The following is a 141,791-nucleotide window of genomic DNA, read 5'->3' as shown; positions in this document are numbered from 1 at the left end:
GCTCTTTGGTAGCCCATACCAGCTCACAGAGAGCACTCTGGACATTTAGAGTTAAAATCAGCATCTTGGATTTTATCCATGACTTGAACTGGTCAGTGTCTCCCAGAACAGGTGAAAATCAGTTCCTGAAATGAAATTCAGACCCATGGGATCACCTTGGGAAAGGTTTGGAGGCCACTCCAGATCTCGGTTGTCCTGGATTTCATATCATTTGCCTATTTGAGAGCAGTTTTCTGGCCTGGCTATGTATTACCTCCTGTTACTGTGATCCAGTCTGAATGTAAGATAAGCAGAGTAACTGAGTCAAAGCCTGCATAGAAAAAGGCAGAGCTGGAGAACTGCCGAGGCACACCTCTTTCTGCAGGAGCAGCTCAGGCTATCATAATTCTTCTGGTTTGTTATGTGCTTAAATTACAAGTGGCAGCTGCCTCCCATCACTCAGGTACACCGACATAGTTGTCACTTTGGCTTCTGGTTCCCTTCCAGAAACGAGGTAGGTTATCTCACTCTTCATGACACCGAGGCATTGCCAGGTGGCTCTTGCCTGAGGCCAGCACTCACCTAAACAATGAGTCCTTTGTCCGGTTGCCCTTCCTTGGGTCAGACGGGGAGCAAATCAGCAGATTGCAGCTCACTGACAGGCTGGTTTCCTTAGAACAAGCCTAAAGACACTGAGATCAGAAAGTGTGACTGCTGTGAGGGTTTTGTTGTTGTTTTCCAAATAGAATCATAGAATCCATAAGGTTGGAAAAGACCTCAAAGATCATCAAGTCCAACCTATCACCCGACAATTCAGGACCACTAAACCATGGCTTCAAGTGCCACGTGCAACCCCCCCCTTGAACACCTCCAGGGATGCTGACTCCACCACCTCCCTGGGCAGTACATTCCAATGCCCAACTACTCTCTCGGTGAAGAACTTTCTCCTCACCTCCAGCCTAAACTTCCCCTGGTGCAGCTTGAGACTGTGTCCTCTTGTTCTGGTGCTGGTTGCCTGGAAGAAGAGACCAAGCCCCTCCTGGCTACAACCTCTCTTTAAGTAGCTGTAGAGAGCAAGAATGTCTCCCCGGAGCCTCCTCTTCTCCAGGCTAAATGACTGCCTGTGTCAAAACCCCAGCCACCCAGACATCCTGAAAGCTAAAACAAGAAAGCAAATGTCATTTTAACAGCAGCCTTATTGAGCTCAGCTTGTTCACTCATCCCTGAGAGTCCAACAACATGGGAGCATGGTGTCAGGCTGTGGATGTTGCAAGATTGGGGTTGTTTTGTTTTCAAGGGGTGAGGATGTGACTTCCAATGGGAGCTTTTCAAATGTGCTCTGCCGGCCACCTGCCAGCTCTGCCGGGTGAGCATGTTCCTTTCTGTAACTATGCCAGGGTGGCTCAGAGTTCAGACAGTTCAGATTCAGCAGAAAGCAGCTCAAACTCAGTTCCCTAACTACATGCCACAGGTATGGAACCTCGGAGCTTTGTGCAGCACAGCAATGTTACACATTCCTGGGGTCCAGTCTGGTGCTCTGTGTGCCTACAAGTGTGGGACCCTGTAGGCCCCTGAGGAGGGAGAGTTATGAGGCTGCTAAAATTTCTCCTGGTAATGAAGCCTGTGATGTCTTGGGTACAAGGAGTAGATGGGATTGGGTAAGGCCATTAGCTTCAGCAAGCTTTTGCAAATGCAGAGAGCACAGCAGCTTGATATCCTGCAAGCAGTAATTAGCATCTGTATGTAGCTTCGAACAGGCAGGCCAAGAGGTTTTATCTTCTTTCCTCTCTTTAATGAATTTCCTTCTTTGAGCTTGCTGGTGTAGCTCAAGCACTGCGTTTTGAACATCCTCTTTGTTGTCCCTTTGATGTCACTGCTCTTGCATTGTCTTGGATCCGAGGCATTAAAGCTTTCAGGGAAGAACAAAGTAAAGCTGAGCTTTGATGTTCTTCTTGCACATTGTTTCTTTAGTGCCCCAAATCTGTCGCTGGAGGGTGAGAGTCTGGATGGGGGGATGGAATGGATGCTCACAGGTACTGGCAGAATGTGACAGCAGAGCCAGCACTGCTCCCCTGCTTCTCCCTGCTACAGTGGAAGCCAAATCCAGGCAGGTGAAACAAGACCAATATGAATGCTTTGTTTTAATGGCACCATAACACAAGCTGCTCCACCACCACCATTCCTGCACCCATTCCAGAGCTGGGGGCAGAGCCCTCACCAGCCAAGATACCACCCAGAGGAGCTCAGCCCCAGTGAGGAAGCCCAGCCAGCACCCATGGGTGATACTGGAGGAGTCATCAAGCATGGCCCTAACAACCGGGGGGCCACCAGGCCCCCCGGCCTTTGTTGTCACCACCACCAACACCCAGTGTGCACCAGGGGCACTCACCAGGGATGAGAGGAGGATCCTCAGCCCAGATGGGCTCAGCTTGGGGCTGCAGCCCTTCCTGGGGGGGATTAAATAGGGCAGTGGGTGGGGAGGGCCAAGTGGCCACACCTGGGGTGGGAGGAGACTCAAACACAGCCCAGGTGCTCTGGGATTTGAGGGGAAAAGGGGGGAAATGGGGCAGGTGAGGGACTTTAGGGTGTCAGGGAATGATAGGACTAGGGGGAATGGAAAAAAATAGAAGTGGGTAGATTCAGATTGGATGTTAGGAAGAAATTCCTCCCCATGAGGGTGGTGAGACACTGGAAGGGTTTGCCCAGGGAGGTGGTAGAAGCCTCCTCCCCAGGAGGTTTTAAGGCCAGGCTGGATGTGGCTCTGGGCAACCAGATGTAGTGTGAGGTGTCCCTGCCCATGGCAGGGTGGTTGGAACTGGATGATCCTTGAGGTCCCTTAAAACCCCAACAATTCTATGATTCTAAAACAATAGAATAGAATAGAATAGAATAGAATAGAATAGAATAGAATAGAATAGAATAGAATAGAATAGAATAGACCAGGTTGGAAGAGACCCTCAAGATCATTGTGTCCAACCTATCATCCAACACCACCTAATCAACTAACCCATGCAACAATTTTGCAGTTTAGGCTGGATGATAGGAAGAAATTCTTCACAGAGATTGGCCACTGGGATGTGCTGCCCAGGGGGGTGGTGGAATCACTGTCTCTGGAAGTGTTTGAAATAAGCCTGGATGAGGTTGCCTGGGAGAAGAGACCAACCCCCACCTGGCTACAGCCTCCCTTCAGGTAGTTGTAGACAGCAAGAAGGTTTCCCCTGAGCCTCCTCTTCTCCAGGCTAAGCAACCCCAGCTCCCTCAGCCTCTCCTCACAGGGCTGTGCTCCAAACCCCTCCCCAGCTTTGTTGCCCTTCTCAGGACACCTTCCAGCAAGTCAACATCTTTCCTAAACTGAGGGGCTCAGAACTGGACACAGGACTCAAGGTGTGGCCTAACCAGTGCTGAGTCCAGGGCACAATGACGTCCCTGCTCCTGCTGGCCACACTGTTCCTGATGCAGGCCAGGATGAAGGGCACACACTATACAGTACAGATGTAGCCAGCTGTTGTTTGTGGTTTCACAGACTGAGTAACAGCATCTTACATGACCTGGTTGAGCTGCTCAGGCTTTGCAGCCTGTGAAAAGAGCTTCCACAAGGGGCTGACTACATGGAAACATGAAACCTGACTCCAAAATGGAAGTGTGCAACTAACCACACAACCTGCTCAAGCAAATTAGTGGTTAATGACATTATAAGATCATTAGGGCATGGATCACCTCTTTTGTTCTCTGTCTTGTCCTCTGCTTTTTTCCCTTACATTGTCATAGGAGGTGAGGCAGCTGGGGTTGTTTAGCTTGGAGAGGAGGAGGCTCAGGGGAGACCTTATTGCTCTCTACAACTACCTGAAGAGAGGTTGTAGCCAGGTGGGGGTTGGTCTCTTCTCCCAGGCACCCAGCACCAGAACAAGAGGACACAGTCTCAAGCTGTGTCAGGGGAAGTTTAGGCTGGAGGTGAGGAGAAAGTTCTTCACAGAAAGAGAGATTGGCCATTGGAATGTGCTGCTCAGGGAGGTGGTGGAGTCACCATCCCTGGAGGTGTTCATGTGGGGATTGGAGATGGCACTTGAAGCCATGGTTTATTTAGTCCCCTGACACAGCTTGAGACTGTGTCCTCTTGTTCTGGTGCTGGTTGCTTGGGAGAAGAGACCAACCCCCACCTGGCTACAACCTCCCTTCAGGCAGTTGTAGAGAGCAAGAAGGTCTCCCCTGAGCCTCCTCCTCTCCAGGCTAAGCAACCCCAGCTGCCTCAGCCTCTCCTCACAGGGCTGTGCTCCAGACCTCTCCCCAGCTTTGTTGCCCTTCTCTGGACACATTCCAGCATCTCAACATCTTTCTTGAATTACAGTATCACAGTATCACAGTATCACCCGTTGAACTGAGGAGCCCAGGCTTGCCCAGCATTGTGCTCCCCCTCTCACTGCTGCTCTTGCTCCCTTTCCAAAAGCTTGTCTTTCTCAGCACCTGAACAACCCTTTTTTTTTTTTGTGTCCCTTTTAACAAGTTTCAAATCTGCTCAAATTATTTGGCAAGTTTGAGAAATACTACAAGTTTTTTGATATTGGTGTTTGTGCAGGAGGGAAGTGTTCAGCCCCCCCTGCTGCTGTCAGCAGTGAGCTGAAGGACGTTTTGTTTAGGGCCTTTGCAGGAGGATCTCTAAAAATCATCAGAGGGTGAAAGAAGTTGTTGTGAGGAAGCACATCAGTCTGTTTTCTGCTGCTGCTTTTTCAGTGTGGTCTGTTTGGCTGGGATGGCCCCTCTGAGCCTGTCCTAATTCTTGCTCAGGGGATTACCATGGCTTCATGCTTTGTATTGGCTGAACATAATCCACTGCTATGTGAGAGATTTGCTGTAGGATGATGCTGAAGTGCAAAGCAGTATTTTTACTCCAAAAGTGCTCTTATGTTGCAGCAGAGTTACAGAATACAGAATTAACCAGGTTGGAAAAGACCTTTGAGATCATCCAGTCCAACCTATCACCCAACACCATCTAATCAACAATACCACGGCACTAAGTGCCTCATCCAGGCTCTTCTTCACAGTATCACAGTATCAGTATCACAGTATCAATAAGGTTGGAAGAGACCTCAAAGATCATCGAGTCCAACCTGTCACCACACATCCCATGACTAGACCATGGCACCAAGGGCCATGACCAATCCCCTCTTGAACACCTCCAGGGGTGGTGACTCCACCACCTCCCTGGGCAGCACATTCCAGTGATGAACAACTCTCTCAGTGAAGAACTTCTTCCTAACATCCAGCCTAAACCTCCCCTGGTGCAGCTTGAGACTGTGTCCTCTTGTTCTGGTGCTGGTTGCCTGGGAGGAGAGACCAACCCCCACCTGCCTACAACCTCCCTTCAGGTAGCTGTAGACAGCAAGAAGGTCTCCCCTGAGCCTCCTCTTCTCCAGGCTAAGCAACCCCAGCTCCTTCAGCCTCTCCTCATGGGGTTTGTGTTCCAAACCACCCCTCACCAACTTTGTTGCCCTTAAAGGCAACACCTGCTTAGGTTTATAAGTAATCAGTGCTTACAGGCAGGGAAAATGGAAGACTAGACTAGCATAATCCATGGTAAAATTGGATGAAAACTGAAAAAAAAAGCCTGAAATAAATTCACTACAGGTAAGAATAGAATAGAATAGAATAGAATAGAATAGAATAGAATAGAATAGAATAGAATAGAATAGAATAGAATAGACCAGACCAGACCAGACCAGACCAGACCAGGTTGGAAGAGACCTTCAAGATCATCGTGTCCAATCTATCACCCAACACCACCTAATCAACTAACCCATGGCACCAAGCACCCCATCCAGTCTCCTCCTGAACACCTCCAGTGATTGTGACTCCACCACCTCCTCGGGCAGCACATTCCAATGGCCAATCCCTCTCTCTGTTTAAGAGCTGTGTGCTAAATGAGTTGTATAGAAAAAGCAGGGAAAGGGAGAGTTTGGGGCTGGAGCAGTGCTGTTCTATTTGAAAGCAATGCACTTCTCACCTAGAGCTGGGCTGCCAGCTGTGAGGTGACTAAGTCCCCTAGATGGAGTTATAGCACTATAGTTCTTGGTTGCCTCTTGCTGCTTCTTCTGCACTCTCAAGGGGCTGGCTGATACAACAGACAATATCCTAAGCATACCTCACCTTTGGAGGGGTCACTTCATGCTGCCAAATGCCAGCCAATCTATTTGGTTGCTTTTCTTGAGCACTGGTGTGAAATACAGGAAGATTCTTTGAAAACTGAAGTTTGCTTGGTTGATAGCTGGTTCTCAGTTTTGTTACTCTGTACTTCATTAAGTTTTTATTTTATCAAATAAAATGCCCCCACAGAAGCAGGGGCTGCTTATATTGGAGATCTGGCCATGCCTCTTGTGTGCTATATTGATTTGAGTGGGCAAGCTCTCTCAGCTAAGTGTTCTACACATTGGCTACAACAACCCCAGGCAGTGCTACAGGCTGGGGGCAGAGTGGTCAGGCAGAAGGGGACCTGGGGCACCTGGTTGATAGTAGGCTGAACATGAGCCAGCAGTGTGCCCAGGTGGCCAAGAAGGCGAATGGCATCCTGGCCTGCATCAGGAATAGTGTGGCCAGCAGGAGCAGGGAGGTCATTCTGCCCTGTGTTCAGCACTGGTTAGGCCACACCTGGAGTCCTGTGTCTAGTTCTGGGCTCCTCAGTTTAGGAAAGATGTTGAGTTGCTGGAAGGTGTCCAGAGAAAGGCAACAAAGCTGGGGAGGGGTCTGGAGCACAGCCCTGTGAGGAGAGGCTGAGGGAGCTGGGGTTGCTTAGCCTGGAGAAGAGGAGGCTCAGGGGAGACCTTCTTGCTGTCTACAACTACCTGAAGGGAGGTTGTAGCCAGGTGGGGGTTGGTCTCTTCTCCCAGGCAACCTCATCCAGTCTTATTTTAAACACTTGCAGAGACAGTGATTCCACCACCCCCCTGGGCAGCACATTCCAATGGCCAATCTCTTTCTGTGAAGAATCTGTTGGGGCAGGCAGCTGCTGTTGCACGTTTGCAGAAGAGCAGATCTTGCAACCAGTGACAGAAGGAGAGGACACAGTCTCACCCAAGCAGACTACAGTGGCAGAATCACCTCCCTTGACCAACAGGTCAAGCTTCCTGTGATGCAGCCCAGGATGCAGGTGGCTTTCTCCAAACACACATTGTTGACTTGTGTTCAGCTTTTAAACTGCTGCTGCCCCTAAGTCATTCTCCACAGGGCTGCTCCCAATCCCTTCACATCCCAGCCTTCACTGAAACTGAGGATTGCCCTGACCCAGGTGCAGGACTTTGTACTTGGACTTGTTGAAGCTGGTGTTGTTCACATGAGCCCACTTCTGGAACTTGTCCAGGTCCCTCTGGATGGCACTCTGTCCCTCATGCATGTCAACTGCATCATACACCTTGGTGCCTTGTGCAGCCTTCCAAGGATCCACTCAGTCTCACTATGTCATTGATGAAGACATTAAATAGTACTGGTCCCATGATGGACCCCTGAGGGACACCACTCATCGTTGGAAAGATCCACATGTGCAAGTGATGCTTTTCAAAGACAGCCAGTGGGGCAATGCTGAGAAAGCCTTACTGAGGGAGGATGAATCCAGCTCCTGGGGGAAGCCATGGCAAGGCTTTCCTACTTGGTGTTTACTGATGCACTGTGAGACACAGCTGCCCTGCACAGCCCTGTTCAGATGTGTGTCACTCCCACACCCCTCTGTCCCCCCATACTACTGTTTGCTCATGCAGTAAATCTCTTAACTGCTAGAGCTCCTGATTGTCATGGAATGATGACAAACTTCCTCTTAATCAAGGTGCAGCAGCTATCAGAAATGACAGTCCATGTTTTCTGTTGAAGGAGATTGTTTGTGAAGATCTCTTGTGATGATCTCCCTTCCCTTCCCTTCCCTTCCCTTCCCTTCCCTTCCCTTCCCTTCCCTTCCCTTCCCTTCCCTTCCCTTCCCTTCCCTTCCCTTCCCTTCCCTTCCCTTCCCTTCCCTTCCCTTCCCTTCCCTTCCCTTCCCTTCCCTTCCCTTCCCTTCCCTTCCCTTCCCTTCCCTTCCCTTCCCTTCCCTTCCCTTCCCTTCCCTTCCCTTCCCTTCCCTTCCCTTCCCTTCCCTTCCCTTCCCTTCCCTTCCTTTTCCCCTTCCCCTGCCCCTGCCCCTGCCCCTGCCCCTTCCCTCCCCTTCCCCATTTTCTGGTGACTTCTCTTACCCTTTGCTGAGTCAGTGCTGGTGACCTGTCAAAGGGCACATCTTTGGGGCAGGCAGCTGCTGCTGCACGCTCACAGAGGAGCAGATCCTGCAGACCTGGCTAAAACATCCTGAAAGGAGCCAAGAAGGCAGTGGGGTTTCATATGAAACATCCCAGCATGCTGAGAGGTTCCTTAATTTGCTTGGTAGGGTTTTGCTGGTCTCAGTGCTTTATCACAGCCAAGAGTAACATCAAGTCCTTGCATTGCTGTGCTTGTTTCACCCAGCAGCACGCAAAGACCTTTCACATGCTTTGGAAATAATGATCATGAAAAGACCACAAAGTTTATGAATGACAAAAGGAGCCAGCTGCCTTTCTCAGCCTGCTGCTTATCTCTCCAGTTCTGTGTTTGCTTTTGACATGCTCCTCACTGACTAAGCAGCAGACCCAGCCCACGTTGGTATAAAAAGGGAGCAGTCTCCCTTCAGATCTCTCTGAAGACACTTCCTCCCTGCCACACCTATTAAACTGCACTTCTGTGATGGATGGGTAGCAGCCTCAGGTAGTTGGTATGGGGCACTCCTAACCTGCACTCAGCACTGGTTAGGACACACCTTGAGTCCTGTGTCCAGTTCTGGGCCCTTCACTTTAAGAAGGACATTGAGACTCTTGAACGTGTCTAGAGAAGGGCAATGAGGCTGGGGAGGGGTTTGGAGCACAGCCCTGTGAGGAGAGGCTGAGGGAGCTGGGGTTGCTTAGCCTGGAGAAGTGGAGGCTCAGGGGAGACCTTATTGCTGTCTACAGCTACCTGAAGGGAGGTTGTAGCCAGGTGGGGGTTGGTCTCTTCTTCCAGGCAACCAGCACCAGAACAAGAGGACACAGTCTCAAGCTGTGCCAGGGGAGGTTTAGGCTGGAGGTGAGGAGAAAGTTCTTCCCAGAAAGAGTAATTGGCCATTGGGATGTGCTGCCCAGGGAGGTGGTGGAGTCCCCATCCCTGGAGGTGTTCAAGAGGGGATTGGAGGTGGCACTTGGTGCCATGGTCTAGTCATGAGGTCTGTGGTGACAGGTTGGACTTGATGATCTCTGAGGGCTCTCCCAACCTTGGTGTTACTGTGATACACTGGAAGCAGACACTGTCTGAAAACATGCCATTAACTGCAGGCAGTGCAGTGACTTAGAAGAGACTGAGATGGAAATCCCAATAGCTAAACAGGGTTTGTTGTAACTCAAAGCAGGACAATGTGGTATCACACTGGTGACTGGTGCTCATCTTGCCATGGAGGATGAGCAGCAAGCTGGCATTTGCAAAGTCAGTTCATGGCTGGATGTGTCCAGTGTGAGTGGTTTTGTTCAGATGAGAAGTGCCTGAGCGCTGGGTGGCATTCCCGTGGGCAAGGCAGCAGCGTGAGGATTTTGGGGTTGCTGCTTTTTGTTTACTCAGGCACTTGTTTGCACTGCAGCTGAAGAAGATGCAGCCTGACTTATGGCCCTTAGGGAGGGAGGATGGAGAAGAAAGGGAGTGCTGAGTGCTTAGAGATTGGAAACTTGACAGAGGTAGTTTGGATACTGGTACCAGTATGATTGCAAGGGAAGAGGGGCTGCATTCTGCCCTGCAGCCTGCACCAGAGGCTTTGCAACCACTGCTAGGCTGTGACTGCTGTCTGGAGCAGCTGGTTAAAGCCATACTTGTGCAAGGAGCAGTCACTTCTTTGGGTTTCTTTTAGGATAGACACAGAGGCTGTGGAGGGGGCTGGGTGGAGGTGCAGTAAGTGCAGGGATGGCTGCTGTGAGAACACCACATCCTGCCACATTTCTTCTGATGAATACATTTGCTTTATTCCCTTCCCCCACATCAAACAGGGCTATAGTGAGCATGCTGCTTATGCTTCTCAGCCTGGAAATTCTCTGTCACAGGGATCTCACCCTCTAGTGCTTTGGCTTGTTTGATCCTGGCAGGATTTGGCCCGGAGCTGAGTCACCAGTTTATTCAGCACAGTTCACTTAGGCAGGTATTTTCAGACCTGTTAGACAGATCTCGTTTTCTAGCTGTCACTTTGGATGAAAAAAGAAGTTTGCAGGACAAGCAGGTCAGCCAGACTTCATAAATGCCTCCAGTTCCATGGGAAGAACTGTGTGTGTTGAAAGAAGTGCAAAAAGCTCAGGCACGAGGAGACTGTGAACGTGGAGCACTGAACCTCCATGTCTTCTGGGGAGGGCTGTGGGTGCTGTGAAATGCAGTGTGGATCTAACTGAAATACTGCTTGAATAATAAAACTGAAGGCATCTGAGACTATCAATGAGAAGGGGAAGAAGGGGCATGTGCCAGGGGCAGAGAAAAACAACAGGGACTGTTGCCCCCAGGACTACTTGGCCAGGGACACTGTCCTCCTGTGCAAGTAGGAAGGCCAAATCAGAGACATCCTCTGCAAGTAGGAAGGACAAACCAGAGACAACCTCTGCAAGAAGGAAGACCAAACCAGAGACAACCTCTGCAAGTAGGAAGACCAAACCAGAGACAACCTCTGCAAGTAGGAAGACCAAACCAGAGACAACCTCTGCAAGTAGGAAGACCAAACCAGAGACAACCTCTGCAAGAAGGAAGACCAAACCAGAGACAACCTCTGCAAGTAGGAAGACCAAACCAGAGACAACCTCTGCAAGTAGGAAGACCAAACCAGAGACAACCTCTGCAAGAAGGAAGACCAAACCAGAGACAACCTCTTCCTCTGCAAAGTGAGTGCTGGAAATATTTTGCTTTGTCTCACATAGGTCCCAGAGGCATGGTGATGTAGGAGGTTTGAACAGGCACTTGACTCTGGTGCAGTACCAGAACCAGTGCGAGGTGCCTGTCCCTGGGGTCACAGATTGACAGATTGCACTGGGTTGGAAAGGAGCCTCGAAGGTCACCTGCAGCCAGCAGGGACACCTCCAACTAGATCAGGCTGCTCAGGGCCACATCAAGTCTGATCTTGAAAGTCTCCAGGGACAGGGCCTCAACCACATTCCTGGGCAACCTGTTCTGCTATTTTACCACTCTCATTGTAAAGAACTTCCTCCTTACATGCAACTTTGATCTCTCTCTGCTAGCATTCAGGGCAGAAGACAGAAAGCCTTGCATAGAGCTGGCTGGAAGCATGGCATGGGGGCCCAGGCTATTTGGGACCATTCCTTCTGGAACAAGACAGAGCCTGTAAAAACAAACATTGAAACATCTTTGCATACCTGCTCACAGCACACACATGCATCCTGATGAAAGAAAAGAGTTCTAAGGATTTAATTGCTTGGTCTCACTTGTCTTGAAAGATAACTCAATGTAGAAGGTATCACAGCAGGCATCCCACCACAGCATCTCAATGTCCACCACAGCAGACACCCCACCAGGTAGCACAGCAGTAGGTAGCACAGCAGACATCACTGCGAGCATCCTGCCACACTGCATCTCAGCAGGCATGAGAGCAGGCATCTCAGCAGACATCACTCCACATCCTCTCACCAGGACATCACAGCAGGAGCCACAACAGACTGATGCTTTGCTGCCAGCTCTGCTTTTGAGCCTGGTGTGAGCAGATGGATGAGGAAGGCAGGGATGCTGTGTGGGCAGAAGCAGGCAGCACAAGTGACTGATCACCCACCAGGTCTGCCTGAGGAAAAGGCTCAGGAAGGAAGAAGCAGAGAAGCAGCACTCGTGAGTGCATCCAATTGTTGTGTTGATGGAAAGAAGAGGTGTCTTGTCTGCTCCTCAGCTGACTTTTAAGGAGCTTTATGCATGTTTAGTCCTTCCACCAGGCTGTAGCCAGGTGGGGGTTGGTCTCTTCTCCCAGGCAACCAGCACCAGAACAAGAGGACACAGTCTCAAGCTGTGCCAGGGGAAGTTTAGGCTTGAGGTGAGGAGAAAGTTCTTCATAGAGAGAGTTGTTAACCATTGGAATGTGCTGCCCAGGGAGGTGGTGGAGTCACCATCCCTGGAGATGTTCAAGAGGGGATTGGATGTGACACTTGTTGCCATGGTTAGTTAGTCCTGAGGTGTTGGGTGACAGGTTGGACTTGATGATCTCTGAGGTCTTTTCCAACCTTATTGATTCTGTGATTTACTTTTCACAAATGCTTCTCACAGTGTCTGGCTGGCTTGCCCCTTGCCCTTGATGGCAGGGATAGAGCAGTCACAGGGACCCAAGCCTGGAGCAGCCCATGATGAAGAGAATAACCTTGCATCAAAGAAATGAGTTTCAGAAATCTTGCTGGAACCCCAGGGCTGCTCATCCAGTGTTGCTCCAGCTCTCTGTTGGATTAGAGAGGGTAAAACATTTGGTTTCACATTTAAAGTTAATTAGGACATCTGAGGGCTTTGTGTGCCCAGTGTGGCACAGCACCAGGAATTATGACATTCAAACTCACAGTCTGGTGTCCAGGAGCAAACCTCTCACTCCTGCCCTCAGACACGGGGCATAAATAGACCGTGGCTTACTCTGCCACCACACACATTCAACCCCCAGGTTCCTTTTCAGGATCCCTTCTCCATTTACAGGATTTTTTTTAACCATCTGTTTACAAGCCATTTCAAATGGTTCCTTAAAAAAAAACCCCAAGCTTCCTTGCATCACAGGAGGATTTTTGATACATAATGTGAATGTGGGACTGCTAAAAATACATTGTGTTGGACCCTTTTCCAGAGCTTGTTCTGTTGTTCATCTTGAAACTGAAGCAGCCTTGGTAAGGAAACAGGCACTGGCACAGATGGCTTGGGAAAAGAGCCCTGAGGTCTATGCAGTGCAGTGCAGGAACAGATGGATGCATTAAAACACACTGACACATAGGCTGGAAATGGAGGAAATGCTCCAGGCCTTGCTTTGGGCTCAGTTACTACATCTCAAGTGAGTCATTGTGTTCTTGCTGTTTCCCCACCATGGTTAATTGAAGGAGTGCTCTGCTCAGGCAGTGGCTACAGAATACAGAATGAACCAGGCTAAAAAAGACCTTTGAGATCATGGAGTCCAACCTATCACCCAACACCATCTAATCGACTAAACCATGGCACCAAGTGGCCCATCTAGTCTCTTCTTAAAAACCCCCAGTGATGGTGACTCCACCACCTCCCTGGACAGCACATTCCAATGGCAAATCAGTCTTTCCATGAAGAATTTCTTCCTACCATTCAACCTAAACCCTGGCACAGCTTGAGACTGTGTCCTCTTGTTCTGGTGCTGGTTGCCTGGGAGAAGAGACCAACCCCCACCTGCCTACAACCTCCCTTCAGGTACTTGTAGAGAGCAAGAAGGTCTCCCCTGAGCCTCCTCTTCTCCAGGCTAAGCAACCCCAGCTCCCTCAGCCTCTCCTCACAGGGCAGATTTGGCTCCCCAAACCCATAATCTGCACTGATGAACTAGGACTAAGCCTTTTTTTTTTTCCACCCACAGAGTTTATATATTTCCAGTCCAACCTTGCTGGACACCAGTTACTTTCTCTCCAAACTGTTCCCACATTGAAAGCACAACATTTGACTGGGCAAACCACCAAGGAATGTTCCTGCTATCCTGCTGTGGTGGAAATGGCATGTTCCATAAGCCCTGCTATTCAGGTGATCAGTCCAAGCAGCTAAAAAGCCCATGTAATGCATTTCAAATGGCAGTGTTTAGTGGATTTCCTGTTTGTATTTCAAATATCAGGAGGCTAACAAGCTGGCTACTTCATTTGCAGGTCGCTTGGGTGATGCTAGCATCCAGTATTTGTCCACCTCTGTTCTTTTTCCAGTAGCCATTTCCTGTACTTGACAATGTCTCTGTGTTTTATCCACATGCTGGGCCAAGCTCTTTCCCCAGCTCGGATCCCCAAGGTGGCTAGAGGAAAACTGAGCCATGTGTGCAGTTAAATACTGCCATGTGAACAGCTGACATCCTCTTAAGTAGTAAGGAGGAAGGAAATTTGCTAGAAATTATTTCAAGGAGTGAAGGGAAAAAGATCACAGGATCACAGAATTGTCAGGATTGGAAGGGACTTCAAGGGTCATCTAATTCCAACCCCATGGGCAGGGACACCTCACACTAGATCTTGAAGGTCTTTTCCAACCTGGTCTGGTCTATTCTATTCCATTCCATTCCATTCCATTCCATTCCATTCCATTCCATTCCATTCCATTCCATTCCATTCTATTCTATTCTATTCTATTCTATTCTATTCTATTCTATTCTATTCTATTCTATTCCATTCCATTCCATTCCATTCCATTCCATTCCATTCTATTCTATTCTATTCTATTCTATTCTATTCTATTCTATTCTATTCTATTCTATTCTATTCTATTCTATTCTATTCTATTCCATTCCATTCCATTCTATTCCATTCTATTCTATTCTATTCTGGAAGAATAGAGTTGAAAGAGTTGGGGCTGTTCAGTCTGGAGAAGAGAAGGCTCCGAGGTGACCTCATTGTGGCCTTCCACTATCTGAAGGGGGCTACAAGAAGGCTGGGGAGGGACTGCTCAGGAAATCAGGTAGTGATAGGACTAGGGGGAATGGAACAAAGCTGGAGGTGGGGAGATTCAGGCTGGATGTGAGGAGGAAGTTCTTCACCATGAGAGTGGTGAAGTCCTGGAATGGGTTGTCCAGGGAGGTGGTTGAGGCCCCATCCCTGGAGGTGTTTAAGCCCAGGCTGGCTGAGGCTCTGGCCAGGCTGATCTAATGTGGGGTGTCCCTGCCCATGGCAGGGGGGTTGGAACTAGATGACCCTTGTGGTCCCTTCCAACCCTGACCGATACTATGATTCTATCCTATCCTATCCTATCCTATCCTATCCTATCCTATCCTATCCTATCCTATCCTATTCTCAGGTTTCCTAGATCCACATCCAGCCTGGCCTTCAAAACCTTCAGAGATGGAGCTTCCACCACCTCCCCGGGCAACCTGTTCCAGTGTCTCACCACCCTCATGGGGAAGAACTTCTTCCTAACATCTAATCTGAATCTGCCCTCCTCTAGCTTGGATCCATTCCCCATAGTCCTGACACCCCAAAAAGTCTCTCACCAGCTTTCTCATAGGCTCCATTTAGATATTGGAAGGTCACAAGAAGATCTCCTTGGAGCCTTCTCTTCTCCAAACAGAACAACCCTAACTCCTTCAGTCTGTCCTCATAGGAGAAGTGCTCCAGCCCTCTAATCATCCTTGTGACCCTTCTCTGGACACCTTCCAGCACTTCCATACCTTTCCTGTAATAGGGGCTCCAGAACTGGACACAGTACTCCAGGTGGGGTCTCATAAGAGTGGTGTAGAGGAGGAGAATCACCTCCCTTGACCTGCTGGCCATGCTTCTCTTGATGCAGCCCAGGATGTGGTTGGCTCTCTGGGCTGCAAGTGCTCACTGCTGGCTCATGTGGAGCTTCTCATCCACCAGCACCCCCAAGTCCTTTCCTTCAGGGCTGCTCTCAAGCCAGTCCCTGCCCAGCCTGTGTCACTGCCTGAGATCACATGAGTTTATTTGAGGAGAGAGAGAGCAGTCAAGGCCAAGGAATACCTGTCTTTATTAATATATCAGTAAGAGCTCTCTTGCTGCACAAATTCATTTCAGTTCTTAATATGTTGCCATACCCAGGTGGATCAGTAGTTCTTTAAGGCAGTGTGATGGGGCTGTTAAACACTTCATGCAAGAGTGGTACTTGCACTTCTGTGCTTCCTTTGCAAATTCTTTTCAAAACAATTCCTTCCTAACTAAGCACATTAATTTCAAAACAAGAGTGAGTGGGAATTTTAACAGGATAAACCAGGCTTTGACTCAATGTAGCATGATAACGTGAGGAGCAAGGAAAGCTATGGGATCTTCAAGCATCAGTATCCAATACTGTACATTTTTAGTTAAAGAACCTACTTTTCAGAGCATCATAGAATCAACAAGGCTGGAAAAGACTTCAGAGATCATCAAGTCCAACCTATCACCCAACACCTCAGGACTAAGTAAACCATGCCAGCTTGCTGCTCATCCTCCATGGCAAGATGAGCACCAGTCGCCAGTGTGATACCACATTGTCCTGCTTTGAGTTACAACAAACCCTGTTTAGCTATTGGGATTTCCATCTCAGTCTCTTCTAAGTCACTGCACTGCCTGCAGTTAATGGCATGTTTTCAGACAGTGTCTGCTTCCAGTATAGAATCATAGAATCAATAAGGTTGGGAAAGACCTCAGAGATCATCAAGTCCAACCTGTCACCCAACACCTCATGACTACCTAAACCATGGCTTCAAGTGCCACATCCAATCCCCCCTTGAACACCTCCAGGGATGGTGACTCCACCACCTCCCTAGGTAGCACATTCCAGTGGCCAATTACTCTTTCTGGGAAGAACTTTCTCCTTACCTCCAGCCTAAACTTCCCCTGGCACAGCTTGAGACTGTGTCCTCTTGTCCTGGTGCTGGTTGCCTTACAGAAGAGATCAGCCCCCACCTGGCTACAACCTCCCTTCAGGTAGTTGTAGAGAGCAAGAAGGTCTGCCCTGAGCCTCCTCTTCTCCAGGCTAAACAACCCCAGCTCCCTCAGCCTCTCCTCACAGGGCTTGTGCTGAAGACTTCTCATCAGCCGTGTTGCCCTTCACAGAGATGGTGGAGACCAGGAGATGAATATCACCTTGCAGTATCTCACCTTGCATTTTTTCCATGGCCTGAAGGCCCACATGTGGCTCTGGAATCTGCCCTGGTAGTGCCAGGACAAGAGGTGGGTGCAGCAGCATCTGACTTCCAGGGAATCTCACGCTGCCTGGATCAAGCCAACTTTGGCTGTTGGAGCTGCAAGCATGCACGGGCACAGCAGCCACCCTGCTTCCAGCAGCATGTTTCCCCATGCAGTGAATTGGTTAATAACAGGGCAAAAGCCCTTTTTTCTTGGTTTGTTTGTTTGGATTTTCAACCACAGAGAACAAATAAAGTCAAAAACTGAATGTGAGGATGGTTTTATTTTGGTTTGAATCAAGCATCTACTTTAGCCACTATACTCTGAAGGGAGGTTGTAGCCAGGAGGGGGTTAGACTCTTCTCCCAGGCAACCAGCACCAGAACAAGAGGACACAGTCTCAAGCTGCACCAGGGGAGGTTTAGGCTGGAGGTGAGGAGAAAGTTCTTCACAGAGAGAGTTGTTAGCCATTGGAATGTGCTGCCCAGGGAGGTGGTGGAGTCACCGTCCCTGGAAGTGTTATAGAGGGGACTGGACATGGCATTTGGTGGCATGGTTTAGTTAGTCCTGAGGTCTTGGGTGACAGGTTGGACTTGATGATCTCTGAGGTCTTTTCAAGCCTTATTGACTCTATGATATGCAGATTTAACATTTACTTTGCAGAAGCTCAAGTTTCCTTAGAAGCTCATTTTTCATTTTAAGTTAGAACATGCCACGTTGGCTTCCTGCTCATGTTTGGGTTGTTTTTTTCACACATATAAGTGCTTAAAGTGAAATGTTTTCTACTTCCAAAAGCAGCAAATGTACAGACACTTAATAAAGAAAAGTGTTTTCTTCATGCCCATTTCTAGTCAGCAGGAATTTTTCCTCCCTGCCAAGCAGCAGCCTAGAGGAATCCAGGCTGATTTCTCCACGTTTCCGACTCGGATCCTCCAGAGAGCAATTGAATAGCATAATAACACAAAATTATTCTTCATGTTCAGCATCATTCCTGAGTGATTTGCCTGTCTAACTCACCATGCAGATCCCAGCTGCCCACTTTGGTTTTATGAGTTCTGGGAAATCAGAACACAAACCAATTTTGCTTTAGCTGTTTCAACTTCGACCAAACAAGCAACAGAGCACATGTAAATCCTCCTCCCTTCCCCATCAGGTTCAGGAGAAGCATGACTGAAATTAAAGGAGTTACATCTGTGGTATACCTACCAGAACAAATCCAGAGAGAATGAAGCCCATGATATTTACTCTAAATTTAACAAGAGTGGTCTGGTTTTGACTGAGTAAAACCGAGTGTGGATCCAGGTCCAAGGCTCGGTGCTGAACTGAAAGATGCATCTGCTTAAACATGCAGCATTGCACTGGTTTGATTAAACTGGCACAACCCTGAGTGTGCATACCTCTGTAATGTAACTGAGGGGTCCACACCAATTTCTGCTTTATTCAGATTTAAATGGGTCAGATAGCAGAACTTTACCAATCCAACCTGTTTTGATTCAAGTTGTGTGGCCACAGGGGCAGGGAAGTCATTGTGCCCCTGTACCCAGCACTGCTTGGGCCACACCTTGAGTCCTGTGTCCAGTTCTGGGCCCCTCAATTTAAGAAGGACATTGAGACTCTTGAACGTGTCCAGAGAAGGGCAACAAAGCTGGGAAGGGATTTGGAGCACAGCCCTGTGAGGAGAGGCTGAGGGAGCTGGGGTTGCTTAGCCTGCAGAAGAGGAGGCTCAGGGGAGACCTTCTTGCTCTCTACAACTACCTGAAAGGAGACTAGCCAGGTGGGGGTTGCTCTTTTTTCCCAGGCAGCCAGCACCAGGACAAGAGGACACAGTCTCAAGCTGTGCCAGGGGAAGTTTAGGCTGGAGGTGAGGAGAAAGTTCTTCCCAGAAAGAGTAATTTGCCATTGGAATGTGCTGCCCAGGGAGGTGGTGGAGTCACTGTCCCTGGAGGTGTTCAAGAGGGGATTGGAGGTTGCACTTGAAGCCATGGTTTAGTTAGTCCTGAGGTGTTGGGTGACAGGTTGGACTTGATAATCTCTGAGGTCTTTTCCAACCTTATTGATTCTGTGACTCTATGATTCTAAGTAGATGAGGCCATCTGCATGCAGGTCCCTGTGGGCAGACGCAGGGCACTGTGCTGAAAGCAGGGCACTCGCCTGCCTGATCTCTCTGGAGGAGGTCATCTGATTGCAGCCAAGCTACAAAGCTGAAGCTTTTGAAGGCTGTTTGAAGTAACCCTTAATGAAGCTCCAAAGTAAAGTGGCAGGAAAAAACCGAATGGTCCCTGCAGTCATGGAGCTGTAAAGAAAAAGTCAGCTCTGAAGCTGCGGAAGTGTGAAGTGACTTTGAACTGGAAGTAAAATCACTGCAAAGTGCAAGGAAAAGAATTGGAGAGTGGAGAACAAAATGTGTGTGTGTGTGGGCAAGAAAGAGACAGACACAGCTATGCTACAGAACAAAATGAAGTTTTTCCCTTGATCAGCAGCAGCAGATGACTTCAGGTTTATTAAAATCAGCAGCTCATTGCAGGCCAGAGACTGCAAAATCACAGTCTCTCCAAAACCCAGTCTTTAGAGGTTTGGGGATGACTCAACCAGAATGTGATATTTTGGTTTAATGGCAGGCAAAGGAATGTCATTTTTCTGTCACCCCAGTCTAGAGGGATCTCTTTCTCTCTAGAATTGGCTGCTGCCTTGTGCAGATGCAGCTACTGCGTGGAGCATCCCACTGTGGTGCTCGCCGACACATCAGTCTGCCTGAAAACACCAGCAGTAAAAACAGACTGAGGAAATACCCAAAGGGAAAACACAGAACATATAAAACACCAGGAGAAGGCAAAGTTTGCAGAATGCCATCTTCCAGGGAAAACCTTCACAGCTCAGCACCATGCTTTGCCTAGCAGGCTCAGGAGGGTTGTGTGCATCCCTCTGTGGGCACAGGATGGAAATCTACCCAAGGTGGAAAGATATTGAGTTGCTGGAAGGTGTCCAGAGAAGGGCAACAAAGCTGGGGAGGGGTTTGGAGCACAGCCCTGTGAGGAGAGGCTGAGGGAGCTGGGGTTGCATAGCCTGGAGAAGAGGAGGCTCAGGGCAGACCTTATTGATCTCTACAACTACCTGAAGGCAGGTTGTAGCCAGGTGGGGGTTGGTCTCTTCTGCCAGGCAACCAGCACCAGAACAAGAGGACACAGTCTCAAGCTGCACCAGGGGAGGTTTAGGCTGGATGTTAGGAAGAAGTTCTTCCCAGAAAGAGAGATTGGCCATTGGAATGTGCTGCCCAGGGAGGTGGTGGAGTCACCATCCCTGGAGGTGTTTAGGAAGAGATTGAATGGGATGCTTGGTGCCATGGTTTAGTTGATTAGATGGTGTTGGATGATAGGTTGGACTTGATGATCTCATTAGGTCTTTTCCAACCTGGTTAATTCAATTCAATTCAATTCAATTCAATTCAATTCAATTCAATTCTGTTCTATTCTATTCTACTCTACTTTACCCTAAACTAGCTGTAAGGTACATCTTAGTTGGTTTAGCACAATCTCAAGATCTGATTCCTTGTGGCAGACAGCAAGAGAGTATGATGACCCAGGAGCTCTGCTCCTGCCATCTTTTCCTTCTAGTATAATGTAATGAGTAGTTTTTATGTAAATAACCTCCATGGTTATTCACAATGAGTGCTTGGAGCCACGATAATCATCATACAGCTCATTATATTGCACCACTTCGACCTGAAAGCGGTGAGGCAGAATCGTGTCTTCTCGTGCAGAGTTAATTGGGCCAATGAAGTGGCTGATGACCTTCAGGGACTGCAGCAGGGAGTGGGAAGATGAAGGTGTTTGCAACATGCCCCTGAGTGAAAGCAGCATCAAAGAGAGCACATCAATCAAAGGAGGAACAAAAGAGGGCAGAAGAATGACTGATCTGAGGACATCTCATCTGGCTCATTAGCTGGAAAGTCAAATTGCAGCAAATGTCCTCAGTGGACACAAACTGTGAAAGCCTGGGGGACGATGCACAGTGAATGGTGGTTGTGAAGGGTGGTGATTCAATGTCTAGATGCACAAGTACCAACACTGGAAAGAAAATGACAGTGATGCTGTCTGATCTTTGAGGATGTGAACTGTTTGTACCCAAAGAGTGAAACAAGAGCTTTTCAGTCAAAAGCATCTGAATTTTGCAGTGACAAGGATCCCAGATTCCTGTTTGAGGAAGCACATCACCCCCTAAGGCAGTGAGCACATTATTCTCCTGCACAGTGCTGATAAAGGCCCATCTGGTCTCAGTGGTGGAAGGAATACCCTGAACTTGACCCTCCTCTGGGCATAGAGGAGATTTACGGGGCTGAAGCTATGGTGATGATTTTCCTCAAGACAGAGACATTTGGAAATGCTGTTAGCAGCCCGTTCACACAGCCAGTAACTGTGATTAAGATCTGAAGAAAGCTTCATTATACTAATAACAAAGCCTACAAATTGTGGTCCAGATTACATCAGGGTACCCTTAAGCATTGGTAATGTCAGAAACAAGAGGCTGGACTTGAGAGCCATCAGCCTGCTTGGCTCCACTGCCTTTTGGTATTAGCATGGGCTAGGAACAAGTACTGAGAAGGCAATTAAGTGTTACCTTTGTTTCTCAGGTTCTGGCTTCGAATTAGTTGCTGCCTGTGGCTGCCGTTTCACCGGCTGTTTGGTGGCTGCAGAGCTGTTCCTTCAAGAAAGCAAGCAGATGGCTCTTTCCTCACACTCAGAACGCTCCAGCCTCCATTATTCAGGTGCCACATGACTGCAGCAAAACAAGACAGCTGCTCATGCAAGATGGTATGCCCAGAAACAAAGAGCCGCTGCTTCTGGTCACCTTGAACATGGGTAACCCACAGTCTCCATGCTGAAGGTCACACCTTTGAAAATTCACAGGTGTTATTGCAGGATGTTCTTCACACAAAGACGAGAGAGGTCTTTGCAAAAATCAACAGAGAATCAAGAAGAAAATACAAATTGTGCAGGAAGGACACCATAAACTGTAGAAGCCATCTTCTGTAAGCACCGAGGCTACCGAACCCGACCTGAATTACACAGCTACCGCTTCCATCCACCTCTACAAACAGCAGACAGAACTGGGATTCAGAGACTCATCTTGGATTGTAGAGTTTCCTCTTCATCTTTTGTGGGGAGATGCCTCTTTTGTGACATTTCCACTCCATTTCTTTTGAGGTAGGCTCCTCTCAGGGCTGGGCTCGTTGGTGAGAGCTGCAGGAGCCAGCAGCCCCTGGGAAGGGGAGCCGTCAGCTGCAGGCGGCTGTTGGGGAAGCCCGTGGTCTGGGATTTGCTCAGCACCACTTCCCCTCCTTCATCACTGCCACATGGGGGCACCTCTGCCACCCCACAACCTTCCACACCAAGGAGCAGAGCAGGACCAGCGGCTTCCCCGAGTTGTGCTCTTTCGGGAAGGGTCCCCTCGGCCCCTCCATGGGCGAGCATCTGCTTTTGTGCTGCACTGAAGCACGGCGCACTTTGTGAAGGGATGTCTGGGCACAGCAGTGGCACTGGCTCCATCCACTTTTCTCCAGACCATTTTAGGACTGTGCTAATCCCCTAAATTTAACCAGTGATGTCAAAGGCTCATGTTAGCTCCCTGCACCCACGCACGCCAACATGAGCCAGGAATAACTCCACCACCACCTAGACTGAATCCTGCCCCAAGCAACACCACTTGATGCCCGTTTCCATAATGCAGACCCCTGAGCCATGGCTCTGCACGGTGGAGCAGCTGGGGGAAGGAGATGCTGAGGCTGGGCAGGACACGGCTGACAGTGTAAGGAGAGACCTCTCAAGGTAAGCTGGAACCGGAGCAGTGTTACTTATTGATCCAGTGGTGACCGGAGAACAGGCACAGCGATGGCTGCGTGTGGTTTGGCTGCTGAACCGACAGACTGGAGGAGGAAAGAAAACCCACTCCAGCGTGGATTTAAATGGATGTTACTTTTGTTGATGTTGTTTTTGTCATTAAAACTGCAGAGGAAAGAAGAGGCAGCTCTGTTCAAAACAAACGGTTGGATGGGGCCGGAGATGGCTGTTTACTCTTTGGGTGTCAGTAAAGAAAACAAGGGAAACAAAGAGCTCAATTCACAAAAACGCTGGAAGGGTGGCAGCCCCCCAGTCAGCTTCCTGCCCACCCCCTCCTTCCCTTCCCACCCTCAAGAGGCAGTGATGCAGCACCCCACCAGCATTTGGGACGCAGACAACTCCCACCTAGCTCTTCTCTGAGCTGCCCTGCCAAGTGTTGCCCAGAAAGGCTCTCCTAGGAAAAACAGGCTGTTTTCAGACAGGATTTGCCAACCACAAAGCAATGGCCTTTCTCATCCCATTGCCTAGTGTCACACTGTCTCTCTAATTGCCACTCTCCTCTGGAGGAGCACAGTGCTTGTAGCTGGGCAGGTGTTTAGCAACCGACAGAACAAGAGGACACAGTCTCAAGCTGTGTCAGGGGAGGTTTAGGCTGGATGGTAGAAAGAAGTTCTTCAGAGAAAGAGTGGTTGGCCATTGGAATGTGCTGCCCAGTGGAGTCACCATCACTGGAGGTGTTTAGGAGGAAACTTGATAGGGTGCTTGGTGCCATGGGTTAGTTGATTAGGTGGTGTTGGATGATAGGTTGGACACGATGATCTTGAAGGTCTCTTCCAACCTGGTCTATTCTATTCTACTCTACTCTACTCTGATGATTAAGCCACATGGTGTTCTCAGTCCCCAGGATGCAGCTGTGTGGATCCTGTTAGACGCTGTTCTTCCATAACTGGCTCGAGCAGACGCTCTTTATCACTGTTTCTCACCAGTGCCTCACACCAGTTACACAGCATTGCTGTGCTCACCAGAGTCTCCTGTGAATCACCAGACCATGGGCTGGGTGATGGTTACTTTGGTTGCTTGCTGAGAGTTTAAATAACACGCATAAATCCACAGCCCCTTATTGCTGCAGAACGCAAGCCTGTGAGTGCTCAGCCAGTAATCTGCAAGGAGAAGAGGAGCTGGTGTGCTTCGTGTTCCAGCTGGAACAAAAGCCACTGCAATGCTGATATTATTATGGTACAGACAGTTTTGCATCAAGCAGACCTGACAGGAATAAAGCCATTTCTCTTTTATGAGAGAGGACACAGTCTCAAGCTGCACCAGGGGAGGTTTAGGCTGGATGTTAAGAAGTTCATCACAGAAAGAGAGATTGGCCATTGGAATGTGCTGCCCAGGAAGGTGGTGGAGTCACCATCACTGGAGGTGTTTAGGAAGAGACTGGATGAGGCACTTGGTGCCATGGTTTAGTTGATTAGATGGTGTTGGGTGATAGGGTGGACTTGATGACCTTAAAGGTCTTTTCCAACCTGGTTAATTCTAATTCATATTCATATTTAGAAGTTTCAGCTTTTAGCTTTACTCTGATGTGGAGCATCAGGGGAGACCTTATTGCTCTCTACAACTACCTGAAGGGAGGTTGTAGCCAGGTGGGGGTTAGTCTCTTCTTCCAGGCAACCAGCACCAGAACAAGAGGACACAGTCTCAAGCTGCACCAGGGGAAGTTTAGGCTGGAGGTCAGGAGAAAGTTCTTCACTGAGAGAGTTGTTAGCCATTGGGATGTGCTGCCCAGGGAGGTGGTGGAGTCACCATCCCTGGAGGTGTTCAAGAGGGGATTGGATGTGGCACTTGGTGCCAGGGTTTAGTTAGTCATGAGGTCTGTGGTGACAGGTTGGACTTGATGATCTTTGAGGTCTCTTCCAGCCTTATTGATTCTATGATTCTCCAGTTTTTCACTAGAACTGAAGGAGAGGAGGCAGAGACTTGATAAAAACAACTCAGTGTCAGTCATGCCATGCCTGAGACTGGTGACCAAACCCTCGCTCAGCACAGCTAGAGGTGAGAGCTAATAACTCTGCCATCCTTATGCCCAGTGTGCAGCCCTGGCTTACCCCATCCCAGAAGCCAGAAGGGACCCTGCATTAGGTGGGGCTGAGCTCTGCATTCACCCAGGTCTTCCTGCCACTAGAGGAGGGACCTGTAGAGAATGTGAGGCCAGAGGTGACCATAGCAGCCAGGAGACAACCAGGAGAGAGCAGCTGATGGCCGCAAGACATGTGGCCTGTACCATGATTGTCCCTGGAGAGAGAGATCACACCCTCATAAATCAGCAGCAGACTCCTGGGGGTAAGGACACTTACTTGCTTGGGAGAAAGGAGGAGGGAGATTTGTTTCTCTTTTCCTCACCAACACAGCAGGTCTTTCACACTCCATTTTGTGAGCAAGTTTACTGTTATCACAAGGTCTTGCTTGGTCTGCTTTTGAGGCTCCAGTCTTCCCTCTTCCACCCATGTCAAATCAGCAGTAAGCACATGTCTGTGCATCTGTCCCACATGCATGCCAGAATGCCTGCTGGGTGGTTCCTCAAGACCTGGGGTCACTACTCCTGTACCTCCTGAGCTCCTCACCAAGAAGGTGGATCTGGGGTGCCTGGCATCCCTGCTCCTGCAGGCTCAAGGAGAGGCACACCGGGTGCCAGCTGAGTCAGGAGCAAGCATGGGCTTGGCCTTGGATGAAGAAATATGGGACTGAGGGAGCCCAGAGCCATGCATGGGTGAGCTGCAGGGAGAAAAAGGTGCTGGGTTAGCCTTGAACTGAAGGAGAACACATTAGCAGCCAGACTGGTGCAGGATGCTATATTCCCTATATGCAGCCAGATAAGTAGTGAAGGACAAAACATAGGCCACCAGCATCTGGTTTTGCCATGTAGCTCCTTTCACGGTCACCACCACCTTACCAGTGTCTTTTCTGCCCTTGTATGATCCTAGAGAAGCCATTTGACAAGGTACCAGTTGTTTTCCTTCTTTATTTTTCCCTGCAGAGATCTGATTTTGTTTATCACAGAATGCTGTCCCCCAAAGCTGCTTCCCCTGAAGAGAGAGATGTAAATATTTTATGTCTAACTCAGCCCTCTGAAAAAAATACTGTGGCTTAAGCAAAAAGATGAAGGGTTTCCCATCTGCCAGCAGAGATGCTGCCTCCATTGCACTGAATTATGCACTTGGGGTTTTGAGCAAAGAAGATTCCTCAGCCTGCTCTCATCCTTCACCAGGAGGAAAATGATGATGATTATGGCACTAGTGTCTCTTGGGGTCTCACTGGTCTGACTCTCCATCACTGAGTAAGCCAAGAGCAGCTGCCTGCCTATCTGTCTGCCTCATGAGTAACCTGAGACTCACTGCTGCCAGCAGCTGGCCTGGGACATGCCTGCTTCCTCTCTTCAGCCACCTTTCTCTCTTCTTCTTTGCTTGGTGCAGGTAAACCATCAGTGTTACTGAATGGGAGAGTGTGATGTGCATTGGTCAGTGCCCAGAGCATGAAGAAGAGTGACAAACCAGACCTCAGTCATGAAGCCCTGCTACTGCTTGAGAAGCAGCAGTGCAGAGCATCACCAATGTTTGGGGTATGGACAAGCTCCCAACCAGCCTCATCCTTCAACTCCTCTGTGAGGTGGTGCCCAGGAAGGCTTTCCCAGTGTGTGTTTTCAGACAGAATTTGCCAACCCTAGTGGGATGGCCTTTCTCATTGGGTTACCTGTGTGACCCTCTCTCTCCATCTGCCCCACTCCTTTGGGAGAAGGTAGTGCTTGCAGCTAGGCAAATGTTTAGCAGAACACAGGCACCAGTGTGAAAACCTTGAGGCTGAGGGAGCTGGGATTGTTTAGCCTGGAGAAGAGGAGGCTCAGGGGTGACCTCATTGCCCTCTACAACTACCTGAAAGGTGGTTGTGGCCAGGAAGGGGTTGGTCTCTTCTCCCAGGCAACCAGCACCAGAACAAGGGGACACAGTCTCAAGCTGCACCAGGAGAAGTTTAGGCCCAAGATGAGGAGAAAGTTCTTCACAGAGAGAGTTGTTAGCCATTGGAATGTGCTGCCCAGGGAGGTGGTGGAGTCACCATCCCTGGAGGTGTTCAAGAGGGGATTGGACGTGGCACTTGGTGCCATGGTCTAGTCATGAGGTCTGTGCAGACAGGTTGGACTCGATGATCCTCGAGGTCTCTTCCAACCTTAGTTATACTGTGATACCTTTACCCCACCCCAGAAGAACTTGTGATCAGGATGAGCTGTGAGGGACAGGAGTTTTGACATGGGCACCCAGGAGCAATGTGGCCAGAGAAAGGACAGGAGGCTGCTGACATCCAGTGCTACCCTCTGTCCCCAGCACAATGTGGGAAGAGATGAGAGACACCCACTTTGGGGGTAAACCTGGATGTCAGGAAGAAACTCTTCACAGAAGGAGTGATTTGCCATTGGAATGGGCTGCTCCAGGAGGTGTTGGAGTCACCATCACTGGAAGTGTTTAAAAGGAGACTGGATGAGGCCCTTGGTGCCTCATCCTTTGTTGATTAGATAGTGCTGGGTGACAGGCTGGACTCAATGATCTCGAAGCTCTTTTCCAACCTGGCTGATTCTATTCTATTCTTTCTGCAGCACATGCAACACTGTAATGACTGCTCATCCCCACCTCACCCCGAGCTTGTCTTGGCCTGAAACCACCCACTCCATTTGTCTCTGAGGCAGATGTGTGCTGCTGGCTGCAGATCTGCTGGACTGCTCACGACTCACAGTGCAAGAGCTGTAGAGTGCTGTGAATTAAGTGATGCTGGCTGCTCACCTTTCTGAAGGTGGTTTTGGCTCCCCAGGTTGTCTGTGGAGAGGAGAAGGAGGCTGTGCTGGGGTGGCCACAGCTGGGAGGAGGGAAGGAGTGTGTTGTGTGTCAGCAGGCCTGGAAGAGCCATCAGGGCTCAGTGTCGCTGCCATTGCAAACCTGCTAAGTGGGATTTAAAAAACAAACAAACAAAAAAGAGAAAGTAAAAAGCAAAAACCCAAGCTTAATTTAATGCCTTTACTTCATCTCCATCTACCAGCTGACATCTGCCCAAGCAGAGTGCTTTCACTACAGAGTTAAAGTGTAGTGACCTCCTCAGGATGTGTCCTGTGGCATGCATCAGTACTCTGGAGGCTTGGTGGGAGAGTTTCAACACCACCCAGGCTACTCCTGCAGCCTTGTAGCTGTGGTGGGTGAACCTGGATGTAAGGACAGCCATGGGACATCCTACCCATCATTCCTATCAGCTCCTCACTTGCACACAAGCAGTGGCACATCCTCAGTCATTCACCAGCCCACACGCTGGCTGCTGCTGCAGCTGGCACCAGTTGAAGTTGTGCTAGCAGACCCCAAAACATCTCTTGGTAAGAGCTCAGCCACCTTATGAGAATCATAGAATCAACAAGGTTGGAAAAGACCTTAGAGATCATCAAGTCCAACCTGTCACCCAAGACCTCATGACTACTAAACCATGGCTCCAAGTGCCACGTCCAATCCCCCCTTGAACACCTCCAGGGATGGTGACTCCACCACCCCCCTGGGCAGCACATTCCAATGGCCAATCACTCTTTCTGGAAAGAACTTTCTCCTCACCTTGAGCCTAAATTTCCCCTGGCACAGCTTGAGACTGTGTCCTCTCATTCAGGTGCTGGTTGCCTGGGAGAAGAGACCAACCCCCTCCTGGGAGAAGAGACCAACCCCCTCCCTTCAGGTAGTTGTAGAGAGCAATAAGGTCTCCCCTGAGCCTCCTCTTCTCCAGGCTAAACAACCCCAGCTCCCTCAGCCTCTCCTCATAGGGCTTGTGCTTGAGACCTCTCCCCAGCCTTGTTGCCCTTCTCTGGACATGTTCAAATGTCTCCATGACCTTCTTAAATTGAGTGGCCCAGAACTGGACATAGTACTCAAGGTGTGGCCTATGTGGTCTTTGTGGTCAGAGCTGAAACACACCTCTGGAGCAGGTGTGGGTCTTGAAAGTCTTTGGTCCCCAGCTGATATCTGCTGCTCCTGGACCCTCTGACTTCCTGAATGCACAGGCAGCCTGCAACCCACCTCAAGCCTGGTGTGCCATGCAAAGATGTCAAGCACAGCCAGACACTGTTGAAGGTACTAGACAATGCTGGCCAAAGCCAAGACAGGGTGATAAAACTGAGCTCCAGTTGGAAAGGCCACCAGTCAGAGTTGGCTCAAAGACTGCACAGCACGTTTGTCTTTGTCATTCAGCACGTGTGGCTGTCTGAAGCCCTCCTGGCCCTGGAAACCAGAGCTGTTTGCCTCCCAGGCGTGAGGATTTCTGTCTAAACTGGTGGCTGGAAGTCCTTCACAGCTAAGCTCATGATTTTGAAATGTTGAGTGTAGGAAGCTGCCAATGGAGGTGATGGATGGTCTTCCAGGAGATGAAGCATAAACCAAGATCTGTTCACATCTGCCTCAGATGCACGGACTGCTTACGCTGAAGTGAATTTGCTGCTGCCATGCATGAGCTGGAGCTTCACTTCTGAGATGGCCTTGTTCTAAGTCATCCAGGGGAACTGGCAGCTCTGAAAAAGCATAGCAGGGCATGAACATCTGTTGGAGCCATTTGCTCTGTGGTAAGCTGATATTCTTCCTTGAGAGAAGATGATGTAACTCAAGGTTCCCTTCACTGTCTGCTCTCCATTCTCAGCCTTCTCTCCTCTTCTGTTTGGCACAAAGTGCTTCTCTGGCCACTCACCCACATTGGTATCCCATTCTTTTGTGGTATCTACTCCTCTTTTCAGTCTGCCTGAGGTGGCATTTGATCATGGCAGAAATCCCTTTCCTGGTCTCACCTTGCCCCAGGAGCTTCTGACTCAATGGAAAACCCAGGAAGACACCCACCATCCTTATCAAGATGTAACTAGCCCAGACATCACCACATCACCTCATTTTTTTCAGCCCATATCCCTGATGACTCAGCCTCTATTAACAGCAGTCATCAGGGACTATTTCACCCTACCTTTAGAATAGAATAGAATTAACCATGTTGTAAGAGACCTTTGAGATCATTGAGTCCAACCTATCACCCAACACCATCTAATGAACTACACCATGGCATCAAGTGCCTCATCCAGTCTCTTCTTACACACCTCCAGTGATGGTGACTCCACCACCTCCCTGGGCAGCACATTCCAATGGCCAATCTCTCTTTCTGGGAAGAACTTCTTCTTCTTGTTAGCATCCAGCCTAAACCTCCCCTGGAGCAGCTTGAAACTGTGTCCTCTTGTTCTGGTGCTGGTTGCCTGGGAGAAGAGGCCAACCCCCACCTGGCTACAACCTCCCTTCAGGTAGTTGTAGAGAGCAAGAAGGTCTCCCCTGAGCCTCCTCTTCTCCAGGCTAAGCAACCCCAGCTCCCTAAGCCTCTCCTCACAGGGCTGCGCTCCAAACCCCTCACAAGCTTTCCTGGCCAGAGGCCACCTCATAACCTGTGCAATGCCCTGAGCTTCAGATGAGCCTTCCTAGAGCAGTGACTGCTTTCAGACCGTGCCTCTCCTTCTCCTCGGCACTTCTCTCACGTGCTGCTGCAAGCTGTTGAGGGAGGCAGGAACGCAAGTGGACAGCCCAGCATCTCCACTAGCCTTGGCACTTGGAACACACAAACTAGCCCAACCTCTGTTTGAGAGGATGTCCTTGCAGGGCTACTGCTGACTGTTGAGGGATTTGCATGGCCACCTGGGGTTTTTATTTGCCCCTCTGCTGTACCTCCATGGGTTACTTTTCCCCAAAGATAATTATATGACTCAGGGAGACAAAGGCATACCTCACATTCCTGTGGGAACCACAACACCAGCAGGTAGTGTAGAGCATTTTGAAGCTCTCTGAATTCCAGTGACTTACCTACCCAAACCAAAGCAAGTCCAGGCAATGGCTGCATAGTTTTCCTGGAGCCCTTACCCAATAGAGGACAAACCTCTGCCCGAGAAAGCTTTGCTCTTGCAGCACCAAGGCACAGAGGCTTTCTGCCACCGGGGAAGTCACGTCCCTGCTGTCAGGTGAGTTCTACTGTTTCTATTTCTCCAGTTTTGGAAATGCCTTCTCCAAACTGAGCCTGGGATTGAAACATTTTCCACTGTGAATGCAAAAGATCAAGCAGTTGTGCTCCTTCCGAGGGGTCAGGGGCACAGCACAGAGGATTATTCTCTCTTAAATAGAAAAGTGATTGTTATGGCTAAAATAAGCTGGGAGTTAATTGCCTGTGAAGATAACCGGCAGAAATGAGGTGTGGTGGTGTTTGGTATCACTGGTTCAGCACAGGCAGCCCTGCAGAAGACACAAAGGGAGACACAGGCTTTGCTTCAAGTGCTTTAGCGTTTGAGTCATTGAGTTGCAGTTAATTTGCTGATTTTGGAAGAAAACCAGAGGAGGAAGGAAGAGAGATTTTATTTCAAGTGATAACGTGAAGGACCTTGCACAGCTTGAACCCAGCCCGAATTTGGACTGACGTGATCCCAGCACCTCCTGTTCCTTGCCACCAGAGTGGTGGTCCTGGACTGCTGGGAGATGGCTCCTGGTAGCCTCTTGTGCCTGCAGGACGCAGGGACAGGTTTGTGAACTCCTTTGGGACCATTTTGTGGGGGGACACTCTTGCTCAGAAGTGAAAGTAAGAGCTTGGCTGAAATTAACTGAATGTTTTCAAAGCTTTTCAAGCTTGTGTTCTAGGGCCACTGAGCTGGTGAGGAGTTTGGAGCACAAGCCCTGTGAGGAGAGGCTGAGGGAGCTGGGGTTGCTTAGCCTGCAGAAGAGGAGGCTCAGGGGAGACCTTATTGCCATCTACAACTACCTGAAGGGAGGTTGTAACCAGGTGGGGGTTGGTCTCTTCTCCCAGGCAACCAGCACCAGAACAAGAGGACACAGTCTCAAGCTGTGCCAGGGGAGGTTTAGGCTGGATGTGAGGAATAAGTTCTTCATAGAAAGAGAGATTGGCCATTGGAATGTGCTGCCCAGGGAGGTGGTGGAGTCACCACCACTGGAAGTGTTTAAGAAGAGACTGGATGAGGTACTTAGTGCCATGGTTTAGTTGATTAGATGGTTTTGGGTGATGGATTGGACTTGATGATCTCAAAGGTCTTTTCCAACCTGGTTAATTCTATTCTATTCTATTCCTGAGTATCTGCATGTGTGTAGATATGTGTCCTTAGCTAGGGATGAGCTATTCAAATGAAAGCATGGCATGTAAATAGAGAGGTATTTATTGATTTGTCTCCTACTTTTATATCTAAAGGGATATAGAGGACATAGAGAAGCTTACAGTGCCTGTCCTCATTACTGCAGTCGGCCTTAAACCACCCACCTGCCGATATCTCCCCTGAGACCAGACTGCTCCAAAAGGACTTTGTCATACTGAGGGCTCATCAGAAATGCCTTGAGGTCCCAGAGTGATTTTGGGAGCCTGTCACTGACCCCTTTCCTGCTCTTGCTGTCCCCTAGAACTGAAGGCAGGAGGACAGCAGCTGTGTTCTTGGGAAGGCTCCCCTTGGAGGAGAGCAAGTGTTTCCTGGCTCCTGAACATTTTCGTTCATCAGGGCAAGGGGAGCCATGCAAATCTGCAGCTTGCCCTGGCATGTGCCTGCAGTGTGTAAGCCTGCAGCTTTCATTTAAATAAAGGCTTCTGTCCTGAGGACTGTGGAGCCTTCAAGTGCTCCTTGGCTCTGGGCTTCTCCTCTAGCTGTGTAAGATCAGATTAATGATGTATTAGTTTGAGATAACTGCCATGAGGTCATGTAATGAACTTGTGATCATGTTCTCTGCCAGTTGCCTGAAATTTGCTGCTTTAAAAAACCCACCTCTTTCAGACTAGCTACAAACAGAGCTTTGTGAATGATGCCATTAACAAATAGCTCATTAGTTACCTTTTGGGCTAATTAAAGGAAAGTACATCCAAGACAGTAAAGAACAGCAGTGGATGATTAAAGGCAGCTGTCAGGCTGAGCTCTGCCGCACGGGGGAAGCAATTTATTGCCTTATCCCCCTTGCTATGTCACCCTGCTCCCAGTTACATGGGCTTGTCCTTCTCCAAGGCCTGATCCTGCTCTGCTCAGCTCTGTCAGGCTCATTCCCATTGCTATTGCCCTTGGGCAGATGAATAGACATGGAGAGGAGGGTGCAGAAAGGTGACGCCTTTGCAGGGCAGCGGTGCCTGCCCAAGAGCAGCTGCTGCTTGCCCAAGCAATGTGGCTTCACCTTGGCACTGCTCCCACGTTTGGCATACTGGGCCCTTTTGACACATGACATTTCTGCTCTGAGCAAAATGGAGGGTCAGGGGGTGCTTTAAGTCCTATGGGCTCTCTGGCAGAGGGCAGAATCTGGGTTACTGTGCAGGCACCATAAGGCTGTATACACCTGTTTAGGGAGCACTGAGTTGGAAAGGGCATCATAAGGGTGTGTATACCATTTTGGTGAGTGTGGGGCATCAGAAAGGTTGTATTGCTGTCCCAGTATTTTTGCAGGGCTCTGGGAAACATCCCAGGGAAAGGAATCTGTCTCATAGCATTTAATCCCACCTGTGACTGCTGCAAGACTGCTGCCCAAGACCTTTACCCACAAACAGCCTGAGTTCTCTCACTCTTCTCCAGCTGATCCAAGGTCCTTTTCCATTCCTTTTTCCTGCCTCAGGCACTGTCCCACCATGGATGTTCACCTTATCCCTTTGATGACCCACATTCCACAAATTGCTTGAATCTACAGGTTAGGATTGAGTCCTGTGTCCAGTTCTGGGCCCCTCAAGTTAAGAAGGACATTGAGACACTTGAATGTGTCCAGAGAAGGGCAATGAGGCTGGGGAGGGGTTTGGAGCACAGCTCTGTGAGGAGAGGCTGAGGGAGCTGGGGTTGTTTAGCCTGGAGAAGAGGAGGCTCAGGAGAGACATTATTGCTGTCTACAACTACCTGAAGGGAGGTTGTAGCCAGGTACCAACCCCCAGGCAGCCAGTACCAGAACAAGAGGACACAGTCTCAAGCTGTACCAGGGGAAGTTTAGGCTGGAGGTGAGGAGAAAGTTTTTCCCAGAAAGAGTAATTGGCCCTTGGAATGTGCTGCCCAGGGAGGTGGTGGAGTCACCATCACTGGAGGTGTTCAAGAGGGGATTGGACGTGGCACTTGAAACTGTGGTTTAGTTAGTCCTGAGGTGTTGGGTGATAGGTTGGACTTGATGATCTTTGAGGTCTTCTCCAACCTTATTGATTCTATGGTAACATACTAGCAGTGGCAAACCCTCACTGAAGGGTTTGCAATGTGAACAGAGTAAGAGAGATTTCTCCCCTGTCCCACCCTCCCTCACCAAAGTGATAGCCAACCCCACACTCCTTGATGTCCTTCCTGCTGCTCCATCTACCAGAACTCCTCTGGCTGGTGGCCACAGCAGCTGTTGTGTAGACCTTTTCCTTGCTCCAGGCCTGCTGATGCTCACTCCCTCTTTCCATGGGGTTGCAGCATACTGGTGGTGGCTCTGAAGTCACCTGCTCTGGCCTAGTCACCAAGACCTTCTGAAGGTATGGCTTGGGACTGCTCAGCTGCCCAGAAACCAGTTGTATCCACATCATATTGGCTGACTGCCCCAGGCCAGGAGGGTTCATTTGTGAGCTCTTCTTAGGTTCTACAAGGGTTGTTCATCTAAACAAAAAAGTCATTAAGCACAAAGAGCTCCTGTGTGCTAATCTGGGGGCTTGGACCAGCAAGGTAGTGTGTGTTTATTACCAGCTCTAGGTGGTTACCAGTTGTAGGTGGTCACCAACCCTAGGAATGCCCAGGTCAGATTCAACTCAGTATCTCATGAAACTGTGTCCTCCTCCATTCATCATGAAAGAGAGAAGAAGTAGCTGAGTAAGTGTCTTCTGGAAGATCCCCATTGATTTTTACCCTCAGTCAAGTAGGTAAATGCAGCTAGAGCTCTGAGGCTGAACCATATGCAAGGAGATAAGATGGCTCAGAGTAAATGGAAAACCCTTTGTATAGTGTCTGCATCTTTGCTCAGCAGCCTCTGGTTTATGTGAGCCATATGTGATGGAGTCAGCTTTGAGGGCAGCATTTGGGCAAACACTGCCAGCTCCCTCCTGTCCTCCAGATCAAGTCCCTGTGTGCTGGAGTTTCTAGGATTGGACTCTTTAATCTCTTGTCTGTCTGGGTTAGTCTCAGGTCATTAACTTTTATTTTCCTGCTGTTCTGGCTCTGTGAATTCTGCTGTTGATGGTACTTTAAGGAAAAAAAAAGGGAGGAGGGTGGGAAATCCCCATGCAAGTGCAGAATGTCCAGAGAGGCTGCATGGCAGCTTGGCTCAAAGTGGGAATGCTCCAGAAGAGCAGCTTAACTGGGGCTTGTCCTCCAACCACCACTTCTTACAGATTAGAGGGGTTTCTGAAATATTGCTGAAATGGTTATTTCCAGTGTTATGCTGTTTTATTCTGCAGTTTGGAAGACACTTGAAGGTTGGGGCAGAAATGGACAGTGGTTTGTGATCCGTGTCAGTGTTAGTCTCAAGCTGCGCCAGGGGAGGCTTAGGCTGGATGTTAGGAAGAAGTTCTTCATAGAAAGAGAGATTGGCCATTGGAATGTGCTGCCCAGGGAGGTGGTGGAGTCACCATCCCTGGAGGTGTTTAGGATGAGACTGGATGGGGTGCTTGGTGCTATGGTTTAGTTGATTAGATGGTGTTGGGTCATACGTTGGACTCCATCTCAAAGGTCTCTTCCAACCTGGTTAATTCTATTCAGGTAAAGTAAAAGGTCTTAATTCAGCCCTTGTTGGTGTTTGGTTTGGGTTTTTTGTAACATATTGTATCAGGATGTGATCTACAGCAGGAATGTGAGTCTTAGAGGACTGGTGTGAATGCTGAGCACAAGCTCTCAGTGCAGGCACCTTGGAAAATCTGACATCCAATTTGTCTTCCTCTTAGAGGCTGGAGGTAATCAGTGTTGACTGAACTGTGATTCTTGCAGCTGGAGCATGAATCCCTGCCCTTGTGAGACACCAGGCTGAGCAGCAATACCTCTTTCTTTTGGCTTTGCATTTTGAGTGAGAAGCTCATTGCATGGACACCAATGCAAATAATCATCCCTGAGTCATGTTTATACCCATCCCTTTCCATTCCATCACATCCTGCTGAGGGGCTGCAACACAGGGCAGGCATAATGGATGCTCTGTGTCAATGGATGAGAAGACCTGCCACCAGCAGCCTCTGCTAGCACCAAGCTCTGCTGTGAAGGGAAGGCATGGATGCCCCAAAGCTACACCAATGACTGAGATTTATGATCTTTTAGGTCTTTTCCAACCTGGTTAATTCTGTATTCTGTAATTAGCATAATATCTTATGGCTAAACAGCTGCTGCTCTACCACCACCATTCCTGCACCCAGCCCAGAGCAGGGGGCAGAGCCCTCACCAGCCAAGATACCACCCAGAGGAGCTCAGCCCCAGTGAGGAAGCCCAGCCAGCACCCATGGGTGATACTGGAGGAGTCATCAAGCATGGCCCTAACAACCGGGGGGCCACCAGGCCCCCCGGCCTTTGTTGTCACCACCACCAACACCCAGTGTGCACCAGGGGCACTCACCAGGGATGAGAGGAGGATCCTCAGCCCAGATGGGCTCAGCTTGGGGCTGCTGCCCTTCCTGGGGGGGATTAAATAGGGCAGTGGGTGGGGAGGGCCAAGTGGCCACACCTGGGGTGGGAGGAGACTCAAACACAGCCCAGGTGCTCTGGGATTTGAGGGGAAAAGGGGGGAAATGGGGCAGGTGAGGGACTTTAGGGTGTCAGGGAATGATAGGGCTAGGGGGAGTGGAAAGAAAACTAGAAATTATTCAGATAGATTCAGATTGGATGTTAGGATTCTGTAAGTCTGTATTCTCTCTCTACTATTTCATGTCTATATCATTCTGAACAGAGGGGGAGAGGGGGCAAAGAGCTGAGGTCTGAATGCTTGCTTTTTTCTTCTTTCAGGTAAATGAGTGACTATGGAAAAGCCATTTTCTCTCCTCTGCTATGCTGATAAATTGCCCTTTCGTTCTTTCTCCCTTACACTTCCACTCAACTTGCAGACAAACCTCTCCCTGGGCAGGTGGAAAGAATAAATTGCCAGCAGTACACATTGTCAGGATGCCTTTCAGGAGTGGGACTGTACAAATAAAAGCTCTTTCATGTCAGTGGCTGACTGGAAAAATCAAAGATGCTTTTTGTTTTGGGTCACCCCCCTACAGGAGAATGTTTCTCTTCTCTCTCTTTTTCTGGATTTCTTTTCATAGGCATGGCAGGAGACACTCTGGTGTGAGATGATTTAGTGCTTTTCAGAACTTGAAGAAAAAGGCAGAAGCAAAGCAAACTGGGTCACTGTCAAACTAAAAACATAGTTGGAAAGAATGGCCAAAAATGGCTTCATTTTTAGTTAAATGCCAAAATTCAGCCTTGCTGCTTTTCCCAGAACCTTTTTCCTTCTTCTTCTCTTTCAGCTGAAACTCATTACCTATTCAACCCAAATCCACCCAGAGTTTCAGTACCTGTTCACTGCCCTTCAGGTGAATATGCAAGATCAAAAAACCCCAGTCAGGCTCCACCCTCATGCAGCAGTGACTGCTCCTGTTTGCTGCTCAGCAAACACATGCAAACAAGTGTTTAATTCTTCTTAATTAAGATGTTGAGCAAGACACCGTATGAAACGACCACTCACAGCTCTGCCCAGCCAGGGAAGCACTGGCACAGCTATGAATCACCCTGGTAAGGCCTAGCAGCAAGCTGGGGCAGAGGTCTGAGCCAGGAGCCACAGGGATGAGACATCAATATGGGGCTGCTGCTCCTTTCTGCAGAACCCCCAGCTCCAGCATCTCCTGCTGATGGGATGGTTGCTTTGATGCAGCAGTGCTTGGAAAGTGCGTTGGTGTAGTTTGGCCATGCTTTGGAATGGAATGGAATGGAATGGAATGGAATGGAATAGAATAGAATAGAATAGAATAGAATAGAATAGAATAGAATAGAATAGAATAGAATAGAATAGCATTAACCAGGTTGGAAAAGACCTTAGAGACCATCGAGTCCATCCTATCACCCAACACCATCTAATCAGCTAAACCATGGCACCAAGCACCCCATCCAGGCTCTTCCTAAACACCTCCAGTGATGGTGACTCCACCACCTCCCTGGGCAGCACATTCCAATGGTCAATCACTCTTTCTGTGAAGAACTTCTTCCTAACATCCAGCCTTGATCTCCCCTGGCACAGCTTGAGACTGTGTCTTCTCATTCTGGTGCTGGTTGCCTGGGAGAAGAGACCAACCCCCTCCTTTCAGGTAGTTGTAGGCAGCAAGAAGGTCTCCCCTGAGCCTCCTCTTCTGCAGGCTAAGCAACCCCAGCTCCCTCAGCCTCTCCTCACAGGGCTGTGCTCCAAACCCCTCCCCAGCTTTGTTGCCCTTCTCTGGACACCTTCCAGCAACTCAACATCTTTCCTAAACTGAGGGGCCCAGAACTAGACACAGGACTCAAGGTGTGGCCTAACCAGTGCTGAGTCCAGGGGCAGAATGACTTCCCTGCTCCTGCTGGCCACACTATTCCTGATACAGGCCAGGATGCCACTGGCCTTCTTGGCCACCTGGGCACACTGCTGGCTCATGTTCAGCCTACTCTCAACCAGTACCCCCAGGGCCCTTTCTGCCTGGCCGCTCTCCAGCTTTGCTTCCCTATGGGGGCAGGGCTTATTTGTCTGTCTCTGCTTGGTTTCCTAAGGTAGCAGTGATGGCTGTGGTGGAATCCCTCCATCACTACCTGCCCATTTCTCCCAGGAATGCTTTGAGTTCAGGGCCCTGACAGTATTAAATCACAACAGATTCCTACAAATAGTGAGGATGAAAATCAGGAGCTGTGTAGAGATGCAGAGCTTTCAGTGTGGCAGGTCTCAAGTACACACTTCACCATGAAACAAATCCTATCAATGCCATTTCAGGTCTGGGTTTGGTTATAGACAGTCCCTGTTTGTCACCTCCTCTTCAGCATCTTCTCACAGAGGCAAAAATCCTCTGCAGTAACTTTTTGTTACATGTCAATATTGGTTTCTGCAGAGGTTAGAGGTTGTTGGTGCTGCAAGAATTCAATTCCCTCCCAAATCCTTGTAATCCTGGAAATTTAGGGATGGATGAAATGCCCCTCTGTGCTTACCCCCCCAGAGATGCACAAGGGGGCAGGGGTGGGTAACATAACTGCATGTTCCCACAGGCTCTCAGCTGCAGCAAAGCTGTAGGTTGCACTGAATCGTGAGTAGCCAGGAAAATAATTCAATACATACACCAGAAAGGGAGATTTTTTGTGTTAAGAGCTCCAGCTTTAACTGCTCAATAATTTCCATCCTTCCCTGGTGCCTGGGGGCCAGGAGGGAAGCTCTTGCAAGAGCCAAGCAGCCGGTGGTTGCATTGGCTTGTAATGTGGGACTGGTAACTCCCAGCCAGAAACTCTTCCCCACTCCTCTCACCAGCTGGGCCCCTGGGGTGCAGTCAGGCTGGGCATGTAGAGCTGAGACACCCACCCCCAATGCCACCCTGCTCAGAAGTAAAATCCCAGCCCTGCAAATATTGTAAGGCACTAGGAATTGCTCAGTGTAAGTCAGGCTGACAACAGAGAATGGAAGAGGTCCAAGCATCAGTGGCCTTTTGACACAGCAGGGAGAGTTGCTGATGTGATAAGTCTTGGCAGAGTCAGCTACTCCTTGGTCCAACAGTCCCCTGTGAGCTGTGAGACTTTTTTGCTTTCCCATTTTTTTCCCCTGAAATACTGACAAGATATTTTCCTCTGCTGAGGGAAGGTTCTCAGCAGCTGGCCACGGTGTGAACAACAACAGCCACTCAGAGTATCTTCTGGTTATTCCCCAGAGAGAGCAGGAGGAAGCATTGCAAGTAGATCTTTGATGCTGCAGATCAGAGATGGACCCTGGTGAAAACTGGAAGCTGGATGAAACCAACTGGTTGTCTCATGGTGGAATCCATTCCTTTGCCAGTGTGAAAGGAGGTAGGACATGATTGATACTTTCTAATCCACCCAGTGTATGTGCTGGAAGCCTTCCCAATGTGCTGCTGCCCTTCACTGTGGTCCCAGGGGTTTGGCTGGGCCAAGTCCAGAGCAAGGCAGTATTGAGTATGAAGGTGAGAAAGGTTTGATCCAAGCTGCAGTGTCTTGCCAGGAGCTGGCCCACTGACACAGGCAATTGATCTGTGTCTTCCTTCTCTGGAGTAGGCTGGTACCAAAGAAGACCCAAAACCTCACCAGCACTCACCTTTTGGCAAGTTAAGATGCCTGTTGTGCTAGATGTGACCATGCTCATGCTTCACAAGCAGGACTCTGCAGGTGACAGTGGTTGGGGAGGAGTGAGGAGGAGAGCCAGTAGAATCCCCCCTTCTCTCTTCAGCTGTATTTGCATGGGGACATTTAGGACGGCTCCAAGGAGACACGCTGTCCTAGCACTGACAGGAGGGCTGCTGTGGCTCCTCGTGCAGGACCATTGAAGGTTTCAGGCCACCACAGCATAACACAACATCTCCCAACCCAAGGCTGGTGTCCATGCTCTGCAGAAATTGTCACTCTTGGGCAAGCACTCAGGGCAGATAGATAGGAACTGGCCAGCAGAACTATTTCCTCTCTCAAGCCATCTCTACCTAATTTCCAGACGTCTGCTGTGATTTGCTCTTTAATCCCCGTTCAAACACTTGGCAGAAGCAGCCACATGTGCTCACTGCCCAGCCCCAGCTCATCCTTGTCACTGGAGGTCCCCATCCCCTGGGCCAGCACGAGCTGTGCCTCCTTGGGCAAAGCTCCTTGTCTGTCTGGGACGTGGTGTGCCCCAGACTAAAACCAAAACAAAGCCCCAGCCTGCCAGATCACAGCACCTTGGGAACGGAAACGTTTTGCTTTGGTGAAATGCTTCACTTATCTCCATCTGTTTCCCTCAGCTTCCTGCTGATAGTCCAGATGCCTTGGGAAGGGGACAGGCTGAGAGGTGGCACAGACTCCTTTTCCATAAGAGTTGATCTAGATAAGGTGGTTTATACTTCTGAACCCAGCAGCCCAGGGTGCAGTCTTCCCAGCCAAGCACCACTCAGTGACATTTTTGTGACAGAATCATAGAATCACAGCATCAATAAGGTTGGAAAATACCTCAGAGATCATCCAGTCCAACCTATCACCCAACACCTCATGACTGACTAAACCATGGCTTCAAGTAAAATAGAATAGCATAGAATGGAATGGAATGGAATGGAATGGAATGGAATGGAATGGAATGGAATGGAATGGAATGGAATGGAATGGAATAGTATAGAATGGAATGGAATAGTATAGAATAGAATAGTATAGTATAGAATAGAATAGAACAGATTGGAATGGAATGGAATGGAATGGAATGGAATGGAATGGAATGGAATGGAATAGAATAGAATAGAATAGAATAGAATAGAATAGAATAGAATAGAATAGACCAGACCAGGTTGGAAGAGACCTTCAAAACCATCGTGTCCAATGCAGAGCAGGGCTGAGTTCCTGCCATCAGGAGTTTATAAAAATCCAAACCAGTTAAATGTGGACCCATGCTGACCTTTGGTTTTGCATACAGCACATTGCTATCCTGAATTAATGGCTCACAGCTTTTTCTAACTGAAGGGCCTAACCACATTTTATAGCAGGGCCAAGACTTTGGGAGGAAAGCTTGTGAGGGGTTTGGAGCACAGCCCTGTGAGGAGAGGCTGAGGGAGCTGGGGTTGCTTAGCCTGCAGAAGAGGAGGCTCAGGGGAGACCTTCTTGCTCTCTACAACTACCTGAAGGGAGGTTGTAGCCACGTGGGGGTTGGTCTCTTCTCCCAGGCAACCAGCACCAGAACAAGAGGACACAGTCCCAAGCTGTGCCATGGGAGGTTTAGGCTGGATGTTAGGAAGAAGTTCTTCATAGAAAGAGAGATTGGCCATTGGAAAGTGCTGCCTAGGGAGGTGGTGGAGTCACCATCAGTGGAGGTGTTTAAAAAGAGACTGGATGAGGTACTTAGTGCCAGGGTTTAGTTGATTAGATGATGTTGGGTGATAGGTTGGACTCGATGATCTCGAAGGTCTTTTCCGACCTGGTTAATTCCATTCCATTCCATTCCATTCCATTCCATTCCATTCCATTCCATTCCATTCCATTCCATTCCATTCCATCTCTTAGAAATGTCACAGCTATGGCTGTCCCCCACTATATGGTGTCATGAAATGGCACAGCTGTGGTTCTCAGCCACTACATGGTATCATGCACACCCTCTTCTTAAACATCCTTCCTTAGCTCCCCAGGGGCAGAATCCAGATCAAAAGGCTTTTTAGTCTAACCTATGCATGGAAAAAAGATGCTATGAACCTGAAAGTAAACCCCACAAAACTGTCATGAAAAAAGCTCATTCTTCACATCTGCTTTTTGGCTTTTCCTTGTTTGTTTGGGGATTTTGTTTTGTTTCACTTTGGGGTTCTTTTGGGGGCCTTTGGGGTTGGTTGCTTGGTTGGTTTGGACTTTTGCAGTTGGGTTTCGTCGTTGCTGCTGTTTGGGGTTGGTTTTGGTTTGAAATTGCATTTAGTTGCTGCAATTCAGCAGCACTTTGACAATGAAACACATGTTTGAAAATAAAGACAGACAAACTCCAGGGCACAAATGACCTTTAACACTTGGCCCTGTGCTCCTGTGTGGCTGCAAGTTCATCCGGCCGTGAGGAATCCCTGTGCCTGCAGCTGGGAGCAGGCAAGGCTGGCTGGGCTCCTGGTGGGATTTGGCTTGGTATCCAAAATAACCTCCCTGCCATTGGCTCAGAGGTTTCCAGAGCTCATGGTCTAACCTGCCACAGGCACTGACTTGCAGAATTATTATTAGATGACTGAAGAGTTTGCTCAGCATCTGCAAAATCCCAGTCAGAGCATTTTCCTGCTCCCACTGGTTAAACCTGTGACAGCTGCTGCTCTTGGAGAAGACTATAGCGATCAGGAAAGCTTTCCTGCAGGCAGGATGCTCCTAGCCATGCCCTGAGATCTGGGTGATCCAGGGAAAGAGAGTGAAGAGCTATGGCATGGCAGGAAAAAAAGGGAGTACAGCTGAAGACCCCCAGCATGGGTAGAGATGGGACAGCAGAGCTCTTGCTCTTTGCCACTGCTGGACAGACATAAGGGTTCATCCTGCCAAGTCTCTGAGACTTTCAACAACAGCTGGAGTGAAAGGCACACATACAAAAGCTGTCAGGAGTGAACTGGAAGCCAGTTGAGCAGAGACTTACCTACAGAGTGATTAAAAGAGCATTGTCACCCCAGCTCTCTACGCCTCCCTCTCCAGCTGACCTTCCCAAGCATTTGTTCTTCTTCCCTCAGACAACGAGCTCTCCGAAGGTGCCCCAGCCCTCTTTGCTCTGGATCAGCTGGGTGAGTCCATGTGTGGTATGATTTCCTCTTCTTTTATTCCTATATAATAAGGAGATGACTTAAAACACAGGGTGGCCTCTGAGTGTTTTCTTCTGCATAAATTTATCACAGCTGGTGCCTCCTCTCTGTACTGCTTTTGAATGTCATCCATCAGAGAGATGGGGCAGCTCAATACTCGAGGTGTTTAGTACCTTTTTGTGTTTAACTGGTGCAGAATTTTTTCCTCCCTGGGAGAGGAGGTGTCACCTTTCTTGTGCAGAGCACTATCTGATGCAGAGCTGCTTCTTGGTTGGAGATTTGAGGCTTAGTAGAGGTTTTGTGACTTTCTGATGCCTTGCAACGTGATGAGAAGGGGTTTTTCCCCTCGTGAAGCAGAAGTAGAATGAAGAGTAAGACACTCAGTGAAAATGACCTCAAATGGACATTGAAAACTGGAGGCTTCAGAGGTTGGATCCATGGGGAGGCCCCATCTGGCAGTGATCTTCCCCTAATCCCAGTGCCAAGGTCAAAACAGCCGTGCTGCACTGGATGAATTAGAGGTGCAGAAGCTAAGGCAGGGGTGAGGACCTGAGCTGTGCACTGGGAAGCTCCTGCAGAAGGTCTAACATGCTGAGAAAGGGGAAATCAAGCCTCCAACCACACCTGAGAAAATGGAGGAAAGATGAGAATAGAGCATAAAGGAAAGTGATGATTAGATGTGTTGGGAGAGATACTGGGCTGAGGTCTGTGGCTTGCTCTTTGGCAGCTTACTGGAGCTGCCCTGGCACACTGCAGTGCCTGTCACCTTACATGGCCAAGCACTGTCCCTTCCTCCCAAGGAAGGGCACCTTCCTCTTCACTTTCACAGCAATGAATTCTCTCTCTTTGAACATATTCAAAAGCTGTCTGGGCATGCTTCTGGGCAATGAGCTTTAGGTGTCCCTGCTTGAGCAGGAGGGTTAGACCAGATGGCTTTGAGAGGTCCCTGCTGACCTCAATCTGTGGTTCTATGACTTCTCCAGCATGCCTGAACCCACCTGGAGTACTGTGCCCCTATTACAAGAGGGATATGGAGGTGCTGGAGCATGTCCAGAGAAGGGCCACAAGGATGAGCAGAGGGCTGGAGCACCTCTCCTAGGACAGACTGAAGGAGTTGGAGCTGTTCAGTCTGGAGAAGAGAAGGCTCCGAGGTGACCTAATTGTGGCCTTCCAGTATCTGAAGGGGGCTACAAGAAGGCTGGGGAGGGACTGCTCAGGATCTCAGGTAGTGATAGGACTATGGGGAATGGAATGAAGCTGGAGGTGGGGAGATTCAGGTTGGACATGAGGAGGAAGTTCTTCCCCATGAGAATGGTGGGACCCTGGAATGGGTTGTCCAGGAAGGTGGTTGGGGCACTGTCCCTGGAGGTGTTTAAGCCCAGGCTGGCTGAGGCTCTGGCCAGCCTGATCTAGTGTGGGGTGTCCCTGCCCATGGCAGGGGGGTTGGAACTAGATGATCCTTGTGGTCCCTTCCAACTCTGACTGATACTATGACGCCTAGTTCCCAGTAAGGATGGTCCACATGCACCCACTGAGCTGCTCAGTGGTGGAAACCTGGGGTAGAAAAGTAAAACTTCAGGAGCTCAGAAGAGTGAATTTTGTGATGTGGAACTACCTCTGCTGTGAGCCTCTGCTGCTAAGAGCCAGGTTCTTGAAAAAAAATCATGTAAATACAAAGATTCTGCTAAACTCCATGATGCCCTGCTGCTGCTAGGAGGGGTGGCAAGGCTGGCAGCTGTCCTCAGTGGCAGTCTATCCAAGTCCACTTGATGAGGCACTTGGTGCCATGGTTTAGTTGATTAGATGGTGTTGGGTGATAGGTTGGACTCGATGATCTCAAAGGTCTTTTCCAACCTGGATAATTCTGTATTCTGTATGTAAAAATCACTTGATGGTACTTTAAAGAAGTCCTTGTGGGCTCTCTCCACTTGGTGTCAGGGTAGAGACTGCTCTCATGTGTGTTCACCCAGAGGAGTGTTTAAGAGGGAATGGGAACAGTGCCAAGAGCTTTCCCTTGGCTGCCTCATTCACTATCTGATTGCTATTAAAATAAGTCAAGTAACTTTAAAATGCATTTTCAGTGAGACAGCTTCTACCACCTCCTTTTCTTCTTGCTATTCCTCCTCTTGTTGCTTGATCTGGGTTGTTTAGCCTGGAGAAGAGGAGGCTCAGGGGAGACCTTCTTGCTCTCTACAACTACCTGAAGGGAGGTTGTAGCCAGGTGGGGGTTGGTCTCTTCTCCCAGGCAACCAGCACCAGAACAAGAGGACACAGTCTCAAGCTGCACCAGGGAAGGTTTGGGCTAGATGTTAGGAAGAAATTCTTCACAGAAGGAGTGAGTGGTCATTGGAATGTGCTGCCCAGGGAGGTGGTGGAGTCACCATCACTGGAGGTGTTTAGAGGAGACTGGATGAGGCACTTGATGCCATGGTTTAGTTGATTAGATGGTGTTGGGTGATAGGTTGGATTCAATGATCTCGAAGATCTTTTCCAACCTGGCTAATTCTGTATTCCCTCAGTGGCACATGCCTATTGCCGCTATCCTTGGCAAACTCTCCAGGTCTTAGCAAATACAATGACAAAGAACAAACTCCCTCTCTCAAACAACAAGACTTGGTTGGTTTTAGCTTAGTAAAGAAACATATTATCAGCTAGATGGATGTTTAAATGTGCAAAATGAGGCTTGTGGTGACCCCTGGCAAAGTGGAAGGACCCAAGAGGTGCAGGAATCAGGGCTGTAACATGGGACAGCTGGCTTCCTGGCACTCTTCATGTTAATGGGGGAATAATCTGTGCCATACAGGGTGATTCATTGCCTCCTGCAGTGGTTGCATCTCCCATGGCTTGTACACTGCCCTGTTCTCAGCCAAGGGACAGCAGTAATTCCTCGAACACTGCTTTCCTCTGCACAGCAGCATTAGACACCCCTCTGTCTGGAAAATATTATTCAAACCAATGCTTGTATCGCCTTACAGTTCCACTCTGCTTTCCAAACATAGCACAAGAGGTAATTGCTCCATCCAAGGTAGACAAGACAGACAAAGGATGCATGATAGAAGAACAAGTAATAGAAACCTGATCTCTCTTCTCACTTCCCTCCTGGCTGGTGAATTTTCAGCTGGATCAGTCTCCTGACCTGACTCATGCACAGCTGTGTGGTCTGTGGTGCCAGGCAAATGAAGAAGTAAGAGCAAGCACATGTTGGAGGGAAAGAGGACGAAGACTGTCCCAGTAGCAGCTTGGATTTTTGCTGTGTTGAAGTGACTGTAACCAGGGCCTGAGAATACCAGGTGAAAAACAGTCAGCCCTGGTTAAGCCAGCCACCTGACAGCAGAGAAGAAAGTGGCATTGTAATAACAACATCCTGAGACAAAATGTTAACATCATAACAAAGCATCATCACCATGAAAATCACACAAAGGCAGGTCAGAGCAGGACTTCAAGAGGTCAGCTACACTTCCCTCCTGTCTGATGTCAGGACTAGTGCCTCCTGCTCACCTGTCATCCCACATGGAGGACCAGCCTGCCCTAGCAGCCTTCCCAGGCAATCCAGCCCGGAGCTTCATGACACTGCAAGGGTTTTCTTAGTGTCTAATTACACTTCTGTAATTCCAGCCAGTTACACATTGTGGTGCCTAAGGCAGGCATAAGCAGGGAAAAAAAAGCCTTCCATGGGTCAGACTAAGAGTTTCTTGCCCTCTGTGTGGGTTCCAAAAGAGGATCCCAAGGGTAGATCACTGACTTGCACCTTTTGTCCCCTGCTTATCACAGTATCACTGTATCACTAAGGTTGATCATCGAGTCCAACCTGTCTCCACAGACCTTATGACTAGACCATGGCACAAAGTGCCACATCCAATCCCCTCTTGAACACCTCCAGGGACGGTGACTCCACCACCTCCCTGGGCAGCACATCCCAATGACGAATGACTCTCTCGGTGAAGAACTTTCTCCTCACCTCCAGCCTAAACTTCCCCTGGCACAGCTTGAGACTGTGTCCCCTTGTTCTGGTGCTGGTTGCCTGGCTGTCAAGTCATCTTTGACTTCTATTCCTGTGTCCATCTTTCTGGCAGCTTATCCTAGCCTGCTGTCAACTGCAAACATAAAAAACTGTGCTTGGATTCTGAGTCATTCATGGAAATGCTGATCAGTACCAGGTTTAAAAGAGGTTTTTGCCTTGCTTCATGCCATGAGTAACTAACCTCCAAGAAAACTTGCCCAGGGAAGTTGGTAGGCTCTCCATCCCTGGAGATGATCAAAAGCTGTCTGAACGTGGTCCTGGGCAACTGGCTCTACCTGGCCCTGCTTGAGCAGGTGGCTTGGATCAGATGGCCTTCAGAGGTCCCTTCTGACCTTAACCAGTCTGACATCTGTGAAGCAGGCTTGAAACAACCCAAAGGAAGCATGTCTTCACACAGTGTACAGTTACATTATGCAACTCACTGCCACAGAATATCCAGAGGGCCAGAAGTATGAATGGGCTAAAAAAGTGATTAGAAAACAGCATGGAAGAAAGGCCTATGAAAGGCTCTCAAAACTGATGGTGCACCTACAAGGCTCAAGAATGGAAACAGGATCAGAATTTGTACTTGCATCATTCCTCATATTTTCTCTGCAGCCACCTACCAGAGGCCACAGCAGAAGACACCAGGGGCTCTTAAACTTTGGTATAATCCAGCATTGTCCTTCTTGTCTTCCCTTAGGCCCACAGTGACTAACCAGAGAAAAAATCAAACCCAACAAACAAGACAACAACGACAACAAAACCAAACCAAACCAAACCACAACAAACCCACACACACACATACACAAAAACCCACACCACAAACTCAGGTCTCCTCTTCCTTCCTTTTCTTCATAGGCTTTTCCTCTCCCACAGCGTTGGCTGCTGGATTTCAGCAGATATGAATCAGAGGGTGACTGTTGTGCTCCTTTTGTTCTGTAAATGATTAAAACAGAACGTTTCACACTTGCTTTTGTGGCCCAGCAGAGGAATGCCTCATTGTCTCCTTGGCAAGTCCCGAGGTGGAATTCCTGGCTGTGGAGAAAGTGAGGTCAGAGAGAGAGAGCAATTCTCCCAAGAGGGGAACATGTGCAGACTGTTTCTGTCTCTCTCCCATGTTTTCTCTCTGTCTTCCATTCCCTCATTCCCTCCCCTCTTTTCCACATCCTTTGTGCCCCACTGTCAACTTTTCTACTCTCTGCTTTAAGATGATTTATTGGAATATCAGGGGGGGGGAAAAAAGAAAGAAGCCTGAAAAAATGCAAGGTGAAAGCCTCCAGTCCTAAAGCCTTGGTGGACTAATAAAAACGTGATGAAAAGCAAAAGTAAAATGGGAGTAGGGGGTACGAACCTCACCCTGCCGGAACCAAGGTGAAAATGCTCGTGTAGGAGATGCAATATCCTAGTGGAAACCCCTAGGACCTGTGCCTCATATTTCCCAACAGCCGACCAGAGGAGGGATTAGCTGGCTGTGCTATTTATACCTGCAGCCTGGGTACAGTCAGCCTGCTGTTCCTGCAGCTTGCAGGAAACGCTGCTTTGTGATACTGTCTGCCCAAGGAATAAATACACCCAGGAATGAAATCCCATTGGATAAATAAAAAGGGAAGGGAAGAGAGCCCTGGTCCCTGCCCTGTTTGTTCCCACTGCTTCATAGCCATCCAGCTGTTTCTTTTTCTTTGTTGTCCTGACCTCATCCCATACTGGAACAAATCCAGAGAGCGAGCGCTCTGCTTAGCAGTCTTCTGCCAGAAACCAAACAGGTCAAGTTATTAGAGAAAAATGAAAGCTCTTTGGCAGAACTGGAAAAACAGATGTGCAGAGATATTTCTGCTGCCTCCCATTACAGTGCTGCCTGTTAAGTGCCTATCAGAGGGGACTTGATAAATAAGCTCAGTTGTCACTGTGAAAATCTTAACAGTGACCATTAACTTATCAGGATAAGTTTCTTTGGGGCTCCCTGAGCTGCTGAGCTCACTGGCTGCCTGGTAGCAAAATTACTTAAAACCCTTCTGCAGATGTGGTTCAGAAAGTGCTGCTCCGGCGCTGGAAGAGGATTCGCCGCTGCTCAGTAGTTTGCCATGCTGAAGAAGGGTCTCCGTGGGGCAGCTTTGGGGATTTTTGTTTACTAAACTTACCTGGCTGAAGCTTTTCTCATTTCATAGAATCATGGAATCAATAAGGTTGGAAAAGACCTCAGATTCAGGTCTTGCTGTGGCACCTACACCACAGGGTGGCTTTTCGAGCCGTCCTCAGTGGTGGTGGTAAGGGGGCGGTGACTCTCCGGCAGCCTGCCGGCTGTCATTGAAAGCATCAGTGACAGCAGAACCGAAACTGCATGCAGGCGTTTGGGGTTGCCGCAGTGTCAGGCAGAGCAGGACAATGATTTGTTTGCTTGCAGCATTAGGAATCTGTGGGATTACATGCGTGGCTGGGTGCAAATGCAACAAGCATCCATACCAGGGTGCACTTGTGGCTTGTGATGGCCACGTCCCTTCTATAAAGCCTCAGTGGTCCAGCCCAAGGTGTGGCGGTCGCAACTGCTCAGAGCTCCCCAGGCACAGGAATGGAATAGACTAGACTAGACTAGACTAGACTAGACTAGACTAGAATTAACCAGGTTGGAAAAGACCTTTGAGATCATCAAGTCCAACCTATCACCCAACACCATCTAATCAACTAAACCATGGCACCAAGTGCCTCATCCAGTCTCTTTTTAAACACTTCCAGTGATGGTGACTCCACCACCTCCCTGGGCAGCACATTCCAATGGCCAATCTCTTTTTCTATGAAGAACTTCTTCCTGATATCCAGCCTAAACCTCCCCTGGCACAGCTTGAGACTGTGTCCCCTTGTTCTGGTGCTGGTTGCCTGGGAGAAGAGACCAACCCCCACCTGGCTACAACCTCCCTTCAGGTAGCTTTAGAGAGCAATAAGGTCTCCCCTGAGCCTCCTCCCTTCCCAGCTAAGCAGCCTTAGCTCTCTTGAACGTGTCCACAAAAGGGCAACGAGGCTGGGGAGAGGCCTTGAGCACAAGCCCGGTACCCTAGCCGCTAGCCTGTGTTTAGCAGAGGCTAAACTGTGTGCCAAGGATGTGATAGTTCCCTTGCCTGCCCCTGGAACTGCAGAGTGATTGCAATTCTCCGCTCTCCTGCTTGAGGGTAACCACAGTCTGTGTTAGCTGACCTCAGGGAGACAGCTAATAGCTGCCTCAGTTTCAAAGCTTTGGAGAGATACTCACAGAGACAGCACTCAACTGTTAGCTCACTTTGCATGCTGGTGTGAAGGGAAGGGCACCCCTGAGGATGCTCAGCTGTCATGGGAACTATAGTTCTGGGGTAACTGCTGCCATGGGAGATGTGTGGATGTAGGAAATAAGGAACACTGTTTCAACATCAATACTTTCTCCCCCTTTGCTACTTTTCCCTATCCTATAGTTTCCCTGTGTCTTGCACCTAAGCACCACTCAAGCTATGAGCAAAGATCAGGTTTGTGATTCTGAGAAGCAATGTCTCAGACTGCTGTGATTCACAGCATGGTCCTGGTGCCTGGAGCTGCTGACAGTCCCTGCTACATCCATCCCTCCTGCAGTAATGGCCCCAGGCCAGCTGCTGTCTTGCCCCGAGACAAAAGGGACTTAAAGAGACACCTTTACATGGCTGTGGTGGCACATTCCTTTTCCACCTGTTGGTGCAATTTTACTTGCTTTTGTCTCTTTGGCACAGTATTTAGGAGGCAAAAGCCACTGTCAGTCCCTTTAGGGGCTCAAAGCCTTGTCCACGTCAAATGGATAATCCTGGCATCACTAGGCATTTTGCTGAACCGAAGGAGATTGAAGCAATGGGATGAGGGAGCTGAGGCAGCATGCTAGCAGCACTGCTCATCTGAAAAGGGCGGGGGCAGCGCTGAGAATAGGATGGAGAGGGACTGCTGAACCCAATGCATCCTCATATGGCCTGAGGAGGGGAATGAAGTTGCAAATACCAGAGGCCCTGTGCCAGATCCTCAGCAGCAGGGCCGAGGTGGGCTGAAGGACATGAAGCACTGTTTCACTCCAGACCAAATGAATTGCATCCCATGGAGCTGGTGCGCTGAACTGCAGAGGAAACCCCGAGCTAACAGATGTCCTGTGTTCCTGTTGCTGTGGTGCTCGTGTTCAGTGCCATCTGTAAATCCCCTGACGGCAAGGGATGTGTGCATCTGCTGCTTAGGTGATGCTGGAGCAGGTGGGCAGCACAGTGGTTGCATTTAGGAATGGGGAGCTGTGTTTAAGAATGAGGGGCTACCCCAGCTCCGCATCTGCTAGATACAGCCCAGTTGCTCCCCTAGCAGCCACTCGCTTCTCCAGGCACAGGGAAAGCAGCTCAAGGCCTGGAATTCGGGGATGCCTGGGATCAATGCACGGGCTTGAGGCACAGGGTTGCTCCTATCAGCTGCCCTGTTAGGCTTGGGCTGGGATTCGGGGCGCCTGCGTTGGTACCTAGAACGGGATGTAAGTTCCGGGCACCCCCAAGCAGGAGGTGGGGAAGCCGTGCTACTACACAGGCTCACCCCAGCTGGCTGCGGTGGGTCCGGCCGGGGCTGCGACGGTCCAGCGGAACCTGTGGCCCAGCCTGGGAGTCTCGGCCTCCCGCTGGATCTGCTGCCCCCGCCACACTGACGGAAAGCACCAACGAGCGGCCGCAGGCGCTCAGGCACCCGTGTGCCTCCGGGAGGGCGGAGCCAGCCCCGGTCCCGCTCCGCCCCCGCTGCTGGTCCCGCCCAGCCCTCGGTCCCGCCCCCACCGTGGTGCCGGCCCCGCCCCGCCCCGGCCCGCGACGGGCGGCGGGTGCGCGCCCGGGGGCGGCGGGAGCGGTGCGGATGGCCAAGGTGCTGCCGGCGGCGGCGGGGCGCGGAGCCGGAGGTAACGGCGGCGTGTGTGAGTGCGTGTCTGTGCGTGCGCCCGTGGGAACGCGTGTGCCTTTGTCCGCTGCTGTACCGGGAAGCGCACCGGGGGGGTGTATCGGGGTGTGCGGGAGCGGCACTATGGGCTGTCTCTTCTCATACCTTCCGATGCGTGGAGCGGGCGCTGCGCGGGGAGCCGGGCCGGGTTTGCTGCTCCCTGCGGAGGTGCCCCGCCGCTCCCCCGGGAGCCCGACCGCAGCTCCCCCGGGATCCCGATTCGCAGCTGCCCCGGGGCCGCGTCCCGTTTCTTTCCTAGGATCTGTCCTACAGTCCCGCGGGGAGGCCTGGGCAGACTCCTGTAGCCGGCGCACCCAGCTGCCCCCCGAGCTGCTTGGAAAGCCCGGCCGGTGTGGGAGCGGGGGACGAGTTTATTCTTCCCCCGCGCTGCTGCACCGTTAGGGTCGAGCAGTCCAGCCCAGCCCGGCCAGCCGCGGGCTACTCCATGTTTCTCCGCGCCTGGAACCCCCCTGAAGTACTTCTCCGCTTGGGAAAGGCAGAAGCAGCCGGGTGTGCGAGCCTGGCGTGAGCGCCGGAGCATCTAGCAGTCCCGTGGGGATGTTTGCCCTTCATTTGGGCGGAGGAATGTGTCAGGCGTGGAGGGGGAGCTGCCTCCGGCACTCACGGGAAGAGCGAGGCGAGCGGCAGGGGCAATGTCTCCGGCTAGACCCGGAGCGGCCGCTCGTGTTTCCGCAGTAGCGATCGCGGCGGCCCCGTGGGTCCCGCAGCGCCAGGCGGTCACCTCACGGCCCAGCTCGGCGACCTGGGGGAGGCCTCGGAGAGCCCCCTCGGAGCGCTCATCGGGGTGACTGACGGCGTCTCCCATCCCATCCCGTCCCGTCCCGCCGCGGGGTGCGTGGGGCGGGCAGAGCCAGCAGCTGGGCGAAAGGCAGGAAGGGCCTCCCACGCCGGGAGAGCGTTTTCTGTCGTTGTTGTTGTAGGGGGATGGTGAGAGGGAACTTTTATATTTAACCTTCCTACTCCTGCAGGGAGAACAAAGATAAACTCCTGTTTGGAGAAAAAAAAGGAGCATTGAAAGAGGAGGGGGGAAAAAAAAAGTGAATTTGACTCGAATCCTCCTGCCAGGTTTTGTGATTCATAATTTTATATACAGGAAAGTCGCTCCTTGTTCTTTTTCCTCTTTCGATGGAAAGAGGTTTTTTATTGGTGTTATTTGGTTGTGGGGGTTTTTGGTTGTTTTTTTTTCCTCTTTTCTGGTGCTGTTCAAGTGTCCCCATAGCAGGGAGCCGCGGAGCGCTTGGCTGCCGCACACCCGCCGCAGACCCAGATCTGCCTGCCGAGGCATCTGCAAGGCCCTTGCGGGACATCCGCTAAGCCCGGGCTTTGGTTTTTTGGTATGAAAATAAGCCTAAAAAGCTTTCTGAAAGAACTGTGGCCGCGAAGATGAGGAGTCCCCTGATTTTTCCTGTGCACAGGTGGCTGGCAGGGCCATTCCTGCCCCCAGGTGTGCATGCAGATGTGTATTTAGGGTGTATATATGTATATATATGTGGAAGTGTAATAGGTTTATATCTTTCTATATATAGTCATGTGTTACTGCAACTATGTAAATAAAAATACCATACACATACATTTATATTTGTGTAGATATATAGTATGTGTATGTATATATGTTGGCATTGCTAACTGCCTGAAAAACCTCTTAAAAGGCTCCTGTAAATACCTTCTCAAGAAATGCCTAAGTGGTCAAGGCAGGGAATATTGGGTGGGTGAGAGCTCGTAATAAAACCCTCTCTGATGTTGCACTGGGTGCTTGCTGTAGCCCTGGGTGGAGGGGCCGTATCCTGCCTTGCCTTCCTCATCCCCAGCCTCGACTGGAGCAGTGCTGAATGAATGCAGGGGCTGGTTTTACATTGTTAAATAGGAAGGGGTAAGCCCCCACATTGTTGCTGGACCTGTGCCCCTCAGTTTCCCCAGGCTGTATGGGGTGGAAAGGAGTCTGCCCGTTATCTGCATGTCCAGATGACCATCGCTCCCCTTTGCTCTCTACCAGCATTTGGCAGAGGGAGCTTGCTTTCCCTTTGCTTTTGGAAAGCACTCAGCTGCTGGAGGAGGGCAGCTTTGACCCAAACAAGCACATCCTGCTGCTCCAAAGCCTCACTGCCTGCAGGATTGGTGGCTGCTCTCAGGCTCAGCGGCCACTCTCGCTTCATTCCACGTGCCTGTGACACTGGCCACAAGAGCAGGGGCATTTCCTGTGGTCCTGGTCCTGCACAGTGATCTGGACCAAACTCTCCACACATCAGCTTCCTGAATGGAGACAGCTCTGGTGCTTCATGCATGAGGAAATGATGGCCCAGAGCTAACGGCATCACATTTCTCCAGCGAAGGGACACCGAAGTGGGGTTTGTAGGGCTCCCAGGAGCAGTCAAAGGAGGGATATGCTTGAGGCTGCCCCGGGGGGTCAGGCTCAGCTGTACTTTGGGGATGCACATGGAGGTTTCAGGACAATGTGGAGATGTCATTACTGACCATTGAAGCTTTCCTTCTGGGGAACCAGAGCTAAGGGCATTGCATTTCTCCAGTGAAGGGACACTGAAGTAGGGATCCCAGCAGCAGTCTAAGGAGGGATATGCTTGAGGCTGCCCCGGGGGGTCAGGCTCAGCTGTACTTTGGGGATGCACGTGGAGGTTTCAGGACAATGTGGAGATGTCATTACTGACCATTGAAGCTTTCCTTTTGGGGAAATGAAAGCTTGACGATCCCCAGTGCCGTTCTTTCTTAACGCTGGTGGGTTTATAACTCGTGTTAAAGGTCAGATCTGGTACAAATGTTATTTGGTGCTTAGGTGGGAGTACGTGACTTGTGCAGCCTCCTAGTCCTGGAAACCATTAGGAGGATGGCTGCATGCTCTGGTTTTCACACAGAGACTATCTGCTAATGTAATAGTCCCAGTGGAAACTTTAGTGCACAGGAATATTTTGCGGATTTGGGAAAAATCCCAGGAGGATTTTTGGTTTCATATAGCAATTGCTTTTTGGCAGCTTTGGGAGAGATGTAATCTGGTTCCCATTTATGTTCTGCATGTTTTACATGGAACAGCCTGCTTTTGACCCATGGCAGAAGTAGAAATAGATGGAAAGAGATAAAGAATAGTAGTTACAACCAGAAGAATAACATCAGCTCTCTCTAAAAAAAATGGTTAGGGCAACTTTTGTATTGAAATGTGGCATTTAGGAAGTGTATCTGGGTTTTGGTGGGGTTTTTTGATCCTTTAAATGCCTTTTCCAGTAGGTGAGGTACTGCTGTGGATGTAAATCTGGAGGAAATCTGTAAAAGCTGGTGAAATTGCGCCCAGTTTGGGCCAGAGCATGCAACAGCCTCACAGTAAGGTGTATCCCATATATGGCAGCAGGTCCTGCAGCATTTTCTGGCTCTCAGTGGCCTTGGCTAGCACCAGTGTGTCTCGCTGCAGTGCTTGGCTGTGCCTTGTCCCATGTGTCTCTACCACATTTTGAAACTGCATTGGGTCCTTCTTGCACAAGCCAGGCCATGACGGCCAGCACGTGTCGAAGCAGCACCCCTCAAGAGGTAGCATGAGCTATGGTGGGGTGCCACATCTCAGGAAAACAGCCTGGGATTAAATAACTGAGCAATACTTGGGCTTATCTGAGCTGACCATATTTGTTAGCACAACTATAAATGTGCTTTAGACAGCAGTAACTCCAGTGAGCAAGGCTCGGGCTGGAAAACAATGACATTGTTTTATTAATTCAATGAATAGCAAATTAAAATTCTCTAAGTGAAATGCAGTGTGTGTTTAAGACCTCAACCAACTGACAGAATTGAAAACCTGTTATTCCTCAGTCCTTCTTCCTCAGTGTGTGTGTTGTGAGCAGATCAGGTCAGGGAACAGCACACAAGTCCACTTGAGGTACCTGGAGGGCATAAGGTACCGAGGTCACCCCAGGGATCTAGCCTAGGTTAGAATAGAATAGAATTAACCAGGTTGGAAGAGACCTTCAAGATCATCGAGTCCAACCTATCACCCAACACCATCTAATCAACTAAACCATGGCACCAAGTGCCCTATCCGATCTCTTCCTAAACACCTCCATTGATGGTGTCTCCACCACCTCCCTGGGCAGCACATTTCAATGGCAAATCACTCTTTCTATGAAGAACTTCTTCCTAACAGCCAACCCAAACTTCCCCTGGTGCAGCTTGAGACTGTGTCCTCTTGTTCTGGTACTGGTTGCCTGGCAGAAGCGACCAACCCTGGCTGCAATCTCCCTTCAGGTAGTTGTAGAGAGCAAGGAGGTCTGCTTTGAGCCTCCTCTTCTCCAGGCTAAACAACCCCAGCTCCCTCAGCCTCTCCTCACAGGGCTGTGCTCCAAACCCCTCCCCAGCTTTGTTGCCCTTCTCTGGACACCTTCCAGCAGCTCAGCATCTTTCCTAAACTGAGGGGCTCAGAACTGGACACAGGACTCAAGGCATGGCCTAACTAGTGCTGAGTCCAGGGGCACAATGACTTCCCTGCTCCTGCTGGCCACACTATTCCTGATACAGGCCAGGGTGCCATTGGCCTTCTTGGCCACCTGGGCACACTGCTGGCTCATGTTCAGCCTACTCTCAACCACTACCCCCAGGTCCCTTTCTGCCTGGCTGCCCTCCAGCCACTCTGACCCCAGCCAGGTTCCTGCACGATGCTGAGATGAGGATGCACTTCTCAGGGGGACTCTCCCTGGGATGGCTACCTGGGATAGGCAGGGTAGTAACATGTCCCATCCCCTGGGACAGGTCCCCCTGCCTGTCATGTGCATTGGTGTTGAGCTGTTTTTGAGGTGAGGGCCCCACAGCCCTTGCCATGATTTTCCCTGTTCTAAACCTGCACTCAGCCATCTGGGAGCAGGAACTAACGGCAATTACCTTGTTAGCACTTCTGTGTGTAATACCTTTTATTACATTTCTGCATTTTAGAAGTGGCTGAATATGAATTGCATATAATGATTTAATAACAGAAAGCCCAGAATTTCAATATATACTCTGGTGGGAAGGTTTAATTTCTTTTTCCTGTAGCCATAACACTTAATAATACAAAGGCTCCGCTCGCTGTGGGGTTATCACAAGCAGCTCTTCACATGGATCAAATGAAGAACTGCAGATCCTTAGCCTGCAGTTTGTTGCCTGGGTTAAAAATGGAAAAGCTCTAGAAATCTGAAGATCCATATGATAGAGTTCAATGCCTGCATTTTCAGTTAGAGAGTACTGTACAGTCTTTGTACTATTTTTGTTCTGTCCTTATCCCAGGCTCCTTTGTAGGCTGCAAGTTTGTGGGAATGACTCAGAGAGAAAGCTATTTAACCTAAAGGACACCACTGGCAGAAAAACAGAGAATGATAAAGAGTGATGTCAGAGGCTGCGAGTGGGAACCGAGGAGAATATTTATGTGTATCTGGGGAAGAGGATCCTGAAACCTCTTCCAAATGGGATGAGAAAAAAACACACTCCTCTTCTTCAGATGCTGTTTATTTGGTTCAAGAAGGGAGCTTTATAATATGGTTGCTCAAAGTAACAAGGAACTAGACTGAATGATCCACAGTCCTAGGTCCTATTTCACTTCTGGTTAATTAATGGAAGGGCTTAAATATCCAAGTGACACAGATCATGCCAGTGCTTTTCTGTAACATGATCATTTTTAAAGGCAGTAAGTACAGTTAATCATAGCTTAAACTCCTGCTTTGCAAGTGTCTTGTCTGTGTGTTGTAGCTGGCTGATTTATGATGATCTTTTTTTTTTTTCCCCCCCCAGTGGAAAAAAAATGTTCCTTCCCTAAGAATTTTCACAATGAATCTTTATCTTGGAAGTCTTTTTATGGCTTGGAAAGTTATTGTATAGTGAAAATTCATTGTATAGTGAAAAAAGCAGGAAGCCATTGTGCCCCTGTGCACTGCACTGGTTAGGACACACCTTGAGTCCTGTGTCCAGTTCTGGGCCCCTCAGTTTAAGAAGGACATTGAGACTCTTGAATGTGTCCAGAGAAGGGCAACGAGGCTGGGGAGAGGTCTCAAGCACAAGCCCTATGAGGAGAGGCTGAGGGAGCTGGGGTTGTTTAGCCTGGAGAAGAGGAGGCTCAGGGGAGACCTTATTGCACTCTACAACTCCCTGACGGGAGGTTGTAGCCAGGTGGGGGTTGGTCTCTTCTGCCAGGCAACCAGCACCAGAACAAGAGGACACAGTCTCAAGCTGTGCCAGGGGAAGTTTAGGCTTGAGGTGAGGAGAAAGTTCTTCACAGAGAGAGTTGTTATCCATTGGGATGTGCTGCCCAGGGAGGTGGTGGAGCCACTGTCACTGGAAGTGTTTAATAAGAGACTGGATGAGGCACTTGCTGCCATGGTTTAGTCATGAGGTCTTGGGTGACAGGTTGGACTTGATGATCTTTGAGGTCTCTTCCAACCTTGGTGATTCTGTGATGTAGCCAGGCAACCAGCACCAGAACAAGAGGACACAGTCTCAAGCTGCACCAGAGGAAATTTAGGCATGAGGTGAGAAGAAAGTTCTTCACAGAGTGATTTGCCATTGAAATGTGCTGCCCAGGGAGGTGGTGGAGTCACCGTCCCTGGAAGTGTTCAAAAGAGGATTTGAGGTGGCACTTGAAGCCACGATTTAGTTAGTCCTGAGGTGTTGGGTGGTAGGTTGGACTTGATGATCTCTGAGGTCCTTTCCAACCTCATAGATTCTATGACTCTGTGATTCTATGTCTGAAGACTCTTTGCTGTACTGACAAGTGGCATGGCTGTAGCAGAAGTGTTGTCTCAAGAGCTTGGAGTCAGCCTTTTTATTTCCCTCTTGTACCTAGACTTTCTTCCTTTACTTTCAGCTCTGAGTAATACTTACCCTTTTATCTCAGAGCAGCATTGCTGACAGGAGTCATCATTGTGCCACTGGCACTTTGATCAAAGCAGAAATTTCAATTATTGATTCATTTCTTTGAATAAATTCAGGCTGGCTGTGTATCGTAGGCTCAGTTTTACAGTGGCAGAGGCATATTCAGAGCTGGTAATACCTTCAAAGTGCATGTATTTGTGCAAAGCTGAGCACAGCTGCCTAAGGAACACTCATCCCTTCATCCACCAGCAATGTGCCCAGGCGGCCATGAAGGCCAATGGCATCCTGGCCTGCATCAGCAATAGTGTGGCCAGCAGGAGCAGGGAAGTCATTGTGCCCCTGTACTCTACAATGGTTAGGCCACACCTTGAGTCCTGTGTCCAGTTCTGGGCCCCTCAATTTAAGAAGGACATTGAGACACTTGAACGTGTCCAGAGAAGGGCAACAAAGCTGGGGAGGGGTCTGGAGCGCAGCCCTGTGAGGAGGGGATGAGGGAGCTGGGGTTGCTTAGCCTGGAGAAGAGGAGGCTCAGGGGAGACCTTCTTGCTCTCTACAACTACCTGAAGGGAGGTTGTAGCCAGGTGGGGGTTGGTCTCTTCTCCCAGGCAACCAGCATCAGGACACAGTCTCAAGCTGCACCAGGGGATGTTTAGGCTGGAGGTGAGGAGAAAGTTCTTCCCAGAAATAGTGATTGCCCATTGGAATGTGCTGTCCAGGGAGGTGGTGGAGTCACTGTCCCTAGAGGTGTTCAAGAGGGGATTGGATTTGGCTCTTGAAGCCATGGTTTAGTTAGTGATCAGGTGTTGTGTGATAGGTTGGACTTGATGATCTCTGAGCTCTTTCCCAACCTAATTGATTCTATGATTCATCAGGGTGATGTCCAGGTAACTGCTCAGCAGCTGGAGCTGCAAGGAAAATGCTGTCTGCATCTTGCCTCTCCTCCAGGGGTGAGCCTGGGACAGGGGGAAAAACCCCAGCAGAGTATTCTAATGTTGTGTAAGCTGTAAGCATCTGAGACGAAGGAGCTGTGCTGGGCACCGTTTGCCCCCACACGCCCGCGCACCTGATTTCCATGGGGCAGGCGGGGAGGCACGGGCATCCGTGGGGGATCTCCCGGGCAGGCAGGCTTGGCTCTGCTCTTTCCAGTATCCATCTGATCTCATGCCAAGTTCAAGAGCCGCTTTCAAGATGCCTTTGCTTTGCTGTGCTCGTAGCTTTTTTGCTCATCCCCTTTGTTTTTTTGCTGAGGGGAAGCAAGGATGAAAATAAGCATGAGGCAGAAGTTTCACTGAAAGTGCTTGTCCTCGTAGGCAGTTACATTTGGATGTGTTAGCACGATTCCTTGGGAGATACGTGATCTGGCTGCCTCCACTGCCTTTTCTCTTCAGTCTTGCTAGTGCTTTCTCGGACTAGGCACTTCTTGGAGAGTGACATGACGGTACCTGAGCTGGGATTACTCCAGGAACTCCTCTCAAGGAAGAGGACAGCACAGCGTGGATCCTGGAGTGGATCCTGAGATGAGGATTTGTGTCCTCGCAGCAGGGCGCTGCGGAGGAGGGGCTCAGCCTGCTGAATGCTGCCAGGCAGTGGGGCGAGGCTTCTCCTGGCTCGGATGTGGTAGATCCTCGGCTTTCATGTGGGAAACAAGAGGTGTTACTTGCTCACATCTGGTGTGCGTTAAGTGGGTTGGATTTCTGTCCTGCAAGATGTTGCTCTTCTCCCATGAAAATACTATTGGTGGTGCTTGTTCAGTCCTCAAGGGGCTCAGGAGCTGCAGCAGCAGATGTGAGGTTCCCAAGCAGAATGCCAGGGTGTGGGAGTGAGTCAGCCACCCTAGAAGTGACCTAGAAAACGTGCCTATCAGCAGGGGAGCTGCTGATGGGAAACAACCACCAGTGCGTGTCTGAGCCCCTGCTCTTTGCGTTTGGGGCTGCACAGGGGTCCCGGTGCTGCTGGAGAAGAGCTGTCAGTGATACCAAGAGCGTCCCTTGCAATGCTGTTGGAAGCAGTATCTCCTGTTTGTAAGTCAGCCAAGAAAGAGAACACGTGAGTTAGTTTTTTCCTGAGTGGAGAGGAACTCCAGTCTGCCTCCCAGCTTTTGGTACAGTGATCCCCCTTTCAAAACTACACTGATGCTGAGGAGAAGGAGTGAGGCTCACAGGCCTGGCTGCACACGAAGGAGGGTCCCTGCAACCTGTTATAGAGGGACTAATTAGTCCACCCTGGGGAATTCATGGCACAGACTGCAGGCAGCCCCTGAGGCCCTGGAGGGCTTTATCTGCCCTTTTGGGTTTTTTCCCCCTTAGTTATTTGGCTTACAGGTTGACATGAGTTTTATTTATGCAGTGACAGGACAGAAAAAGTGTTTCAAATGTGGAGTAAAGTATTTATACTCCTTTCTGGCTTGGCTGTGAGGCAGGAGGACAGATGTGGGCTTGGAAACAGTTGTCATTTCTATCCTGTCATTTTTGGACCTGACAAACCATGGCAGACTTAAAGGAAAGTGTAAAGCCACCTGCCTTACTGTTTCATTTCAGATGATTGCTTTGGATGGTTTTGGAAACACCTCGGTCTCCTTGGAGCCTCTCAGTCAGTAGGGTACAAACTGGAAGAGGGTCTTTTTGGAGGACAGCACTGTGTTTTTGTTTGGCTGGGTGGCTTTTGTAAGGCAGAAGGAGGAGCTGTATGTGCTGGCAGTGCTGCAGGCGGCTGCAGAGCATTTACTTGGGTGGGCAGTGGGTGGATGCAGAAACTCATCGCCCAGGTGTTGCCTCTAAACAGCAGAAAGTGCCTCTGTGTAACAGGCATTTTTTGGTGTTTTCCTGAAGATGAGAGTAGCAGTGCAGCTTGGCTGTAAGAAAACTGTCTTCTCAGAAAACTAGTTGGAAGAAATTTGCTTTTTTTTGCTGTTAATGCTCTAAAAACATGGCTTTCCTGTAGTGTCACAGCAGTGAGCTTCCTAGCAGGTTTTGCCTTAGATCCTGCTCAAACCCAGAATAAAACCACACCATAAACAAGAAAGAATTAAACATTGCTTCCTCTGTCTCTGGATCCTTGCTGACTATCTGATGTTAATCTCAACAGATGATTCATTGAAATAGCTCTGAATCTTCAAGTGAATTGCAGTGCTGTGTAGTAACCCTCCAGGAGAATACATCTACTTCTGTGAGGCATAATGCATGCTTATCTTTTAAAAAAAGTAAAGAAAAAAAGAGAAAAACAAATGAATTGGTGTCAGATAGTCACTTCAGTTGGGAGAGTTGGTAGAGATGCAGAATAGAGTAGAACAGAACAGAACAGAACAGAATAGAATAGAATAGAGCAGAGTAGAATAGAGTGGAATAGAATAGAACAGAATAGAATTAACCAGGTTGGAAAAGACCTTTGAGATCATCGAGTCCAACCTATCACCCAACACCATCTAATCAACTAAACCATGGCACCAAGTGCCTCATCCAGTCACTTCCTAAACACCTCCAGTGATGGTGACTCCACCACCTCCCTGGGCAGCACATTCCAATGGCCAGTCACTCTTTCCGTGAAGAATTTCTTCCTAAGATCCAGCCTAAACCCCTTCTGGCACAGCTTGAGACTGTGTCCTCTTGTTCTGGTGCTGGTTGCCTGGCAGAAGAGACCAACCCCCACCTGGCTACAACCTCCCTTCAGGGAGTTGTAGAGAGCAATAAGGTCTCCCCTGAGCCTCCTCTTCTCCAGGCTAAGCAACCCCAGCTCCCTCAGCCTCTTCTCACAGGGCTCTGCTCGAGACCTCTCCCCAGCCTCGTTGCCCTTGTCTGGACACGTTCAAGTGTCTCAATGTCCTTCTTAAACTGAGGGGTGCAGAACTGGACACAGGACTCAAGGTGTGGCCTAACCAGTGCTGAGTCCAGGGGCAGAATGACTTCCCTGCTCCTGCTGGCCTCACTATACTTCACAGTGGTGGAAGGTGCCTTTAATGCTCTTCTGAAGGGTGGTAATAGGGTGGTAATGTTGGAAATCAGGGTTCTTGAGATTTTTCTTAAGCCTGTATCAGCATCAGCACAAATTCCAGCCCAGTCTACCATGCTCATTTTCACAAACATATTTGGCTTTAATCTACTCAAGTGAGCAATCTTTCCCTCTTGCTTTCTAATTATAGATCACAGTCATACACATTTGTGCATAATATGAATGGTAAAGTGATGAATTCATTAACATTTTGCAGAAATGCCAATTTCCTTTCTCTGGGCACAGAAGAAAATAGCATCTTCATGTCTGTAGAGAAGACAGGCTGGATCTTGATCCTCACTACCCCTTGCTGCCCTGGTCCGAGTAGGGGTGCAGGGTTAATGATGACCTCTGCGTAAGGAGGGGAGCAAAGCAGCTTCCTTGTGTTCCCTGTGTGCCACTGAGCACACAGCCAAGTGCAAACCAAGCAGTCAGGATTAGTAAGTTCAGGTCATCCCTGCCTGATGGTTTGTTCCACAGACCAGAGTGTTACAGCTCCCTGCTCTCACTGGCTTCCTGCCCCACCAAGAGGGACAAGATGCTCCCCAGGGATGAATGGATGTCCCACTGGTGTCACTTCAAGCTGTCCACATTCCTGCTTAAGCATGTCCCTTGGAAGTGGCTGGTGCTGGAGGTCGATGGGCATTCCTGCAGTCTAAAACCTATGGCAACCAGAGGTGTAAGGGAAGAGTGATTCTGCTGTGTCCCTGCTGCACCAAGGTACCTGGGGCTAGGATATGGCTCACTTCCAAGGTTTGGACCTGAAAGAACCTTCTCACCACAAAAATGAGGTGCTCAGAAAAATAAGTGGAGAATCATAAACCAGCCCAGGGACTTCAAATGATACCTGGTTTGACATTTTGTGGCAAAGGGAGTCTGGATGAGATTCTCTAACTCCCTGTCCAATTTAATCTGGAAAACCTTGGCTGATGTGGACTCTGCCTCATCCCAGAGGAGGTTGTTCCAGTGAATGTTTTTGCTGTAAGGAAATGTCTTTCTTCTGTGAAAATAGAAGTTCTCTTTTTGCAACTTGTACCCATTGCCCTTTGTCTTCCCTTTGTAGAGAGAGCTTCTGTCCTTTTTGTATCTGCCCTTTTAAGTACTGGAACACTGTGATGAGGTCCACCCCCCAGCCTTCTCAGGGAAAAAAGACCTGACTCCTTCAGCCTTTCCTCATAGGAGAGGTTCTACAGACATTTGATCACAGAATCATGGAATGCACTAGGTTGGAAGGGATCTTTAAAGGTCATCTAGTCCACCACCCCTGCAGTAAGACATCCCCAGCAAGATAAGGCTCCTCAGAGCCCCATCAAGTCTGACCTTGAATGTCTTCAAGAATGAGGTCCTCATCATCTCCTGGGGCAACCTGTTCCAGTGTCCTACCACCCTTGTAGTAAAGAACTTCTTGGCAGTGTCCAATCTTCTTCCTCTCAAGTCAGTCTGTGTCTCTCTTGAACTGTGGGGTCAAGCCAATGTCACTCCTGGTTTAACACTGCTGTGATGCATTTTGTATGAGCTTGTTCAAAGTAGCACGTCCGGAGAAAGCCACCCCTGAGAGCAGACTTAGGATGAGCCTTGCTGCTTGCCAGGAGAGCTTGTTCTAGCTCACTGATTGTGAAAGGGGCTGGGGGTCTGCTCCAGCTGTTGATGTCTGTGGGGTGCCGTAGCTGGGGCGTGCGGCTCCTGTGCAGTCGGTCTGCCAGACGCATTCCCATCGCCCTCCAGCTACATCCTCTCCTTAGCATATTAGGAACATCTGGACAAAGTGATTTATAAGCTCTTTCCCTAGATAGGCTGTATTTTACATCTCAGCAGTTTTCTGTATTGCTGAACTGTTACTCATGAGCAGATTTTTGTGGTAAAGCCTTTCCCAGGCTTCAGCTCTAGTGGATGTGTGACTGGCTCCTTCCCTGTCCTCCTTCCCTTCTTTATACCCACTCTCTGTTTTGTGCTGGCTCTCTACAACTAACCTGAGGGGAGGTTGTAGCCAGGAGGGCGTTGGTCTCTTCTCCCAGGCAACCAGCACCAGAACAAGAGGACACAGTCTCAAACTGCACCAGGGGAAGTTTAGGCTGGAGGTGAGGAGAAAGTTCTTCACAGAAAGAGTAATTTGCCATTGGGATGTGCTGCCCAGGGAGGTGGTGGAGTCACTGTCCCTGGAGGTGTTCAAGAGGGGATTGGATGTGGCACTTGAAGTTTAGTTTAGTAGTCATGAGGTCTGTGGTGACAGGTTGGACTTGATGATCTTTGAGGTCTCTTCCAACCTTGATTCTGTGATTCTGTGACTTGCTGACTTCCTCTTGTTCATCAGAGCCAGTATGTTGTTTGGGTGGTGAGGGCAGAAGAGCTGTTTTTCTTAGTGGCCGCAGCAGGGCTTCTCAGGCACCTGGCTATGCTCAAGAAAATTGTGTTGGACTTCTGTTGTAAGTCTTAGCTTTATATATTGTCATTATCAAGAATTCTCTTTACTGACACCCTGTTCTGCTTTCTTACAGGCTCCACATCTGTTTGCTACAAGCCTACCAGCCCAGTGCAAGTACTGGAAGACACTGGCTTTCTTTACCAGGATCACCAGCTGTTTACTGGCAGGCATGAAGTTTCTCCCCTAACAGCAGAAGTGATCAGTGCCAAAGAAAAAGCTGGTAAGTGTGTGGCTACACTTCTATACAAACTCATCATATTTACTTCATTCTTTCCCCAAAGCATAAATTGAGCAGTGTAGACCATTTACAAATCATATTTATGGACTTGAAGACCAAATTTTCATCCTCACTAGAGTCCAAGGGAGTTATCCTTTGACATGAGTGTTATGCCCCACCACAGTTTGTCACCTGTGTTTGTGGAGGATGCACTCTTTCTGCATGTCCTTTGGGACATGGCTGTTGTCACTGCACAGCTGACCTGAGGTCCATAGCCCTTTGCTGATGGAGCAGGACTGCAGGCATTTTGTGGAAGGCTCATTGTGGTCAGTCCTTTTGGACCTCAGCAATAGGCAACTAACTTACATCTCCCACGCAGAAAAATGCTAACAGATGAGTAGCACAGAGTGGAAATCTGCCTTTGTGTGACATTAGCTGTGTCCATTTTCCTCAAGCTTGATTCAGGTGTGTGGGAAGAAGTCTAGCAGCTTACACTGTGAGCTTTCTGGTGTATTGGGAAGAATTTTATTGCATACCTGCAAAAGTGTCAGGTGTGGTGAGGCTTCTGTGTGCAGTGAGAACATGAATAAAGCACTAGGTTTGCTCTGATTGCAGGGACATAGGAAGTAGTTGGGTACTTGGCTGTTGTGCAACCAGGTGGGTTGAGGTGTGTGTGTCTGTGCAGCTTGCTGGCTCAAGCAGCAGCCAGGAGAGCTGGCAGACCCTCTGAAACCTGGTGGCCAGGCCACAACCCCAGCAAATCAGGCTGGCAGGCAGATAACCTTGTCTCAGGGAAAGCAGGAAAGGTGAATCTTGTAGGGCAGGTGTGGAGTGAAACAGCCTGGGAATGTTCTCTCTCCCTCGAGGCCCACAGTCATCTTTAAGGCTTTGCTGCAGAAATGTTAGTGGAAATGACATATCCTGGTTTTCAAGAGTCAAAGGCTTTTCTTCCCCTGTGGCATCTGGGTTGTGTATAAGTTTATCCCACAGCGTGTGCAGGAACTGATGAAACCTCAGGGAAACACCAGACCTCAAGAGAAAGTTTTCTTTTTAACTGCTTTCAAATGCCAAAAAACCAAACACAAGTCTGTCTGATGAACTCCTCTGAGAATTTGAAGCAGAAGGAGAGAAAGTTGCCAAGAATGACCTACAAAAAAACTGGACTGAAAACAGCACCTCCTCCTTGCCTAGGGACATGGGAGGACTCTTCCCAGAGCTGTGGGCCTGTTCTCATTTTTGTCCACGCTGGGGTCTTTCAGGAGCGTCCCTCTGGAGTCAGGCATGGTTCAGACAGACATCTTGTGCCACTGGAGGAGCTCTCCAGGAGGGAAGGATTCCAGCCTCCCAGCCATGGTTATTTGCCATTTAGATGCTTAGCTCCAGGCAAGCTGCACTGCTTGTACAGTGCAAAAAATGGTGCCATTGCCTCTGACTTCAGTAGCCTGTGTTAGGGCTGTGTAGCTAATCTGCCTGTGAGCATTAACACCTTCCTTGCACTCACCCAACAAAATTACAGTTAGTATTGACTCCCTTGGGAGTAGTGTTATTGACCAGAAATGAAACTGCAGCTTTGCAGGAAGATGCCAGAGCACAGATTATTCTTTAATTGTGCTTTTAGGACCCTTTTATTTTCAGTATCAGTTCCCAGTTTTTCTGCAATACATTCTGCATTTTATTTTGTTGTGGCAGACAGTGCACTTAGGAGGGGATGTGACACATCTGACTTTGGCCATCAAAAATGCAACATCTCATTTAGTCTTGCCATCCAGGCTGCCTCTGTAAGCCATGCAAGACATCTCTGGGGGAAGGTCAAACACTGGTACGTGCTTCCTGGAGGTGTTTGATGCCCCAAGACTGTCAGTGTTTAAGAGGCATTTGAGCAATACCCTTAATTACATGCTTGAACTCGGTCAGCCCTGAAGTAGTTCAGCAGTTGGACTAGGTGGTTGGTTTAGGTCTCTTGCAAATGAAATATTCTATTCTAATTTTAGCAAAGACCAGATTTCCCTCTGACATCTCCTGTCACTCCATGAACTTGGAGGGGGTTCAGAGCGGTACAGGGTGCTTTGAGGAGTCACTGCAAACAGAATTAGGGTTTATCTAGGGTGGGGTGGATGAGTAGAGAGCAGTGCTCCGTTGCCTTTGGTGACTTCCAGTCATATGCCTTCTGCTCCCAGCGGGGCCCTGTCAGGACACTGCCCTTGAAGTCACAGCTGTGGGATACTGGGGGAGGAAGGAATCAGACCTCCTGGGCAGCAGAGCTAATGGCCACCTCTCTCTCTCCCTGCCCAGCTGAGGAGGCCCTCTGCACCTTGCACCCACCCAGCTTCTGCAGGGTCCCGGAGGCGGAGATGCGAGGTGCGGAGGAGGTGGCAGCCGGCACCGTCCTGCAGCGCCTGATCCAGGAGCGGCTGAGGTATGGCAACCCCAGCGAGAACATGAACCTACTGGCCATACAGCACCAGGCGACGGGCAGCGCCGGACCCTCCAACAGCACTGCCAGCACTCTCTCCTCCGCAGAAAACCTTGTGCCTGAAGAGCCGCCAATGCTCCAGCCGTCCGGGCGGCAGGAACCACAGGGGCAGGAGCACCAGGGGGACGGTGCTGCGATGGAGAAGCAGCCCCGGGCCCCGCAGCCCCCACACGGCACCGAGGAGCTCCCCACCTATGAGGAGGCCAAGGCCCAGTCTCAGTTTTTCCGGGGCCAGGCGCCGCCGGGCACCGCTGCCGCGCCGGGCTTCTACGGCACGTCCGGCCAGAAGTCCAGGACGGAGGGGAGGCCGACGGTGAACCGAGCCAACAGCGGGCAGGCGCACAAGGACGAGGCGCTGAAGGAGCTGAAGCAGGGCCACGTCCGCTCGCTGAGCGAGAGGATCATGCAGCTCTCGCTGGAGAGGAACGGCGCCAAGCAGCACCCCCCGGCCCCGGGCGTCGGGAAGGTCTTCAAGGCACCCCCGGCGCCCGGCAAGGCCGCAGATCCACGGGGCCCGCCTCCTGAGTACCCCTACAAAGGCAAGGTGGCGGCCCCCGGCAGCAAGGCACAGGACCATGGGCTCTTCTACGGCGAGCAGCCGGCGCAGGATGTCCTCAAGGCCTCCTATGCCGCCCCGCAGCCTGCCCGGGCGGAGGCAGCCCTCGTCCGCTACCAGCCACCCCCGGAGTATGGGGTCAGCAGGTAATGGCTCTCCAGAGGGAGTGGGTCTGCCGCAGGGGCCTGATCGTGCCCTCACTGGAGGAGTTGGCTTCGGCAGGCCTTGGGCCTCGTGTGGATGTGAGCTTCAGCCTCAGGCGTGTGGTGGGGACATCAGGCCCCCATGGGCCAGCTGGTGGAGGCACGTGTGCCTCCGAGAGGGCTGTGTAAAGCATATATGCCCCTTATGCCCTACTTCACTCCTCCCAGCAGAGCTCACATGGGGCTTTGGCAGTGCCAGCCCCTCATGCTGTGCCTCTCTGCGAGCAGGGGCTTATTGCAAGCGCATTAGAAGTAATCCAGAGTGTTCACTCATGGGAGCTGATCCCTGAGAGGGCGCAGGTTTGCTCCCTTTGGAGGTGAGCCTGTGTGCAGAGTGCTCCTTTCTCCTTGCCCTACCTAAGCACAAGTGTTTCTCAGTCTTACCCCTGTCTCTTTGACTGCATGCATAGTATGTTGCTGGATTGTCATTCTGCCCCTGTACCTCAGCACTGGTTAGGCCACACCTGGAGTCCTGTGTCCAGCACTGGGCCCCTCAGTGTAGGAAAGATGCTGAGTTGCTGGAAGGTGTCCAGAGAAGGGCAACAAAGCTGGGGAGGGGTTTGGAGCACAGCCCTGTGAGGAGAGGCTGAGGGAGCTGGGGTTGCTTAGCCTGGAGAAGAGGAGGCTCAGGGGAGACCTTCTTGCTCTCTACAGCTACCTGAAGGGAGGTTGTAGCCAGGAGGGGATTGGTCTCTTCTGCCAGGCAACCAGTACCAGAACAAGAGGACACAGTCTTAAGCTGCACCAGGGGAGGTTTAGGCTGGAGGTTAGCACAGAAAGAGTGATTGGCCATTGGAATGTGCTGCCCAGGGAGGTGGTGGAGCCACTGTCACTGGAAGTGTTTAATAAGAGACTGGATGAGGCACTTGGTGCCATGGTTTACTTGATTAGATGGTGATGGGTTGGACTTCATGATCTCAAAGGTCTTTTCTAACCTGGTCTGGTGTGGTCTATTCTATTCTGTTCTGTTCTGTTTGGAAGGCTAGTGGTGTCTGGTGTGATGGTGGGTTGTTTTCATGATGTGAGCTGCCTCATTAGGTCTTTTCTGACCCCAAAATGTTGACTTAAGTTGTGTGCACTTACTGTGCCACAGCACTTGCATAGAAAAAAGATGGTGCAGCTCACCTGGCTCTTCCTTTCTGAAATTTGTAAGGCATGATGAAACCAGGGGTTGAATGCTTTGCCTTTCTGGTTTTGTGAAAGTAATAGGTTCCATGCCAAGACAGGGACAACTCCAAGCATGGCTCTGATGAACTTGCAAGACAGTTGTGGCAGGCAGAGGGACCTGCTCTGAATGCTGCTGGCCTTCCTCCAACTACATGTGTGTTTTGATTGCCACTCTACCACTATGTGGAGTTTGTGCAATTCATTCAGAGGGAGATGATATCTTGAAGAGCTCAGTGAGAATCTGTTTATGCTAAGAAACAGCTGTGGGAACTCAAGGGCAATGGGATTGAGCTAGGGCCATGCTCTACCACAGCCATTCGTGATGCTGACAAACATCTCTGGCACCAAGCAGATTCACCCCCACAGAAAAGGAGCTGGTTATAGGGGTTTGTATTACTCTTGGAAAATGCTGATTCAATACCCACAGATTCTGTTCTGCTGAGTCTGCCTGAGTGAGTGGACCTGGGCACTGTGGCACTGCTGCAGCTAACCAGGAGTGGCACTGATGTTGAGTGGGAAGCCCTTTGGGACTGATTTTAAAACCTAGTCCAGGTGCCTGGTCAGCAAGGTTAATACTGAGAAACCCTTTGATTTTAGTGCAGCTTTGCACACTGGCAGCATGGGCCAATCCCCTGTTAGAGGAGCAAGTGAGGTGAGAAATTCCATCTTTCATCTCTTTGTGAGGGTTTGGTTTGAAAAAGAAACCAATGGAAAGAGCTTTGCCCATGGTCAGAAGGGAATCTTGTATATGCTAGCATCTCCTTCCCTCTGTCCTGCCCTTATCTGTTCCTCAGCTCTTCCATTCTGGTGTGCTTTTGACAGGGACTATGCAAAGGCTTCTCCTTTCTAGAAAAGAGAGAAGCACAAGGCTGCATTGGTACAGAGGAAACATCCACACATGCCAGGGATGGAGAAGTCCTGTAGGATTACCAGTGCCCCAATCCCCACACTTAGTCCTTCTGTGATGAAGGAAATGTGGCTGGAAACCCACAAATGCTGGCAGGGAGCTGTTGAAAGAGGTGAGATAACAGCAGCTGCTGCTTAACTTGATTTTTGGTTTAAGTTTCCTTTGGCATGTGGCTGGTTTCAAAGGGAGCATTGCCTTTACAATCACTGTGGTGACATCTCACAACTTTGCTGTCTCTCCTCCCAGGCAACCAGCACCACAACAAGAGGACACAGTCTCAAGCTGTACCAGGGGAGGTTTAGGCTGGATGTTAGGAAGAAGTTTGTCATAGAAAGACTCATTGGCCGTTGGAATGTGCTGCCCAGGGAGGTGGTGGAGTCACCATCCCTGGAGGTGTTTAGGAAGAGACTGGCTGGGGTGCTTGGTGCCATGGTTTAGTTGATTAGATGGTGTTGGGTGATAGGTTGGACACAATGATCTCAAAGGCCTCTTCCAACCTGGTTAATTCTATTCTATTCTATTCTATTCTATTCTATTCTATTCTATTCTATTCTATTCTATTCTATTCTATTCTATTCTATTCTATTCTATTCTATTCTATTTCCAAGATATTTGATCCTGTCCTGAAGATATCCTAGAGTCTTAGCCTTAATGACCTCTGCTTTAGGGACATAATGGTTGCAGAGCAGAGCTTGAAGTCTGAAGCTGAAAAGGCCAAAAAGCTAGAAGGCAAATAAAAAGGAGCCAATATTTGTCCCTGTTTTAAAATACCAGTAGTTTTAAGTCCATTGCATGATGCCTGGGGTCCTGACTCATGACTTCTGAATGCTTTAAGTTGGCCAAGTGTAATAACCTCTAGAAACTCTTTCCTTTCCTAGAGGTGCAGCTATTCCTGAATGTTGTCTTTGCTACCTTTCCTTAGATGCATATTCAGAACTGCAACTCATCAGGTAAACCAGCTTGGAAATAATCTCATTTAGTCTTTCACACAGTGCTGTGTATTGATTCCAGTTTGTGAAACACTCAGTCCTGGTGATTAGAAAATTCTCTGTCTGGGCAATCCATCATGGCCTTTACAGGCTTGTTCCACTAGCTAATTGCCCTTCTCTGGCACAGGTCTGCCTCTTAGTTTCAGCTAGTATTTTCTAGTTACCAAGTGGGATTTTAAAATACTTCTGTCAGATAGAGTGAGGAGACCTGTGCTGTTGGTCCTTTAATGCATGGAACAGATGGAGCCTGAAGCCCTGTAATTATTTCACTGTTTTGAACTCCCTCCTCCCCACTTTTTTTTCACTGTGGAAAGCTGACCTGAGCACCAGCTGAAGAGAGGCTAATCAGATATCACCTCTGCAATGCAACTCAATATTCCTCGTTTATGTAGCTTATTAACACTTGCTGTTTCAGGTATTGGCACCCCAGGAGCTTGCCTCCCAGCTCATTACCCAGTCAGGCATGTGAGGGTAGTCATCAGCCCAGGGTAGGATTTCCCACCCTCTCACTGTAGATTGCTGTATGTATTCCTGGGTGGATGAACTTGGACCTGCTCAAGTCTGTATTGTTTCTCTGTGCCCTGCTTAAGCAGTGATCCAGATCACTCAATGTAATGGATCCTCTGCTTTGCTCCTAGTGGCCCTTGTCAGATCCTGCTCTCTTTTATCCAGAGTGATTGCTTTCTCTGCACCATTAATAAAAAAAGATATATAATGGAAATGAAGCCTTGAATTGGGAACAGCCCTGCTCATTGAAGGCAATTAAGAGAATAAAATGGAATGGAATGGAACAGCATAGAATAGAATAGAATAGAATAAATAGAATAGAATAGAATAGAATAGAATAGAATAGAATAGAATAGAATAGAATTAACCAGGTTGGAAGAGACCTTTGAGGTCATCAAGTCTAACCTATCATCCAACGCCATCTAATCAACTAAACCATGGCACCAAGTGCCTCATCCAGTTTCTTCCTAAACACCTCCAGTGATGGTGACTCCACCACCTCCCTGGGCAGCACATTCCAATGGCAAATCACTCTTTCTATGAAGAATTTCTTCCTAACATCCAGGCTAAACCTCCCCTGTTACAGCTTGAGACTGTGTCCTCTTGTTCTGGTGCTGGTTGCCTGGGAGAAGAGACCAACCCCCACCTGGCTACAACCTCCCTTCAGGTAGTTGTAGACAGCAAGAAGGTCTCCCCTGAGCCTCCTCTTCTCCAGGCTAAGCAACCCCAGCTCCCTCAGCCTCTCCTCACAGGGCTGTGCTCTGGACCCCTCCCCAGCCTCATTGCCCTTCTCTGGACACGTTCAAGTGTCTCAATATCCTTCTTAAACTGAGGGGCCCAGAACTGGACACAGGACTCAAGGTGTGGCCTAACCAGTGGCCTAACCAGTGCTGAGTCCAGGGGCAGAATGACTTCCCTGCTCCTGCTGGCCACACTGTTCCTGATACAGGCCAGGATGCCATTGGCCTCCTTACCCACCTGTGCACACTGCTGGCTCACATTCAGCCTACTATCAACCAGTACCCCCACAGGATATGCACTCAAAATAAGTACTCTCTCTATAGCCCAGCTGCTTTCCAGCAAAGGCAGAGGTGCCTTCTTCAACCTCTGCACTTCTAGAGGAACTGGTTGGGATAACACCACAGAAGGGTAAGGAGAAATGACATGGGGCTCCCTCAGACTGTGGGAGTGGCTTCATGTCTCATTCATTGATTTTAATGACAGGCAGACTAACCAGAAGGAAAGGATCCAAAGCTCTTCTGCAGAGCCACCAGCATCCACATCAGCTGGAAGCACAGCCTGCAACCCATGTTCATGCCTGGGGCTATCATCCTCACAGAGAAACACCAGAAGTCAGCTTGGGTGTGACATCCCTTGGCTTGGCCACTGTTGCTAGTGTGCCTGCCTGACTGCCTGGGGCGTCTCAGGGAGTAAAAGAAGCTCCTTGTAGTCCCCTCAGCAGCCACAGACATGTGGTTGAATGAGTAAATATCAACAGGTTGTCTCAAAACAGCAGTAGTGGTGGGGGCAGTTTATACACAAATGACCAGAGAAGCCACAGACTATTCCAGCAGTTAAATATAGGCTTCTACATCCACACAGGGTGGAATTTTACAAGGCACATGAAAAAAATGGGCTAGCTTTAAAAACAGTCCAGATTAACTCTTCATTTGCATGCCATCTTTCAAAATACATGGATTGAATGAGAATCAAAAGGTTCCTCCATGACTGACTGTAGGCTGGGGTCAGAGTGGCTGGAGAGTAGCCAGGCAGAAAGGGACCTGGGGGTACTGGTCGACAGTAGGCTGAACACGAGCCTGCAGTGTGCCCAGGTGGTCAAGAAGGCCAATGGCATCCTGGCCTGCATCAGAAATAGCCTGGCCAGCAGGAGCAGGGAAGTGATTCTACCCCTGTACTCAGAACTGGTTAGGCCATACCTTGAGTCCTGTGTCCAGTTCTGAGCCCCTCAGTTTAGGAAAGATGTTGAGTTCTGGAAGGTGTCCAGAGAAGGGCAACAAAGCTGGGGAGGGGTATGGAGCACAGCCCTGTGAGGAGAGGCTGAGGGAGCTGGGGTTGCTTAGCCTGGAGAAGAGGAGGCTCAGGGGAGACCTTCTTGCTCTCTACAACTGCCTGAAAGGAGGTTGTAGGCAGGTGAAGGTTGGTCTCTTCTCCCAGGCAACCAGCACCAGAACAAGAGGACACAGTCTCAAGCTGCACCAAGGGAAGTTTTAGGCTGGAGGTGAGGAGAAAGTTCTTCCCAGAAAGAGTGATTGGCCATTGGAATGTGCTGCCCAGGGAGGTGGTGGAGTCACCATCCCTGGAGGTGTTCAAAAAGGGATTGGAGGTGGCACTTGAAGCCATGGTTTAGTTAGTGATCAGGTGTTGTGTGATAGGTTGGACTTGATGATCTCTGAGGTCTTATCCAACCTTATTGATTCTATGGTCACATGTTTTCCCAAAGACACTCTATTGCAAGCTATATATAGCAAATGATTACATGTATCACCAGCTATGCATCACCTAATGCAGCCTGGTGACCCTAGCATGGTAGGCCTTGAAAGGCTCAGTGCTTCTGTGGGGCTTCCCATTCTAAAACCTCATCTCCTTGGGTTTCTTTCTCTTTTCTTTGCAGTGCATTGCTGAAATATATAGGAGCCCTACCTTCTACAGTAATGTCAACAAAAAAATAATATCCTCAGTAGAAATGTAGCTGTAATCATAGAATCATAGGCTCAAGCAGGTTGGAAAAGACCTCAGAGATCATCAGTTCCAACCTGTCACCCAGCACCTCAGGACTACTGAATCATGGCTTCAAGTGCCATGTCCAGTCCCTTTTTCAACCCCTCCAGGGCAGAGATGTCCAAAACTCTTGATGTTCCCCAGCTGCAAGCTTTCAGGAAGGATGGGTTTTGATGTAGACATGTTTGGCTGGAAGATTTTTAACCTGCTCTAATGCAGAGGACAATCAACATTTAGAATACACCAGAAGCATTTTGAGAATGTCATTCTCTGCTCAGTCTGAAGGAGCTCAGGATAATCCTGATTGCTCTGTTTGTGGGGAGCTTTATGTGAGCAGTTGGATGTGAGCTAAGCTGATCTTGCAACGCTCCTGCTCCGGCAGACGCTGATTCGTTAGTGTGAGTCGCCCTGATGATTTTATTGCATATACACTTGGAGATACTGCAGTAGGCTTAATCAGAATTAAATTGGGACAGATTAAGCAAGTAAGAGGAAAGTCAGAAACATGTTCATTATGTTGAACAGATGTGCTTCGAGGGATGCAATGTTGGGTTTCCAAGCTGGGAAGCTCTTTAGAGAATCTCTCCTGTGGCCTGAGCTAATGAGACTCTGCTGTATGGCTGCTACTGCAGGGCAGTTCTGGGCCCCTCAATTTAAGAAGGACACTGAGACTCTTGAACATGTCCAGAGAAGGGCAATGAGGCTGGGGAGAGGTCTGGAGCACAGCCCTGTAAGTAGAGGCTGAGGGAGCTGGGGTTGTTGAGCCTGGAGAAGAGGAGGCTCAGGGGAGACCTTATTGCTGTCTGCAACTACCTGAAGGGAGGTCGTAGCCAGGTGGGGGTTGGTCTCTTCTCCCAGGCAACCAGTACCAGAACAAGAGGACACAGTCTCAAGCTGCACCAGGGGAGGTTTAGGCTGGATGTTAGGAAGAAGTTCTTCCCAGAAAGACTGATTTGCCATTGGAATGTGCTGCCCAGGGAAGTGGTGGAGTCACCATCCCTGGAGGTGTTTAAGAAGAGACTGGACGGGGCACTTAGTGCCATGGTTTAGTTAGTCCTGAGGTGTTGGGTGACAGGTTGGACTGGGTGATCTCTGAGGTCTTTTCCAACCTTATTGATTCTATGATTCTATGATAAGGCTGGATTGCTGATTGCCCATGCTGTTGTCTGGCTTGGTATGAACAAGCTTGTTAGGGCAAGGGATAGGGCTTTAAAATTACCTTCAGTTTTCCCTCTTGTTCTGCTGCAGTTGAAGGCAGTGAGCAAGTTGTTGTCAGTAGAATTAGGCCAGTGAGAGTTTTTAAAAACCCTTCTTTAAGAAGCTGTGTAGGTGCTGAAGGCAATAGTAATCATACTTATGATGTGCTTATATAGCACAAAACCATGTCTAAAAAGCAGTATTTGCAGATCTTTGAGGCCAAATGGGGTAGATACATCTGTTTGGTAAGTCTCCTGCCTCGTGTAGAATAGAACAGAATTCACCAGGTTGGAAAAGACCTTAGAGACCATCGAGTCCATCCTATCACCCAACACCATCTAATCAACTAAACCATGGCACCAAGCACCCCATCCAGGCTCTTCCTAAACACCTCCAGGGATGGTGACTCCACCACCTCCCTGGGCAGCACATTCCAATGGCAAATCACTCTTTCTGTGAAGAATTTCTTCCTAACATCCAGCCTAAACCTCCCCTGGCACAGCTTGAGACTGTGTCCTCTTGTTCTGCTGCTGGTTGCCTGGCAGAAGAGACCAATCCCCTCCTGGCTACAACCTCCCTTCAGGTAGTTGTAGACAGCAATAAGGTCTCCCCTGAGCCTCCTCTTCTCCAGGCTAAGCAACCCCAGCTCCCTCAGCGTCTCCTCATAGGGTTTGTGCTCCAAACCCCTCCCCAAGTTTGTTGCCCTGCTCTGGACACCTTCCAGCAACTCAACATCTTTCCTAAACTGAGGGTACAGAAATGAAGGCAATGGTAGCTACAGCAAGCCCAATAGCTTGTGGTTAAACAAAAATACAGCTTCCAGAAGGTGCTTGATTGCAGACTTCAGATGGAGTCCTGCAGCCAGCTTATTTTCCAGCCTAACTGGGCACTGACACAGATGTCCTGCGTGGTCTGGGCTGAGTCTCTTAGACAAGTGGGGTGTAGAAGTTTCACAACTTTGGCATCTGGGCTTAGGAGTGACTCAGCCTGTGCACAGCGAGGCTCTGCGTGGGGTTGCTCACCCTGGCCGAGGCTCTGACGCTGCCTGTGCAGTGGGTGGAAGGATGAAGTAGGGTCTGGTGTAGACAGGCTTTGACCTGCTCCCTGCCTGAATTTCCCCCTTTTGAAACAGGGGCAGTCTCTCTGTTCCAGTTTGCAGAGCTGAAATGCAGGACAGAGGTGGGGGACTCCAGTCCCGCCTGGCCACCAGCTGCAGGGTTCCCCTCACTGCTAAAACCCCTCCTGGGTTATCCTTCAGCCGCTGCAAATTGTGGCTCGGGTGGATTAAGGAGCCACCCGCCCTTGAAAGCCTAACCCACGAGCAAGTCTGCCTCCAGCTCTCTTACCCTTCCCCGACACAAGGCTGGTGGGTGATGGATGCCTTTAGTCAGGGAGTGACACAATGAGGTCTCACGCTGGAAGATGGCTTTTGTGCCTCGCCGTGACTGACCGGGGCTGTGCCTCCAGCCGCTCGGCAGCGGCCCTTCCCTTGCCGCTCGCTGCAGCCGCTGGGGGACGCTGCTTCGCTCACAGCGCTTCCTCTTGCCTCCCAGTTGTGCCGCTCAGCCGCTCTCGCTGCAGGCAGGGAGCGGTGTTTGAAGGGTGAGTAATGCATCCCTTGTGTTTCCCTCGAGCTTGCCGGCTTACCCTTCCCAGTGGTGGGGTTTGTGGCAAGGGGGGCCTATTTGAAGCTAGCTGCCTGCTGAAATATTAGCTGTGCACCTAGGCAAAAATGCCGTTTTCCAGTCAATGCTTCCTTTATCCATTCGTGCCAGATGTATGCATCACTGTCAAGAGCGGGCAAGGAGATGCTTTCCCCAGTCCCAGTTATGGTTGTTGGTCTCCAGGAGTGACTAAGGAGCAGAATCACCACCGTGCAGTTATAACCCCATTAATAAGCCACGCAGTCATTAGGTGAAAGCTGCTGTGCGCGTCTCAAGGGCACATGGCTCTAACGCCTCCCCTGTGTGTGCTTCCCCGCAGCCGACAATGCCAGCCGCCCTTCCCACCGCCACCAGTCCAGCAGCACAGCCCAATGTCCTCACAGGCCACCGCCGGCCCTGGCCCTCTTCTGCCCGGCGCCATGTCCCCGCTGCCAGCCCCTGCTGCTGCCCAGCCACTGACACCGACCTTGCCAGGCCAGCAGCTGACCCCCGATGCCTTCGCCATCGTGGAGCGGGCACAGCAGATGGTGGAGATGCTCTCCGAGGAGAACCACGTGCTGCGGCAGGAGCTGGAGGGGTATTACGAGAAGGCAGACAAACTGCAGAAGGTAAGTGGAAAGTTGGGCATGGGGCCTGGGCAGGGCAGCCACCTTGTTGCTTCTGCATTTTGGGTCCTCCAAGCTGTTCTTTGTAAGCCGTGTCGCTGCAGTAGGGATGCATTATTAGATGGCCGTGTCTAACCATTGCCTTTCCATAGTGGTCTCCCAGAAGTGTAATCCTGTGCCTGATAGTCTATGGGCTCCAGCCTTTAGGATGAAATGGGGCAGCCCATCACACGTCTCTCAGCTGGGGACTTTCCCCTTCCATCCTTCGTTGCTGGCCTCACTGGACTCCTCCTTGGAAATCTCTTGTGGGCAGTCTGCTCCTGGTGCAGCTGGGTTCTGCACCATCTGCACAGTCAGTAGAACTGCAGGTGAGAAGCTTTTGAAGAGGATGGCTGCGTCTGTCCTGAGTGGTATTGTCCACTACAACACACTTACATGGCTCTCTATGCTCTTTGGAAGGGCAGCAGCCATCAGTGAGGTTGCCGTTGTTTGTTCATTGTCTTGGAGGCTTTTTGTGACCACTCTAACATCCCCTTTGAACATGTTGGTTCAAAAAGCCCTGCCTCCTAATCTGAAGGAACCATTTGATAGGTTTTGCTCAAGACCCCTTTTTGCAGATTGATCCTGCCCCCTCTCTTCTATGTGCATGCTGGTGTTTTCAGTGGAGAAGGGTGATGTCTTGTGTACTGCCTGGGGTGACAAGATGAAAAGTCAAAGCAAATAAAGCAGGAGTTCCTTGAAAATGAGAGCTCACTGAAGGCAAAGCAGAGATGTTCCCCAGATCTGCCATCTTTGGGTTCCAAGGGCCCACACCGAATGAGTCCCCACACTGCTATTTCATGTATGTCTTCCCACCAGGTATACATAAATGGGCTTATGTTGCAGGTCTTTTTAACTGATTTTAGGAGTCTAAATAGAAGCTCAGTTTTTTCCTTGTGCTGTATGGGATCAGGGAGTTGTTGGAGACACCCTTCAGAGGAGAAGAGGCAGCTCTGAGACGCCCTGTCCCAGTCTCATCTTTGGGAGAAATCTCTGACAGTTTGTTCAGACGGGTTAGAAAAAAGACCAGTTGTCTTATGGCTGCTGTTGCCTTTTCAGCCTCTTCTGCAACCAGATGTGTTGAGTTTGCTCACAGAATTTCTTCAGCTTAGTAGAGAAATTTCTGCAGCAATGTTAACTGTTTGTGAAGATAGCTGCAAAGATTTTAAGGCTGGCTGCCCTGTGGCCTTCGCAGGCAAAAAGCAATGTTCCGGCTGTTAATTTTACAAGAGCTGCGTTGTTCAGTCAAAGGCACTGGAGTGCAGTGCCCCTACAAACATTCCCATTTCCTTCTACACTCCTGGAAAAGGCTCTCTCTTTATCTTGGATGCCCCGCCAGTCGATTGCATCAGACGCTAACAGAAAGGTATTCAAGCACGGGCTGAAGTCTTGCTTCAGTCACCAGAGCGTGGACTCCAGGCCCGTTGCCTCTGGGGGAATGGAAGCGGAGCATTAAAGCGCAGCACGTGCTGAAGTGCCTTCTGGCCTCAGGAGAACACCCTTAATGCACAGGACCCCTCCCATTCTGTGCTGTCCTGTGTGAACACAAGGATCTAATCATCAGCGTGTCCAGAGAAGTGCCATGAGGATCACTGGAGGGCTTGGAGCACCTCTCCCACGAGGACAGACTGAGGGAGTTGGGGGCTGTTCAGTCTGGAGAAGAGAAGGCTCTGAGGAATCATAGAATGATAGAATCTATCAGGTTGGAAAAGACCTCAGAGATCATCAAGTCCAACCTGTCACCCAAGACCTCATGACTACTAACCCATGGCTTCAAGTGCCACGTCCAATCCCCTCTTCAACACCTCCAGGGATGGTGACTCCACCACCTCCCTGGGCAGCACATTCCAATGGCTAACAACTCTCTGTGAAGAACTTTCTCCTCACCTCCAGCCTAAACTTGCCCTGGTGCAGCTTGAGACTGTGTCCCCTTGTTCTGGTGCTGGTTTCCTGAGAGAAGAGACCAACCCCCTCCTGGCTACAACCTCCCTTCAGGTAGTTGTAGAGAGCAATAAGGTCTCCCCTGAGCCTCCTCTTCTCCAGGCTAAACAACCCCAGCTCCCTCAGCCTCTCCTCACAGAGCTTTTGCTCAAGGCCTCTCCCCAGCCTCGTTGCCCTTCTCTGGGCACGTTCAAGAGTCTCAAGGAGACCTTATTGTGACCTTCTAGTATCTTAAGGGGGACTACAAGAAAGCTGATGAGGGACTTTTTAGGATGTCAGGTAATGATAGGACTAAGGGGAATGGAGCAAGACTAGAAATGGGTAGATTGAGATTGGATGTTAGGAAGTTCTTCACCATGAGGGTGGTGAGAGACTGGAACAGGTTGCCCAGGGAGGTGATGGAAGCTCCATCCCTGGAGGTTTTTAAGGCCGGGTTGGATGTGGCTCTGATCTAGTGTGAGGTGTCCCTGCCCATGTCAGGGGGGTTGTATCTAGATGATCCTTGAGGTCCCTTCCAACCCTAACAGTTCTATGATAGGTTAGGTCCTACCTCTGTTCCCACAATTTCAGCTGAAGGTCGCCTCCAGAAACATGACAGTGAGTTGAATTACATCCTCTGGGTGTAAAACACTCTTCCCTCGTGTTGCAAGTGGAAGGGTCATGAGGAGTACTTTATTTTGCCTGTGCATAACAATTTTATTCTACATAGGGCCCACCCTCCCATCACCAGACAAACAATATGAATAGAAGAAAGCAGAGAAAATGAGCTTGACGTGAAGGGCTCCCAGGGTGTTTACATGAACAGAGCAGCCCTGAGGGTTGTCAAATTCTCAGTCATGTCTGAACAAACTTTTTGCAGAGAGGTACAAGGTGGTGATTAATCCCTGTGCTGTTTGATGAGTTGTCAGGTTTTATTATCTAAAAAGAGTTGGGGGGCAAAAGAGGGGTTGCACACATTCAATTTGGAGCTCTTTGAGGAAAACCAAAGCATTCATTTCTCTTTTTTTGTTGTTGCTTTGTTGAGTGGTGTGAGCTTGCTGAAGTGTAATTGCCAGGTTTGGCTGGGTCTTCCCAGTCCAGTTGTGTGTGGGTTGTTTGAGTGGGTTGGCTCTTAGAGCTGCCAGGCAAGAGAGGGCTGAGCTCCTTTTTCCCCTCCATTGAAGAAGACAAAGGAAATCCCAGAGCTGCTGAGAAACACCAACACAATTTGTGACTGTTCAGTGCTGGTGGAGGTCCTTTGCTTTTTTTGCAGCAAGTCTTTGCCTCCAGGGCAACAGGAGACTTGCATGGTCACAGCAGATAATAGGCAGAGCAGAGGCTTCATGGTAACCAGCAGCACTGGGCAGGGCTGTTGGGCTGTGCTGGCAAATCTCCCCTGGCACAGCTTGAGACTGTGTCCTCTTGTTCTGGTACTGGTTGCCTGGTAGAAGAGACCAACCCCCTCCTGGCTACAACCTCCTTTCAGGGAGTTGTAGAGGGCAAGAAGGTCTCCCCTGAGCCTCCTCTTCTCCAGGCTAAACAGGCCCACCTATCCCTGCCTCTAGGCTGTTGGAACCTGACTGCAGGTTCCTAGACAGACACTAAGGTGACAGTTCCAACACCCCTTGAGGTTCTGCTCTGCAAGTATGACAGCTGGCAAATTATACCTAAAGCTTAACAAGCCCTGGAGAGGAGCCATGGGTTTGCACCCTGGCTTCACAAACGGCAAATCCATGATTCAAGAGGCTAAAAAAGCCCCAGATTTAGAAAGGTATGTGGGAGGCTATATATATCTCTCATGGTTTTCCAGCCTGTGAACATTGTCAAGCTTTTTTCCACAAACACAAGGGCCAGGCATGCAGGAACAGATTCCCACATTGGTGTTGCTCATTCCTGCAGCAATGATTCTGGCAAAGCTGTAATAACTTAACATGACATTAATTTATTAAGAAAGAGGTGGATGGATGGATGTGAGCAGCAAAACTGTGCCTTGGACTCTTCTCCTGTCAGTCTTTTGGGCTCAGGTCTTAAGATGCAAGTTCACAGCTGAGGGCTTCCTCTGCATGCTCTGCCTGCAATTTGCCAGGTTTCAAGGATGTGAAGCTAAGAGGGTTGAAAACTCAAAGCAGTTGTTTTGGTCTGTTTATAGAGAGTTTCTTCTTGTGTAAAGAACAGAATAGAATAGAAATAGAATAGAATAGAATAGAATAGAATAGAATAGAATAGAATAGAATAGAATAGAATAGAATAGAATAGAATAGAATAGAATAGAATAGAATAGAATAGAATAGAATAGAATTAACCAGGTTGGAAAAGACCTTTGAGATCATCGAGTTTCTTCTTCAGGGAAGGACAGAAAGGAATGGACCACAGTAGTTTGAGATCCGTTTTGGGCTGAACTTCTCATGGCATAGGGAACTCAGAGCTTTGTTTTGGATCAGAGATTTGACAGAGTAATAAATCTTGCCTCCTACAACCCTTTCTAGGAAAGTGCAGCCCACACAAGTACCACAGTGGGATGCCATGAGGTGTTGTGGCATGGTGAACTGCCCCATAAGGCATCTCAGTTTAGGAAAGATGTTGGGTTGCTGGAAGGTGTCCAGAGAAGGGCAGCAAAGCTGGGGAGGGGTTTGGAGCACAGCCCTGTGAGGAGAGGCTGAGGGAGCTGGGGTTGTTCAGTCTGGAGAGGAGGAGGCTCAGGGGAGACCTTCTTGCTCTCTACAACTACCTGAAGGGAGGTTGTAGCCAGGTGGGAGTTGGTCTCTTCTGCCAGGCAACCAGCAGCAGAACAAGAGGACACAGTCTCAAGCTGCACCAGGGGAGGTTTAGGCTGGATGTTAGGAAGAAGTTCTTCACAGAAAGAGTGATTTGCCATTGGAATGTGCTGCCCAGGGAGGTGGTGGAGTCACCATCAGTGGAGGTGTTTAGGAAGAGACTGGATGGGGTGCTTGGTGCCATGGTTTAGTTGATTAGATGGTGTTGGGTGATAGGTTGGACTCAATGATCTCAAAGGTCTTTTCCAACCTGGTTAATTCTATTCTATTCTATTCTATTCTATTCTATTCTATTCTATTCTATTCTATTCTATTCTATTCTATTCTATTCTATTCTATTCTATTCCTATTCTATTCTATTCCTATTCTGTATCATGGGGCTTCATGGCATGCTGTGCTGGAGAGGTTGGTCATTGTAGAGCTGGTGGCTGGTGTGGCTCAGCATGAGCATTGCCCTGGTGCCCTATCAGAGCATGCTGAATAGCCACTGGGACAGGGTGCATTCTTGCTGGCCTTTAACAGGAGCTCTCTCCTCCTTGCAGTTTGAAATCGAGATTCAGAGGATTTCAGAAGCTTATGAGGGCTTGGTCAAGACCACCACTAAGAGGGAGTCTCTGGACAAGGCAATGAGAAACAAACTTGAAGGAGAAATTAGGAGACTTCATGACTTCAACAGGGATCTCCGTGGTATGTTACACCTGCTTGTGTGTTGTTGGTTTTCACCCCAGTTGGTGCTCCTCTTCTCACAAGCCCCAGAACAGCAGGCTTTGGAGGAGTAGCTTCACACATATTTTAGATGATTGTCTTGAGAAATCAGGGCCATCTCATTGGCATAAGACCAAACTGCTGTCACCTCCCTGGTGGCAAGGAAACTTCTGGCACAATATCAGAGTCAGCTTCATATGGTGCCTTTGCCTGCAGCACTTGCAGTAAGGCTGCCAGTCCTAAAATACTGTCCAGCTCTTAACAAGCTGAAGAGCAAGTTGCAGTACAGAGCTATGCTGTGCAACCCATAAATCCCCAAGTTCAGTGCCTTCACCAACTGCTAGCAAGTATCATTTTTTGGTTTAAAAATACAAAATTGAGGATGTGTCCTTCTGAGAAATCAAAAGGAGGCTATGGTAGGGAGCTATAACCTGTCCAGGTTGGATGGCAGCACTTTGGTACCTCCTCAGGCAGTGAGATGCCTTCTGCAGGCTCATACTTTTTGCAGGGGTGCAAGGAGGTTTGCATCATCTTTTCAGAGGAGGGAAGGCAGGATCCTCTCAGGGGAAGCTGTCCCTGCCTGCAGAAAACTGCTTGCTCCTTTCCCAGGGTGTCCCCCAGGATTGGTGCTACTGGGCTGGGGGCTGCCTTCCCCAAGGATGCCTTGCTGCACTAGGGACAGCACGCTGCTGTGGGAAGGCAGCCATCCCCTTGCAAAAGTGAATGATGCAGACTGCAAATGCCTTGTGCATTTTGGACAGTGTAAGAAATGAACTGCCTGGACACACATCAGCCATGGATGGCAGAGGCTTTTCCCCCAGTGTCTGGAAATCTGAACAACACAGCTTCATGGAAGAGGTCAAAGGCCTCATCTTTTATGTACGTGTCAGCCTAGATTTTAATGTCCTCCTTCAGAGAGTCTATTTATACTGCTCTGCTGGCATGCATCTTACTCTCTTGGTTGGCCTACAGTTTTATATACATATATTTATAGTGAAAGTATTTCCTGTTTTCTGCAGAGCGATTGGAGACAGCCAACAGGCAGCTGGCCAGCAGAGACTTCGACGGGCACGAGGAGAAGGCGACAGAGGGCCTTTATGTCACTCAGAGTGAGTGCTGTTCACAGCTAATCTGTTAGGAAGGTGCCTATTAGCCAACCTTATTGATTCTATGACTCTGTGATTACCTATGAAAATGTGTGTGTGCTGTGCTGGAGGGGAGTACCTCTCTGTTCCTCGCCACTGTCCTTACAGCTTGGTTTTACTCAGCTGATTTGTCACACGCTCTTGTTTAAACAGCCAACTGGATTGTTTGGGCTTTTGGTTGTTGTTTTTCTCTCTGAGCACCAGCACCAGGCAGTGAAGCTTGGCTTGTTTTTGATGAATATTTCTCTGAAATTGTGGAGTGTTGCTTGTGGGGACCACCTCTGGAGAGCCATGCTTTTTAGAGGAGCCTGGTTCTTCTCTTGGCTGGGAGAGTTCTGGGCCCCTCAGTTTAGGAAGGACATTGAGACACTTGAATGTGTCCAGAGAAGGGCAACAATGCTGGGGAGAGGCCTTGAGCACAGCCCTGTGAGGAGAGGCTGAGGAAGCTGGGATTGTTTAGTCTGGAGAAGAGGAGGCTCAGGGGTGACCTCATTGCTTTCTACAACTACCTGAAAGGTGGTTGTAGCCAGGAGGGGGTTGGTCTCTTCTCTCTAGCAACCAGCACCAGAACAAGAGGACACAGTCTCAAGCTGCACCAGGGGAAGTTTAGGCTGGAGGTGAGGAGAAAGTTCTTCACTGAGAGAGTTGTTAGCCATTGGGATGTGCTGCCCAGGGAGGTGGTGGAGTCACCGTCCCTGGAGGTGTTCAAGAAGGGACTGGACGTGGCACTTGGTGCCAGGGTTTAGTCACGAGGTCTGTGGAGACAGGTTGGACTTGATGATCTTTGAGGTCTCTTCCAGCCTTGGTGATACTGTGATAAGCCCAGAGCAACCTCTGCAGACTTGCTGTCAGTGTCAGGGGTGAACTTAACAGAAAGCAGAGCAGAGCTGGACCCTCTTTTCCACAAAGCATGGAAGAGACCAAGATTACAACCTCTGCTGCTGTGATGAACAGCCATTCCTGTCAAGTCTGAGGCTCCCATAGTGACTGAGCACTGTGCTGCAGCATTTCCCTGCCCCGGGCTGATGGTTTCACGTGACCAGCCAAACCCAACCTGAGCAGCTGGGTGCTGGATGACAGTGTGTGGCTTTTTGTGTATCAGGGACATATTCAGCGTGCTTCCAGAGCAACTTGACCACCTGGGAGCTGTGCAGTACCTTGTGGGCTTAAATCCCACTGAAGATAAATGCTGTGTACAACTGATCCTTCTATTTTATTTGTTGCGCCAGGAGCTTCCTTGGAGGATGATCTGTGGCTGCAAATCCTTGGGTGGAAAACTAGTCCCCTCCATTAGCAGTGCAGCATTGAAACCACTTGACATGCCTCACTGCTGGCCCTGCAATGTCCACCAGCTGCTGCAAATGCAGGGGGGCTGCCTTCTGGATGAAATCAGCAGCAGTGATGCCAGCACGGCAGCTTCACTGATAATCGCGTGTGTGTGCACACACCAGAAGGGAATCCAAGGATCTTGTCTGTGATTGTGTTTTCTTTGCCATATTAGCAGATGCCCCAAGGGTGTGTAGATACTGTGGCAAGTCCAGGGGGGTGATCTGTTAAAAAAATAGCATTGAAATGTAAGTCTTGTCATCCTTGGGAAGAGTTCAAACAGGGCAAGTTGCAGAGTGCAAACTGCAGATGAATCCGCTGTCTTCGTATAGAGGCAGCCTGGCGGCGTTGCCATGTACTGGTGGCTACAAGGGGGAGTTAAATCCCCAGGATGGGCTCAATTGGAGTCATTTTCCAGCACATAAACATGCTTTGTGCTGCTGCTGATAAATACCTAGCAATAAAACTTTGCACTGTGCACTCAGCATATTACTGCTATCAATTCACAGCTTATGAACAAATATAGCTTTTCAGATCCTATCACGTAAGAGGGGTTGGATGCTTGGAGTGTCTCCTGGCTGGACTAGAGAGCTAAATGTTACTAATGCAATGCAGAGTGCTTCCAAGAATAGAAAAAATGGGCACATGTAAAGCAGGTCCTCTTCAGTTATGTTCTTTGGTCTGCTGGGGCACTCACAGGAATGACCTCAATATCAGAGTATCAGCCAAAACCACCCCTCGGAGAGCCCATAAAAGGTTTTCCTTGGAAACTCGCTGTTGTCAGCTGCATTTGTGTGCCAACATTTGTGAACCTTCCCCAGGGGGAGAGCATGACTGAGGGTTGCACCCCACAGCCGACCTGAGGGTTTTACAAGCATGGTCTGTAACCTCCTCACATATTTAATGGGAGAAAACTGAGAGGAGAAGGGCTGCAGCTTGGTTTAGCTGCTGAGTGTACACTTGTCTACTGAGACTGAAAGAGGTTTAGAAGAAGAGAAAAAATGGGGCTTCCATGTGCTCCCATCAGCTGTTGCAGTTTTGTCATGAAACTCATATTTGTTTTACCCCTAAGGACAGTAGCTTATTAAGTCAGATTAGCAAATGCAAACGTTCATTTTCATTAGGAAACAAAAAGCTGATTTCTAATTCCTGCATTTGTGGAAAACAGCCTGAAATCATGACCCTTAACAGCCCCCATCCGAGTCATAGAAAAAGACTTCCAACATCAGCAGGTTCCTGAAAGTTAACATTTGTTAAGCCTGTCTCATGATGAAATGAAGAAGGGAAGATAAAACTCCTGAGGGTTTTCTGAACTGCTTGTTCTTGTTAGTACTGCAAACACAGAATTATTGCTGTGGTAAACTCCAGCAACAGAAAAAAAAAGTCCCTGCAAAAGAAGTCTGGCGAAGCAGAATGTGCAGGGATCAGCTCCTCACAGAGCTCTCCCTTAGTTCTCCCAAGTGCAGGGTTCTACACATCGGCCACAGCAACCCCATGCAGTGCTACAGGCTGGGGTCAGAGTGGTTGGAGAGTGGCCATGCAGAAAGGGACCTGGGGATAGTGGTTGAGAGTAGGCTGAACATGAGCCAGCAGTGTGCCCAGGTGGACAAGAAGGCCAATGGCATCCTGGCCTGCATGAGGAACAGTGTGGCCAGCAGGAGCAGGGAGGTCATTCTGCCCCTGGACTCAGCACTGGTTAGGCCACACCTTGAGTCCTGTGTCCAGTTCTGGGCCCCTCAGTTTAGGAAAGATGTTGAGGTGCTGGAAGGTGTCCAGAGAAGGGCAACAAAGTTGGGGAGGGGTTTGGAGCACAGCCCTGTGAGGAGAGGCTGAGGGAGCTGGGGTTGCTTAGCCTGGAGAAGAGGAGGCTCAGGGGAGACCTTCTTGCTGTCTACAACTACCTGAAGGGAGGTTGTAGCCAGGTGGGGGTTGGTCTCTTCTCCCAGGCAACCAGCACCAGAGCAAGAGGACACAGTCTCAGGGGAGGTTTAGGCTGGATGTTAGGAAGAAATTCTTCCCAGAAAGAGTAATTGGCCATTGGAATGTGCTGCCCAGGGAGGTGGTGGAGTCACCATCACTGGAGGTGTTTAGGAAGAGCCTAGATGGGGCACTTGATGCCATGGTTTAGTTGATTAGATGGTGCTGGGTGATAGGTTGGACTTGATGATCTCAAAGGTCTCTTCCAACCTGGTTAATTCTATTCTAATTCTATTCTAATGTCAGAAGCAGCTGTGCAGGGAGCAGCACCCTGAACAAACAGTGCCACATAGAAAACCTGGTCTGTTTTGTTTGACTTCCTCTTGCCTTCCAAACGGGAGGGGAGTGAGAAATTCTATTCCATTTTTCAATGTCAAATTCTTCTCTGACTTGTGCTTCAGCTCATGCCAGTAGAAATGCCCAAGGTGAAAATCAAGCTGTGTTTAAGCTGCCTGCAATATTTCATAGGGTAGGGAAAAACATCACAAGTTTCAGTGAAGATGTGGAGATTCACTAACTTCCTTTGACACTGGAGCACCAAACCTTTCTGCATCTCTGCTTAGGTCAGTGACTGCAACTACCTCTGTGCCCTGAACTATTTTAAGTCCAACTGATCAGATTTATTGGAGGTGGCACTTGAAGCTGTGGTTTAGTAGACCTGAGGTGTTGGGTGACAGGTTGGACTTGATGATCTTTGAGGTCTTTTCCAACCTTATTGATTCTATGATTCTATTCCAGTGCAGAATGCCTATTAATCATCATGTGAGAAAGTGAACTGAGGGACTCAAGCTCAGTCTCCTACAGCTTCTAAGCCTTTTCTTGGTACTGGTGTGGCCCACAGAAATTGGGTGTGTGAAATTGTAGAAGATTGTAGGGAGCTCTCTTGGTGTGTTGGGGTTTTGGGGTTTTTGTTTATAAGTCTCTTGGACACCTGCCCCTGGGGATGGAAAAAATGCTTAATTTCCCAGTTCTGCATTGCTGCTTCAGCCCTGCCTTGGCCCAGCCTAGTCAGCTACAAACAACAGCTGCAGGGGGCTGTAGTGAGGCTCAGGCAAAGGGATAGATGGACAGAGATGGATGTAGAGTGGCTTTGCTTCTTTGGAAGGAAATACTGATGTCTGGCCCTGGCAGCCTGGCCTTGTTTAATGTGCAAGGAATTTAGTAAAGCTGTGGAAAACCTCTCCTGGCTGGCTGCATGGAATGAACTGGCTCTGACTATTCATTTATTCTGCTTATTATTATGGGGTGGGAACCAGTTGTTGACAGGTCTTTGGAAAAGGCAACAAGGTCCTGTCCTCATTTCAGATTCCTTCTGCTGATCGCTGGGCAGAGTGGAAGGTTCAAGGAACCTGTCCTGCTCTTTGGAGCCCTCCCTGCCTTATTGCCCTGGCACACTTTTGGGAAGGTTTAGCCACTGGAATTGGCCAAGTCCAAGCTTGAGTTGGGTAAACAGAAGAGGTTAACTCAGATGCCCCATCTTGATGGAATGGAATGGAATGGAATGGAATGGAATGGAATGGAATGGAATGGAATAGAATAGAATAGAATAGAATAGAATAGAATAGAATAGAATAGAATAGAATAGAATAGAATTAACCAGGTTGGAAGAGACCTTCGAGATCATCAAGTCCAACCTGTCACCCAACACCATCTCATCAACTAACCCATGGCACCAAGCACCCCATCCAATCTCTTCCTAAACACCTCCAGGGATGGTGACTCCACCACCTCCCTGGGCAGCACATTCCAATGGCCAATCTCTCTTTCTGGGAAGAACTTCTTCCTAACATCCAGCCTAAACAAGAGGACACAGTCTCAAGCTGCACCAAGGGAGGTTTAGGCTGGAGAAAGTTCTTCCCAGAAAGAGAGATTGGCCAGTGGAATGTGCTGCCCAGGGAGGTGGTGGAGTCAGCATCCCTGCAGGTGTTCTAAAAGGGATTGGAGGTGGCACTTGAAGCCATGGTTTAGTTAGTCCTGAGGTGTTGGTGTTGGGTGATAGGTTGGACTTGATGATCTCTGAGGTCTTTTCCAAGCTTATTGATTCTGTGATTCCAACTGTAAACTGTATCAGCTGTTGTACAGTTATGGGATGTGGCAGTCACCCACCAGGGAATAGAAATAGTTACTAGTTGGAGTCTATTAGGTAAGAAGTCCACACCTTGGCACAAGGTGTATGCAAGGGCAGCACAGTAAAACAGTATTTTTAGACTTCAAAGAAACCTTGTATGTACTTGAAGGGAATTTAAGGTATGTTCAACAAAGTCCTTTCCTGAAAATTCATGCCATATAGGAAAGTAAGTACAAAATGTGCCTCCAGCATTTCTGCAGGGAGAAGCTGATGTGGAGCAGTGTTGGAGAGCTGTTAAGTAAATATTGCTTGCCAGCTTTCTAGTGGGCTTAGTGGTTCTTTTGTGTACAGCATAATATTTTCCTCTTTTGAGGGGAGTGGGAAATGTACTGCAAAAGGGCAATGTGAGTGCTTCAAGTTCCCTGGGTGAAAGTTCAAAGTGAAGGTCCCAAGTCCTGCTTTTCTTGTGCTGTTCTCATGAAACATGGGTTTCAAACCTGGAGCATAGCAGGCATGGTTCCTATGTGGTACAGTGCTGAGAGAGCATTCATCTTCCAGGTTCCTCACCCTCTAGTAGAATAGAATCATAGAATCAATGAGGTTGGAAAAGACCTCAGAGATCATCAAGTCCAACCTATCACCCAACACCTCAGGACTAACTAAACCATTGCTTCAAGTGCCACCTCCAGCCCCCTCTTGAACACCTCCAGGGATGGTGACTCCACCACCTCCCTGGGCAGCACATCCCAATGGCCAATTACTCTTTCTGGGAAGAACTTTCTCCTCACCTTGAACCTAAACTTCCCTGGCACAGCTTGAGACTGTGTCCTCTTGTTCTGGTGCTGGTTGCCTGGGAGAAGAGACCAACCCCCACCTGGCTACAACCTCCCTTCAGGTAGTTGTGGACTCACCTTGCTGCAGGCACCTCCCAAGTGTGTAAATTAAACCTGTTCTCATCCTGCCATTAACTAAGGAAGCATAAGGCCCTTTGGGAGGTAGTTCAGGTCTGAAATGGGCTGGCTTTGACCATGTGAAGTTTCCTGACCCTCCTCAGGGGAAAGTGGATGGTGGAGCTTCTAACTTGAGTGGTGATGGTTGGGTGAGGTAGGCTAGATGTCAGGGGAGGGTGGGGATTTTCCCCATGTCAATGTTTTTGAAGCAGCTTTTCACTTCAATTGTAACACACTGAGTGCTGAACTGCTGTTTAAAAAGGGCAAAATCAAAACAAGGTTTAATTGATGCCAAATTCATTTTTGGAGGAAATTTTCCTTCCTGGAGGCATTCCAAGTGCTCTCTTGTTGTTGTCACACAGAATGAAGGGCAGATTTTGAAATCTCAGGTTTCACTGAATGGAAGCTCCATCCCTTCTCCCTCATGTCATTAACTCTTAGCGGTCCAGCACCGGGGAGCCAGCGATTGGTCCCTGCTGTTTGTGTCCTCTGAAATTGCTTCTCAGCCCTCTCAGGGTAGAGAATCAGAGAATCAGTAAGGTTGGAAAATACCTCAGAGATCATCAAGTCCAACCTATCACCCAACACCTCAGGACTACTAAACCATGGCTCCAAGTGCCACATCCAATCCCCTCTTGAACACCTCCAGGCATGGGGACTCCACCACCTCCCTGGGCAGCACATCCCAATGGCTAACAACTCTCTCTGTGAAGAACTTTCTCCTGACCTCCAGCCTAAACTTCCCCTGGTGCAGCTTGAGACTGTGTCCTCTTGTTCTGGTGCTGCTTGCCTGGGAGAAGAGACCAATCCCCACCTGGCTACAACCTCCCTTCAGGTAGTTGTAGACAGCAATAAGGTCTCCCCTGAGTCTCCTCTTCTCCAGGCTAAACAACCCCAGCTCCCTCAGCCTCTCCTCACAGGGCTGTGCTCAAGGCCTCTCCCCAGCCTCATTGCGCTTCTCTGGACACATTCAAGAGTCATGAGGTAGAGGCAGAGGAAGCCAGGCATTTCCCCACCAGACAGCTTGCCATCAGTGTCAGTGATGGGCCTGCAGTTAGTTGCTGAAGAAAGAGATGTGAGCAAAGCTGACTGACGTTAGCCATCTGGGTTGTTTTTTTAATTGAATTTTAAACCTTGTCTCTGCATGGCCAGGGAAAGCTCATTCAGATGCCTCCTATCTTGCTCTTCTGCATGGCCAGGGAAAGCTCATTCAGATGCCTCCTCTCTTGCTCTTCCTTACTGCTTTCTCCCCTTTCTGTTTTCAGGTGCTCTGGCACAGATCTCTGTTTATTATTTGGCTTCTTCACATGTTCTGCATCTCATGATCTCTCTCCTTGGGGGTACTGGTTGACAGTAGTCTGAACATGGGTCAGCAGAGTGCCTAGGTGGTTAAGAAGGCCAATGGCATCCTGGTCTGGATCAGGAACAGTGTGACCAGCAGGAGCAGGGAGGTCATTGTGCCCCTGTACTCAGCACTGTTCAGGCCATACCTTGAGTCCTGTGTCCAGTTCTGGGCCCCTCAGTTTAGGAAAGATGTTGAGTTGCTGGAAGGTGTCCAGAAATGGGCAACAAAGCTGGGGAGGGGTTTGGAGCACAGCCCTGTGAGGAGAGGCTGAGGGAGCTGGGGTTGCTCAGCCTGGAGAAGAGGAGGCTCAGGGGAGACCTTCTTGCTGTCTACAACTACCTGAAAGGAGGTTGTAGCCAGGTGGGGGTTGGTCTCTTCTCCCAGCCAACCAGCACCAGAACAAGAGGACACAGTCTCAACCTGTGCCAGGGGAGGTTTAGGCTGGAGGTGAGGACAAAGTTCTCCACAGAAAGAGAGATTGGTCATTGGGATGTGCTGCCCAGGGAGGTGGTGGGGTCAGCATCACTGGAGGTGTTTAGGAGGAGACTGGATGGGGTGCTAGGTGCCATGGTTTAGTTGATTAGATGGTGTTGGGTGATGGGTTGGACTTGATGATCTCAAAGTTCTCTTCCAACCTGGTCTATTCTATTCTATTCTATTCTATTCTATTCTATTCTATTCTATTCTATTCTATTCTATTCTATTCTATTCTATTCTATTCTATTCTATTCTATTCTATTCTACTCCATTCCATCCCATCCCATCCCATTCCATCCCATTCCATTCCATTCCTTGCAAATACAATGATCCAGGTGCAGCACAGCCTGTATTCATGGGTCTGAGCTTTCTTGATCCTTAGAGAAGGGCAGCAGCATCTAAGCTGGCACCTCTGTCCTTTATTGTAGGTTGTTCTCAGGCAGGGCCCTGGGCACTGATGGAAAGGAGTAGCTGGTGCAAGCTGCAAGTTTGCTGAGGAGCATGCTAGTAGTTCAGCAGAGTGGACAATTATGAGGCTGTACTCGGGTCCACAAGCTCTGCTAGTGCAGGTGCAGCCCAAGATGCCTCTCATCTCTGCTGCTGGTGCTTACATAAGGTTGGACATCGAGGGGCTGAGCCTTGACAGTAAAAACTCTGTGCCCACTATTGTCTCAGCGCTGTGTTGTGATGGTCCAGCATGCTGCTGCTTCATGTTACTTTGGCTTTTCTAGGGAGGTGGCAGCTTACCTCTGGTGCATGGCCATGGGCTTGTGAGCTGTCCTGCTGGAGTGGCTGTTACTCTTGCCTTTCTTCCAGACAAAGAGCACTTGAAGGAGAAGGAGAAGCTGGAGATGGAGTTGGCAGCTGTGCGCTCTGCCAATGAGGACCAGCGCAGGCACATCGAGATTCTTGACCAGGCCCTGAACAATGCACAAGCCAAGGTCATCAAACTGGAAGAGGAGGTGAGACATGGGCAACACTTTTGTGCTGTGGTGATTGCAGTGGCTCCTGGTTAGGGCTTTCCCCATCCAAGTCCTGAATGTGGCTGTGGTGTGGCAGGTCATCCTGCTCCCCTTGCACTGGCCCTCTTGCAGAGGAGATGTGTATTTGTACAACACTGAGCCACACAAGGAAGCAAAGGAGACCACAACCACAGATGTTTTTAGAGTAAAGCCTTCAACATGTTCTCAGGAGCATCACCAAACTCAACTAGCTGATGGCTGAGGTAATGGTAGGACTGGTGATGTAGGTGTGTGCTATTTGTCCCCAAGGAGTGCCAAGGGACTTTTCAAGTAACTTCACATCTAAAGAGGAGTCTGAAAAGATCTGTCTGGAAGCAGAGCATCCAGGATTTAGAGGTACAAAGGGTCACAGGTTTTGAGAGCTGAAAAAAACCCTCATGGGCCATGAGACCCAAAACTGTGCAAAACTCCCAAGAGGTCTTCAAGCAATGATAGTAGAAATAGGTATTTAGAGAGGAAGAGAAATCCCAGGAGCAAGGCTCTTCAAACTGACTAATACAGAGCAATAGTCAGTAGCTGGAAGCCAAAACTAGACAAATTAAAAGTGGAAATAATGCTCAGGTTTAGCTGTAACTAAGAATGGTGCTGTCAGTTCTCTGTTATTGAAGGTCTCTAAGTCTCAATTTATTGTGTGCCTTAAAGACCTTCAACTGGGAGATGTGGATTTAAAAACTAGCTGAAAGTCTGTGCACTCTGACAGATCATTCTGGCATCCTGGCCTGGATCAGGAACAGTGTGGCCAGCAGGAGCAGGGAGGTCATTCTGCCCTGTACTCAGCACTGGTTAGGCCACACCTTGAGTCCTGTGTCCAGTTCTGAGCCCCTCAGTTCAGGAAGGATGTTGACTTGCTGGAATGTGTCCAGAGAAGAGCAACAAAGCTGGGAAGGGGTTTAGAGCACAGCCCTGTGAGGAGAGGCTGAGGGAGCTGGGGTTGTTTAGCCTGGAGAAGAGGAGGCTCAGGGGAGACCTTCTTGCTGTCTACAACTACCTGAAGGGAGGTTGTAGCCAGGTGGGGGTTGGTCTCTTCTGCCAGGCAACCAGCACCAGAACAAGAGGACACAGTCTCAGGCTGCACCAGGGGAAGTTTAGGCTGGATGTTAGAAAGAAGCTCTTCCCAGAAAGAGAGCTTGGCCATTGGAATGTGCTGCCCAGGGAGATGTTTAAGAGGAGAGTGGATGGGGCACTTGGTGCCATGGTTTAGTTGATTAGATGGTATTGGGTGATAGATTTGATTTGATGATTTCAGAGGTCTTTTCCAACCTGGTTAATTCTATTCTATTCTATTCTATTCTATTCTATTCTATTCTATTCTATTCTATTCTATTCCATTCCATTCCATTCCATTCCATTCCATTCCATTCCATTCCATTCCATTCCATTCCATTCTAAAACAGCACATTCAGAAAGAAGTCACCACTGTGCCTCTTGCCAAGTGGTGAGCTCCCCAGGAATGCAGCCTTCATGCTGCTGCCAGAGCCTTGTGGGGATTATAATCTCATTAATTTTCTTGGAAAGCCCCAGGGGCTGCAAGTGTTAGCCCAAATTACAGCAGGGCTAGGGAGGTCATGCTGCCAGTTGTTAGCTCTGCCTGGGGAGGTTTGTTTAGGCCAAGCTCTGCTTTTGCTGTATTTCACCTCACCTGTGGCCTGGCAGAAAAGGACTTCCAAGAAGAAGGGTTTTATTGTTAGTGTTCTCAGTGGAACAGGACCTAGGTGAACCCAGCACCACATGTGTGGAAAAAACCTTCTTTGCCACATGAGAGTCCTGGGCTAAGCAGAAGACTCTGGGTGAAGGGGAGCCCCACAGAGAGATGGGGGCACCCAGGGCTGGTTTTTATTTGTTCCACATGCCCAAGAGGAAGGTAGCAAACTTCTCCCTACCTTGCCTAGATATTTAGACACAGATATTTTGTGGCTGTGGCTCCTATATCATAACCTGTTTTGCAGTTCATTTTATTAGTGATTTCAGATAAAAAGAGGTATTCACAAGGATCTAATTTTGGCCCTGGTCTCACAGCATCTCTCCTGCCTCTTGTGTTTATCTTGTTGCCTGGTGTCAGCTGGGGCTGATGGCATTTTTCTGTTCCCTGGTTTGCTTCTGCAAAGTTTTGTCTCAAACAAGGGTAGAAATAAATGAGGGAGATGCCAAATCCTAAAGGAGATCAAGCATTCCCCATTAACCCCCAGGCTACAGATGGGTTCTGACTGAGGCTTGGCATAGTTTGTGTGATCCAGTGTTCAAAGCAGCCCTTTCCAAGTCAAGTGGTTAAGTGTTAAGAGTGTTTTGAGGCCTTTTGGGGTTCATCAAGGTCTCTGGGGGTTTGCAGCTTCAGTTTGGGTGCACTGTTGCTTTCTCTACTACAAGGAGCAGTATCTTTAGAACTACTGCTGACTGCAAGGCACATATCTTTAGAAAGGTGAATTTATTCATGCTTATAAAGAGAAAACCAATGACAAAAGGTTGGGGGAGAAGAAGGAAACAGCCTGGGACTGTAGCCCATGGGGTGAAGAGGCAGACCCCACTGATGCAACCCCATGGATAAGTTCTCAGGTGCTTGTCCACACTCCCTGGGGATGAGGACATCTTGTGGACATCCAGGTGTGCCTGACCCCTGTGAGCTCACCCCTTCTTGGTGCCACATTTTGGCTGGGGGTCAGGTTTCAGCACAGGCTTTGCTGCCCAGTGTGTCTGGTGTCTGCAAGCCTTCTCTCCCCAAGGGCTCTTAAGCATTGCCAGCTCCCACTGTGAGGCCTTATCATGGTACTCTGCTGTCACTGAGTGCTTGGTGGCATAGTAGCAGGCCAGGAGAATTGGGGACACTTGGTAATCACCCTGAACATCTGTAGTCCACTTGCAGATTCCTTCTGCTGTATTGCAAAATCCTTGTGTCACGTTGAGCCTTTCAGCAGATGCATTATATGCATAAGGAGGGCCAGGCTTGAGCTGCCAGCACATCTATGCATCAGCCAGGGCAAGCCCATGAGCAGGATAGAGCAGGTGGAGCCTTTCTGGCTGCTGGCACTCTGCTTGTTCCACCTGCACTGCACAGATGTGTAGGGTGGAAAACCACGAACGACTCTGCATGCAGCCAACGTGCCAGGGGCCACCAGCTGGCAAGCCCAGGGCTCCTCCTGGCTGAGGCCAGCCTGTCTGATTTCCCAAAGAGCATGCTCCACCATGCTGGCTCTTAGAAATGGCCAGAGATTGCATGGCTACTGGATCCCCAATAGGTTCCCTCTGACAGCAATGCCAGCTCTGCCCTATCCCTGCCCCTCAAAGGGCACCGTAGTTCCCCTGGAGCAAACGGCCCAAGTCATGCCGGAGCCCAGCGCATCCCTGCACGCGTGCTGGGGTCCTGACAGCCCGGGGTAGGACCTCTGTTGGCCCCCCAGCACTGCTGACCCCCTGTCCCCCACAGCTGCGCAGGAAGCAGGCCTATGTGGAGAAGGTGGAGAAGCTGCAGCAGGCCCTGACCCAGCTGCAGGCAGCCTGCGAGAAGAGGGAGCAGATGGAGCGGCGGCTGCGCACGCGCCTGGAGCGGGAGCTGGACTCGCTGCGCATGCAGCAGGTGAGGATGGGCTGAGCTCTGCCCAGCACGGGGCCTGCAGCATTGCTTGTAGAGGGTGGGAGGCGTTTGCAGCGCTGCCAGGTGCCGCTTGGCTTTTGGATTCAGGTCGCTGGGCTGGCCACCTAAGCCTTGCCCTTAGATGGAGTTGTGGACGCCTCATCATTGGAGGCGTTCAAGGTCAAGTGGAACTTGTCCCTGACTTAGGTGATCTTTGATGATCCCTTCTAACCCAAACCACTCGAGATTCTAAGCCCTGAGCCTCAGCAAAGGCTGGGGGAGCTTTGCAGTGGGGCAGATGGACACAGCCTAACCCTGCCTGCTTTGGAGCTGTGAGGTCCTGGCTCCTGCCCAAGGGTAGGCAGGACTCTGCCTCCACATGTCCCCCCACACCTATGGGGTGAAACATCCTTCCAGGTTTCTCTCCAGCAATCACATGTTGTGCAAGATCAGCTCTGCTCTGAAGGGGGAGTGGAAAGGTGCAATACATAGGAGTGTGAGACACAGCCTACAGATTTGGACTGTTCTTTGACTGAAAAAGCAAGGTGGAGTGATACAGGCAAAGCTGATGTGTGTGGTTCACAGAAGCCATGACAGATCCAAAGGCAGATGATGTAGTCTTCAGACAATAAACTATTTAAGTACCAGTCCAGAATGGGCCAGAAGTGTAGATTTTCATTTCTGTGCATGTCCTCTTGGCTTTTGGCAGCCCTGTGTCCTTAGAGGGCTAGTGTTATGCTTGTATTTTATGCACAGTTAGTCCTTTGTTATTCCTCCTCTATCCCCAGGTCTCAAAGTTCAGTCATCTGTGGCAAAAAAAAAGAGCACAAGGAGGTTGCAGGGAGGATTTCCAGGCTACAGCTGGCACTGAGTGCCAAATACATGGGCACTGGCTCCAGAGGAGAGTGAGCAGATGTACTAAGTGTATCAAACCTCTGCCTGGGGAAAGCCCAGCACCATTAGCAAAGGATGATGCTCTTGTAATTCCTGAAGGGCTCTTTCATCTCTCTGTGAATGCATGGATCTGGTACAATGAGCCTTCTTTATTTATGAGCCTTTAGTGGAGGCCAAAGCAGCTCCTAGAGCTCGTGCTGCCAGAAAGCAGAGTGGCTGACCCTGCCTGCAAGATTCAGTTGGGAAATAGCTCTACAGTCAATGTCAGTGGCTTGCAGGGTCATGAGGTGGCCAGACTGGAGAGGATCCCCTTCTCACTGACAGTCTCAGGGCAGGTCTCCCAGCTCCTCTACCCATCTTGGCTCTTCCTTGATGCTGTGTAAAGGCATTAAGCATTTCTTGCTTTATCCACCATGGGCTTGCTGTTGTTGTCTTCTTCCAGAAGCTCTTTACAGTTGCCCCTTGGTTTGCTCTACTCTAGTTTAACAAAGAAATTACATGGGACATGACATGCTAATTTGAGGGAAAGGACAATGACAGTTCAAGTGAGGATAGAAGTAGGAAAGGCTTTTTAGTCTGAAATGTAGGGACAAATGGATATGAGCCAGCAGTGTGCCCAGGTGGCCAAGAAGGCCAATGGCATCCTGGCCTGCATCAGGAATAGTGTGGCTAGCAGGAGTAGGGAAGTCATTGTGCCCTGTACTCAGCACTGGGTAGGCCACACCTTGAGTCCTATGTCCAGTTCTGGGCCCCTCAATTTAAGAAGGACATTGGGACACTTGAATGTGTCCAGAGAAGGGCAGCAAGGCTGGGGAGAGGTCTGGAGCACAGCCCTGTGAGGAGAGGCTGAGGGAGCTGGGGTTGCTTAGCTTGGAGAGGAGGAGGCTCAGGGGTGACCTTATTGCTGTCTATAACTACCTGAAGGGAGGTTGTAGCCAGGTGGGGGTTGGTCTCTTCTCCCAGGCAACCAGCATCAGAACAAGAGGACACAGTCTCAAGCTGTGCCAGGGGAGGTTTAGGCTGGAGGTGAGGAGAAAGTTCTTCCCAGAAAGAGTAATTGGCCATTGGGATGTGCTGCCCAGGGAGGTGGTGGAGTCACCATCCCTGGAGGTGTTCAAGAGGGGATTGGAGGTGGCACTTGAAGCCATGGTTCAGTAGTCATGAGGTGTTGGGTGACAGGTTGGACTTGATGACCTCTGAGGTCTTTTCCAACCTTGTTGATTCTATGATTCTATTAAGTACATGAAATAGACTGTCAGTGAAATTCTTGTCTTGGGAATTCAGGCTACATCTGCTCCTTTTGACAGAAAATGCCTCTGTAACTTACAGAGGGTTTTTTGTCACTGTAAATAGCAACTGGATTTGGGGTTGCTGTCGTTCTCAACTGCCTGCACCCCAGTTCTGACTAGTAAGTTTTAAGAAGAGCTCAGACTTCATGTCTAGCCTGTCAGCTTTGAGAGGAGACTTCAGGGTATTTTTTACTATTGTCATTCCTGGTTTGTGAGCCACCATCTTGCAGTGACTGGTGTTGCATCAAAATGACCCAACATTTGACTTCAGAGCTGTCCTCTCTGAGTTAGCAATGTTGAATCTGCTGAAACATTTTCTCATCACAGAGGGGAAAAAAAAGAGCTTTTTTTATGCTTTTAACCCAGAGTCAGCAAAAGAGGTGCAGCACACAAGGAGCCAGTGAGCCAAACTCCTTCTGTTCCTGGCTTGTTGGTATCTGAGTCCAAACAGCAAATCCTCCTGATCAGTGATGCATGAGCTAGGACTAAAAAAGGGTCACTTTTGCTTAGCATTGCAGGCTGAGCATGCAGGGCTGGCAGAACTTTTGACTCTTAGGACAACAGGCACCCATGGTGTCCCAGGATGCCATTTAGGATGCCATTTCCAGACCAGGACCACACTTCTAACATACTGCATTCCTGACTGAGATTTGCCAGTATTTGAACTGTGAGTGCTGGTTTTTGCAGGAGCAGTCTCACAGCTGCTGCTCCTAAGGGCTGCTCCATATTGCATTTCAAAAGAAAGCAGCTTCCAAAAATGTTGTTACTGTACCAAAGGCAAAGGCTGCAGCCCTCCACTGGTACCTCTGGTGCTCCCTAAGCAGGAGATGAGTGCCTAGGGAAAGGGAATGTGGTTTGGAAAACACAAGCAGTTGCTGCAGCCCTTACTGCTGTGTGAGATGTAGCTTTGCTGATGGAAGTTCATGGTGCAGCACAGCTGATGCTCCCAAGGCATGGTTTCCCCTTTAAGACAAGCTGTGCATCGTGAGGTGGAACAAATCTCCTGCATTTTTATTGAAAACAGCCTTTGTTTTTGCTGAGCTTGCCTGGAGCTTCGTGCCTCTCTTCTCAGTGTGTGCTCACACCACCAAATCTCTGCTGAGATGAGGACTAGATCTCCATCCTCCTCTGCTTTCCGCCAGCAGTGAGAGGAGCCTGGGGTAGCTACCCATGCTGCTTAGGTGCTTTAATTAAGTGCCTGTAGCTGTGTGGGTTAAGTCCTGCCTGGCTGAGGTAGGATGCAAAGGGTTATGCACCTTTTGCTGCTTGTCATTATCCCATGAGAACCAGGCTTCACTGCCTGGGGATCTTCGGCCCCTCCAGTTGGAAAGATACCTGCTGCATCACAGAGAGCATCTCCTGAGGGTGCATGAGAACCAGAAGAGACTGCTGTAAAACCATGTCCAGAGTATTTTCTCAGTTGCTGTTTTAGACAGGTTATATGTAGTAGGTTGTGTCACTTCTTTTTCTGCTCTTTCTATGTAAATCCTCTGGTAATAGCTGCCTGCCCATACCGAGCAGTGCCCAGCTGTGTGCTGAAGTCCCAGCAAGGAGAGTATCTTTTAAAGCTTCATTGCTTCTTTTTCCTGCCAGCTTCTTTTCCTACCTTTTCCCTTGGCTTGGGATATCCCATGAAATCCCTGCACAGCTGTGAAGCAGCCTGATCCTTGCTTCTGTCAGCATGGTCTAGAGAAGCAGGTGCTGGATTTGCACACATGGTCAGCTTGTTTGTCCTCCTGCAGCCTAAAGGCTGTAGCCTGGGGTTTCCACATGGCCCTGTCAAAAGACATGGAGGTGTCTTTGCATGTTCCAGAGGAGTGGGGGGGTAAAGAGTCATCAGCTCCTGTACTTGGCAAAGGGTAAATATCTGTCTCTGCTTCCACCGGCAGAGGCAGGGCAGCTGCCAGGCGAGCAGCCTCCCAGAGCACAATGCCCCAGCCCTGATGGAGCTGGTGCGGGAGAAGGAAGAGAGGATCCTGGCCCTGGAAGCTGACATGACCAAGTGGGAGCAGAAGTACCTGGAGGAGAGTACGATCAGGCACTTTGCCATGAATGCTGCAGCCACTGCTGCTACAGAAAGGTAAGGTGGCCTTGCTGAAGCAGGCAGCCCTTCACTGGGGAAACAGTAAGGAATGGCTGTTTTCCAGAGGCTGCACTGTGCTTGCCTTTCCCCACTGAGTTGCACCTCCAGGTTTAATGCACCTCTCCATGGCATCGTGGCAGTGTGATACAATAGATGGTTAAGATGGGATTTGCCCTTCTGACCAAGTTCAAAAGTTGATCAGATAGCCTAGGCACTCAAGCAATGACCTCAACAGCCATTGCACAGCACAGGTGTGATGGTTGAACCCACCTGCAATAACAAACGCTCGGCTCACTCCGTCGGGGAAGCAAATGGAAGCTGTAGTATACAAGCAACAACTACACTCTGCAATGGGAAGCAGTGAATATGTACAGACACACAGTATTTGCAATGTGATGCAGGTATTTACAGAGAGAAAACAGCATGGAAATCCTCCTGTCCTGGAGGACACTGCCTTGCTTGCCCCCTAACCTCTGCCTCCCCTTTTTCCTCTGGTTAATGAGAAGAAGAGAAAAAGAGAACGTTAGAGAGGACCATTAGCTCAAAAGTGTTGTTAGGAATTGCTTATCTGTATTGCTTATCTGCAGAGTTAGCTGATAGGGGTCCTCCAGCGAAGCAGACATGCATGCCAGCAGAGGAAGACAGAATGAGATGGAGTCTGAGATGGTTAGAAATACAGCCCACACATCTGACCAATGAAATGCCTTTAGAATAATCTCTTGTTTTCCTCTTTACACCCAACTGTGGCTTTGTTTGTACTTCTTCACTCTCCTGCTCGAAAATCTGCAGCCAGTTTTAAAGGCATAGCCTGAAACTGTCGCAATAGGTAAGGCAGCTTCCTACCCAGAGTAAGGAATAGCTCACAGCAAAGCGACGCAGAGCCTTCCACTTGACAGGCAGTCACCACTAGCCTGCTCTTCTGAGACGGGTTTGGGGTTTTCTTTGCAAGGGCCAGTCTCACTTTGCAAGGGCCAATCTCACAGAGACCATCCTGGTGGTCTCAGGAGCCCGACTTACAGGTTGAACTGCTTTGCCAGGGACACCTCAGCCCCGAGCCACTCGCGCAACGGCAGCTACGGCGAGAGCGCGCTGGAGGTGCGGAGCTGGCAGGAGGAGGAGGAGATTGTGCAAGCCAACCGGCGCTGCCAGGACATGGAGTACACGTAAGGAGCTGTCCTGCCATACCTGCTTGTCGTGGTGTTTGGACTGCATTCAGATAAGCCAGCATGCCCTTCTGGGCCTTCACGCATGCCTGGAAAGGATGGGCTTAGCTCTTTCTGACTTAGTGCTGCTCTTCAGCATTAAAACAGGGGTTAAGGAGTCACTGTCCCTACCTTCCTGTTAAACCTTCTCTGTGCCAAAACGGGCCTTCTGTTAAGGAATTATTAGACTAATTAATTAAGGTATGGCAAATGGGGTTTGGAGCACAAGCCCTTTGAGGAGAGGATGAGGGAGATGGGGTTGCTTAGCCTGGGGAAGAGGAGGCTCAGAGGAGACCTTCTTGCTCTCTACAACTACCTGAAGGGAGGCTGTAGCCAGGTGGGAGTTGGTCTATTCTCCCAGGCAACCTGTGACAGAACAAGAGGACACAGTTTCAAGCTGTGCCAGGGGAGGTTTAGGCTGGATGTTAGGAAGAAATTCTTCCCAGAAAGAGTGATTGCCCATTGGAATGTGCTGCCCAGGGAGGTGATGGAGTCACCATCACTGGAGGTGTTTAGGAAGAGACTGGATGGGGTGCTTGGTGCCATGGTTTAGTGGATTAGATGATTAGAAGGTGTTGGATGATAGGTTGGACTCGATGATCTCAAAGGTCTTTTTCATTCTATTCTATTCTATTCTATTCTATTCTATTCTATTCTATTCTATTCTATTCTATTCTATTCTATTCTATTCCATTCCATGCCATGCCATGCCATGCCATGCCATGCCATGCCATGCCATTCCATACCATTCCATTCCATTCCTGCGAAGGGCTCTTGGCTTTCCTGATTAAACACAGGCATGGCAAATTTCTAGTTGCAAGGGGAAGCAAGGCCTGGCTCCAGCTCCAAGGTTCATGGTTTCTCTCGCTTGCAGTGTGTAGGCTCATGGCTTTTATCCCAGGCTCTAGACTGGGCAACTCGAGGAGAGACAATTTGAGGAAACTTCAAGCCAGGCAGGTCCAAGGCAAAGAGGTTCAAGCAAGGCAAGGCTTAAGCAAGACAAGGTGATTAGAAATCAGCTTGTGTATATATCTTGCTCGAGATTCAATTGGGCCAATAGGGCAACTGAAGCCCGCACATAGTTACCCAGTGAAAAGGTGTTCTGCCAGGCTGTGGCCATGAAAGGCAGAAACACAGGCCTGGTCAGGGAGCAGTGGCCAGTACATGAGCTCTTACCCCAAAAGCAGGCTAGTTTACCAAGACATACTGGGGGCTCTCTTTTGTTACCCCAATTTCTGCAGGAAGGAGGTGTGGAGAGGGGGACCATGTCTTAGAATAGAATAGCATAGCATAGCATAGCATAGCATAGCATAGCATAGAATAGCATAGCATAGCATAGCATAGCATAGCATAGCATAGCATAGAGTAGAGTAGAGTAGAATAGAGTAGAATAGAATAGAGTAGAATAGAATAGAATAGAATAGAATAGAATAGAATAGAATAGAATAGACCAGACCAGGTTGGAAGAGGCCTTCAAGATCATTGCATCCAACCTATCATCCAACACCACCTAATCAACTAAACCATGGCACCAAGCACCCTATCAAGTCTCCTCCTAAACACCTCCAGTGATGGTGACTCCACCACCTCCCTGGGCAGCACATTCCAATGGGCAATCACTCTCTCTGTGTAGAATTTCTTCCTAACTTCCAGCCTAAACCTCCCCTGGCACAGCTTGAGACTGTGTCCTCTTCTTCTGGTGCTGGTTGCCTGGGAGAAGAGACCAACCCCCACCTGTCTACAGCCTCCCTTCAGGTAGTTGTAGAGAGCAAGAAGGTCTCCTCTGAGCCTCCTCTTCTCCAGGCTAAGCAACCCCAGCTCCCTCAGCCTCTCCTCATAGGGCTTGTGTTCCAAACCCCTCACCAACACATCAGGACCTGTCTGGGTTTGTGCCAGGGGTCATTTGGCCCTACCATGACACCTTCCTACAAAACAGAGGCTGTTTTGGCTGTTAGAACTAAGTTGGCATGAAGGGAAGCTGAATGCTTGTCTAGTCTTGGTGAAAACCCTGCTCTGGAAACAAGAGTGTCTGGTTGCAAAAGCTGAAGTCCTTATCTCACTGCTACGTAATCAGCAATGGGAGGTCTTGCCCTTGACTCGCTCTTCACTCCTCGCCTGCTCATTGCTCTATCTGAGATCAAGAACACCAAGTTCCTGACATACTAGAAACACTGAGTGTCCAATAACCACTGTTTCCCACACCCAAGTTGTGTGATGGCCATGCTGGCATTTAGGAACAAGCCTGCAGAATTTAGGACCGCTGAAGAAGATTTTCAAGTAGCAGGAGATACAAATAAACCTCTTTTTTTTGTCAGCAAGAGTAACCCCTGTTGTGGCAGATACCTGTCCATTTTCATCACACAAGTAGACATCTGGCTGTGTGGTTCAGCAAGTGTTAGATCTGGGCAGTATTTTGAATTCAGGTTTGTTTTTTTTCCTGGTGAAAAGAAGTGGCCTTTTGATGAGTGAAAATCCCTTGAGAAAGTTTGTGTTTGCTGAAAAACTCTTTCAAATCTGTTCTTTGGCATTTGCTTCACCCCAGAACCACCAGACTGCAGACACTTACACAAAAAAGGTGTATTTGTGTCTTGTGGAAAGTATCAGTGATTGTTTTTGCTGGGTTTGGATCTTATTTTCCACTTACAAGAGAATCCTGCTTCCAGTGGAGTGATGGAGCCTTGCCATCAGCTTCGTTAAAGATAGATTAAGATCTTGTGTTCTCATTGCAAATTAGACATCTGATTATGCAAACTAACAGCAGCATGAAGTTACCAACTATTTCCCCTGTATATAGGTTTGCCAGATGTAGCATTTTAGCTTTCCCTGCTTCACAAAATGCAGCTGCATTGAGCTGTATCTTGTACATCACAGCCAAGCTACAGCCACAGTCACCTGGCTGTCATGTTGTACATGTGCAATTATATATGGGTTTTTTTTCAGTATGGTTTGGTGTTATTCATTCCTGGAGAAAAGTCTCAGAAAATCCTATTTTTTGGTGTGATTTGAGAGTCCTTGGGGTCTGTGTGAGAGAAGTAGTGAGCTTTGCTTGGCTCTGCACGCCGTGCACTGATCATTTCTGTAGCGGTGGAGAGACTCAAGAGCCCATCCCAGCTATTAGAGAACCTTTCCACTCCCTTCAGCAGGTCTTGATTCCAGGTGACAACAGGCCTGAACTGTGGGGTTAACTCAGCCTGCCAAAGGAGGGTTTCCAGGTTTGGTGCCAATGTGTTACAGGGTTAGAAACTGCCAGTGTGTTTGTATTCTGGTGAAGGTAGCAATCTGTGGCCCGGTCAGGCAACTGCCCTCTTTGCTGCTGAAGCAATAGATGGGTTCAGTTAACCTGACAGAAAAGAGATCTCACTTTTGGCTTAGCAGCCAGAACCACTGCCTGGTTCAAAGTGCATGGTTGTGCTCAGGAGCTGGTGGGAGCTACCTTGTCCAAGTGGCTCAAAACCAGAGGGAACAGAGCAGCAGGGCGCGTACTGGGGTACCCACCCTGCTGCCCTGGGGTGGGGAGACCTTTCCATACAAACATTGCTCCCATTCCATTAAGCAAAACATTCATGTCTTGGCAGAATAAAGAATCTGCATGCCAAAATAATTGAGAAGGATGCCATGATCAAGGTCCTTCAGCAGCGGTCACGGAAGGACCCCGGGAAAGCCGACAGCGCCAGCCTGCGGCCAGCACGGTCTGTTCCCTCCATCGCTGCTGCTACAGGCGTGCATTCGCGCCAGACCTCGCTCACCAGCAACCAGATAGCCGAGGAGAAGAAGGAAGAGAAGATCTGGAAGGGAAGCATAGGTGAGCTCAGGTTTTGGTTAAGTTTTGCCTCATCCATTACTTCCTACTAATCTTTCTGCTTGAGCATAGCAGAAGTACCTCAGCCACAGCATGTGTGTATATTATTAAGCAGGACATTGAGACACTTGAATGTGTCCAGAGAAGGGCAGCGAGGCTGGGGAGAGGTCTTGAGCACAAGCACTATGAGGAGAGGCTGTGGGAGCTGGGGTTGTTTAGCCTGGAGAAGAGGAGGCTCAGGGGAGACCTTCTTGCTCTCTATAACTACCTGAAGGGAGGTTGTAGCCAGGTGGGGGTTGGTCTCTTCTCCCAGGCAACCAGCACCAGAACAAGAGGACACAGTCTCTTGCTGCACCAGGGGAAGTTTAGGCTGGAGGTGAGGAGAAAGTTTTTCACAGAGAGAGTTGTTAGCCATTGGAATGTGCTGCCCAGGGAGGTGGTGGAGTCACCATCCCTGGAGGTGTTCAAGAGGGGATTGGAGGTGGCACTTGGTGACGTGGTTTAGTAGTCATGAGGTCTGTGGTGACAGGTTGGACTTGATGATCTTTGAGGTCTTTTCCAACCTTACTGATTCTATTCTATGATTCTATATTGCTGTGACAGCTCCTTTCCAGAGCACTTTCCGTGGGCAGGACATGTGTCCTTGTGCTGCAGTAAAAATTTAGTCATTTTTTGGCCTTGCCTTCTATCTGAATTATATTTGTAATCATATGAAGTCATTCTGCACTGATTGTAGAAGGCTACAGTTGGGAGAAATCCTCCCAGGCACAAGCAGAAGATGTTTGCAACTTTGTGTGAGTAAACAACAAATTTGGGATTGAATGAAGAGCCTCATTGAAGTTTAGCACGTGAACATTCACGTGGGGGATGCACGTTGTGATGTGGCAGCTGAATGGGGAAATGAGTGTGGGGCTGCACAGGACAGGAATGTGGAGGCATGCAAGGCTGTGCCAAGGGTAGGTACTCCTGGGATGGGTGTGCAGACGGAAATGCAGAAAGGGGCTGCTGCTTTCGAAGGGCTGTGTTGTGGGAAAGCACCATATGGATGTCAGAAGACCATCTGAGGAAAGCCAAGGGGAAAAGCTAAGCTAAGCTAACAGGCTGGAGACATATCCAGACCAGCACCTGGTAGCTCTGCAGGGAACAGCACACAGGCTGGGATGTGGCTGACCTCCATGTGTTTTCAGGGCTGCTTCTGGGGAAGGAGCACCACGACCACCCCTCAGGCCACTCGCTGCCTCCTCCGCTGCCCTCCTTGTCCTGCGTGCCTGTCGCGGTGCCGGCAGCCTCCCACGCGAAGACGGGCAGCAAAGACAGCAGCACGCAGACGGACAAAAGCACTGAGCTCTTCTGGCCTGCCGCCGCCTCCTTCCCCGGCCGGGGGCGGCTGGGCACCACCCCGGCACACAGCCCAGCCCCGCGGCCCCCGGCCACGCGAGCGGCCAGCGAGAAACTGGGTGAGCTCTGCTGGTCCCTGCCTGCTGCGAAATGCAGGTGGTGGAGTCACAGCATCATAGTATCAGTCAGGGTTGGAAAGGATCGTCTAGTTCCAACCCCCCTGCCATGGGCAGGGACACCCCACACTAGACCAGGCTGGCCAGAGCCTCAGCCAGCCTGGGCTTAAACACCTCCAGGGATGGCACCACAACCACCTCCCTGGACAACCCATTCCAGGGTCCCACCACTCTCATGGGGAAGAACTTCCTCCTCACATCCAGCCTCAATCTCCCCACCTCCAGCTTCATTCCATTCCCCCTAGTCCTATCACTACCTGAGATCCTGAGAAGTCCCTCCCCAGCCTTCTTGTAGGCCCCTTTCAGATACTGGAAGGCCACAATTAGGTCACCTCAGAGTCTTCTCTTCTCCAGACTGAACAGCTCCAACTCCTTCAGTCTGTCCTTACAGGAGAGGTGCTCCAGCCCTCTGCTCATCCTCATGGCCCTTCTCTGGACATGCTCCAGCACCTCCATATCCCTCTTGTAATAGGGGCTCCAGAACTGGAGGCTGTACTCCAGGTGGGGTCTCACCAGAGCTGAGCAGACGGGGAGAATCACCTCCCTTGACCTGCTGGCCACACTTCACCATCACAGTCACCATCACTGGAGGTGTTTAGGTAGAGACTGGATGGGGTGCTTGATGCCATGGTTTAGTTGATTGGATGGTGTTGGGTGATAGGTTGGACTCAGTGATCTCAGAGGTCTTTTCCAACCTGGTTAATTCTGTATTCTGTATCTTTCCTTTGCAGAGAACTCCAGCCATGGGAAGCTGCCCGACAGCAAAGGCAGAGTGAGCAGTTTGCTCCACAAGCCTGAGTTTCCAGATACGGACATGATGGAAGTCCTCATCTGAGCAGAGGACAACATCTCTGGGGTTTCTTGTGTGTACAGCGAGATCCAACGTGGTCCTTGGTGTGCCAACCTTCAAAAGTAACCCTGAGTGTTTGAAGAAGGATAGAGAAAGTTTGTGCCTGAAGTGGAGCTTGAGTCTGATACGTTGAGACTTTGGACCAGGGAAGAAATCAAGAGCACCGAAGAGGAGCGAAGAAATGAACGTCTGGGATTTTCTTAGCAGAAAGGGGCTTTGAAAATGGAAAGTGGTGTGAGAAGGGGATCTTTGAGGGAAAAGGAAACTGCATTTTCTGGTGTAAAGAGAAGGTAGTGAAATTACAGACTTGAGTGCACACTGCTGCTCTGTTTTCCTGCCTCTGCAGCTGGGACGGGGAGCGAAATCCTGCTTCTTCTGAGGCCAGAGGGAGTTCTCAATAATCCAGGAGAAACTTGCATCTTCCTCAGTATCAGTTCCTTTCTCAGAAGTATTCACTGCTTAATAATTGGTCTGTATGTATACACAGCAAGTTCTTGTAAGTATTTGTTTGAAGTGGTGTGGTGTGGTTTTCCTGGGCAGGCAGGTCAGGTGCCTCTTTCCTGGCTGGGCAAGTGTTGCTCTTGGAGCTGGATTTACAGTGCAAATATTCGTGTCTTGCAATCTCAGAGCTTGCTGAGACTTCTTTTTTTGGTAGGAGCAGTTGTTGGCTGGAATTCCCATGGAGAATGAAAGTAGGAGTGGGGGAGGAGGACCCTGTTGATGCAAACCCTTCTGTAACTACGAGAAGGTTTCAGAGGAAAAGTTGGGGAAGGATCCCCGCGGCTCCTCGAAGAGCTGTGCACCACAGAGCTCATTCAGATGGGGGTTGGGTAGGTGCTTTTTCAGAGAGGTTAGGCTGGGTTTGTATGTGAGGTCAGAAGATGCCTCTCACCATGCACTGGTTCATAGCAGTGTGTTTGTGGTGAGAACAGGATTTCCCCTTGTTTTCAATGCCTACAGCCATATCCTACCTTCCTTGAGCATACAAATCTGCTGTTCAAGTTGACGTGGGACCGGGCATTAAGGGGTGTAGGATCAGGCCGGGAAGGCTTTAGTTGCAAAGCAGTAGCTGAGCATCATCTGTTTTCCATGCTGCAGTTCCTTTTCATCTTGGTTTACCCAGGGTGGGACATGTCTCATTTTCAGCTTAGTTCTTGTTTTCTTTAAGGGGTGGCAACTGTCTGTGAGGCAGCCAACCCACCAGCTGCATTGCACGTGCCGGTAGGGAAATCTTCCTCCCTGAGGCCTTTTTGTGTTGACTTGCGGTTCCTGAACCTCGTGGTGCACCATAACGATGTTAAGAACTTGGCTCTGAGACAAAGGGTGATGGGATTTGATGTGAGGCCACCTAGAGTGGAGAAGTAATGGGTGCTGGAAGTAGTTGTCTGCTCAGGGCTGCCTCTTCCTGCAGGTATCAAATTGGAGCCATTGATTGTGAAGAACCGGGCACTTTAAACTCCACTGCTGCTGAAAACTGAAGTCCTTGCAACCTCAAAGCCTTCAGAGGCCAGAGCCTTGCACTCAGTACTGCCTGGCTGATACCTATTTTTTTGTTTGTTTCCTTTTTGAACCCCAAATGGCTGTGTTCAATCTATGCACTTACTTTTGTGTGTCCATAGAATTAGACCTACGTCGGTGTCGTCCTCTTCCTGACTTTTGCACTTGTTGAAGTACTGGTAGGTAGGTTGTGCAGGCGAGCGCCCCTGTGTTTCAAGTAGTAGCAGCTTTGTATTGTGGAACCAAATGTGTAAAATCCTTGGGAAATGTTAAGCAGCTTTAATATATGCCTTGTAAAATAACTTCATTTCTCTTTCTCTGGGGTTAATTTAAATGTGGTGTTTGTACCAAAGCTGGGGCTGGGCCTGGGCCTGGCGTCGGCGCCGCCCCACCTCCCTGGCCCTTCCTCAGGGCGGTAGGAAGGGGGCAGGAGGGAGACAAAGCAAGGGAATACAAGTGAAACTATGGTGAATATTTATGTCATCGTTTTTCTCCAAGAGATAAGGATGCCCAGGTGCTTCAAAGTCCCTAAGTATGTCTCAGCTGTCTTACTGTGTTCGATGAAGCTGCGCAGGCAGACATCTGGGCGTCCAGCGGAAACAGTGTTGGAGATGTGTGCGTGATGTGGCTTTCAGGTGTGTTTGGTAGTGGTTCAGCTCAGCTTCTCCAAGTCAGCTAGAGCACAGCACTCCCTCCTTCTCGTGGAGGCCACGGTCCACCCAGTTTCTGGTACCTAAAGGTACGTTTGCAACTGGTGCTGCCCCAGATGCGTGGTCGCACAGAGGAAACTATTCATTAGATACTATGGTGTAGGTAACTCTTGTTGTAAGCAACGACTCGAACGAACCCAAAGGCCCACTCTCCTCAACTGTGCTGAACTCAAGGGATGTTAGTTTTCCTGGAGGGAAGGTCTGGAGGACCCAAAGGGTTACCCTCCAGCCTGATCACTAGCAAGGCTTGTGTGGAGTACTACTGCCCTGTATCAGCCCCTCTCAACAGAGCGGGGCAACTCCATTTGCGCTGATTTCCGCAGCTCCTGGACCTTTGTTGTGTGTTGGGAAACTGTGCTGTAGCCATTCCAGGTGAAGTTGGTAACTAGTTGTAAAATATTGTCCTCTGTTGCTGTCCTTGGTTGTATAGAGAAGTTGGTGTACAGCAGTGTACAGCTGGAGGGTTATCTGTACATAGGGGGAACGGAGAGCGTTACGTGTCACCCACAGCAAATAGTGATATCGGTGGTCAGCCAAAGAGTTCTTATTCTTTGCTGTTTAAACTTGTGCCTTAATATTGTATATAATAAATGTATAAACCTGTTTATTTTCCCACTTCTCCAGTGTGAATCTATTCAGTTCCCAAAGAGAAAGGACTTCTTAAGCAGTTCTCTACGCTTTGTACACCACGTGCTGAGACGAACACGTCGCACCCCGGGGACTTCAGGGTTGCGTCTTCTCTGGTTTTCATAGCTCTTAATGGAAAGGTCCCACAGCAGGTGGCACCAGTAGGTGCATGTGGGCACAAAATCTCCAGAGCAGAGGATCAGAGAGCTTTGCCAAGCAGGATGAGCAGTACTTTAGCGAGATCATCTTCACCTGAGGGAAACAAGGGTGGAAACTTGAAGAGACCCTTTGGAAAAGATCAGAAGATCCTTCAGCCCTACGTTCCTGCTAAGCATAGCACTCCCACTGATTTCTGTTGTTGTTCTTGAGAGTGTGGGGCTTCTTTAGCTGACAGGTCCTGGATCAGTCAGTGAGATGCCTAAATACCTTGTAGATGTAGGGATTCTTCAATTACTGTGATGTCCTCCATGAGGAATAAGGATCAGATCCTATTTCAAGCTGTCTTCAGGGTGAGGGGAATGCTCCAGCCTGGTGGAAATATTGCTCATATGTGTGCTCATGCAGGGGGGAGTGGAGCAGAAGTTACTCAAGTGTCTGTCTTTGAGTAGGGGACATTTGCTTAGCAGTCTCTCACATGCTCTTGAAAGTGTCTGTTAGAAAATTCCTGAATTGGGTCCCAGGGAGCTGCAAGCATGAAAGGCATGAAAGCCACTAAGGGCATCTCTCCTTTGCCTGTTCCAATCTCCCCTCTTCCCCAGATCCTCTCACACATTGAAAAAGCCAGCCTGCCCTGGGCAGGAGTGTGTCAGCAAAGATCATGGGGGTTTGCAGGAACTTGAGCAGCAGTTTGCTTTACCCACACCACAGCACCTCGTGTTCCTCATGCGAGCACAGGGCAGCCTGACCCATCTGAATACTCCAAGATACAGCAGTATTTGTAGTGTCCTGGCTCTTTACCACTGAGGACAAAAATCTGGTGGTTGCTGAGACTCTGGCTTCCCAACTTTCTTCAAGTCAAGGTCTGACAGTAAAATTTGGGGCTTGTTTTTAAAAGGCCATGGGAGAAAAGAAGCCAATGGAGTGTTAGGGTGGGAAAAGCCTCATGGCAAGCTGTGTTCATCTGTAATGAGCAGCTGGTTTAGCCTAATTTTGGATTTTCTTTTCACCATAGGTGGCCCAGCCAAAAAAAAAAAGAGACTATTACTCTAACACTGTCTCCAGGTTAAGTACATTTTGTGCTTCTGCCTGGGGATGAAACATGGAAAGAAGCAAATGTCCGGAGTCAATTTGCCTATGATATAAAATCCTCAAGTACTGCATGTTCCCAGAAGTACTGGGCAGTGGTTTCCTTACTTGCCACATGCAGGGAGAAAGCTCAGAAGAGTTAAAAATGTTAACAAAATTGCCATTTAGAAGCATTGAAAAGTCAAGTCCCAGCCAAAATGATGACAGCTTTCACTTGGATTCTGTGCACTGCACAGCTGCACTGTCTCTTCTGCTCTGCCCATCTTCAGGGCTCTCTCCCTGCCTTGTAAGGGAGCAAACCTGCATCCCTGGGGGAAAGCTGTGGTTCCTCACATAGCATCACAGAACTGTTAGGGTTGGAAGGGACCTCAAAGATCATCTAGTCCCAACCCCCCTGCCATGGGCAGGGACACAGAATACAGAATTAACCAGGTTGGAAAAGACCTTTGAGATCATCGAGTCCAACCTACCACCCAACACCATCTGATCAACTAAACCATGGCACCAAGCACCCCATCCAGTCTCCTCTTAAACACCTCCAGTGACAGTGACTCCACCACCTCCCTGGGCAGCACATTCCAATGGCAAATCATTCTTTCTGTGAAGAACTTCTTCCTAACATCCAGCCTAAACCTCCCCTGGTGCAGCTTGAGACTGTGTCCTCTTGTTCTGGTTGCCTAGGAGAAGAGACCAACCCCCACCTGGCTACAACTGGCTACTCCCTTCACACAGTTGTAGGCAGCAATAAGGTATCATAGAGTAGGATCATAGTATCAATAAGGTTAGAAGAGGCCTCAAAGATCATCAAGTCCAACCTGTCAGGGTTGGAAGGGACCTTAAGGAGCATCGAGTTCCAACTCCCCTGCCATGGGCTGGGACACTTTCCACTGGATCAGGTTGCCCAGAGGGACATCCAGCTTGGCCGGCCCATGGTTGAGTGTTGTTGAAGCAGCAGCCCTGGGGTGAAAGCAGGGATGTGCAGGCCAGTGCTGAGCTGCCTCCCTTGCTGGCACTGCACCAGGGTACAAGGTATGGAAGTCAGCCCTTGAATCCCAGTACTAAACCTGACAGACCCAGTGGTCCCACAAGCCCAAAGGTAGTAAACCCTCCCTCTGTGCAGACCAAAGCAGACGAGAGGAGGGCACCATGTGCAGCGGCGCGATCCCCGCCTGGAAGCCAGGCAAAGCGGGAGCAGCTGTCATTGTCCCTGCCCTGATTAATGTTCATCCAGACCTTAAGCTGCAGCTTCAGAGCCTTGTAAAACCAACCCAGAGTGCCCAGCATTCCTGAGCTATAAAAGGCCCAGGAATTCATTGACTCGAGGTATGAAAGACCACAAGATATTTTCTTTCATACCAACCACTTCAGCTCTGGATGAATAAAATATCAGCCTGCATATTTTCCAGAGTAACCCTGCATGGCCCTGCCACAGCCCAGGCTTCAGCCCTTGGCCAGCACCCTCCACTTCGATTCAAAGCAGGGCAGTGATGAGAGATATGATCCAGGTCCCTACTGGAGGGGAGCTGAGGGCCCACAGTAAAGCTCAGTGCTGGATGGTAGCTTTGTGTTTTCCCAAGGTACTGCTGGGAGAGGCAGCCATGGAACTGTCAGCAGTGTCGTACCCATGGCTGGCCACTGTGGTAGTCACACCCATGGCTGGCCACTGTGGTAGTCACACCCATGGCTGGCCACTGTGGTAGTCACACCCATGGCTGGCCATTGTGGTGACCTCCCTGGGTGCTTGGTGGCCTCTGACTCCCCATTCGTGGTCTGCCCCTTGGGCCCCAGCGGAAGCAGGGTGGGCAGGCAGCAGCCCCGCAGGCATGCAAAGCTTGCCACAGAGCAGCTGGCCTCAGGGTGAGGGTGGGGGACTGTGGCAGCAGCCAACTTTGCCCCACCAGTGCCTGAGTTGGGACTTTGTCAACACAGGCAGGAGAAATCCCACTGGGAGGAAGAGAAGCAGCAGTAGGGAAAGGAGTGTCACAGGGTGTGAGGAGATGGAAGTCTCCTCCCTTGACCTGGCTATTCAGAGTATTTTAAGGCAAGCCTTTCTAGTAGGCTCACTCTTAAAATCACACTAGAAAAAATCCCAAAGGCTGTTGAGGAGATGAATTGGCAGCCAGGCACTAGTGGTATCCCCCAGGGATCAGTGCTGGGCCCCAGCCTGTTCAATATCTTTTATTGATGATCTGGACAAGGGCATTGAGTCCATCATCAGTAAATTTGCAGCTGAAACCAAGCTGGGGGCAGGAGTTGATCTGTTAGAGGGTAGGAGAGCTCTGCAGAGGGACCTTGACAGGCTGGACAGATGGGCAGAGTCCAAGGGCAGGAGATTTAACACATCCAAGTGCTGGGTTCTACACATTGGCCACAACAACCCCATGCAGAGCTACAGGCTGGGGTCAGAGTGGCTGGAGAGCAGCCAGGAAGAGAGGGACCTGGGGGTACTGGTTGACAGTAGGCTGAACATGAGCCTGCACTGTGCCCAGGTGGCAATGGCATCCTGGCCTGTATCAGGAATAGTGTGGCCAGCAGGAGCAGGGAGGTCATTCTGCCCCTGGACTCAGCACTGGTTAGGCCTCACCTTGACTCCTGTGTCCAGTTCTGGGCCCCTCAGTTTAGGAAAGATGTTGAGTTGCTGGAAGGTGTCCAGAGAAGGGCAACAAAGCTGGGGAGGGGTTTGGAGCACAGCCCTGTGAGGAGAGGCTGAGGAAGCTGGGGTTGCTTAGCCTGCAGAAGAGGAGGCTCAGGGGAGACCTTATTGCTGCCTACAACTACCTGAAGGGAGGTTGTAGCCAGGTGGAGGTTGGTCTCTTCTCCCAGGCAACCAGCATCAGAACAAGAGGACACAGTCTCAAGCTGTGCCAGGGGAGGTTTAGGCTGGAGGTTAGGAAGAAGTTCTTCCCAGAAAGAGAGATTGGCCATTGGAATGTGCTGCCCAGGGAGGTGGTGGAGTCACCATCACTGGAGGTGTTTAAGAGGAGACTGGATGGGGTACTTGGTGCCATGGTTTAGTTGATTAGATGGTGTTGGGTGATAGGTTGGACTCTTGAAGGTCTTTTCCAACCTACTTAATTCTGTATGCTATTTAATAACTATTATTGTTGCATTATTGTGCATTTCTGCTTTTAAACTGAAACTGCTCTACCCTGGAGCCGAATCTGGCACAGAAGAGCGAGCCCTTTCACTCAGATGTTCAGCCATGCCCCCACCCCACTCCCAGCACAGGGCTTTTTTTAGATGGAGAAGCCTTTATTTTCAGATGCTGTGTCCTCCTTATCAAGTTACCCAGATGGCTGTGTGTGTGTTGGCTCTTTTCCCACCTGCACCCAACCCCAGCCGGGGCTGCACCAGCAGCTTCCCTTGTCTCTGTGCCCATCTACCATTAACAGGTCCTCAGTGCCGGTTTCCAGCAGCCACATGCCAGCTCCTAAGCAAAGCCAGCTAGCAGCAAGGGGCCTTCCTGAGTGCCAGAGCAGCATGGGAGCCACCTACCCCTGCTGTCCCATCCTGCCTGCTCTGCCCTAGCACTTAAACTGGGAAGGCTCTGGCATGGGGGTGATGGGCATCTAATGTTTGTGCAGCACACAGCATGGGTGTGCTTTTGGTGCAGAGGGTGGCTCCACCCTGCAGTGGTGCTGCTGATGGAGCAGTGATGTGGTGATGCTATTAGCAGCAGTAACAGCAATAGTAAGAGGAAAAGATTGAGGAAGAAGAATAAAAGATTAAAAAGGGAAGACCTTATTGCTGTCTACAACTCCCTGAAGGGAGGTTGTAGCCAGGTGGGGGTTGGTCTCTTCTCCCAGGCAACCAGCATCAGAACAAGAGGACACAGTCTCAAGCTGTGCCAGGGGAGGTTTAGGCTGGAGGTTAGGAAGAAGTTCTTCCCAGAGAGAGAGATTGGCCTTTGGAATGTGCTGCTTGGGGGGGCAGTGGAGTGTTCAGGAGGAGCCTGGATGGGGCACTTAGTGCCATGGTTTAGTTGATTATGTAGTGTTGGGTGATAGGTTGGACTGGATGATCTCTGAGGTCTTTTCTAACCTGGTTAATCCTCTTCTATTCAAATGCAAAGCTAAAATCAGTTTGTTCCTTATTGCTGTCCTGTGTAAAATGAAGAAAGGATAAGAACAAGAAGGAGATTCAGTTTGCCACAGGTGGCAAAAAACAGGTTTGAAAGTGAAGAACTTGATTCCAGAGTGTGCTGCATGTCCATGCAAGAGAAGTGTCTGTGACCACAGACTGTGGCCAGAGCAGCTCAGACTTAGGTCTTCTCAGGTAAGTCTCAACCCAAGCAGAGGGTTTGAGTCTGCCTGCAGAAAGCAGGATGACAACACACTCCTAAGAGCTGGGCTGCATTTAAAAACGTTTATTACATAGCCTCTGGCTGTGTTCAGTCTTATTGCCTCATCACCCACCTGGTCAGATGCAAAACAGACCAAGTCCGTGTCAGTTTGAGAGAGGAATTTCACACACCTCTTTAGAGCAAACATTTCCCAGCACTTGGCAGCCTTTGTCCAGCACCTCAGCTTTCTCTTTGGATCCTTCACCAGCAAGATTTTTCCCATGTGAAAAATGCACTTGAAGTGCTAAATAGAAGGCAGAGATGTTTCTGGACACACAGACTCCCCCCCAGCTCACTAGGCAGGGGAATGCCATTTCAGGGCCTGGCCTGGCAGCAGCTCCATTTTCACCCTTCGCTCAGCATCCAGCACTGGGACCCACTCTGGAGTCCTAAGAGCCTCTCTGGCACTGCTGTTACCATCAAGTGCAAAAGTTGTGACCCTTGGCTAGTCCCTCCTGATCCCAGGAGAGGTGGTATGGAAGGCAACAGCTGCCCAGGGTTGCCTGGGTACTGACCAGCAGCTGGGAGTGACCCTTAGCAATCTCCTCCTCACCCCACCAGCCCCATGTGTCCCCTCCACACATTGGCCACGACAACCCCACACAGTGCTACAGGCTGGGGTCAGAGTGGCTGTGCCAGGGGAGGTTTAGGCTGCATGTTAGGAAGAAATTCTTCACAGGAAGAGTGATTGGCCATTGGAATGTGCTGCCCAGGGAGGTGGTGGAGTCACCATCCCTGGAAGTATTCAGGAGGGCACTGGACATGGCACTTGGTGCTATGGTTTAGTAGTCCTGAGGTGTTGGGTGACAGGTTGGACTTGGTGATCTCAGAGGTCTTTTCCAGCCTTGTTGATTCTATGATGTGGATGCTGAATCTCCAACTAAACTTAAGATGGGTGATGGATGTCAGGATGTGGAAACAACTCCATCTAAGGGGAAGGAGATCTCAAAAGAGCTGCATGCATGAAAATTGGAGGACCTGGGCCAGCTCCACTGCAGAGTCAGAGAAGAAATGGCCATGAAATTGCAAGTTCAGCAGCAAGTATTTGAAGTGAATCTCTCGTGGTTTAGAAGCAGTGCTGGAAAGCAGTAATTTGAGAGAGGCAGGAAAGGTGCCTTGGGCTACTATAGCTCCACTTGCCCACAATACAGCTGCCAACAACCTCCTTGCCAGAGAGTTCTGTAAGCTTTTCTGAATAACTGATTTTCAAGGTGGAAAAAACCTGAGGCATTCAGTGCTACCTTGCCAGACTTCAGCACTCCCTTGTATGGTGTGAAGTTACTGGTTACAACGGAGGAGACAGTACCAGGTGGGAGGAAACCGAGATGTGTAGCAAACAGACTAGGAGAGATCCCAGTGCTCTGTCTCAGCAAAGGTTTTCTCAGGCTGCAAGGGACAGAACACCAGAAGCTACCCCAATTTCAGCCCTGGGGCTCATTCAGCATTTGGGTGATAGGTTGGACTCTGTTGATCTCAAAGGTCTTTTCCAGCCTGGTTCATTCTGTGCTCTGTGCTCCCAGCAATGCCAGCAGCACCAGAAAGGACACATAGCACCATAAGCATGTCACAGTCCACCCCCTCCCCTCTAAAGAAAAACATTGGCATCTCATTTTGGAGGAACTGAATGACCCCATGGAGAGGAATAATAGAAATAGGATTACATGCAATAAGGCACAAAAGCCTGGGTTCATGGATAATGGCCCTGGTCCCTAGCAGACAGGAGTACAGGTAGGCAGACTGAAACCAGTGTGTGTGTGTGTCTAAGACTGGAAAGAAAGGATAATGCTGAGCCATCAGCATGATGGCAAGGACACAGATGTTGAATTAACAGATTGCCCTTGGGGTGGGGCCCTCCAGCTGTGGTTTCATTTTTTTCCACACCCCCAGGCAGTGCTACAGGCTGGGGTCAGAGTGGCTGGGAGCAGCCAGGCAGAAAGGGACCTGGGGGTACTGGTTGATGGTAGGCTGCACATGAGCCAGCAGTGTGCCCAGGTGGCCAAGAATGGCATCCTGGCCTGCATCAGGAACAGTGTGGCCAGCAGGAGCAGGGAAGTCATTGTGCCCCTGGGCTCAGCACTGTAGACTGAACAGGGCAGTGGAGCAGATGGTGACCTAAAGGTCTGGGTGCTTTCCCAGTCTCCTTCCAGAAGGCTTTGTGGCAGTTTGGGAAAGGCATGCTGCAAAGATATCCCAGGAAAACTCTAGGCTGGTGCAATGACTTCCCACCTAGGAAGCCTGAGTGTGCTGAGCATTTGGGAGGAGAGGGCAAGAGCCACACATGAGCTATAGCCTCCTTTTAATCATGAGGAACTTGAGCCTCAGAGAGCAAAGCAAATTGCTTAAAGGTCAACAAGTCAGCAGGAAAATGATCAAAAGTAAAAATCTGAGGTCAAAGTCTACCCCCCCCCTCCCCCCAGTGTCTGGGGACTCTTCCTCAAAAAATAGCTTCTTGTGAAGCTAATTATTATTTGCCAGCTCACTGTGGCCTGGCTGCAGAGCCCACAAGAAGGTACCTCTCCCCCCTGCAGCACTGAGCCACAGGCTTTGGTGAGCTCCCTGAAACATGCATTAGTGATGAAAATCAAGAGTACAGTGAAGCAACCCAAACAGGGCCACCCTGACACTAAGCCATGAGCCACTTCAGCCCATCCAGAGATACCTTCTGCCAAAAGCCCCTGACTTGTATGCCGTGCAGCAATGATCCTGAGCTGAGCAGTGGGAACCTGGCTGAGCTGCACCATCCCTGGAGGTCAGCAGCACATGGAATCAATCAGGTTGGAAAAGACCTCAGAGATCATCAAGTCCAACCTGTCACCAACACCTCAGGACTAACTAAACCATGGCACCAAGTGCCACATCCAATCCCCTCTTGAACACCTCCAGGGATGGGGACTCCACCACCTCCCTGGGCAGCACATTCCAATGGCCAACAACTCTCTCTGTGAAGAACTTTCTCCTCACCTCCAGCCTAAACTTTCCCTGGCACAGCTTGAGACTCTGTCCTCTTGTTCTGGTGCTGGTTGCCTGGGAGAAGAGACCAACCCCCACCTGGCTACAACCTCCCTTCAGGCAGCTGTAGAGAGCAAGAAGGTCTCCTCTGAGCCTCCTCTTCTCCAGGCTAAGCAGCCCCAGCTCCCTCAGCCTCTCACATCACACAGCCTGAGCATCCCTGGCATGCTGCAGTGTCCAACTGCCCTGGATACACTGACACATAAACATCTTCTCTAGGACAAAAGATTTCCTACTGATGCTGCAGGCCTCTTTCCACCAGAGGCCTGCCAGACAAAGCAGCTGTTAAAGCAAGGAAAGAGAACAGTCTGCTGTGACCTCAGTCTCTTTGCCCCAAGGCTGGTGCACCCTGAGGCTTGTGGAGGTGTGATGTGGGTGATGCTGCCTTTAAATTGCACACTGCTGCATATCCCAGTTGCTGTGAGGTCCCCAGAGCTGTAAATAAGAGGGGTAGCCATAATAGTTACAGCAATAACAACAGTAATCACATCAACCATCCTTACATACCCACCAGCAAATCCACCCCTTTGTCACGGCGCGCTTGCTTTCCACCTGGAGATGTTGCTATAGGCAACGTGGCAATGTGATCTGCTGCCTGCCAGAGCAGAACTGGGAAGGGAGCTGCAAATGCCTGCTGATATGTAACATTTCCACAGCAAAAATCCACCCCAGGGTCACTGAGCACTTCCCCAAGACAGAGGGACCTACTTCTGTGGCACCCTAAAGAGGCAGCTGATCGTCATCCCTGGGAGAAAGATGCCGAGAGCCAGGCTCTTTAATCTGTGTTGTCCTCTGGAAGGTGCAAAATTGGTCCTGGCTCCTGCTAGCACACCTGCACACCTCAGGGCAGGCAGCAAGGCTGGAAGCAAGGTTGGAAGCAAGCCCTCCACTCCAGTGGATTTGCTTGCTGTCCTTGAGACCAGCCCAATAGAACCTTCCCAGCTCACCTGAGAGCCAAACGGGGATCAGCTCTTCAGTTTGTCTGAGGCTGCAGATAAATCACAAACCTTTTATTTTCCATGCACAGAGCTATAGAAGCAGCCCTTGAAGAGGAGCTGGAGGGCTCCTGAGAGGTGCTGAGCGTGAGATCCTCCTTTTCACCCTCAGCACTGTCACCCCTTGGTGTCTCCTGCGCCTCATGTCAGGTGCAGCCTGGGGGTCCTTGTCCCATGGAGACCTCCACACCAGATGTGGGAGATAGAAAGAGCACCAAAGGAGCAGGCAGGCAGGTACCTAACTGCCAGCTGGGTGGAAACACTAGAACAGCCCCACCTGGGATCTTACACCCCAAAAATTGCAGGCAGAGGAGGGTAAGCTCAAACCTTGGACCCCTACTTGCCCACAGTGCAATATTGTTTGCCTGCTGGCCCTCTCCACTGTGGCAAGCTTCAACCTTGGCAAGCTGTGCCCAGGCTGAAGCCACAGCTCTGGGCACACTGTGGAGGCCACATACGAGAGGCACAGGGCCAGATCAGCAGAGCCTGGGGTTATCTACCCCAGCTAGCACAGCAGACTTCATGCTCTCAAACACCCACCTGTGCTTGTGACCCACTGCCCAGACACCCAGCGCTCCTCAGCCTTGGGCACAGATCAGCAGGTTGAGGCACTGGTAGATACTTGACTAAAAAATCATTACAAAACCAAACAGACAAGTACTGGGAGTCCTGTGTCCAGGTCTGGAGCCCTCAATTTAAGAAGGACATTGAGACACTTGAATGTGTCCAGAGAAGGGCAATGAGGCTGGGGAGAGGTCTGGAGCACAGCCCTGTGAGGAGAGGCTGAGGGAGCTGGGGTTGCTTAGCCTGGAGAAGAGGAGGCTCAGGGGAGACCTTCTTGCTCTCTACAACTACCTGAAGGGAGGTTGTAGCCAGGAGGGGGTTGGTCTCCTCTCCCAGGCAACCAGCACAAGAGGACACAGTCTCAAGCTGTGCCAGGGGAGGTTTAGGCTGGAGGTGAGGAGAAAGTTCTTTCCAGAAAGAATGATTTGCCATTGGAATGTCCAAGCTATCACCCAGCACCTCAGGACTAACCAAACCATGGCTTCAAGTGCCACATCCAATCCCCTCCTGAACACCTCCAGGGATGGTGACTCCACCACCTCCCTGGGCAGCACATTCCAATGGCCAACAACTTTCTGTGCCAGAAAAAAAGTCAGCAGAGTCAAGGTCCTCAAGGTTGGACCCAGACAGAGAGTATGGCCACTGCTGCATGGGAGGAGGCCACTGCTACATGGGAGGAAGATTTTGCCTTCCTGCTGGTGATACTGAGCCAGAACATCACAGCATTGGGGGGAACAGAGGCTTCAGAGCTGGCATGGAGACATAGCCTAGGGGCAGGGAAGCAGTTTGGCATGGGATGGGGTCTGAGCAGGGAGAAACCTGCCTCTACCAGAGCTGCAGTGATTCCTGGGTGAGGTGCCAGGGCTGCCAAGAGGCCCTTCAGCTCCCAAATGAACTCATTGTTTCTGAAAGCCAACAAAGCAAACCTTCCCTACTGGCTGGCTGGCCCAGGGCAGGATGCTGGGCTCCAGGGCATGACTGAATGGGAGCTGGGAAAAGAGAGAGGATTTCTTTGGCATGAGGAAACAATGGGAAGGTTCAGCACTGGGTGGGCTAGTGCAGTTGGGGCAAGGGCTGTCCTGCTGGCTGCCCCTCCAGCCCTCAGCCACCCCAGAGCTGAAAGAGAGTACCAGAAGTGCTCAGCCTTACATAAATAAGCTTTTCTTCTGGTTTTCCAGAGAAAGAGAGTTCTATTCTTGGAAACAGACCCTGAGTTCATGTAAGTGACCTTCACATTAAGCACAGCTCCTGTGGAAACAGAGATCATTCCAAGTATTATTAAACCATTAATCTGCATTTCCAGGACCCAACATTTTTCCTGAGAGCCAGCCCAGGGGGTCAATAGAGGCTGAAAGGTTCCTTCCTTTTTGTCTCCTGGATTGCTTTGACCTTTCTGAACCAGGGAGCTGAAGTGTTTTACTTGACTCAGTATTTTATTTCCACACCCCCCCCCAAACATTTCAAAGAGCTGGAGGCACAAGGAAAGGGAGCAGGAGGCTGCAGCCTCGCCTCATCTGAGCCATTGGCTCAAGCATTTTAAAGGCACAACACAAGCAGAAGCCAGTGTTTAGATAAGGCACAGAAAGATCTGATGCTGCCCCTGATTGCTGACCAGATCAGTCCCTTGCCAGATAAACACTGCTGATCAGGCAGGAGGCAAGAAATGCAGCTTGTAAATAGAGTGGGGAGAAGGGAATGTAGTTTATGTGAGCTTGCTTTCCTTTCTTTCTCTTGGGATCTCTGGCCTTGCCCTGACCCATGGTGCTGTGGCTTACAGCCTCTAAGCTCCTCAGTTCAGGAAAGATGTTGAGCTGCTGGAAGGTGTCCAGAGAAGGGCAACAAAGCTGGGGAGGGGTTTGGAGCACAGCCCTGTGAGGAGAGGCTGAGGGAGCTGGGGTTGCTTAGCCTGGAGAAGAGGAGGCTCAGGGCAGACCTTATTGCCTACAACTACCTGAAGGGAGGTTGTAGCCAGGTGGGGGGTGGTCTCTTCTCCCAGGCACCCAGCACCAGAACAAGAGGACACAGTCTCAAGCTGTGCCAGGGGAGGTTTAGGCTGGATGTTAGGAAGAAGTTCTTCCTAGAAAGAGAGATTTGCCATTGGAATGTGCTGCCCAGGGAGGTGGTGGAGTCACCATCACTGGAGATGTTTAAGAAGAGCCTGGATGAGGCACTTGGTGCCATGGTTTAGTTGGTTAGATGGTGATGGGTGATAGGTTGGACTCAATGATCTCTGAGGTCTTTTCCAGCTTGGTTAATTCTATTCTATTCCAAGTGTCAGATCACTTCCTTACTCCTGCTGGCCACCCTATTCCTGACACAGGCTGGGCTGCTGCTGCCCTTCCTTGCCATTTGAGTACACTCCTGGGTCCTGTTCAGATGGGTGTTGACCAGCACCCCCCAAACTTTAGCTGCTGGGCAGCTTCCCAGCCACCCTGCCCCAGGTATCATAAAGTGCTGAGCAATGTCTGAAACTGCAGCCAGTGAAGCAGCATCTGAAAGGGAGCTGAAGGCTTTGGAAGAGCTGATTTCTGTCCCAGGGTGTTTCAAAACCAGTGCTCTGAGCCATTCATCCTGTGACTGGCATGGCTCTGGCTTTAGCCCAGCACTACACTGCTGGCTGCTCTGAGTCCTTCTTGGTCTTTGCTGTATTCTGCAATCAGCATAACATGATATGGTTGAACAGCTGCTGCTCCACCACCACCATTCCTGCACCCAGCCCAGAGCTGGGGGCAGAGCCCTCACCAGCCAAGATACCACCCAGAGGAGCTCAGCCCCAGTGAGGAAGCCCAGCCAGCACCCATGGGTGATACTGGAGGAGTCATCAAGCATGGCCCTAACAACCGGGGGGCCACCAGGCCCCCCGGCCTTTGTTGTCACCACCACCAACACCCAGTGTGCACCAGGGGCACTCACCAGGGATGAGAGGAGGATCCTCAGCCCAGATGGGCTCAGCTTGGGGCTGCTGCCCTTCCTGGGGGGGATTAAATAGGGCAGTGGGTGGGGAGGGCCAAGTGGCCACACCTGGGGTGGGAGGAGACTCAAACACAGCCCAGGTGCTCTGGGATTTGAGGGGAAAAGGGGGGAAATGGGGCAGGTGAGGGACTTTAGGGTGTCAGGGAATGATAGGGCTGGGGGGAGTGGAAAAAATAGAAATGGGTAGATTCAGATTGGATGTTAGGAAGAAATTCCTCCCCCTGAGGGTGGTGAGACACTGGAAGGGTTTGCCCAGGGAGGTGGTAGAAGCCTCCTCCCCAGGAGTTTTTAAGGCCAGGCTGGATGTGGCTCTGGGCAACCTGATCTAATGTGAGGTGTCCCTTCCTGTGGCAGGGGGGGTGGAACTGGATGATCCTTGAGGTCCCTTCCAACCCCAACAATTCTATGATTCTAAAACAATTTTGCAGTTCAGGCTGGATGTTAGGAAGAAATTCTTCCCAGCAAGAGAGATTGGCCATTGGGATGTGCTGCCCAGGGAGGTGGTGGAGTCACTGTCACTGGAGGTGTTTAGGAAGGGACTGGATGGGGTGCTTGGTGCCATGGTTTAGTTGATTAGATGGTGTTGGGTGATGGGTTGGACTTGTTGATCTCTGAGGTCTTTTCCAGCCTGGCTGATCCTGTGATTCTGTGCTTCATGATGAGTTTCTAAGTACTTGGAGTTCTTTTTTTAGTGAACTGTGTTTTCTAAATGGAAATTACAGACCACAGAATTAACCATGTTGGTAGGAAGAGAGCTGATGCCCACTCCAGTATCACCCATGGGTGCTGGCTGGGCTTCCTCACTGGGGCTGAGCTCCTCTGGGTGGTGTCTTGGCTGGTGAGGGCTCTGCCCCCAGCTCTGGGCTGGGTGCAGGAATGGTGGTGGTGGAGCAGCAGCTGTTCAACCATATCATGTTATGCTGATTGCAGAATACAGCAAAGACCAAGAAGGACTCAGAGCAGCCAGCAGTGTAGTGCTGGGCTAAAGCCAGAGCCATGCCAGTCACAGGATGAATGGCTCAGAGCACTGGTTTTGAAACACCCTGGGACAGAAATCAGCTCTTCCAAAGCTTCCAGCTTCCTTTCAGATGCTTCTTCACTGGCTGCAGTTTCAGACATTGCTCAGCACTTTCTCCCAGAGGCTGAGTGCTTTGGAAAACCTGTTGACAGGTCCCTGAACTGGTTGTCAAAAGAGCAATGATCTGTGTTGAGAGTCTGAACCTCATCCTTGGTGGCAGCTGAAACAAGTTCTGCTGAGCTGTGAGAGCAGACAATTGAGTCCATCTGGTCTCAGTTAGTGAGTTATCACCTCTTCAGCTAAGACACAGGAGTGGGAAGAGCTTCTCTCTGCCTAGGTTACTCTGCTCATCTTCCCTGCTCATCCATCACACTCCTTCCTGTCTCTTGCTTTCTTCCCTTCACTGCACTTCACAACTTTGTTGGTTTTTCTGCCTTCTCTTTCAGCATCTGCTAATTCTGCACTGTGTCTCTCTCCACTGGAGTATGGTCCAAATGCCCTGCAGGTCTCCTGTCAAGCCCCTCCTTGCATTCCCTTGTACCAAGATGCCTCGTGGCATCTGCCCATTTTCTTGCAATGCACTCACCCAGGTCTCAGATTTGCTATTCTTGGCAAGGAGCTTTTTCTGGGGGAAAATGGATTGCATCAAATAACAAACCCACTCCAAACCAGTAACTGCTGAAGAGGAGCCAGGCAGGCAGGCTGCAGTAGCATGAAATGGAAAGGTTTTATCCATAAAGCCTCTCATCTCCATCTCTCATCACTAGCTGATGGGCTAGTGCTACACCCAGGTATGTCCTAGTGGGTAACTGTGTCCCCCTAACACAACCACTGCCCACCACAAAAGCATGGTGCAGCCACTCTCAATGCCAAGCACCTTCCTGCACCAGGGACTGTATTTGCTCCACTTCAGTGCTCCATCCAGGCCAGCAGAAGACATCACTACCCAGGTCTGGGTGGGCTCTAGCCTGAGGTACCCACAGGCACATAAGCCATGAATTTACCAAAGGGACCAGTGGTGAACTCTTCTCTGAGCAACATTAATTCAGCCCTCCAGCATCTCTGTTGGAGGCTATTAGATGCACTAAGGCAGGTCCTTGCCTTGTTCCCCATAGGTCAGCAGCATTGCAGGGGTGAAGGTACATCCCCTCTGGATGCCAGCACTCTGCTCTGCACTTGGAGCCAGGGTTTGGACTGCAGGAGCTTACACACCTGAGCCACTCCTGCAGATTCACACCAACCACAGCAGAGCCACAACCTGAACCCTGCTCTCCTCACAGCCCAGAGTGGGGCTAAAATCATTGCTTCACCCCAGAGCTCCATGCTGGACTCTACAAATACAAGTAGTTCTGCAGTGTAAGTCTATCAAGGGGAATGAAAACCAGGCCACCACCCTGGGTTTGTGGCCATGTTGATTCTGTGATTCCATGATAACTGAAGGAGGGTGACTTGATGATCTCAAAGGAGATCAAAGTGTCTGTGCAGTGTGGGATTTTCCCCCTCTTGGTAGCATCTGTGCAGCAGTTCAGGAGCAGAAGCTTAATGCCACTGATCTTAGCAAAACGTGTTACTCCAAGTGGGAAAGTGATGCTTAGTGATCAAAAACCAAAACCACCCCAAAACACCCCCAAAAAACCCCCCAAAACCAAACCATCCAACCAAAAAAATCAAACCAAAGCAACCCAAAGCAAAGAAACAAACCCCAGCCAACCAAAGTCCCCAGAATCACCTACAAGACAAAGCTGGAATCTGCTGTGCCTAGAGGAGCTCTAATGAGAAGGAAGGATCATCCAGCTCTAAACAAATCCTGCCTCCTAACCCACATCCCAGTTTGCCACCAAGCACTGTGTAGGAGGTGCAAGAATCTAACAGAAGATTTGTAAGTCTGATTGCTTCAGTTTCCAACAGAGAGCATCTGGACAGAAGAAGAGGATTTCTAAGTTGTGCTGTAATCAAACACCAGAGATGGTCATGGGGATCTGTTAGACAGGATCTATGGAAAGAGGGGCTGTAAAGCAGGCTGTGTTCTCAGGAGCCTAAAGTGTGGGTGAAGGGCCAGATGGAGGCAGTGTTCAGTCCCACAAGGATAGGATAGGATAGGATAGGATAGGATAGGATAGGATAGGATAGGATAGGATAGGATAGGATAGGATAGGATAGGACGGGATAGGATGGGATGGGATGGGATGGGATGGGGTGGGATGGGGTGGGGTGGAATGGAATAAACCAGGCTGGAAAAGACCATCAAGATCATCCAGTCCAACCTATCACCCAACACCATCTAATCAACTAAACCATGGCACCAAGCACCCCATCCAGTCTCTTCCTAAACACCTCCAGGGATGGTGACTCCACCACCTCCCTGGGCAGCACATTCCAATGGCCAATCTCTCTTTCTGTGAAGAATTTCTTCCTAACATCCAGCCTAAACCTCCCCTGGTGCATCTTGAGCCTGTGTCCTCTTGTTCTGGTGCTGGTTGCCTGGGAGAAGAGACCAACCCCCTCCTGGCTACAACCTCCCTTCAGGTAGTTGTAGAGAGCAAGAAGGTCTCCCCTGAGCCTTCTCCAGGCTAAGCAACCCCAGCTCCCTCTCCTCAGCGGGTTCAGGTGTTGCTTTACAGAAGCACAGGGCTAAAGAATCCTGAGTGTTAGGAAGTGTCAAATATTGCATTCCCTGAAGAGCTGGATGCTGGCTTTCTTCCCCTTCACTCCTGCAGCTGCTGCCTTGCCAGCTCCACTGCCTTTGTGGAAAATTATTGGTCATGGTGAACAAAGGTTCCTGGGGAAAAAAAAACCCCAGCTATGCTGGGAGCAGAGGAGGACATCCCAGTCTGACTTCAAGAACCAACAGGCACACTGCAGTTCCACAAAGACAAATGACCTGCTTGTCTTTTCCTAGGTGAGGACAAGCAGCACTGTAGAGCAGTACAGATCAATACATCAGGGCTGGAAGCACAGGGCCCTTCCCCAGCAAAAAGTCTGCTTTGCTTTCCAGTACTGGTGAGGAAAAGTCAGCAGTTAATGATGTCAAACCCACCAAGAGGTATGGCTTGAGATTCCTTCTCATACTGCCTCTGTGCATTGCTGAGTCCTCAGGCTGTGGGCCAGCTTACACTGCAGCCAGGTAAAACACAAAAGCTTTGAGGGGGGGAGGTTAGAGATAGGATCTGCAAAGTCTGTGGCAGAGCTCACCAATGCCAACAAACAAAGCTACAGAGCCCCTGCAGCTCTTCCTCCAGAGCCAGGGAAGGAGAAAGCTACTGGGGAAAAAACAACTGAGTATGTGCTATGCAGGAAGTTTAAGGCAGGGATGCCCCTGCAGGTGTGGGGAGAACAACTGCCTGCTGAGCTGGAGAAGAGTAGAGTGGAATGGAATGGAATGGAATGAATTAGAATAGAATAGAATAGAATAGAATAGAAAAGAAACAGGAATAGGAATAGGAATAGGAATGGAATGGAATAGAAACAGGAATAGGAATAGGAATGGAATGGAATGGAAAGAATAGGAATAGGATAGGATAGGATAGGATAGGATAGGATAGGATAGGATAGGATAGGATAGAATAGAATAGAATAGAATAGAATAGAATAGAATAGAATTAACCAGGTTGGAAAAGACCTCTGAGCTCATCAAGTCCAACCTATCACCCAACACCATCTCATCAACTAAACCATGGCACCAAGCACCCCAGCCAGTCTCTTCCTAAACACCTCCAGTGATGGTGACTCCACCACCTCCCTGAGCTCATCCAACCCATCTGACCCAGGCCATCTGACTTCCTAGAAGTAGTATTTTCTGCCAGAAGAGAGTTACATCACCTCAGGCACACAAATCATGGCATCATGCACTTCTGATTTCCATGAAGGCACTGCCCTGGCGTTTCAGCCATGCCTCCCCCACGCCAATAAAACTGGAGGCTCACTTGCTGCTTTGGCACAGTGATTGGCTCTTGTAATACTGAGAGCCCAGTGTGTCTTTTTCCTGTTGCCATGACAACTATGCTGTTAGGTCAGACCTAAAGCAGCAGCTGGCTCCTCCACTGCCAGCTTCTGACAAGTACAGCTCTGCCTACATACATTGCCTGTACACACCAAGGCTTTAGCAGCTTTAATCTACAGAGAATTACAAACAGCACCCCTTTGTCTGCTCCCCAAGCATCATTACTGTCAGGAGGCACAAGCAGCACAAACATGTATTCCTCCAGTAGCTGCAGTCCACATGACCAGAAGCATGCAGAAAATCCTGCTTCCAAGTAAATATAGGCATTAGCTGCTGGCATCAGAGCACCATGCAGAGCTTAGCAAGGGGGTGGGAAATGCAGCTAAAGCTACTGAAAGCTTGTGCAGGACACCAGAGTCATGCCCAGCACAAATATGAAACCTTGTGCTCTGCAGTTACTCTCTCAAAATCAGAGCCAGTTTCAAAGTACAAACCAGATCTGTTTTCTTGAGTCCTGTGTCCAGTCCTGGGCCTCTCAGATCAGGAAAGAGGTTGAGCTGCTGGAAGGTGTCCAGAGAAGGGCAACAAAGCTGGGGAGGGGTTTGGAGCACAGCCCTGTGAGGAGAGGCTGAGGGAGCTGGGGTTGCTTAGCCTGGAGAAGAGGAGGCTCAGGGGAGACCTTCTTGCTGTCTACAACTACCTGAAGGGAGGTTGTAGTCAGGTGGGGGTTGGTCTCTTCTCCCAGGCAACCAGCACTAGAACAAGAGAACACAGTCTCAAGCTGTGCCAGGAGAGGTTTAGGCTGGATGTCAGGAAGAAGCTCTTCCCAGAAAGTGTAATTGGCCATTGGAATGTGCTGCCAGGGAGGTGGTGGTCACTGTCCCTGGAGGTGTTCAAGAGGGGATTGGAGGTGGCACTTGAAGCCATGGTTTAGTTAGTCCTGAGGTGTTGGGTGATAGGTTGTATTGATGATCTCTGAGGTCTTTTCTAACCTTATTGATTCTGTGATTAAGGAAGAAACCTCCCATGGTTCCACAGAGCATTTCCCTCTCATGTTCTCCCAGGCACTACATGGTAACACCCCACAAGTGCTGAGACAAGAGAGCCCAGAAAGGAGCACTGCTAAGAACCTCACCAAACCCTGCTGTGGTTAACAGCAAGCACAAACTGAAAAGGGAGATTACTAAGTTTCTAGCTAGCTATTAAGAGGAAAGAAGTCTAATTTGCTACAGCAAGTAGAGTGATTGGCCACTGGAATGTGCTGCCCACGGAGGTGGTGGAGTCACCATCACTGGAAGTGTTTAGGAAGAGACTGGATGGGGTGCTTGGTGCCATGGTTTAGTTGATGAGATGGTGTTGGGTGATAGGTTGGACTTGATGAGCTCAAAGGTCTTTTCCAACCTGGTTAATTCTATTCTACTCCAGTTTTCAGTTCACAGTCTTACCACACTCAGCTATTCCCCATCTTTGGTAACACTGACATGTATGTAGCTGCAAACCACCATCATTACAAATCGAGTCTGTCTGGAAAGCAAGCAACTGCAAGTCTTTATTGCAAACCAGCTCCTCTCTTCTACAAGGTGGGCCAGTGAAAGTAATCACATGTGAGCAGAAAACCAGCCATGAACCACAAACTGATTTAATTCAAACTCAAAGGGAAAACATACTGCAGGAATAAAAACTCCAGACACGTAGCAATTGCTGATCAGGAACCCACTGATGAGCTTGGAAAAGCATCTGGGAACTCAGGAGCAAGTATTGAGGGTTGAGTTCTGGGGGGCAGGTGGGGAATAAGCCAAGTCCTTCAGCAGCACTGCAGGCAGAGCTCTCCTACTTGATGTACTTCTCCATGAACTTCTTGTGGAATTCCGAGCGCAGGGTGTCGTTCACAAACCTTTTGTCCTTCTTGGTTTCATCGAGCCCCTTGGCACAGTTCTTGAAGACAACATCATCATCCCATCTGAAAACAAAAGGGTTGGATTTCAGTAAGCTCACAGGAAAGTCAGGTGGGATGGGCACCAATACAGAAAGAAAGCCTGGCCTCCTCGTTAAATGTACTGAGAACAAGTATGGGATGAAGTCTGAAGTATGGCATTAAGTTTAAACAGATGTGTTTTCCTACATGCTTGTGAGTCAGAAGCAAGATCATAGAATCAGTAAGGATGGAAAAGACCTCAGAGATCATCAAGTCCAACCTGTCACCCAACACATCAGGACTAACCAAACCATGGCTCCAAGTAGAAGCATAGAAGCATAGAATCAACAAAGTTGGAAAAGACCTCAAAGATCATCAAGGCCCTCTCCTATGCCCTCTTGAAGACCTCCAGGGATGGGGACTCCACCACCTCCCTGGGCAGCACATTCCAATGGCCAATCTCTCTTGTTGGGAAGAACTTTCTCCTCACCTCCAGCCTAAACTTCCCCTGGTGCAGCTTGAGACTGTGTCCTCTTGTTCTGCTGCTGGTTGCCTGGGAGAAGAGACCAACCCCCACCTGGCTACAACCTCCCTTCAGGTAGTTGTAGACAGCAAGAAGGTCTCCCCTGAGCCTCCTCTTCTCCAGGCTAAGCAACCCCAGCTCCCTCAGCCTCTCCTCACAGGGCTGTGCTCCAAACCCCTCCCCAGCTTTGTTGCCCTTCTCTGGACACCTTCCAGTGACTCAACATCCTTCCTAAACTGAGGGGCTCAGAACTGGACACAGGACTCGAGGTGTGGCCTAACCAGTGCTGAGTCCAGGGGCAGAATGACCTCCCTGCTCCTGCTGGCCACACTGTTCCTGCTGCAGGCCAGGGTGCCAAGATGAGTATCAAATAGATTACAGGTTATCTTCACAGAAAATAATGACCATCTGAACAGAGAAGAGCAAACCCCTGGAATCTAATGGCCCCAAGTGTGCTAATCACAGCAGCAGCTGGAACAAGGATTGTATTCAGTACAAGGCTGCTATTTGTCACTTCCAGTCACACTGAAAAGCCCAAACAGACTCCCCAAACCAGCTAGAGCTTAAAGGGAAGCATAACATCCAATCTCTTGAGAAACTTTGGTCCTGTTATATCAACAGTTTCAGGCACACACAGCTGTCAATCCCTTTGTCTCTGTTTTGAAACACAAAGCAGCAGGACAATTTGCTGGCTGACAGGTTGGACTTGATGACCTCTGAGGTCTTTTCCAACCTTATTGATTCTGTGAGTTATTCAGAGAAATGCACAAGGCAGTCACAACAGGATGAGCAGAGGGCTGGAGCACCTCTCCTGTGAGGACAGGCTGAAGGAGTTGGGGCTGTTCAGTCTGGAGAGGAGAAGGCTCTGAGGTGACCTAATTGTGGCCTTCCAGTATCTGAAGGGGGCTCCAAGAAGGCTGGGGAGGAATTTCTCAGGATCTCAGGTAGTGATAGGATTAGGGGGAATGGAATGAAGCTGCAGGTGGGGAGATTCAGGCTGGAGGTGAGGAGGAAGTTCTTCCCCATGAGAGTGGTGAAGCCCTGGAATGGGTTGTCCAGGGAGGTGGTTGAGGCCCCGTCCCTGGAGGTGTTTAAGCCCAGGCTGGCTGAGGCTCTGGCCAGCCTGATCTAGTGTGAGGTGTCCCTGCCCATGGCAGGGGGGTTGGAACTGGATGATCCTTGTGGTCCCTTCCAACCCTGACTGATATTAACAGGCATCAGTGCCCCAATTCCACAGTGCCTGTGACAGGATCTGGGGAAGGAAATGAAAGCCAGTGGCAGTGATGGCATTTTCAGACTGAGGAACAGGGGGCAGTAAGAGGATGGGTATCACAGTATGGATTTCACAGTACCTCCTTTTCACTTTGAAGTTTGCTTGAGGCTGTGCTGGGCCAGTAAGGTTGAGCAGTGGATTACCACTCAGGATGTTCTCCATCCGAATTCTTTCCTCTTCAGCCTTTTGCTCTTGTTCCTGAGAGGCAGAAATGGATCTATTACTTCTCTGGGTGAGTTTTCCCCTCCAGTTGGCAGAGATAAACATTAACTAGCTGTGAACACACACACAAATAAAGCTTTAATTCCCAGCTCAGACTTTTCAGAGTGTTTGACACTTGTGTGTAAGTAGAGTAGGGACAGCAGCAGAGACATTCTAAAGAGCTTACCATAATGACCTGTCAGTCTAGCAACACTCAGGCCTGCTCTACTTACCTCTGAGGGTGCAGTAAATATTCACTCAAATTCTAGTTTTATCATTTGCATATTTATTATATTAAAGCTCTGGACAGATGAGAAGATTGTCTGCATCCTCATGAGAAAAAGAAGAATACATTATACAGAGCAGCACTCTGAGCTGGGTCAGGAACTGCCTGGAGGGCTGAGCCCAGAGAGTGGTGGTGAATGCTGCCACATCCAGCTGGCAGCCAGGCACTAGTGGTGTCCCCCAGGGATCAATGCTGGGCCCCATCCTGTTCAATATCTTTATTGATGATCTGGATGAGGGCACTGAGTCCATCTTCAGTAAATTTGCAGATGACACCAAGCTGGGGGCAGGAGTTGATCTGCTGGAGGGTAGAGAGGCTCTGCAGAGGGACCTTGACAGGCTGGGCAGATGGGCAGAGTCCAAGGGCAGGAGATTGAACACATCCAAGTGCCGGGTTCTGCACATTGGCCACAGCAACCCCATGCAGTGCTACAGGCTGGGGTCAGAGTGGCTGGAAAGCGGCCAGGTAGAGAGGGACCTGGGGGTGCTGGTTGATGGTAGGCTGAACATGAGCCAGCAGTGTGCCCAGGTGGCCAAGAAGGCCAATGGCATCCTGGCCTGCATCAGGAACAGTGTGGCCAGCAAGAGCAGGGAAGTCATTCTGCCCCTGTACACTGCGCTGGTTAGGCCACACCTGGAGTCCTGTGTCCAGTTCTGGGCCCCTCAGTTTAGGAAGGATGTTGAGTTGCTGGAACGTGCCCAGAGAAGGGCAACAAAGCTGGGGAGGGGTCTGGAGCACAGCCCTGTGAGGAGAGGCTGAGGGAGCTGGGGTTGCTTAGCCTGGAGAAGAGGAGGCTCAGGGGAGACCTTCTTGCTGTCTACAACTACCTGAAGGGAGGTTGTAGCCAGGAGGGGATTGGTCTCTTCTCTCAGGAAACCAGCACCAGAACAAGAGGACACAGTCTCAAGCTGTGCCAGGGGAGGTTTAGGCTGGATGTTAGGAAGAAATTCTTCCCAGAAAGAGTGATTGCCCATTGGAATGTGCTGCCCAGGGAGGTGGTGGAGTCACCATCCCTGGAGGTGTTCAGGAGGAGACTGGATGGGGTGCTTGGTGCCATGGTTTAGTTGATTAGATGGTGTTGGGTGACAGGTTGGACTTGGATGTGTTCAATCTCATGTTGTTGGACTCTGCCCATCTGTCCAGCCTGTCCAGGTCCCTCTGCAGAGCATTCCTACCCTCTAACAGCTCAACTCCTACCCCAGCTTGGTGTCATCTGCAAATTTACTGATGATGGACTCAGTCCCCTTGGAAAAAAATCTGCTACTGCTTCTCACCAATAAAACTTAGAGCCAGCTGCAGTTGTATCCCAGTGGGATGGGAGAAGCTCTCCAAAAGGGCTTGTTGCTTAAAAGCATGGCACAGCTTCAGGACAAGCCCTGTAATGCCTGATGAAAACATGTGTGCAAGCAAAACTCACCCCTGCTGCTGTATCCATGGAGCCTTAAACACAAACAGCAGCAGTTAGAAGTTATTAACACAAACTGAAGTTTTGCATTTGCAAACCTAGCTTTGATCCAACATCTGCATTCCAGCTTCACTGGTTATCACCACCCCAGGAACTAAGGAAACACAGGGAGCAAAAGGATTTGGTATGGAACAGGAATTTTGCCCTGTATTAGAAAGACCAATTCAAATTAGCCATCTTTGTTCTGGGGATTGCAGACATGAGACACATGCAGCCCCTTCTGCACAGCAAGCCAACGAGGCCCTGCTCTGCAACATGGCCAGAGAAGGGCCACGAGGATGATGAGGGGGCTGGAGCACCTCTCCTGTGAAGGCAGATTGAGAGAGTTGGGGATGTGCAGCCTGGAGAAGAGAAGGCTCTGAAGAGACCTAATTGTGGCCTTCCAGTATCTGAAGGGGGCTGCAAGAAAGCTGGGGAGGGACTTTTGAGGGTGTCAGGGAGTGACAGGACTGGGGGGAATGGAACAAAACTAGAAGTGGGGAGATTCAGTAGCATAAGACTAAGCAGGATTCAGCTCCAGATTAAGACACCTACATCTAAGCATAAGGAAAAAACTTTGAGAGTGACAGAGCAGGGGAACAGGCTGCCCAGAGGGGTTGTGAAGTCTCCTCTGGAGACTTTCCAAACCTTGCTTGACATATCCTGTGCAAGCTGATCTAGGTGAACCTGCTTAGAAGTGGAAGGTTGGACTAGGTGACTTCCAGAGATCCCTTCTGGATCCTGTGACTCTGTGATCTGCTTTTTCCCTGCCTTCCCCTTACCTCCTTGTACAAAAGGGACAAGAGAAAGGAGCAGAGAAGTCAGACTTAGCCAAGGCCAGCCAGAGCACGTTATCTCTCCTGAGTGAAGCAACACAGCCAGAGAGCAGAAGAGGAAAGGGAAGGATTGTTCTGGTACAGCTCCTCTTATTCCTCTGAGGCAGGGTCAGCCACAGCTGTTCACAACCTAAGTGACTCTGGTTGTTCCAAAGCCTACATTGCTCTTTTGTGTGAGGGAACAAAGGCTTAAGAGAATGGAATGGAAGAAGAAGATAGGAAGAAGAGGAAGAAGAAGAAGAAGAAGAGAGGAAGAAGAAGAAGAAGAAGAAGAGAGGAAGAAGAAGAAGAAGAAGAAGAGAGGAAGAAGAAGAAGAAGAAGAAGAAGAGAGGAAAAAGAAGAAGAAGAAGAAGAAGAGAGGAAAAAGAAGAAGAAGAAGAAGAGAGGAAGAAGAAGAAGAAGAAGAAGAGAGGAAGAAGAAGAAGAAGAGAGGAAGAAGAAGAAGAAGAAGAAGAGAGGAAGAAGAAGAAGAAGAAGAAGAGAGGAAGAAGAAGAAGAAGAAGAAGAAGAAGAAGAAGAGAGGAAGAAGAAGAAGAAGAAGAAGAGAGGAAGAAGAAGAAGAAGAAGAAGAGAGGAAGAAGAAGAAGAAGAAGAGAGGAAGAAGAAGAAGAAGAAGAGAGGAAGAAGAAGAAGAAGAGAGGAAGAAGAGAGGAAGAAGAAGAAGAAGAAGAAGAAGAAGAGAGGAAGAAGAAGAAGAGAGGAAGAAGAAGAAGAAGAGAATAGAATTAAGAAGGTTGGAAAAGACCTTTGAGACCATCAAGTCCAACCCATCACCCAACACCATCTAATCAACTAAACCATGGCACTAAGTGCCCCATCCAGTCTCTTCTTAAACACCTCCAGGGATGGTGACTCCACCACCTCCCTGGGCAGCACATCCCAATGGCCAATATCCCTTTCTGGGAAAAGCTTCCTCCTACCATCCAGCCTAAACCTCCCCTGGCACAGCTTGAGACTGTGTCCTCTTGTTCTAGTGCTGGTTGCCTGGGAAAACAGCTCAACCATTGGCCATTGGAATGTGCTGCCCAGGGAGGTGGTGGAGTGACTGTCCCTGGAGGTGTTCAAAAGGGAACTGGATGTGGCACTTGAAGCCATGGTTTAGTTAGTCCTGAGATGTTGGGTGATAGGTTGGACCTGATGATCTCTGAGGTCTTTTCCAACCTTACTGATTCTATGGCTTTACACAAAAAGTGGTCCTGAAGTCAGCTGGAGGACTAAAATAAGGTCAGTTACAAAATCCACTTTAAATCACAGTTTGCAGCACAGAGCAGTATGAACTCCCATGTACTTCATCTGAAGCAAAAAGGGATTTATATAAAGGGCTAATAAAATGCTTTGCCAGTAATGCCTTCTTTCAAAGCCATGGAAAACAAGGCACAGCCTAACCTGACTGCAGCCCTAAGCCAACATATGGAAGTGATTTTCCCTGGGCAGTTATTTTTTGCCCAAGCTGCTCCACATCTTGGTCTTTACTTTTGCCATAAATGTAGTCTTGGTCTCCTTACTCTCACCAAAAAATCCCTAGGAAAGAAAATTCCAAGCACCTGTAGAGCCCCCACTGTTGACTGTGGATGTCAGCCTCTACTGGAGCCCATCTGCCACCAGCCAGTCCCAGAATACGAAGAGCAGGTAAGGAGCATGCAACAGTGTGCAGTGCTGCAAAGAACTAACTCTTTCTTAGGAAGAAACAAATGTATGGGAGAACAGCCATGAGGATAACTGGGGGGAATGGAGCAAAACTAGGAATGGGTAGACTCAGATTGGATGCTAGGAAGAAGCTCTTCCCCATGAGGGTGGTGAGACACTGGCACAGGTTGCCCAGGGAGGTGGTGGGAGCCTCAGCCCGGGAGGTTTTTAAGGCCAGGCTGGATGTGGCGCTGAGCAGCCTGCTGCAGTGTGAGGTGTCCCTGCCCTTGGCAGGGGGGTGGGAACTGGCTGATCCTTGAGGTCCCACCCAACCCTGACAATTCTATGATCCTCTGATAAAAAAGGAGCCTGCCTAAGAGGCAGTAAATAACAGAGGTGCTGTGCTAACTACTCGACAGCCTGCAGCACCCTCTAGCGACACAACAACAACTGCAGAGCGAGTCACACATTGGGCTGGCTTGGGAGGGAGCCTCAAAGGTCATCTTGTCCAACCCCCTTGCAGTCAGCAGACACACCTCCAACCGGATCAGGCTGTCCAGGGGCACATCAGCAGCAGTCACCATCATTGGAGGTGTTCAGGAGGAGACTTGATGGGGTGCTTGGTGCCATGGGTTAGTTGTTCAGGTGGGTTGGATGGGTTGAGGGGTTGGACACGATGATCTTGAAGGTCTCTTCCAACCTGGTCTGGTCTATTCTATTCTATTCTATTCTATTCTATTCTATTCTATTCTATACATCAAGTCTGGTCTTGAATGCCCCCAGAGATGGAGCCTCAACCACATAGCTGGACAACCTATTCCAGTAGTTTACCATTCTCACTGCAAGGAACTTCCTCCTTATGTCCAGTTTAAATCTACCCCTACTCAAGTTTAAACCATTGCCCCTTGTCCTGTCACTACAAGCCCTTCCAAACAGTCCTTCCCCAGCCTTCCTGCAGGTTCCCTTCAGATACTGAAATGTAGCTATAAGGTCTCCCTGCAGGCAAGGAGATGAGTGACACTTTTCAGACATCAGAGAATCAATAAGGTTGGAAAAGACCTCAGAGATCATCAAGTCCAACCTGTCACCAACACCTCAGGACTAACTGAACCATGGCTTCAAGTGCCACATCCAATCCTTTTTGGAACACCTCCAGGGATGGGGACTCCACCACCTCCTTGGGCAGCACATCCAAAGGCCAATTACTCTTTCTGGGAAGAACTTTCTCCTCACCTCCAGCCTAAACTTCCCCTGGCACAACTTGAGACTGTGTCCTCTTGTTCTGGTGCTGGTTGCCTGGGAGAAGAGACCAACCCCCTCCTGTCTACAACCTCCCTTCAGGTAGCTGTGGAAAGCAGTAAGGTCTCCTCTGAGCCTCCTCCTGTCCAGGCTAAGCAATAAATTCTATCTAAGCCTCCCCTCACAGGACTGTGCTCCAAAGCCCTCCCCAGCCTTGCTGCCCTTCTCTGGACACATTCAAGTGTCTCAATATCCTCCTTAAACTGAGAGGCCCAGAACTGGACACAGCAATCAAGGTGTGGCCCAAGCAGTGCTGAGTACAGGGCAGAATGACCTCCCTGCTCCTGCTGGCCACACTATTCCTGATGCAGGCCAGGATGCCACTGGCCTTCTTGGCCACCTGGGCACACTGCTGGCTCCTGTTCAGCCTACCTGTAGAGCAAAAGATTCTAGGGAGGTATGAAGGCCACATGGGAGCTGACTTTCCAAGTGCTGAAAAGACTGACACAGCATTGCTCCTTTGTGTGAAAACATTCTTCCCAATAAACCCACCTGTGTATAACCACATGAAAAACAGGTCTTAGCTTGCAGCTGGTGCTCCCTGCCAAGGCAACAGCACCAACACTGTGATAGAGTAGTTACTGTGTGAAACTTGAAGTCCTAACAAAAAGCATCAAAACCTACCCATTTTTGTTTCATAAATAAGACTCAAATTTCTTCCTTCATAAAAGGCACTGAACAAATGAAACTGCATTGGATAGTCTGTAGCTCACTCACAACATGGTATGGTTTGGTATGACAGCTGCTTTCAGAAGTACTTGCATATGAAAAGCAATTGATTGGCTTGACTCAGTGCCTCTATGACGTGTTGGGAGAGTGAATACCTGTTGCAGGGAATAGAATGTTCTGTATGTCTACTGAAGAAAAATATTCTTGACAATAACTATTAGATAGAACCCTGAGAAGCATTTTGAAGGGCATTTTGTCCACAGTTCTCACTCATCCTAAGCACTTGAGGCACACCAGTTTTAACCAACATCAGCCTGCAAAAGAGCTGAGGCCCTTTCAGGGGAGGACTTTCACCTTACCTTTCGGGCTTGCTCCTCGGCTCGCTCTTTCTTGATCTTTTCCAGTTCAGCCAGAAGAGCTGCAGTGTCATCATCATCACTGTCCTCCAGGTCCTCATCTTCATCATCTTCCTAATGGCAACACATCAAAACAAGCAGCAGGCAGTTAGCCACGTTAACAAACCCGGTCCCGGTCTGCCCAGCTGAGGCTGCAAGCTGCTGCTGGCTGACTCCCAAAGTATTTGCTGTGCCTGCAGCAGCAGCAGCAAATGCAGTACAATACAGTACAGCATCTGCTCCTGTGCAGCAGAGTCAAGACAAAAGCATGTTTGGGCTTTTTAGATGACTGCAATTACATTTTGTGTAATTCCAATGTTACACCTCCCAGAAACATCCAGGTTGGAAAAGCTCCTCAGCATCACCGAGTCCATCCCATAGCCCCACTCTGCAAGGGTCACCCCCAAACCACATCCCCAGGCACCACATCCAAACCACCTGCAAACACACCCAGGGTTGGGGACTCAAACCCCTCCCTGGGCAGCACATCCCAATGCCTGACCTCTCTTGCTGGGAAAGTACATTCCTAATGTCCAGTCTAAACCTACCCAGTCCCAGCTTGAGGCCATTCCCTCTTGTTCTGTCACTAACTACCTGTGAGAAGAGACCAGCACCAGCCTCTCCACAACAGCCCCTTTCAGGTAGTTGTGCAGTGATGAGGTCTCCTCTCAGCCTCCTCTTTTCCAAGTTAAGCATCCCCAGCTCCCTCAGTTGCTCCTCTGCACTCCCTCCAGCACCTCCACATCTCTCCTGTATTGAGGTGCCCAAAACTGGCACAATCCTCGAGGTGTGGCCTCACCAGAGCTGAGTACCAGGGGGCAATCACCTCTCTACTCCTGCTGGACACAGCATTTCTCATACAAGCCAGGATGCCATTGGCTTTCTTAGCCACCTGGGCACACTGCTTGCTTTTCAATTAGAACCCCCAGGTG

The 141,791-nt window shown here is 49.7% G+C and overlaps 2 protein-coding genes across 2 annotated transcripts in view; one reads left to right on the top strand and one right to left on the bottom strand.

The window, feature by feature from the left end:
• Positions 1 to 51,903: 51,903 nt before the first annotated feature.
• Positions 51,904 to 111,338, top strand: AMOTL1 (angiomotin like 1). Its single transcript, XM_054164669.1, has 13 exons — positions 51,904 to 52,010; positions 65,377 to 65,523; positions 67,813 to 68,695; positions 78,242 to 78,530; positions 83,803 to 83,947; positions 84,985 to 85,074; positions 94,070 to 94,215; positions 97,694 to 97,843; positions 101,913 to 102,103; positions 103,144 to 103,269; positions 106,884 to 107,110; positions 108,295 to 108,564; positions 109,353 to 111,338. The coding sequence occupies exons 1-13, from the start codon at positions 51,968 to 51,970 to the stop codon at positions 109,454 to 109,456; spliced, it is 2,811 nt and encodes a 936-aa protein (XP_054020644.1). The 5' UTR covers positions 51,904 to 51,967; the 3' UTR covers positions 109,457 to 111,338.
• A 20,760-nt stretch (positions 111,339 to 132,098) lies between these two features.
• Positions 132,099 to 141,791, bottom strand: part of CWC15 (CWC15 spliceosome associated protein homolog) — an 18,296-nt gene continuing 8,603 nt past the window's right edge. Inside the window, exons 5-7 of the mRNA XM_054164670.1 lie at positions 140,824 to 140,934; positions 134,182 to 134,300; positions 132,099 to 132,351 (exon numbers count right to left, since the gene is read on the bottom strand). Of these exons, the coding sequence (XP_054020645.1) occupies positions 132,222 to 132,351; positions 134,182 to 134,300; positions 140,824 to 140,934 (360 nt within the window). The 3' untranslated portion in view covers positions 132,099 to 132,221. The remainder of the gene's footprint in view (positions 132,352 to 134,181; positions 134,301 to 140,823; positions 140,935 to 141,791) is intronic.

Source organism: Dryobates pubescens, chromosome 10 (genome assembly GCF_014839835.1).
Source record: "Dryobates pubescens isolate bDryPub1 chromosome 10, bDryPub1.pri, whole genome shotgun sequence".
NCBI classification, from domain to species: domain Eukaryota; kingdom Metazoa; phylum Chordata; class Aves; order Piciformes; family Picidae; genus Dryobates; species Dryobates pubescens.
This window is presented reverse-complemented; position numbering and strand designations above follow the sequence as displayed.

Bases quoted from the DNA above. Each gene is read 5' to 3' on its own strand.
- AMOTL1 (XM_054164669.1), top strand. From the start codon at position 51,968: ATGGCCAAGGTGCTGCCGGCGGCGGCGGGGCGCGGAGCCGGAG. The intron at 85,075-94,069 runs GTGAGTGCTGTT...CCTTTCTTCCAG, and splicing joins GGGCCTTTATGTCACTCAGA to ACAAAGAGCACTTGAAGGAG. The intron at 97,844-101,912 runs GTGAGGATGGGC...TTCCACCGGCAG, and splicing joins ACTCGCTGCGCATGCAGCAG to AGGCAGGGCAGCTGCCAGGC.